This window comes from Rousettus aegyptiacus, unplaced genomic scaffold, assembly GCF_014176215.1.
Source record: "Rousettus aegyptiacus isolate mRouAeg1 unplaced genomic scaffold, mRouAeg1.p scaffold_m13_p_5, whole genome shotgun sequence".
In the NCBI taxonomy this organism is placed as follows: domain Eukaryota; kingdom Metazoa; phylum Chordata; class Mammalia; order Chiroptera; family Pteropodidae; genus Rousettus; species Rousettus aegyptiacus.
This window is the reverse complement of record NW_023416308.1, coordinates 55,600,812-55,744,990: the sequence shown is the minus strand read 5'-3', so window position 1 is coordinate 55,744,990 and position 144,179 is coordinate 55,600,812. Positions and strand designations below refer to the sequence as shown.

The window sequence follows — 144,179 nt, the reverse complement described above, 5'->3', positions numbered from 1 at the left end:
CAAACCCATGTCAAGGTGTTTTGTTAGAAACTTAACTCCTCCACTAAATAATGTTACCCTAACTGAGTTTCTAAAAAGATTAGAGCACAAAGATAGAACAAACACACTCTCTTATATTCAATTATGAATCTCTTGGAAGCCACTCCACAGCATTACCATAAGCTCAACAATGTACCATATCCTGTCATCGCAGTGATATATCTTCAAATCTAAGTATTTTCACTTTCACTTCTATTACCTCTCTTATTTCCACAAAAGTCCTCTTTTGGTACGTGTTGCCACATGTCCTTTAAATAAGTGAAGAAACTGAGGCAAAGAAAGGTGAAGTAACAACTTAGTTCCAGAACTTGGACTTACATGAATCTAGGTAGTCTGAAGTAGAAAAGACTATGGGCGGAGAACACAGATATTGAAATTAGAGCTTTGTTTGAATCATGCCTCCATTATTTATTAGTTGTCAAACAAGTTTCTTAACCACTTTATGCTTTTGTTGAAATAGGGATAATAGTTATACCTATTTTAAAGGATTATATGAGGATTAACAAAGACATTATCTATAGAGATTATTATCACTAGTCTGTCTCCAGGTTCTCATTCTTTCCAGTTCATTTCAGCTGTGAGTGAACCATCCTGCAGGAGTAAGTAGCTTCAATAATCCAGCTGCTGGCAAGAGAACATCTTGTCATCTCCAGGGTGCCTGGTGCAGACATCTTTATTGTTACTACAGAAAACATTACAAGGAACAGAAATGTTTTTCTCCAAAACTATGTCTTCAAATAAGAATGGTATTTGGTTCTGTCTTTAAGCTTAGGTAAAGTAAACATGACTTCCAGTACTGATGACTATAAATAAAAGGTACTAAGTTCTTACTGACTGCCAAGAAAGATATATTTCTTTAGCATGCATGGCCTCCATACGTATCACAATTCTGACAACTATCCCCTTCCAAAGGAGCAGATTTCAACCATAGGTAACTGTGGCCCCTGTGCATACAGAAAAAGGAAACTAGGCCTCTTTATAAGGGCTTCATAAGAAGCAAGACGTCACAGTCACAGATGGAACAGATAGGCAGCAGTGACGGGATCTGAAGTAGTGTCTGGAGCAGCGATGGGACTGGGAAAAGCATGAGCTGGTAGAAGTTCCCCGAGGCAGCCTTGAGGAAGGAGGAAGGAGGAAGGAGGAAGGAGAGATTTTTAAGGTGTCTGCACCAAGGTGAGGGGTGAGGGGCTGGCAGAAATGAGGTGGAGAGTCAAGACCTAAACACTCAGAGAGTTGTGCAGGATTGGGTAGCTGCCTTTTAGCCTACGTACAGCTCCTATCTCAAATATGATCTTGAATGCTTTTCAGACTCATAGAAGTCCCGGGGTGGTAAGGCTTCCAGAACTCTGTGTGGGATGCTTCTAAAACCAGGAAAAAAATGCAATGGGCTTGCCAAAAGATGAGCTGCCCCTGTCTGAAAGCAAGGGAGAAGAGTTCTTTATTCTTTCTCCCACAGCAAAACGAAAGTACACCCAAGGCCATGGAGACCTGTTCTGCAGGACAATGTGACCTTTCATGTTCAGTCTTGGGCCAGGAAATGGAGCAGAATATGCCACTTTAGCTATATATCCAGTTTGGGAATTGTTTTGCATTCAGGTTTTTAGAAAATGCCATGTTGCACAATTGTGTATTTTTTAAAGCTTCTTGTTTATGATTTGATTAATACAAACAGAGAGATTTTGAAGAGTAAAATTTAAAGAACAGTGTTCCTTTGTTTAATAATTTTGTAACTTCTTCAAGGACTCATACACAAACACATGTAGAATTAGTTTTAATTCCTCTTTCTAATTCCATTTTTATGGCAAAATCAAAACTAAACATGGCTAAAGCATTCTAGAAGATGTATTTGTAAGATATTCAGGTAATGACTTGGTCAAATTTTGATTTTGGTGATAGTGAGTCTTCATTTATGGCAAAATGAATTAAAATTTGACCAAAGTGAACAATTCCATTAAAAATAATTAAGGCTATCATTCTGTTCATTTTAAATGGTAGCGCAAAATAAGATGAAAGGATCCCAAACACTAATAAATAAATAAATAAATAAATAAATAAATAAATAAATAAATAAATAAGCAAGCCTTTTTATTCTTTCCTTCAGTATTACCAACAATCTTCTGTGGTGATATTCATAATATAATCCTTCCTTTGGAAATTGTCCTACAGATGAAGTCAATTATGGTGGCCTTGTTTTTTTTCCAAAAAAAAATTTAGAAAACATTATTCGCATGTTGATGTAACCATACTATGACAGACATTGTGAGCTATGCTGAAATGCTTACATTGCTAACAGGCATCTCTTCCTCACTGTATGCAGGGGATTTACCCAGGCACCATCCCCGCATGGACTCTATGCAGCAACTGAGACATCTGAGAAAAGACTCAGAGGATGGAAATTAGAAATATTGGAATTAAAACAGCTGAACATGCTAAAAGCATGTCTTGAGTTGCCAGTTTGTTTTTGCAAAATTATACAATTTTTCAAACCCATCTTATGTCAATGTTCGAATTCAACAAGTGTTTGCCAAGACCGATATGGGCCCAGGACTATGTCAGACATGCATACATATTTTATCACATACAACTCCCTATTAGTAACGCAACTAGGGCCGGGTTCTGGCTCTCTCACTTTCGAGTCATGTAATCTTGTACATGCCAGTTGACCTGCCTTAGACAAGGGTTTGGTTTGGTTCTGTTTTGCTTCATTTTCCTTACCCACTTCTGTTGTAAAATCCCAGACAGATATAAGCAATGGTTCTCAGTCTGGGATGACTTTCCCCACAGGAGACACTAGCAATGTCAGGAGACAGTCTTGGTTATCACAACAAGGAGGGTGCTACTGGCATCTAATGGGTAAGGCCAATGATGCTGCTAAACAACATATAATGCATAGTGTAGCCCCCTCTCACTCCCACAACAAAGAATTATCCAGCCCAAAATGTTTACGGAGCTGAGATGGAGAAACCCTGGACAAAAAGGAAGAAATCAGGTGGCTAAATCATAAAAGAGTAAGTCTTAAATTGGCAGTTGCTCATAGTAAGAACAGAAGCATTTTTAAACTACACATCTTTCTCAGTTCATCCATTCTTTTGACAATCCAAAGATATTTTGCGGAAGCAGTGAACATGGAGTTCCATTTACTCAAAATTTATTAAACATTGCTTATGTGCCAAATACTATCCATGAGGACATAAAAATAAATAATACATAGTTGTTGTCCTTAGGAAGTTCAAACTCAAATGAAGGGAGGCTGACTAAAAATCCAATCATTTTTATGTATTGTGTAAGTGCTGTGATAGTGAAGCATTTCTCACATGTAAGGTCAAGGAACTCTAGGGAAGCAGAGAAGGCTTTCAGTTATGGAAATTAAAAAAAAAAATTATGAATTTTGACTACAACTTAAAATTTATTGTGTCTCAGTGTATTGGATTTTTAATGTGCCTAGTCATTATGTACTTTTTAACATACCTTTAAAATCCCAGGAATCATTTCAAATTCATTCATATGAGTATATGCTTTTATCAAGCATGGACAAACAAAAAGATGTTTTCTACTCTCTTTGTGAATAAGATCATAAGTCTGAGTTAATAATTTCTTCCTGTGGAAAATGGCCATCCCAATGTCATCCACACCATGCAAGTTCTTAGAATTCTAATAATGCATTTACCACAGCCCTTTTTGATGAAAATCAAAAGTTGTGGTCTGTTTGTTCAAATCTCTTTATATCCTTAGCAATTTTTACATTTTGATAATTTTTATAACCTTTACTGTCTAAGTAGCAACACCCAGAAAGTAAGTCAGCATCTCTTCGGAGAATAAATATGTGTTGAGTGAACTAATGAACAGTTCACAGAATATCAATTACGCAAGAGATGTTATGCTAGGTACTATGGCTATGAAGACAATTAAGGGAAAGAGATAAATGAAGGAATGAATGATGCTGTGTGCCATCCCTATCTCTCCTCTTCATTTACTCAATTAACAATCATGTTGATTCTGTTTAATACCTTTTGAATCTGTGCACATCTAACTTCACTACCACTACCCCAGTTAAAACCACAAACATCCTTCTTTGGCATCTTGCAATAACCTCTTTAATTGTCTGCCAACGTTCTCTCTGGCTACAGAATAAGGAATGGCCTGGATGGAAGGTGAGAGTGACTTCTTATAAATGCAATTCTAGACAATTCACTCCTCTGCTTAAAATCCTTTAATGGCTGTGTAGGCTTTTTATGAAGAATTCACTCTTTAAAAATCTAAATAGATCATTGGCCTTTTAAGAAATCAAAAAGTTACAAACTAACCTAACATGAGATAGAGGATTTATATTTCCTTATAAATTCATCCATCTCATTCACCTTTTCAAATCTATCTGCATATTTTTCAAAGTACTCAATGATTCCTGACAGAATCCATTTTTTTTTTGTTTTAGTGTTCAATTTTTCGTTTTTGTGCCTTCTTTCTTTTTTTCTTGTTTAGGTTAGCTATTGTCATATCTATTTTATTGTGTATACCTTTAAAGTACATCATACATGTATTAGTGATTCTACTCTCTTTCTATCTAACTCACTAGTTTTTAAGATGCTATCCTTACTTCCTTTCTTCTAAGTCCTTCAGTACATTTTGGTGTTCTTTTCTGGCTTCTGTAGTTGAATACTTACATCACTAAAAATTATGTAAATAATCAATTTTGAAAGCTATAAATTTTCTTGTAATCTTAGATTTAGTCATATTTAGTAGATTTTTATATATAGTGTATGAATTATGAGTGTCTCAAATGTTCTGAAATTTTTTTATCTTTTGAAAAGTTAGGAAAGTTTTTAAATTAAATCGATAGAAATTTTTGTTTGTTTTTATACTTTTCTTTGAAATCGGTTATTAATTTTATTGTATTTAGGTTAGTTTATTTTCCTCTGGTAAATTTATTAAGTTTTTTTTTTTGAGGGTGGAGTACTTTAATTTTGGCTTAAACCAGTATGTTTACAACTAAAATTCTTATCTTGTCCTCAAACATGCTGTTCCCCACGTTCCTCATCTAGGTAAATGGCACTGCCATCCACTCAGTTGCTCAAACTGGAAATGTCGAAGTTATCCTGACCACTCCTCTTCCCCCCACCCCTATTCACATTAATTCAGTTCACATTTCAAAATGCATCTACTCATCTCTATTTCCACTGAAACCACTTCACCTACAACCCATTCTTCACAATGCACCAAGCAATCTCTAAATATGAATGTGATCAGACCACGCTCTTTCTTAAAAGAGCTCGATGTTACCTCATTGCCCTGAAGAAAACTTCAAATTTTTATAACTAGCTTGTTGGAGTGTCTCTATTTGGTGAAGTATAACCTTGAAATGGTTTTAATTTTCTCCATTCGTTGCTGGTAGTCAATACTGACTCACCTTTCCCTACCAGAAGCAGGTTTCTTCATTACATATGGGGCAGATTTTTTGGCATCCAGGTCATTTTTGTCTATTAAAAGTCTGTTGAGTTTAAAACCCTAGTCTCCTGGTAGAGGTTAATCTAATCTCTTCCTCTGTTCTTCTTGTTAGTCAGGTGAGTGGAACAGGGGGAGGGAGCTTCTTTCTTGTTCTCTCAGCTGACTCAGGTGACCAGAAGCATGATATGTTGCTAAGACACTTCCTTTCCTTCTTTTAAAGTTATAAGTCCCAGGCTATGCCAAGGCAGAGTAAGGGCAGGCAGCAAGGTCCTCCCCTAAACTGCTAGTGGCTGTTTCAATCCTCTCCTTGTTGGTCGTTGCTGTTTCTCTGACAAATGCTCACTACCCACTTCTTCATTTTCTGGCTTCTACTTTTCTTTAAGATTTTCATTTTGACATAGAAGAGGCACTACTCCATCCTTCAGTTTGGGTGTCCTTCTTTCACCACTTTATCCTACATTCTCCTCTTCTTCTTGGCTCCCTCCCATCTTTAATTTTCAGGGTCATTGATAGGAGTCAGTCATAGGAATAATTTGCTGTCTACAGAACAGGCCTCTTCAAGGTGTGCACAGACTTCTCCAGCATGTCACTTCAATGTTAGGCAGGTCTTAAGGGCTGATACACAGTACCAGGAAGGATGTGATACCATGAAAATATGTCACTCAGATCTCCTGCTACAGGGAGCTATTGACCAGTGGCTTCAGCTGCCACCTTTCTGGGCAGCATGCTAGAACCAGGCTTCCCATGAGTTCTCAGCTAGCAAATGAGCATGGCCAGAAGGATAACACAAGACTCTCCTGTCAAACACAAGACTCCTTTAATGGTGACTTTGCTTGAGAACTTCCAGTTGGCTGAGATTTTCTTAGAACCATGCTGTAGACCGAGACTCTTACTACTCAACCCCCTTTGCTGTCTCCTTGCCTTCACAGGTTTAAGACATTTATCATGGACTGAAAGTCTCTATTTGCCTGCTCTGCTGTCTTCCCCTTAATTCTTAATTGATGTCTCCCCAATAAATCCAACCCCATCTTGACTTTTGCTTCTTATGAGAACTGAACTAACACAAGTGGAGCCCAGAGTAATCTAAGAAAAAGGCAGAAAGATGGCGATTTGGGATTGACTTATTCTTTGCCCAGCAACTGATGAGGATGCTGTACTGAGAGGTATATGGTACATGGGTAGTCTCTGGCACAAGGTAGCATCTCATATGCTGAAGATTTCACAAGTAGTGATCTGGAGAAACTCCCCAGGGAGAGGAACATCACTGCGGGTACAATGATTCAAGCTTTTGAAAGATAGGGGAGTACAATACCTATAGGACAGCAGAGCTGGTCAATGACTGCTATTGACACCTTATAGAAGTAAATGAGAAATGAAGGGCCCTTGTCAAGCACTTAAAGGCTAAGTGTGCGAGCCATAGGGCTTCTTTAGTAGCTTATCTCTTGCAGTGGAAAAGCTGATACCATTGAGTAGCTGACTAGATTTCTGAATGTTAAAGCCAGAGCTCCTAAGATGTTTAAATGTCCAAAAAGCTTTGAAAATGTTGAAAAAATTTGGGACTCCGAAAAATAGGATGAGGACATCTGGATGGATATTCTGAGAATGTTGGCTCTGCACGCACACCCTAGCCCCTTGACAATCCCCAGAGCTTGCAACAGTCTTTTTTGTGAGCACTAACATGTCCTCCAGATTGGAGACTTCTTCCCAACAAGGTAAGAGGTAGCCCCCTCAAAAGCTACCCCTACCTCATCTCCTATATTCCAGACTTATGACCCCCTGAAGACATGCTGGGCCCAATAAGGGAAAGAAGAGATTATATACCAGGAGTACCTATAAAAATTATCTAGCCTATCTAGTGTGGATTTTGAGGCTCTTTGATCAAGGGCATTAGAATGTAAGAGTGAATAAGCAAGAATTTACTGACTTGGGGGAACTTTTTAAAGACACTTAATTTAACACCTAGGCAAGGACCCTACGGGTTGGAATAAACTCACTACTAGAGTGGCTCTATTAGAAACCTAGATAAAGTGGTGTCCAAGTTTGTATAAAGTGCAGATACTTGAGTTACCTTGGAATACAATACTGGAAGAAATAAAGAGGCTGAGGGATGTGGGCATACCAGCATTGATGTATTATGTGAGGTCAGAAGATCCAGCAGAGAACTCTGTTTTACAAGAAAGTCCAGAGGACACACCATTCACCAATGCCATCAATAATGCACTGATGACAGGGACAACACAATCACTAAAAAATTTAGTGGTGGCTCTCCTGTGCAGGCCAGGGCCAAGAGTAGAAAAAGCAGACTTAGAACTGACAAAGCTGGACTTATTAATATCCATGGGGATGATGGAGCCTTGAAGTATTGGAGGTTAGTTGGCGGCACTTAACTGCCAGAGCCAAAAGCCCATAATTATCATAACGGGCAGGGACAGAGGGCAACAGTGGAGTTTGATCTTCAGGGAGTTTTAGAGATGGCTAATTGAGCATATTGTTTCTAGGAGCAAAATAGATTGTAGCCAAAAAAGGTGTTATAAAATCATACAGCCAGAAAAAGGAAGAATGGAGGAGTAGGAGGCCAAGGACAGTTATTCTGATTGAAAGTCAAGATTTCTTGCTCAGTTCTCAGACCCGAGTCACATTTCCGATGTGGAACTGATTGGCATAGCTCATTCTGGGAAGGATGGTGCCATCATTAAATAAATACCTAAAGAAGGCAGGAATCATTGTCCTTTTATATCTTCATTTAATTCATTAGTCTGGCCTCTACAGAAACAAGATCAATCCTGGAGACAGACTGCAGAGTGCAGAAAGCTCAGCCGAGTAGTAGATGCTATCACACTGATCCACTACATTGATGACAATAGACTGATCAGACAGGACAAGAAAGAGGTGGCTAGTATAGTGGAGACACATGTACTCCAGAGACTGCGAGACAAACGCTGTGAAGACTGGGGGACCTGGCCTGTCAGTGACATTTCAGGAATTCCAGTGGTTAGGGGTATAATGGGCTATCCCTTCCATGATAAATTGCATCTTGCCTGTCCTATCACAAAGAAGGAAGCATGGTGCCCGGCAAGCCTTTTGGGGTCTAGATAACATGCATTCCAGCCATAGGAGTGCCCAGATGCCAAGTGACATAGACCAGCAGTCCTCAACCTTTTTGGCATTAGGGACCGGTGCTCCTATGAGAATCTAATGCCTGATGATCTGAGGTGGAGCTAAGGCAATGATGCTAGCACTGGGGAGTGGCTGCAAATACAGATGAAGCTTTGTTCACTCACCTCCTGCTGTGTGGCCCGGTTCCTAAAAGGCTAGGGACCAGTACAGATCCATGGCCTAAGGTTTGGGGACCCTTGACATAAATGACTACCAACTTCAGAGGGGCATAGAGCAGCAGGTCCAACCACAGTACAAGTATTGGGAAAATAGAGTCCAGCTAATTCTATGGGCCATGCAGTCCAGCCAGCAGTGGAAGAAGATTCAGTGTGGAGCTTGTGATAAACCCAGTGAGAGAATCAATTCAGGTCCTTTGTATTCTGGAGCAAGGCTGTTGCTTCTACAGCAGAGAATTCATTATACAGCTTTTGAGAAACAGTTCCTGGTATGAAACACTTGACTGCGAGATTCCAAGTAACCCAACATCCCAAATTTCCCATTATGAGTTGGTTTCTATCAGAGTCATCAAGTAAAAAAGTTGGACGGGTCGCACTTATGTGAGAATATCCCAGCCAATGATAAACTGCACAGTGGGGCTAACCTGCGGGTCCATTCTTGGGATAAAAACAGGTCTCCTTCTGTGGGCAACTGCTGGAGCACTCCCCACTGGCTTGGCTGGAATCCTCCTTGGAGCTGTACTGCAGTTTGCTGCAGGCCGAGTCTCCTCCCACACAACTGTCCTTTCGCTCTTTCCCTCACAGGTGCCTGTCTCTGCCCACCTTCTCAACCGCCCTCCCCTTTACCCTTACAGGTACTTCTGCCAATTAATCTCAAGCAACTAATCCCATCTTAAGTCTGCTTTTATGAGAGTCCAAACTAACACAGAGGAGCCTTTTGGTGTTAGTCTATGAGGGGAAAAAGCCAGAAAGAGTAAGAAACTCCATAAGGACTTGTTTTTCTTGGGGAATTTTTTCCCCCTGGATATTTTCACCAAATCTCTGGTAAACAACTTCAAGTAATGAGTTGTTTGTCCCCAGGCTAGCCCTATACTCTCATATTTCCCAGGCTACCCCCCTGCACAGCAGTGTCATAAATTATAATTCCAACTACAGCAGGAAGTGAAGACCCTGAGCTCCAACTCAGGCCTCCCAGGCCAGAGGGCTCTCATTTTATCCTCAAGCCTCCCTTTCCAACTCAGCTTTAACTGGTGATCATTAAAACAAAAAGAAGTTTGCTGATCTTAGTCTTGTGTGGTCCTCACACTCGCCCTCCCTTTACTTTTATTCTTCATAGTGTTGGAGGTGGCCCAGTAGGGAGCCACAAGGCCTGTATACACATATGACCCACCCTAGACAAATCACTGTATGGTTCTGACAGGGTTTCTGAATCTACTCTGCCCGGGGCTTTTGTGATCTACAGGAAAAGTCCCCTTAGGGTGTGATGGAAGTATCTGGAGGTGAGAGCCCTACTGTGCTAATCACCTTCCATTTGAACTGAAATTAACTATTAGCAATGACTTCCACCAAGTACACCCTCACTTGTAAGCAAGAAATCCCCTGGCCAGTAGTGGCTGCCTTCATTGCAGTAACACCTGATGCTCTGAGAGCATTGGTTTCTACAAATATCTATAGTCCCCTCCTCACCCATGAATAGCTGTAGACATTAGCTTGCCGTAAGAGGCACACGTTACCTTTATATGCCTTTTTTCAAAATATGTATTGTTGAACACTGATTCCTGGAGATCTGAACAATCGTTTTGCAACAATGGTTCCATGGAGTTAAACTCATTAAATCAGTAGACTGAGGTGGCTCTCAGGCCACCATGAACTAAGTAAGCAAACCAAATCCAAGCCTGTAGATGTCTCAAGGTTAAGAAATCAAAACCTAAGGACAACCAATCATAAACAGCCAGCCTCGCTTTAAGCTAGTTTATAGCCAATTTTTTTTTTTTAAACTTTCTAACTTTCTCTATATAACTCTTTTCCCTGGCTCCTGTCAGAATGCTCCTATCCTCTTCAGTTTGTTGTTGCCTTATTCAAACTGATTTTTGTGCAAATAAAACCTTAACATTTTTAATATGCCTCAGTTTATCTTTGGACAATGGTTAAATATATCTGGAAATGCTAGACTGAAAAATATATATAATGGAATACTAAAAAATTTTTTGGACTTCAGGGCTTCTCAGTCTTTAAGATGACTAAGAGCATTGTGAATCTCCAAGAGGAAAATAGAATGTATGACATTTCCAAAGTTATTTACCACAAAACCCAGTGACTCTATCCTGATTTCTGCAGGGTGACTTTCCACAAGTAATGCCTCAGGGTATTTGCAAAATTCAAGATTGGTGAAAAGGATGTAGGGTGCTGTCCTGTGTCTTGTAAGTGTCTCATCTGGAATCAGGCAGGGCCCTCTTCATGGAGCTTCCTGAAGCCAGAGCCATCAAGGCTGGGAACAATTTGATTTGAATGTCCTGGATGCTTCTCTGGCAACATGATAAGTGTACAATTCCAGTCTGTGCCTTCGACCTTAAACAAAGCAAGATCCAGACTGTGAGGTGTGAAGTTCATTATTCAGATTCAGTTGGGTCCCATCAAAAAACAAAGCTCGTGGTGGCTGAGAAAAACAGGTCACAGTTTGAATTCATTTGGCAATGAAGGGTAATAGATTGTGTCCCTCAGTCTCTCCTTTGGCAACACTAAAACTTCCAAGCTTTTGCAAAATAAACTGTCCCTGTTTATGTGACACACTATTAGCAGCCATGAGTCCAGACTGCCCTTCTGTTTGAAGGTCTCCTGAGTTGTGGTTCATGTTCAAACCTATTGCACATCATAATCCAATGTTCAGCAAACCCCTCCAGGATGCCTATACCTTCAGAGGCTCTCTGGGAGGTGCTGCCGTCTAAACATAACCTGAATTTCTTTTAAGCGAACATCTTTGCCAGTTCCTCTCTGGAGTTAAGGACTCATTTCCACTTAGATGAGTATGGCAGACCCAAGGAGGGAAGACAGCCTGAATCAAATGGAAAGGATTTAAGTGCTTGGCTGATACTCAAAGCAAATCCTAGGGATCAAGGCTTTGGGAGGACCGCCCTTGCAGGAGCATTCGTCATTGATTTTCTTATATCTTGAGGCCCAGTCTGACAGTCAGACATCGTTCAATTTTTTACTAAATACCCCAAGGGCTGGCTCAGGGACACTAGCCTCAGGGGACTATTGGGAATATAAAGGGAATTGCTGCCGCACAGTGGCATGCGTAGTAGTCACATGTAATTTCTTTCAAAATATTCATAAATTTTCTTCACATGACATTGAGGATTTATTTAAATATTTTTGTATATTATGGATTTATTATTCACTTCTTTTCACTAGGATCTGAGGGCATGGGTTTATTTGACAAATATGAGATTTTTCCAAACACACAAACTCGTTTTCCATCATTATGTTGCTTGTTCTGCATCAGTGCCCAAAAAGTGAACTATGTTGCCTCTCATACAGCAATAGGACATTGTGACTTTCCTCTTTGCTATTTTTTTTCTGGAGAAGTTTTACGATATGAATAAAGTAATTTTTATATTAGAACCACAAATGGAGGCCTTCCCAGTGGTCTGGCCCATGTCACAAATATTAACCTCAGCCCGAACTTACAGAAAATGCTTCACTGTCAAGGAAACCTAACAAGTACCAGTCACAATCCTCCAACTCAGCTATAGCTAGCTTACCTGATCCTAGAAAATAGGACCTGCTGGCCTTATAAGGAAATCCCTGACCTCCTAGCCAGTCATGGCCTGTTTTTGCTTTGCTTCCTCTGAGGCTTACAGAGCTCATCTTGCTTAGGTCCTTCAGGAAGCGTCCTCTCCTGCTTCTGAGGCACTTCACTCTCCCGATCCATGGGTTGTTTTCCCTTGAGTAATGGACACCAAACTTATTACTAAATTATTTTAGTTTTGTCATTCGGCAGTTTATATGAGGAGGCCTATTTGCTGAGCGACAACAGGCAGGCAGGCAGAGAGGGGGCCTGTAAAGTGGGGGCTGGTGGAAAGGATTAGGGGAAGTCAGGACAAAATTAATGAGCACATAAACAATGACTGGAAGACCCTGTGTGCTTGTGCCCCATTTAATCACTCCCTTATCTGCACAGTATGTTGTAGCTTTTGTGCATTTACCTTGTGGCTTGACTGCACGGATCTTCGACAATGCTCTTTTCCTAAGGTAAACATCGGGACCTCTGGCCCTCAAAAGACAAGAGCACTAGCCGAATACATTTTCCAGGATCTTTTTGTTGTTGTTGTTGTTCATGTCAAAGGAAATAAAATGAAAATTACAGACAATTTCGTAGGAGAAAAAAATAATGAACGGATGTGAAGCTGGGAGCACAGACCTTAATAGTACCCTTCTGGGGGCATGAGTAGAGCAACTACAAGGGGCACGGTCAACACAAGAAAGCTTATCCCTTGGCATGGGGTAGGGCAGTGCTGGGGGAAGGCTGGAAGGAATCTATACCTAGTAGATGAGACAGTCCTTTCACCTATCAGGTCTTTTCTAATCAATTTACAGGAGGCAAAAATTCAGATTATGTGCCAGAAGCCAGCCATTTGCAATCCTTAGTATGGTACTCTCATTTCCACAAACTCAGACATTTTCTACAATTCTTCTTATTCTACAGCAGTAGAATAAATTGTTCTTTATCTGTACTGCATCTTGTAGATTGTGTGCATAGATCTATTATCATAATTACCACCCCCATTTGATTACCTGTCTGCCTTCTGTAGTAAACTAATCCTGGAGGCACAGCTGGCATGCCATATTCATCTCACTTCCTTGGTGTCTAGCACAGTGCCAGGTATTTAATAAGAGCTCAGCTGATGCTTGTTAGACTTAATTGACTTGAATGTGGCCACAGTGGGAATGGAGAGGGGAAAGAGAGGTGTAAAACCTGCTTTCTTTTTATACTCAGAAGGAAAAGAAGTTAAGGACAGAGTTCCTAGAATCATTAGGTTTTATTTTCCCACCTGCAGCCTGAAATCTGTTAACTCCAGTTACGTTGATGCAGACATGCAAGTATTAACCACACACCCTACCTCCTTTATAGCTCAGCCTGAAAACCGAGGTTCTATCTCCACAGTTCACAGCCTGAACAAGCCAATCTGGGTTTGTAGCAGCCACCAGCTGCTCCCTGTCCTTGTCAGACAGAAAAATAGATACATGACCGATAGTTGTCACAAATTACAGTGCTCATGCTACCCAGAATAGTACAAACTGTTCTTTCTTTTCTCAACAATCAATCTAGATGTGGAAAACCCATTAGGGCATCTTTGCTGTGATTCCCCTGCCTCTCTCATCTGCTCATTGCATCAGTGCAAGAAGACCTCTGGGCCTAACTATTCCTTTTTGTGAGTTAATTAAGATTGGGGACAGCCACTGCTACTGATGGGAGGTGATTACACACACGAAAAGATTTTATCATTAATCTCTCCCTCAAACTGCTCCATACTCAATTTTCCATGGCTCGGTTTCATCTATTGCTCCTAATTAGAGCCAGCTCCTACCTCCTCGATTCATCAGGTATTTATCAAGCATTTTATGAGCATAAGGCTGTGTCTGTAACTACTGGCAGGCAAAGGACGAATCTAAACGTAACCTCTTCAACATGCTCACTACTGATGCATATAAGTGGGACAGCTCAAGACCTTGGCAGGAAGTGATCACCTTGTTACTGCTGGAGTATTTAAACAGAGATTTCACTCATTCATTCATTTGTTCATTCAGTCAACCGGTAGTTATTAAGTGCCCACTGTGGACAGAAATCTCTGTACTGTCCACTCTTTTACTCTCATGTCTAGTAAGGTGGCTGGATGAGAATTATGAATTGGTGGTGGTAGTGGTTGGAGGATGAGATTTGAGCTCATTCTATATCAAAGTTTAAACTCACTGATGCTCCTGATAGACCTGGACAAAGCTAATTATTCAGAGACTAATGCTGTCAAAAAAAAGGACATTAAAGCTATTTCAGGAAAGGCAACATGAGCTATTGTTTTCCCTCTTGGGTCTCATTTATTCATTTTTATATATTTTCTAGTGAGTTAAAAAAAAGAAAAAAAGCTTCGAAAGACAGTTATCAAGTTACCTATAATCTCCCTATTTGCTTAAAAGAAAAATTTCTAAGGCTCCCTATTTGCTTAAAGGAAAATTTTCTTATTGATCTCCTGAGTGTCATGGAAAGCAGATGCAGGGGACTTATGTCCTCAGAAGTTTGGGGACCTCATTCCTGGACCTCTTCCTTTGGACAAGCACACTACAGAGAGGTGCATTGGCACCCTCTAGTGGCTGACTTTTGTCAAGATGCTTTTTGCTACTATCCTTGCCTGGTAAATTCAAAGACAATTTGTTCTTTACCCAACTTCACTCCTGATAGACTGGAGCAACTTGACCTGAATGTGATGATTACTTCAACACTCTTCCTCTTGGAGACAGTCTCTTCTTCAATCATTATGTTCTTGCATACATAAAGTACCGGCCTTGGCACTAAAACAAAAACAAAAACAAAAACAGATTGGAATTCCAGTCTCAAAGAATATGGTTGCTACTGATTTTCTCTAAACCTCAATATGGGGACCATTGTAAGTATTGAAATAAGCAAATGTAGTAAGATATCACAGGAAGCACACCAAGAGACAAACAGTGCATTAAACAAGTATTCTCCAAGGAGACTGCCCACTCATTATTTCTTACTCTGGGTATCAGAAATTTAATAGTCAAATGGAATCCAATCATATGAAAATAACTAGATGGGCACAGTAGTGATCCTCAACAAATCTTTCAGCCATTTTAATAAAGTACTGAGTTAAATGCTCTGCAAGGAGAATTTAACACAACTTAATCTACACATTTATCAGAACCTTGTGTATATATCTTAGATCAGTAGCAGAGCTCAGGCTCCAAGTTCTTCTTACTAAGGATCTGGGGTTTGTTTTAACTCATGTAGTAAGGAAATGGAAGAGAATTCAGATTGGACCAGCAGCCAGACTTAGAGTCTCGCCTGAATAGGCCATTCTTGGTGTGTTAGTTTTACGTTTTGGGCAGTGCAGGGCAGAGGCTCTCTCTGTGATCTGGGCTTCTGCACGCCTCTGCTGTCACAACTTCCCTGAAGAACCAGTGTTCTTGATGGGCTGTGATAGTGTGTGGGATGGGAACTGAAGTGGAAACCAAAAATACATTCTTCCATTTGTGCAACACTGTCGCATCCCCTGTGCAACACCATTAAACATTGCAAACCATCTTCTGTTCACAAAAGTGGCCACAGCTATGTGAAGTAAAGGCGTTTTAACTTCAACACCTGCACTTTTTCAATTTCACTGTAGTTTTCAAGCAGACCTGTATTTAATTCTTGATTCTACCATGTATCAGCTGTGTGGCTTTGGGCAAACTATTGGAATGTTCCCATCTCTGATAAAACAATAATATCTACTTCATTGGGGTGTCATGAAGATTACATGAGATAATGCAGATAGAGAGCTAGCTCAGAATCTGGAACTTATGTGTGTTGACATCTGACTATCACTGAGTACTATTACTAAATCTTCTACAAGTAATAAAGATTTTTTAATAAAAATAGTTTTAAATGGTAAATATTATTTTAAAAATCTTTATAATTTTAGATATGCTCCATGGTATATTTGAACACATTTACTTGCAAAAGCCAAAAATCACAGCACTGTCCCACTGATTGTTGGGGAAGATGTGATGGAAAAATTTGTGCTTGGCCCTTGTACAAGTCAAGGCCATAATTGCATTAACCTTCGGGTAGTCTTCAGGGCCCCATCTCAAACGCCATGATTATGAGCAGGGTTATTAGAGAGCCTACCAGTGACCTCATAAAAGCCATCAAGCCAGCCTGTGTCAGAGTGCTCTGCGCTGCCAGGGAGGCTGCTCCAGAAGCTGGAATAAAACGCCATTCCTCGGCGCACCGCCAGCCAACTGAAGAACTGCACGCATCACCCCCTGTCCGTCACTGAGTGGCGCTAAAGAGTGACTCGGGGAACGCGCCTCGTAATGGCCAGGGCTTGCTAAAGAGCTAAAGCGCGTTTCGTTTGCTCTGAATCGCTGGCTCAAGTCAGTCAATCCGTAAAAGAAAAAGAAAAAAAAAAAACCACGAAATCAATCTTTCTTTCTTTCTTTCTTCTTTCTTTCTTTCTTTCTTTCTTTCTTTCTTTCTTTCTTTCTTTCTTTCTTTCTTTCTTTCTTTCTTTCTTTCTTTCTCTCTCTCTCTCTCTCTCTCTCTCTCTCTCTCTCTCTCTCTCTTCTCTCCCTCCCTCCCTCCCCCCCTTTCTTCCTTCCTTCCTTTCGTCTCTCCCTCCCCACTCACACCCTCCTTTTCTTTCATCAGTTCTCTGCTTGGCCTGTAATTCCTGAGGCAAGCACTATGCCGCTTTTATTGTTATTTCTTGATAGAAATGGGCAGAGAGGGGGTCACAGAATCTTTCCCCTAATCACCAGGCAGCTTGGTGTCTGTAACTACCTTCTAGTAGGCATTTAGAAAACCCTAAGGCTGGTGCCAGTTTCAGACCATGTTAGGGGCAAAATAGTTCATTTCAAGGGCATTGTGGGGAAAGGATAGAGGGGAGAAAAGGAAGAATGATTCAGCTTGAAGCAAGTAGGAATGAGGAGGAAGTGAGGGGAGTGTATGTTGTGTTCAGAGAGAGTGTAAACAGGGGTGCAATTGATGCAGTTGAATTCCTGCAGGTATGTCAAGGGCAAAGGTCTGTGGAGAGTATCACCATGCGGGTCTTTGACCCAGCCAGCTCTGACATTCACACCTCTACACCAAACGGCCATACAAGTGATAATGGAAATGTAAGATGAGGAAAGACGAGGCTCAGCTGCTAGAAAATAAAGGTAAAAAGAAGGCCCAGATAGCTAGAGAACAGTCTTACTTTCACTGACTTCAAGATCCTGCCATGGCTTCCGGTTCCACTCAAAGTAAGTCACGGCCTTCCGTAGCCTTCAAGGCCTTCCATGCCCTGCCAGCCCTTGTTTCCTATCTGATTTCATAACCCCCTGCTCTCCACCTTCCTTCCTCTGTCCCCAGTTTCCTCTCCTCCTCCATGCTGCTCCTCAAACACACCAGACATTCTCTTGCCTCGGCGTCTTTGTACTCAGGTTGCCCTGCCCAGAATGGCCTCACATATCTGCTTAGCTTTCTCCCTTACCTCCTTTAGGACTTTTTCCATGAGGCCTTTTTAGGCCACTCTATTTTAAATTGCAACTCTCTCACATCTTTATTTTTCTTCACAGCACATGTCACCTTTTAAGACACTATATTCTTCGCTTATGTATTTTGTTTATTGTCTGCTTTCTCTTTCCTGAATGCAAGTTCCATGCCTAGTACATGTTAGGTACTCAGGGCGTACATGTTATACAATGATGAATGTTGGACTTGCTGTCCTTGGCACCATTCCTATGGGCCTAGAAGGTCCAGGGAGTCACAAGTCCCGAGCACAGGGGCCTCACACACAGATATCAAGGTAGGGGATGTAATCCTGCGGGTCCTCAGAGTGCCAATGCATTTAAGACTCAGCAACAGAGTCCTTCTGGTCTGAAGAATGGCCATCCAACTGACTTTGAGAAATAGGCATAAGATTGGGAATGCCAGTGAGTAAGTCCCTGTCATTAGGACCCTTCAGGTGTCAGAAAATAAAGACCAGTGTCAAGATCTGTCCCCATGAGAGAGAGCGGTCATGTATTGAAGGCAATATATGTGTGAAGTTTGGAGGCAAACCTTAAGATCCAGATTACCCAAGGCCCATAGACAAGATTGGGCTGCGTGCACCTTGATGTGGCTCTGGACCACTCTCCTTCCCCAACTTCCTGGCAAAAGTCAGCTCACATCTCGGCCCGACCTTTATTGGTTCAGATGCACATCCTGAGGCTTCTCTTGGGATTATTTTACAGGCACAAATGGCATTATGAAATTGAGTTGGGTGCCTGGGACAGATGAGAGGCAAAAGAAGTCTAAGGATTTTATCACCCGGTTCCTCATGGAGATGCTCAGTTGTAAGATCTTCAAGGGCCAAGTGTTTCTTGTACAAGTTCCTACATAATCCTCGTGCTGACCTCAGGAGGGAGACATGTTTAAACAGCTGAGGAAAATGGGTCTACAGAAAGATTCAGTGTTTGTCCAAGCTCACGTGGGAGGTGGCAAGTGGCAGCACGGGGTAGTCTTCTAGATTAGCCCTGAAGCTATGTGCATTTGTCTAAACCACATTGTCTCATGATATCAGTGCCAAAAAGCTGGGTCTTTCCTGGCTGATTGCTCACAGGTCCTGTCACTAGCCTGCCTGAATTGTGTCAATGCGAACTCCCTGGTCTGGAAAGAACATTGTGTGTTTTGACCAGCAGCCAAGACATAATGGGGACAAAAAGAGCCCAAGTTGATTTTATTGTATAGCATGGTGACTATTGTTAACAATACTGTATTGTATATTCAAAAGTTGCTAAGAAATTACATCTTAAAACTTCTCATCATAAGAACAAATTGTGTAACTATATATGGTGACAAATATTAATTAGACTTATTGTGATTGTTTCACAATATATACAAATATCGAATTATTATGTGGTACACCTGAAACTAATATGCTATATGTCAATTATGTCTTAACTAAAAAAAAAAAAGGACAAAAGAAGAATTCTGAGAGGAAAAAGCCAAAGTGGTCAGAGGACTCCATGGACCCACAGAAGATTTCTTTCCAAGAAACCAATTAAAGGCTACGTTGATATTTACTCTCTTCTCGTTAGTTGTAAATGAGATTTTGGTAGAAGATAGTTTTAATTATTCTAAGCAAAGGACAGTGCTTAAGGAATGAAATACCATCACCTGAATTACATCATTGGGTTGGTGTGCAAAACGGCTGCCTTGTTCTGTGGAGCAATTTTAAAACACTTGAGAGATATCATCTTTTTGGACCTCACTATTATCTCAGAATGTCAACTGTTCAGCAGGGATGACTCCCCTCCACTTATGATGAAGAGAACCGAGGTAACAGAGATAAAGGCTGCCTCCTGCTGCCTCTTTCTTCCCAGCAGTTCTGATTGCCCTGCGTCATTCAGGCAGAGCTCTTCTCATCTCTAATCTGTCTTCCATTGAGGATGAAATGTGATATCCAGGTAGCTGGAAAAAAGAATAAAGTCCTAGCAAAGTTTAAACAAAAAAAAAGGTCCCAAGTCAAGCCTGATTTGTGTGTTCTTTCTCTCAGTCTATGGGTAGATCCTATGGTAGCCAGACAGATAGCTTCTTCAAGCATTAGAGAGCAATGTCTTTCACTACGTCTCAGTGCTGACTGAGCCTGGAGAAGGAGAAGGCTACTGAAACACCCATGGCAAAGTGTTTGGCTAGCAAGACTAGAAATGGTCTCCCTCAGGAGTTTTCTCTGCGTAGGGCCCATTCTGTTTTACTTCTCCCGGGATGTGGCTGCAAGCCCCATTGAGGTAGCAAGCGGTATCAAATGCAGAATTCATCCAACAAATGTATTAATTCAGCAAGTATTTTTTGAACATTCGGCATGTGCTGGGAACTCTAAAAATGCATGTGAAATTAAACCTTGGGTTGCAGGTCTCCAATCGTCATGCAGTCTTCTTTTTTGGTGGTGATAGGAATGAGAGTCTTGTGAACTAGGCCATAATGAGAAAATTAGTCACTGGTGCTCCTTGAAGCATTTTATTAAGTCTGTCCTTGGCCCTTGCATTCCCCACAGCCAACTATTACATTTCCCTGTAATAGACCAGGGACACTGCTATGATGTTCTTGATTATAAAGTAGCCTAATTGAATGGCTACAAATTCTGTATTTTTTTCTTAGACCCATCCTCATCTAATGTTACCAATTCTGAGTCTCACTATTTAGAAGTTCAGATAAACTCATTCGGGTTAATGTTCATAATTAGTTAACATATCCCCCTTATTAAAATTACATTGCAAAACAATACATCATACTTCCACTTAATGGAATGACCAATGGTGGGCAATTTGCAGGGCATAGCTGCCTCCCTAAGTATATTGGTCCGGGATGTATATGTCATTCCCAGCACATATCATTTAGTTTAATGAAGTGAGCAGTCATCTGTGGAAACAGCCCTGTTTCTGGGGTAGAGGGAGACAGACATCACCTGGTCTAATCCCAAGTAACGCAGGTACTCCTTGATTTCAAGAGGATCCCATCCATCTTCTCTGCAGACTCAAAAACAGATACTATTTCTCAGATTTCTTTAAAATGCTATCGGAAAACAAAATAGCCTTTTAGAATTCTGATGCAATCTGTGGTTACCATGACTACTGTCCTTGGCACTGTACATCAAGCATGAACATTATCAGTGCTTCTCCAGATGCCAGCAACCCCTTTACAGCATGTCCCTCCCTGACATCAGTGTGCTTTGGCTTCTAAGTGCCTGCACCTGATGATCTCTCCAGAGAGAGGCTCTTGGGCTGCTGGAGCCTTTGCTGAAAGTGTCTGGGAGTTTACATCTCCCTGGGGTAGCCCTTAGCCAAGGAGTGATGTGCAAGGGGTATTGAAAGTCCAGCTCAGAGGCAGAACTTCAGAATTTCTCTGCAAGATCTGAATAAAGTTACTCTTAGTGCAATTTCACCTGAATCACACTAAGTTGTTTGGCTTTCTCCTCCCCTGCTGTTTTCCCCAGCCAGCTCTTCATCAGTTTTTCCTGGGTCTGGGAGCACTTTCTTTATAAATCATTTGCACATCCTTGTTCCAGGTCTTCTTCTGGGGAACTCAGTTTAAGACAGGGTACATGAAGACAAGCAGCATGCCAAACCATTGTCCTCAGGGGGTAAAAATAACAATGTTTCAGACTAAGTGAAGGCTTCTCGGAAATGTATTTTACTTCAAACCAGAAGCCTCTTTGACCTGATATACATGTGCACACAACCGCCCCACCCCATGCTCCTCCTGGGGGCTTTCACAGCATTTAACAGGCTATGTGTCTGATTCCTGTGTCTGACTAAAAATTCATGTGTTCTAATTACTGTTGGAATTTTACGTGAAACGATTGAAGAAATCACATGCTTCTGGGCAACCACAAAGCCTTGGGAGTTCTCTTGGACAGGAAGGTGCACAAAAGCCATGGCATTAAATACTCCTCTCATAAAACACAGACCAAAACACACTGAGCACTGTGTTAATTTTCTGATGATGCATTAGGCATGAATATTTTTGCAATTTTGATGAAATTGTGTAAAATATAGCAGGCTACAGGCAGGGCCCTGCTTGGAAGAGGAGGAAGAATGAGACGATGCAGGTTATATCTCCTTAGCTGCAGTTGGTAGCAGATGGGTTACAGTTAATGTCTAAATTCTCTGTTACACTGCGCATTAGGGAATTGCTGGAAGAAATCATACTCTCTCATAATGTCACGACCCCAGCCCAGATTGCTTAGGGAAGAAATTTACTTGCTGATCCTGTGACATATTAAATGCTTTTTCCAACCCCGAATGATATTTGAGGACTACTGATTTGTCCTGAGGAACAGCCATTCAAGAGGCTATGGAGGGCGCTAACCACTCCTCACAGCCTCTGAGCTCTTAAACCATCAGCCAGAATTGATTGGTTTAAGAGAGACCAGTTTACATGTATGCCAGAATCAAACCTAACTAAACTGGGGATTTGTGAGGAAAAGTAATTAGGTCCCAGAATGGACAGCATTAGGCAGAAGCAACAAACGGAGACAGTCAGCATGTGCCTTTCTCATTAGTGAGGCTAAATTAGTGAGGCTGAATGAACTCATGCCACCAGTCAAGGGTTAACCATATCCTATTAGTCAATCATGAAGAGTGGATCATGTCAATGAGGCAACTCGATAGGCTAGACCCATAAATGAATTGATAACAAAAAGTCAACATGTGACTAATTCATTATTTACTATTACTTATTAGGTCAAGGATAACTTTCTTGTTAAACAATAGTATGAAGTGAACGAATCAAGTGCTGACCCTCCAAGAGGGAGATGAAAATCAATCAGGAGCTACCCAATGACTATACAATTCCCAATTCTTCTTATACAGGTTTGGTACACCCTCTAAGAAATAAGATGAAATCACAAACCATAGCAGGTAAACTAAACCTAACACAAATGAGTCCAGGCTTCATTTTCTACTTCGTGGACATTGAAACATTTCTTCGCAAGCATTGTATAACTATCTGGGATGAATAAATTATAATAAGCCTTATAGACTAGCTTAATTAGGTCTGCAGCTTATAAATTGACTACTTATATTCCATTTCTAGTACAGCTACTGGCAATAGCACCCAGCACATTGCAATGACTATAATAGGTTTAAAATAGAAGTTTTATGAATGAGATCTAATATGATATTTGCCCTAAATCATCTTATACTATTATAAAATGATACAAAATTATCACAATCAATAGTAATAAATGTACCTTTAAATTTTCCCAAATATTTTTCAAACATGATTAATTTTCTTCAAGGATGGCAGATATATGGCATGAGGGCCAACTTCCCATTAACTGTCTCTATGTCATTCTTTCCTAATGATGCTAGTGGAGGCCTCAGACTCCTCCTTAGCACAGTGCTCCAGATACTAAGTGCCAGTTAACGGGAAGGGGGATTACACCTACTGAAAAGATCATGGATTCATGATAGAGAAACACAAGTTGAAACCTAAATTTCATTAGATTTTATGATGTTTAAGAGGGGGTGATTTAAGACAAGGTGAAAGGGGAAAATGAGAGCCGCAACCTTTCTGTACAATTGCCAAGCATTATTTTCTAAGCCTTAGATGTATTAACTCATTTCATCCTCACAAAAACTCTATGCAGGAGATGACTTTAGTTTTGTTTTTATGTTTTTATTTTATTTTATTTTATTTTATTTTATTTTATTTTATTTTATTTTATTTTATTTTATTTTAATCTGTAGAATTGAAATAATGAGGCCCGGAAAGTTTAGGAATCTTAGTGAAGCATGCGCAGCTAGTAATTGTTAGAGCCGAGATTCAAGCCCACATGTTCTAGTTCCAAGTTCTATATTACTAGGCTGAAAAGAACTTAGTGGAAGAGGTAGAGAATGTATAAAGACTAGAAAAAGTTGAAATCATTAAAATTAAAGAAGAAAAGATAAAAAAAAAAAAGGGGCAAGTGAGAAAAGAAACCAAAAAAAGAAAACATATTTGCAACAATGTTTTTTTCTAAGATTGTAACAATGCTTTAAAAATGTCTTTGATTTTATATACATATGTATATATAATGCATATATTACATATACACATTATGTGGTTATATATTATACATCATGACACAATATATATGCATATATGTGGGTATATATTCTTGTACATATCAACAAATAGTGACATGGTATTAACATTTTTTGAAATATAAAATAACACTAAAATTTGACCTTTTCCAGTTATTCTGAGTGATAGTCCATTTTCTGAAGAGGAGTGAAGGGTAAATGTCAGATAGTTGAATCACAGAATACTGAAAAGGTTAAGGCGAAAGCAAAGCATTGCCATCATTCTTTTAGTATGAGACATGGTAATACGTAAATTTACTTTATTTTGAGATTGTTCTTATGGTGCCATGAAAGTTTATTTTCATGGACAATGATTAGGACAAAAATGCAAAATATTGAAGTTCAAGACTCAATTCTTGAATATCATCATCAAACTTTTCTTTATTTAAGAAAAAAAAATCATTTCGTAGAGGACATGACTATCTACCTGTTACACACTGTTCCTATAGTTTATCGGTGGACAATGAAAAAAAAATCTATGACTTACAGGATAAGCACTAGCAAAAGAAGAAAAATGAGAAACTCTTAGATGCTATACATACCAATTTTTTTGCTGGGTTTTATTTCAATGTCCTAGATGACATTATACTTAGAGAGTACTATGACAATTATGAATACATGATCTTTTTACCAGATATAATTCCCCTCACCTTTGAATAAGATGGCTATTCTATGAGAGTTTGAAAAACATTACTTGATATCCCTATAATCCACTTACACTTGATAAAGTAATTATCCATCAAATGGTACTAATATGAAAACAAAACTATCATTTTATTGGTTAGTGTCTTTAGCTATTTATTCAGCTATACAAAAATCTCTGCAAAAATTGATTCCAAAATGAAAGCTTTTTGTGACTTGTGAATAAGTGTTATCATCAAATTCATCCTAGGGAAATTGTTTTTAAAAAATGTCTGTGGAAACTTTTATAGCCATAGCTGTAAATAGAGAATAAAGAAGAAAGTTCAAGGAATCAAGATTCAAGAAAAAAAAATTAAAAAATTAAAAAAATTAAAATAACATTTGCCTTAATTATCCACATTTTTCAGAGAGCTCATGGCATATCTCTCACCTCAACTGGTCACATATAAAAGTAAGGACTCAGGCTATGAGTCAATGTTTTGTATAATAACAGATGTTTAGATGAACTTTCAACTTCCATCCATGGTAGGATGCTGTGCTGCACTCCTACACAACCTTTGATTAACTTGATCACTTGGAAAGCTAATTAGATATTTCCTGAGTACAACAGAGAGGTCTGGGTCAGGAATTCATATCCTCTTCTGTTTCTCCAGTGATTCAATCCACACACTCTACATCATGGGTAGAGAGACTCTAACTACAGCATAGGCACCCATATCCGGCACCATTCCACAGAGCTGCAGGGACAATTGGCATGACTGACATAAACTCTGCCTGGCACATGATGACAAATGAAAGTATCAGAGTAAAGAAGGAGGCTGGATTTGCTTGTTAGAATCAGAACATATACTGGCCATATTTAGAATGTGGTAGGTGGAGAAACATCACTTCCCTGGCCTGAAGCTGGAAATCGGTTCTGACAGTGATTCTATTAGGGGACTCCTCCGTCAGTCTTCTTGTTTGGCAAATACTACCATATAGTCTCTCCATTTCAATGGAATGTTTGGTTTGTTTTTAATATATAACTGGTGATAAAATTCTTTCATACTGGAATCATCTTGGATGGGTGGGGTAGACTTCCCAAATAAAGTCAATCTATTCTCTCCTCAGAGCAGTCACTTAATATACTAGTTCTCTCTAAAAAGCTCCCTAAGTGTTCCATAAGCACACCCGACTCTTGGCCTTGCTCACACTATCCCCATCCCTTCACACACATCTCCATCTTTTATATCTATAACCTTTTCAAAGCTGAATCTTCTCTTTACCTATAGCCTTCCTTGATTAATACTCTTGTCTGTCTCAACACTGGATATATAATGGAACTTAGGGTTTGCAGGTACAGCCTGTTTTTCCTCCCTAGAGACTGAAATATGTTTCACAAAGAGACAGTCACACTGCAGTATAGTCAGTTAAGACCCCAAGTTAGTGTGAAGTCTCTACAGTGAGACAGGCCTGAGTTTTGTTTCCAGCGCTGACGCTTAATTCCAGGTGCAACTTATTTAGCCCCTAAAAGCCTCAGTTGCCTCATTTCTAAAATGAGAATAATAATAATATTTACCTCATACAGTTGTTGTAAGCATTCAGTTAGATTAAATTAAGCAATGCATGGAAAGCATTTATCACAGTGCCTGACCCGTGGTAGGTGCTCAGTGAACATTTCTTATAGTTGCATTAACTCCCATTTCTTTACTTGGTTGTAAGCTCCTTGAGGTAAGACACTCATTTTCTATTCCTTTCAATTCATGGCAAAGTTTTAAGCTGACTGTAGATTCTGTCATTTCATTTTATATGCTTAGTAAAATCATATTGAATTTGTGTCATTTTTCAGTTTCAGAGTAATAAGAATAGCAGAGAGTAAAACTAGGCACTGATGTACAAAAACAAGGACTTCGTTTTGTTTTCTGGTGGTGGGTCTGCCATGAGGAGCAGACATGGCTTCACCCTCAGGGAGCGGCTGTGTGGTCAGAGTGACAGGCAGCACTGTCCTGTCCTCCTTACAGCACCCAAAACTTCTAAAAGCACCAAAACTGAGAGGAAAGATTTGACAGAGAGAAAGAAGTTTGCATAAATACACTTTCACTTATTAATCACTTTCTTCCAAAAGGTTAAGCTGACTGCAACATGAATACAGGATTTAAAGCCAGTGGTCTTGAGATTTATAAAGGGCTGTCGTGTTCATGACCATCCTTTGACAATGTACCTTCAATCAAGCTCTTGTTAGAATTTTAAAAAGCTTTCTCAAAATATGGTTGGTTTCTCTTTTTCATTTTCCAGTTAAAAAGAAATTAGAAGAGATTTCATTGCAGTTGCCCTTTGAGGAAAATCTGCTGATTTCAGGACATATTAATTTTGAGCAGTAATAGGTGGCACTTTATGGTGGTGCCTTTTACTGAGGAACTCACAGTCATGCCTGTTGCATTTCCCAAAACTTATATTTTGCCAGGGCAGCCCAACTTTAAAGACACTGAGGAATCTGAATATCTTTTTCAGAGTCTCCTGGAGTCAAGCCTATTTGCCATCATAGCGTGCACCCTGACATGGAGGCCAATCTCCTGCATGGCACAGTACATAAGTTTTGCAGATGTTGGATTAATTTAATTTGGTGATAGTGCAGGTGGTATGAGGGTGATTTCTGCAACTTCTTATTACAATATTATCACAAAATGTTTGAAAACAGACCTTTTCTGCATCGCTAAATAATTTATCAATAAATAATGCCCCCAAATACAAAATCACTGAATATAAAATTTCAGCTGTATTTTTTTCTGGTTCTTTTATTTAAATTAAGTGAAATGTGAGAATATCCAGATTTTCTGTGACCATCTCATCTTTAAAATAAGCTAAAAATTGGCATTTGGAGTTTCTTTACTGATTTTAAAGCTGCACTTTCAGTTAATGCCCAGAATCATGTAAATGTTGATTGCCCTTGGGTAGTTGAACAGATGAACCTTCATTTCTCCATTTTAGTTGTTTTAGCTATTGTCTCACATCGTCTGTAAGCAATAACCTCTTGGTGAATGTTCACAAATGCAAATTTCTGTTTTATATATTTTGAAAGAAGGGCAGAACATACTGACAATAATAGATAAATATTTGCAAGTTTCTTCAGCACTTTTTTTCTTCACATTCGATGCCAAATGTGGGAATTCACCTGTAAAGGCCCTGGGAAATGGCGTAAAGATGTGCTATAATTAGACTAAATGACCACAGTCATTTGCAGCTTTGATATTTCTCCAATAAAAGTTTCTTATTTGATCAATAACTTTTCAGTCACAATAAATAATTTCAACATAAAGAGCTTTCAGAGGTCTATATTGTTCGTCTGCAAAAGAAAATAGGACAAGTATTTCTTTCTCTCTCTCTCTCCGCGCCGCGCCCCCCCACCCCACCCCGCGCGCACACACACACACATATACACACACAACTGAACCATATTTTTGCAGGGTTCAGTGGAGGGAGCACTTTTTCACTGGAAAGTGTAACATTTTCAAAGGGATGAATCATAAAATTCAGGAAAGATTTAACCCCACTTTTCACAGACATTATCAATCATATTCTGTTGGGGCTAACAGGATAGATGATTAAACAGCATTCTCTGAATGGCCATAGATTATTTTTCTTTATATTTCAGAACTGGAAATTACCATCAGAAGATCCACAGAGCAGGCCAGAAGGTGCCTGAAATCACCATCAGGAAAAATACCACAGAATGGTATGTCTGCTCCCTGTCAACTGAGATGATTCCCAGGCAGACATTACATGGCAGTCACATCATCATAATGGTCATACTCAAGAAAGCAGTTAATAAAACAAGCACCAAACAACTGGGCATAATTTTCATCATAATCTTCAATCTTTAGCTTGAACAATGAAATTTATCCATGAAAAATGTTAAATATTGGTGTTCCAGATGATATGATGACCCAAGTTATCTTTGAACATTGTTTTGTTTAAAAAGATGTTCACATTGGCACTTAAAAAAATAAATCAGAAAATAATATGGCTTCAAGGGGACAAGTAAATATGGATTTTAGGGAAGTCTTTGGATTATCTATTGCTTTCTTCTTGATTTGGTTCCATTGATAATTTCTCCCCAAGTTTTCTAATAAGTTCTGCTAGATCTTCTGAATTCTGAGTTTTTTCTTCTAGAAGTTCATAGCGGAGACTTGAGATGTCCTGTTTAATTTCCTTCAGTTCCCCTTTGAAAAACAAGTATGATAAGAAGTCAACTTTAAATATGTATTACAGAGAAACTAGCAATTCTGGGGTAAAGTGAAATCAGTTCTAATTCCATACACATCTGTATTTTGAATCATTTCAAAGTAAATAACTTCCTAATAGGGTAGGTTTCTATTTTTTCAACTAAGTATTTGGGTTAATGAAAAAATTATTGAGAAAAATTTTAACAAAAGTCCTCCGAAAGTAAGTGAAAGGAAAACACTGGTGGCAAATGTTGCAGGAATTGGGAGGAACAGGCCCTCGCCTTTCCCAACCACTTCCTCTTCCCTTTAAGCTCCCTATGAAAATAATAGTTACTTATCAAGCAAGTGGCATCTGTCCTCAGCTGCAAAGAAATAACCTGTTTTCGTAGAACTTAACAGTATTGATGATTGGCGAGGTACTATCTTCTCTTCCCCTTGAAGCTCACCCTTCCCACACACATATCTTCATCTCTCCCTCAGCTCTACATCAGGCTCCATATCCTGGCTCACGTGACTTGTGCCTGTATTCAACTCACCTTCGTTCACTTCATCACTCTCCTTGTCAATCTGGGCTTTTAGTACATATCTTTTAATAAGCCTCTTCATTATTTTCTAAAGGGAGAAAAGAAAAATCCATCTCATATACATGACCAATCTCTCATTTGACATAAGTTTGAGTCTTTCTCTATTTAGTAAGCTCTTTAGAAGTGATTACTATCAAAGATTAAGATGATTTCCCTGCCAAGGAATGCACTTTTTGAAAGATTTTTAAAGCATTTTTCATATTCATCTGGGCTAATGACTCAAAAGTTAATTCTTGGGAAAAGAGCAGTTTAGACCAAACATCTAATTCTTAGTTCATCGTCATATTTTATTTGAAAAGTATTAGAGCAAGAGAAAGCCAGACAAAGCAAGACAGGTTAAAGGCGTGCAACACTACAAGTGGAAACAGAAAATTAAGGAAATGTGCAGTTATTTATGTTTTTCCCCTCCTTTACCAAGAAATGTAGCCATCTTTATTTATGCTTGCTAGTAATTTATGAATAGCCAGTTTCAATGTAAAACAATTTCTCCAGTTCTTGGGTTTCTACCATGAGGATGTTGCTTTTACTACATAGTTTTTATGAAAAGTAGGAGGCTCAGCATGTGTACAGGAAGTCCCAAATGGATATATAGTTAAACCAAATCTTACTGCCTAAACCCAAAATGAAATGGTGTACAGTAAAATTCCACTTTCAGGAATTTATTCTAAAGATGTAACTGAGTTCTTAGACAAATATATTCACAGTAGTACTGCTTATGATAGTAGAAAAACAAACCCTTAAATAGGGGATTATTCTAATAAATTATCACATATTTGTACATATTTGTACAAATAAATACTATACATCCATTAAAATTAATATAAATATGTTTTGTGGAGTAAAAAATTATTACTCATTACATAAATATTATTAATGCATTTATAGGATATTAAAATATATAACAATTATACACATTCCTATAACTATCTGGCAGAATATTCACCAAAAGTATTAGTCATTATTTGTCAGTGGTGGGGTTTGAAGTGAACTTTACTTTTCTTTATGTCTTTAGGAAGGATGAACTTTTTACAATGAACATGGAGACTCTAAGCTACTTGATGTTAAGAATTCATCTATTTTGTTTACTGAACTATCTCTAACATGGTACTCAATAATGTTTGTTGAATTAATGCATTATTTTGACATTGAAAAAATCCTAACAGTTCATTTTTGTGTAAAAAAATAACATGGCTTGAGATTCTAAATATTACAGATAACTAGCCTTATTTCTTCAAAAATTCATCCTTACCTGATACTGTCTTGTAGGATTATTGAAACTATTTAATTGGAAATCTTCTGAGCTCCTTATACTTGATTGTTTACTATGCCCAAGCTGTAATTTGAAAAAAAAATTAGAAATTGATTCTTATCTAATTTTTCTTCTAAATAATGTGATGAGGTTTATCAGTTATGTATATGAACTAATAGACTCATATTATGTATAAATAATCTTATCTATATATATGGTGACATTTTAATTTAACTTATTTAATATTCTGTCTTCTGAGACAAATCATGGGCACTTTAGGTGTGTTCAGTCTCTCAATGGTTATTAGAGTTCGTCTGAGGAGTTTTTTTGACTTCATGGCTGTCAACCGTGTTGTCGTGAGAGTCATGATTTAACCTTTTCACAAACGTAGTTGTGATAGAGGAAGAGGCAAACTAGTTGCGAAAATAATGGTGATGATCTCGGAAGTTCATTGGTGACCTCAGAAGTTCACAGGACAGCGTGATTGATTACAACATTCATGCCTGCTGTAGGGTGTGATGTGGATCTTGAAGAAATACCAGAGAAGATTCTTGTGGGAAAGAATTCAGGTGCTAATAAAGCACTAATTAATCTATTTGAATTTTAGGATCTGTACAATATCCCATTTGGGCAGCACTTTTCAAATAAGATATCTGACTGAATAAGCAAATAAAGAATTAAAGCAATCTGCAATAAAAGTTTTAATATACCATGTTAATATGCTAAGAGAATGATTAAAAAAAAAACTCTTCAAGGTTTTTTTCTAAAGAGAAAAAATAATTTTACAAAAAACAATAAGGAGAACCTGACTGAAAAGAGCAACTCTAAATTTGTATGTTTTAGATATGCAACTGTTTCCAAGGATGAGAAACTTCAAGACTGTTTTCAAAGACAGCTATGATTCATATTTCCTAATGACATCTAAGTTTCTATAAGTACTGCTCAGTGAGACTCAACTAAAATTCTTAAGTTTGAGTTTTGATCTTTAAATACCTACATAGCGAATTAAAACAGCTATGTACACAGTCATCCATTGAATAAGTATGTATTGAATGTCCTCTATATATAAGATGCTGTGCTAGGTTATGGGTTCTAGTGAAGAACGTAAACAATTATGATCTAGCTGAATTATAATAATAAAAAAACGTGGCAAGGCTGATAAAAGCCAAAAAAAACAATACACTATTTTGAGAATATTGTTTAGATAGCATCTTGTTTCATGTAGCTATTTCCCTTTTTCTTTCACCTTCTCTAAAACTATCAGCAAAATGTCCATTTTTCCCACTTCATAAGTATTTTTAAAAACTTTAAGATAAAATTATACAATTGACCAAATTAACCAGAGAGGCAGCTTGGGTTCTTAAGAAGAGCCCTTCACAGATACCTGAAGACTAAAATCTGGCTCTGCTACAAGTTAGTTGTGGAACACTAGGCAAGATGCTGAAAATTTCTATAATCTCTTCTGATAATAAAGGGAGTGGTCTAGTTGACCTTCCATAATCCTTCAAGTTCTACTATTTGTGAAATTGATGAAAACTTAGACATATTTTAATAATATAATATTTAACTTACTTTTAAATAATGTAATTATTCACTGATATAATTATTCCTGGCTTTCAAACTATAATTTATACCTTAAGGACATCATTAAATGTTGTGTCCATGTTCAAGTTCACTTTCATCCCCCAGTTTTTATAATAAAGCATGGAGGGTGAGGACAGATTCATAATCAGAGGGAAAAGATCCAGACAAAGAAAAATTTTGTGTGTTATGCCTTTAAATTATTTATTATCCATTCATGAACTCACAACCTCATAGTTGCAAATTATTAATTTTATGTCTCCTTTCATTAGAAACTACTAGTACATCCAAAAAGTGTTCATGAAAATAAGGAAGTGAAAAACTATGCTTCTTTAGGATTTTTTTAAATGCAAATGTGTGGTCCCGAATAGTCGATATGCCAATCATCCCCAATTAAGGCAGCTCTATGATGCGCCATGTCTATGGAGATAATTTTTTTTTTAACTTAATATTATATTAATGTCACACAGGCCTTCTTTCATTCAATCTTTTCTAATTTAAGGTCTTTGACTTTTTTGTTCCCAACCCCTGAAGCCTTCCTTCCCTGGCTTTTTGCCTAGCTTACTTGTTCTGTCTCATCCTTTGGATTTTTGCTTGAAACATAAGCTTCTCAGAGAATCTTTCCCTGCCTACTCCGTTAAAAACAAACTTCGAGCAAGTTAGGCCTTTTGTTTCCTTCATAACATACTTTACAACTGATAGTTATTTTAATCACTGACTTAATTACATGTTTATTGTCTACATTCTCCAAACTCTATGGAAGGATGGACTTTGTTTAGTACATCCGAGTGTCACTAGTTGCTAGCATAGGCAAGTGCTCAAAAATTGTTTCTTGGTAAAATGAGTGAAGGATTAAGTGCTTTGGGGTCACTAATGGATTTCACTTGGTTTCTGAACACTTTGCTATACAAGATATACACAATCTGGGTTCATGAATTGATTGCAGCTCAACTACATGATAAAGGTACATCAGAAACATGGTAAATTGGTTTTAAAGCATGAGGCAGAAGCCTTACAAAGTAACACACTGAATGACACAGAATAGGTACCACAAATGTGTGTGATTATAGATTTTCCAGAGTATTATATGTTGAAGTGTCAAGGCCACAGCTATAGTGTGTTTATACAGTTTCAGCCCAACACACAGCTCTCCTCTGCATGCACTTGGTGGACAGTGTTTAGGGTTTCTCGATTGAGACATTTGTGACACTTTAGGCTAGACAATTATTGCCAGGGACTTCCTGTGCATTGTAGAATGTTTAGTGGCATCCATGGCCTCTACTCACTAGACACCAATAATAACTCCCTTCTCCGGTTGTGATAGTCAAAAATGTCTAGCTATTACAAATGCATCCTGAGGACGCTGGTGGTGGGGGTGCAAAAATCACTTTGGGTTGGGAACCACTGAGTTAAATGATATGTGACTGACTAAACAGTTATAAATTCATCTAGTTTATTTTTATGTGACTAGTTCTAATCTACACCTGAAATATGAAATGGGATGCAAAAATAACATTTTTCAGAAAAATTTCTAATCTGTTTATAATATTACATGTTAAAATTGAATAATACAAAGAAATAGTATGTAAAGACAACCTTAATGATGCAAAGAAGCATTATTACCACTTGGTGGCAGAAAATTCTAATATATAATTGTTTCTATGTACAGCTACTAAAATGCACTGGAAAGTCAAGGGAATTCACTTTGCACTACCTATAGTATTTAAATCTTAGGGATTGGGTATTTATAAATGATATTAACATTTATAATGTGATGGGAGTGGAAGAAAAAGCTGGTTTAGTAGAAGCAGGAAGAACTAGGTATAAGCTTTGTACTTAATCTGCAAATACATACTCCAATTCTGAACGATCCATGTCTATCCTTTTTTATGCCTCTTACCACATTTCCTGCATCCTTTATATTTTTTCTTTTTCATTTCCTAGTAATTACTTTATTAGTATTTCTCATCTCGTCGTAACTTCACTGTAGAATTAGATGAGGAACTAAATAGCTTATTTGTTTTCCGTTAAGAAAAACAAATAACCTTTAGTCTTTGGAATTCATTAGGCTGTTAGATACAGCAACAGTTCTAAGTGTCTCCTGTTCCCCACAAGCATTAAATGACCTGGAGCCAAGGGCAAAACCACAGACTGAAAAGGTATAGGCAATATATTGAGTCAGCAGGAAATGAAGGCATGAAATGAAGCCATGTGGTACAGTACTGGTAAGTCACTTGCTTTGGAATTAAGTAGATATGATTTGAATTCTGGCTCTGTCGCTTGCCTGAAATGGGACACTGGGCAAGTCATTTCACTTCTATTATCCTCAGGTTCTTCATGTATAAAATAGAGAAAACAATGTTACCAACCTCCTAGAGCTAACGTGAAGATTAAGAAAATAAGGTATGTAGAATATGTAGCTTGACATACAGTAGGCATTCTGCAGTGTGAGTAGCTGTTATTATTGTACAGAAGTTATAAATATCTACTCTGTGGCTTTAGGCCTATTTCATGGTTAGTTATAATCTAGTTTGTTTATTCTAGAGATACTTTGCCAAATATTGTTTTTTACATGTCCAAGCTCATGACTAAGTTATTCAGGGAATGAAATATTCAGTGATTCCCACACCCAGATGAGCATTAGAATTTCCTGAGATCTTATTAAAAATACACATTTCCAGGCCTCATTGCCAGAGATTGTAACTCAGCAGACCTGGAGAAGAGAACTGGGAATTTATACAAAATCAGACAGAGAAGTGGTCCTGGTGATAGTGACGAATTGGAGCCACTACTTTATGTGATTGTTTCCTAGGATGATTAAAAAGATGGTCTCTGGTTTAATTAAAAATTAAAGACTATAGTTCCTGGATGTGTAGCTAATTTTTAAAAAATTTCCACATCTCACTCAATCCAGTGCAGAATGGACCAAAGATGCTAAAATAGCATGTTTATGCTCCATATTGACTTACTGTACATGATGCAAAAATCTGCTCTAAAACTGACAACTTGAAAGTGATCTGTTCTAGAGCTAGAATACAGCAGTTATTCAAAAAGTTATTTGGCATTTTTAGGTTTAGATGTGTGAAATAGTATGGCAAAGATTGCCTTTATTTTACGCTACCCTTTCTGACTGTATATCTGAAAAGCTGATGTTGCCAATCACCAAAGTCAGTGATCTTCAGAAATATATGATTAAAAATAACAAATAAATTTGCTTACTTTGTTTTGAAAAGTATTTTTATTGACACATCTTACTGATTTGTATGGTGTACCCAAAGCAGATATGAAAGAAGCATTTGTGTAACCTAATCACATTAAACTTCAAGGAGTCAGAGAGAAGGCCTGAGTGAAATAGAAACTTAACTGTGTTATTTAGATGCAGAATATATGAAAATGAATAAGCAAAAGCCATGTGAATTGGGTGAGGAATAATGAACCATGAGAGTTTTTCTAAGCACATCTAAGGGCCAAACCTGTTCCAGCAGGAATCCATCTCAGTAACAGCAGGCAAAAATGACTGAAAATGTAAATGCTTGCTTTAAAAAAAACATTTTCTCAGGAATATAATTAATGTACCATGAAAAAGCAAGCTATGTGAAATGTGCCTCAACTTTTGTTCATCACAAGTTTACGTGGCAAAGGGATAAAAAAGCATACGCTTGCATTGATTTATTCTTCCAGGAGTCAAATTCCAAGACAAAGTTAGAAGTAGATGTATTTAGAATTATGCCGATGACAAATCATGGGAAGTGGGATCAGAAGGAGGCAGAAAAAGCTTCCAGGCTATGAGGCTCACTTCCCTGTGAAAGAGGGAAAGGTAAAAAGTGAGCTAGCCCTACAGGGGGCTCCAGTGCAAAGACTGCCCCCAGAGAGGTTCTGTGCTGGCAAGAAACGTTCAAGACCTAAAGAGTATGGCCATCGTGGGAAAGCTGAGGGAAATTCCAAAGATGCTGTAGCTGGAGGCTGTCAGCTGACCACACTCCCTGAAGCAGGCTCTCTCCTGAAAGAAGGTATGAGTGGCACATCTCCATGGCTGCCACAATGTGTCAGTCATACAAAAGGGTCTCTAGATGGTGTAACTAATACTGGAATCAACATTTTGTTGATCCAGAACTAGGGTCAGATACCAGAGTCTTAGTATTGCTCTTGAAAAGTTTCTTTCAATCTAAGATTTTAAAAAGGGGCTATTGGAAAGTATAAGGGGATTCAACCTGTATTTAAAAGATAAAAAAAAACATTTTTTAGATGAATAAAATGAATTTTAGCTTTATACATTTTTGGAGAAACTGCAAAGAAAATAAAATTATTTGATTTGAGAGATGCTTTAGTTCCTATCATAAAGAAAAAGAACATTTGAGTCCTCTTGAATTTTTCTCATATTTGTCAGATGATTTTTGGTTTCATGCATTCATCATAATTTCAGCACAAGTAGTTTCTTATGGAAAACTATAAATTCAACTTACACTGACCTATTTTTGCAAAATTTTTATTATTTACATCCAAACAACAAAAGAGCCACTTCTCTATGACAAGTACTTAACATTTGTATAGTTTGTAATTTACGAGACACTAATTTAATCCTCACAACATTCCTGTGTGGTGAGTTGTACAACTTTATTATTCCTATTTTATAGAAGAGAAAATTGAGGTTCAGAGAAGTTAAATGAATTGCTAAAGGTACGGAGATGAGATGAAATCCCAACTTTTTGAATACTTAGTTCAATGCTCTTACTATATCAATACTTAATATCAATACTTCCTATTTTTTACTGGAAGAAAACTTAGCTTAAAAACAAAACAAAAGGTCCTCCCTCTTCTTCATTTTTGTCCCATGAGGTAGCCTCATAGCATAGTTCTGGTTAACGAGATACAACAACAGAAATTGTTGAAAGGCACTTTCTGAAGGTGGCAGATTTAGCTGACATGCCCTACTTTTCCTTTTCTCGTATTCTTTTCTCATATCTGAAAAGCAAGTGCTATCGCTGAAGGTGAAGCTGTCATCTTGCATCTGACTGTCACAAAAAAATCCAAGGACCAACCCCCTGGCAACAATCTTGTAAGGTCTAATTCTGGAGATTTAAATGGGAGGGAGGAAAAACAGCTGTTTTGTAAAACACTGATTTTTTTTTTAATTATGAGTAAGTGAATGCAAGTCCTACCTTATATGTCACCCTTTTCCTAATTAATTCATTTATAATATCCCTTAGCAATAAGAATTTATTTTACCCATATAATTTGCATAATACAAGAAAGAAGCAAATGTGCTCATTATTGGAGATTCTGCCACTCCAAATTAGGGACCCGATGCATTTCTTGGGCACACTGTTCATTACAAACTGTGCTGACTACAAAAGATAGCCATCGAATTCTCATGATACCTTTTTGACAACTTCTTGATTACTGCCAAATAAGGTTCTGCTAGATGTACATACTCTCCACCTGAGCTTTAGTTAATCATATCTCCACCAGATCCCCTGACAAGTTCCTCTTTTACTTTAATTTTTCCTTCTTTACATCACTATTCCTATATTCCATCACCCACGAGTTCCCAAAAGTATGTATTTAATATATCTTAAATATACATGTAATTATTTTTGCCAGTTAATTGAACACAGGTTTATTTCTACCTCCCAAAAACAGATGTTGAGCATTGATAAAATAATTAAATTCTTTAATGTGTTTATTATCTGTTTCTTAAAATTATCTCTGAACATTTGTTCTTTTCTCTGAAAAGATAAGCTTGAGCATATGCAAGACTTCATGTTTTCAAATATGATCTTACCTGTTTTTTGTCAAGTGATAATTTTGAAAGGTCTTCACGACTTCCCCAAATTCCAAATTTCTTTTCTTCATTTCTCTTTTAAAGATAGATTTTAAAATGAGTATAATTGCTAATTGTACATTTGGAATTACAAAATCAATTTCATATTTTAAAAATCATCTTGTAAAACTCTCTAGCAAGTTTCAAAGAGAGAAAAATTCATTTTTGGGGTCTACCCTTTGTAAGTGCTTAGACATTTCCTTTGGACACTGAATTTGCTCAGATTGCAGTTCTAATCAAACCTGTAAACTACACACTTACTTATATTTAGTGAGGGAAATTTCTGCCACTCAACCCAGAGGTTTATAAGTTATATGGAAGAACGCCGTAGATAGCATATTTTTCCAAATGTCTAACATGAAGTAATCATGTACTAACTACATTTAAAGAGGGCTTTAGATTTCTCAAAGTGCTTTTACATATATACTTGATTTGATCTTCGTAATGTAGATGTATTTTTTATTCCCACATTTCAGTTGAGGAAACTAGAGCTCAGAGAGTTTATTCTTCACCTGAGAATCCCAAGTGGCAAATGGAGCAGGAATTAGAATGTTTCTCTTTTATTCAATTATAGAATTTTATAATTGCAAGGTACTTTTACAACCAATTGCCTATCTAATATAGGAAGATCTTCTATATAGTCGAATAATGATCATCCAGCATTTATTGATTACTTGTAGTGACAGGGAGCTCATTACTTCATAAGACAACCTACCACCCTGTTGGGCAGATTTTGTTATTATATGTTTATTTTTCCATTGAACTAAAATTGAACTATTTGCAACTTTCACCCATTGCCTCTCTTCCTATTTTTGAAAGGATAAAAAAAAATTACTTCCTAGTCAAAAGTGGTAATTCTAAAGATATTCATCTGTTCCCTGTCAATTCCCTTCTTCAGGTGAAATAGACATCTCTTAAATTCCCCATTAGATGACACACTATTCACGCCTGTCCTCATCCTGGTCCTCCTCTTCGTGATGCACTCAGTCCTCCTGGACATAGAGTTCTGCACTCAGCAGAATTCTTTGCATAGAGTAAGCACCCCCTGATCCCACCGCAGCTCCCACTCCACAGAGTTACACACAACATTCCACATGTGCTCTAAAGATTTCTAAATACACTGTGATCACCCTATCCCCTCAGCCAATCAATATGCCTCTTTGGCTTATTTTTAATTGTTTCCAATTGAATACCCTTAAATCTTTCTTTGTTGAACTCCTTATTTCCAAGCCTAGTCTTTCACACTGCATGTGAGAAGTTGATTTTTGAACTTTTCAATGTTGGGAGTTACTTAAGAGTCTGTCAGATTCCCCCAAGTTATAATCAGCTACCAATGCTTTACCTAGCTGTGTAAATTGAAGATGAGGTAAGGGACATGTAATCACAACAGCAAAAATGGGGCCCAGAATAGCTGTCCCTTTCAATATTCACTCCTGATAATGTAATACATTATTTTAGTTACATTTCATGAATTTTTCTTATAATCTTTTTTTAAAAAATTTCAAACATGCCTTTATTCTCCATAAGTACACTGATTATAATCCAGAAATGTAAACATCTCTGGGTCTGAAGATTCAGTATCTACATGAGGTTTAATGCTCTTCTTTGACAGTAGATGCCTCATTACACTCAAGTGGTCAGTGATCAACTTGTTTATAGCCTGAAGTTCTGAGTTCGGGCCAGGAGTTACATGCATGTTACTGCCCCCAGGTTAGAGTTGAATAGCGATGGGCAGAGCTCTGAATTAAAGGTTCTATATCCCTTTTAGTAGGAAATGTCTAATGTGCTCCTGTTAGACATAAGCGAAAAATCCATGCTGAGCTAAGTGACATTAGCAATAGATGGACATACCATAATGGACTCCTTCTTTTTAAAAAGATATGGTGCAGTAGTTATAATGGTCATAGCATTTAAAAATATAATTATAGGTCATGGAGATGCTCTTTGAACAAACAACTAGTAATGATTTGGTTCTATGTCCAGGATATTTTATCTTTTCAAAAAATGTCATTGACAATCTAAATGAGGACAGTGAGAAACTAAAAGCTATAACTGCCTGAAACTTAATAAGTCAAGGTGTTCCCTGTCTGAGCTTAATGCTCTTCCCAAGAAAGGACTAAGCCAGTTGATAAAGTTACCAAAGCTGCCTTTTGGGGAATGGAAACTGGTTGAGGAGGAGAAGTCTTTTATTGGAGTGTAGACAAAGGCAGATCTTTCTGTCTTAGAGATGCTAATTCTTGATATTGACAAAAGACCCTTTCTTTTCCAATTATGATGTTGTTAGCTTGTCCACCCAAGCCAGCTGAGATATTTGGTGAGGGGAAGAGGGTGGCATAGGAGGTGTGGAAGTAAAGAGAAGGGCCTATGCTCTTGGGGTGGAAAACTCTTAGAGGCCCTCTGTTTTTCTGAACTATGAACTCCAAAATCACTGGTGGCAGGGTTTAGTCATTAAGAGCACAAGTTCATTGAATCACTTGAAGAGTGATTATTTCAAAAGCTCTGGTCTCAGGAGAAGATTAAGCTTTCATACTGGAGCAGCCATTTACTTTAAAACACAAAACAGAACAAAAATTCTTTTTCAATCCTGAGAATTTACCAATACCCAAAATGCTGTCTTGAATCATGAGATCCATCAGTTTTGACATCATCTAGACCTGCACGCATCTAGAACACTATTGTAAATTTTTTTTGGCATATTTTAGGTTTCTGTGAAAACTTTGTTTAAATGTAAACTTCATACCACACGGTCAATTTTTTTCTTAATAAAACTATATAGATTTATAATTTATATAATTTTAAATTATCAGGTTAAATTACCTTGTTCATCTCTGCATCCTCCTGGAAACCTTTTTTATGACCCTGGAACAGTTCAGAAATCCACTTTTTAAGCCTCAGTAAGAGATAAAACAGGGATTTTGGACTTGGCACCAGGTTGAAGGGAACTGGAAGAGTTCTTCCCTCTTCAAAGTAGGAAAACCAAAGTTTTGCCCTTGCAAATTTCCATTCCACATCAGCATCATCCTATACAAATACACATGACAGTTCAAGGAAATGCATAAACAGAATTACTGGGATGCTCCCAACATTGTGTCCCTACATGAAAGTAATGATGCCTGCAAACAGTCTCGAAACCCCAAAGACTGCTCCAAGATTTTTTTGAAATACTACGGTTCTACTCACGCACTCTTTCCTAAATCTGTCTAAAATTTTATCAGGTTATAGAACTACAGATCTCAAAACTTGCATGTGTTTATAAATACATTGAAAGATATAAATATATTTTCCTACATTCTGAAAATACTACAAAAATGATTCACTCTTTTATTCTGCAATGGGTCACTCATTTGATTGATTCAGGACAATGACCAAGATTTATAAAATAAAAATTCATAATCACTCTAAATTTGAGAAATGGTAAATTTTGAACGTTACTCAAAAAAGGTTTGGAGAACAGTGGTGTTCATAAGCAATACATTTTTGAATAAAATATAAATTCATACTGATAGAGTATTTCTAAATTTTTTTAACAATAACAAATCAGACAATATTTCTCCTGTTCATGCCACTCTCCCATCACACTCATCAATGTTGCATTTGGAAGCAAAGAGTTAAAATTTTCTAGATTTCTAGTCCATAAAACAAAGAAAGAGCAAAAGAGGGAAAGCAGTCTGTATTTTCACAACCATTGCTGAGCTGATCCCTGGAATAGTTAAAACATGGAGGCACAAAATATAACAGTGTATAGAGATTATACCTCAATTTCCTGGAATGAACTATTGATCATTGCAATTAACATGTTTAGCAAAACAATGACCATCGTAACGTTATAGACTCCATAAAGAACATAACCGATGTTTTCAATGAATTTGTGATTATAGTTGATGACCACTGATTTCACTTCAGAAAGTCCAAATATAGCCCAGAACAGTGTCTTAAAACTCTCCTCGACTCTGGGGGAAAATAAAGAGAGGAAGGAAATAATAAGGTCTATAAATAAATGATAGTGGTACTATACAAAAATAAGTTAATGTCTTTGCAAACATGACAAAATTCTTTACTTCTCTGAACCTCAGTTTTATTTTCTGTAAAATGTGTAAAATAACTTTTATTCTCAGGGTTGTTGCAAGGATGAGGTAATATCGTGTATATGAAGCACATAACTCAATATCTGGCACATAATAAGTGCTCAGTAATGTTATTAACACAACTTCATAACTACGGACATTAACATTTAAATAATCCTTGGTTTTGGCAATGGAAGTGTTAAATGCATTGCTTAGTAAAATAATACAATTTATTTAGAGTCTTTTTAGGTTTCCTTTTCATCTATACTTCCACTCATACCCAATACATAGATAATATAATAATAGCATGTGTCTTAAGGAAAATATGACAATATAAACATAGACACTATTACCAAAATCATTGACATATTTTGGTAGGTATTTTGATGCTTTAGGCATAATTGTTGACTGAAGCTAAGAACCTCTGCTTTTTAACCCAGGTGGTTTCATTTCTCTGATAAACTGCACTTCACAAAAATATGAATAACACCAAATCATGTTTCAGTTGATGCTTCTCATTGAACACCTAATATCTGAGAAATCTATTCCAAACAGACTATATAAAAAATACATCTGTCCATGGTGAACATAAGCCAACATTCTTGTCACTATTGATAACTCAGGTCTTCATGATAAGACCCGACAAATCGAATTGAGAAAGCAGATGTTCTCACAGTCAGCACCCCAGGTGTCTCATAAGCAGAACACAGCAGTTAAGAAAATAGACGCTGAAGTCAGTGGACAAGGGTTTACATCCCAGCTTTTCTACATATTAGCAGCTATGCAACATTCAGCAAATTATTTAAATTTTCTGAAATTCAGTTTCCTTTTTTTGTGAAATGAAGATAATAAAATGATGCATGTGAGGGATTTATTACACTACTTGTCTTTAAACATATTACCTATTATTATTTAATATTAGAAAAGTACCTATATTTTTGAGCTCTTCCAACTCATTTAGAAATCCTTTCATTTTCCTAAAGAGGAACTGAAGATAAATCTTTATCAAAGCATCATTTGTCCCATGGATATAGATGAGTACTTTTAAGCTAACATTTATTTAATCTATAATTTACACCATCAAAACATCTGCGATCACATACGTTGTGAAGGCTTCATTTTGTTTTGCACCAATGTAGTAGGAGTAGAGGTTGAACATTCCAATCATGAAGGCCACAAACACCATGATGAATATGACCATGAACTTGAAGATGTCTTTTACTGTTCTTCCAAGTGATATCTGCAGAGGTCCAAAGCTTTCATTTGCTGGTAAGATATAAGCTATTCTGGAGAAACTTAAAACTACAGCAATTGCATAAAGACCTTCAGATATAATCTGAGGATCAGAGGGGTCCCACTGTATCCTGGCTAGGAAAAAAAGAAAAGACAGTTATAGTGAGTTTCTTTAAGCTGTTTATTTAGATAACTTCTTTTCTAGTTAAGAATATAATTACATTAGCAATCCAGCTCCCGAAGGAAATCTCTAATCTTAAAGGGCTTCTTTAAGTGTCAGGTATATTTAAATTTATCAATTTCTTGAGTAAATGATCCTCCTGGCTTGCTGGCAATTTTCTACAAGGATGTAGCATAATGATAAAAAGCTCACACTATGGCCTCAATATATGTAAAAATTCCATGTACAGATATATATATAAATTCCATTCATATATAAATTAGAAAACCTGGCACGAATTACTTAATTTCTCTTAGTATTATTTTGCCATGCTTAAAAATGAGATAATAACACTCCTACCTTGCTCATGTTTTGAGAATTCAATAAGTCAACATACATTCCATGTTTAGAAAGTGGTTGGCACTAAATAAATGGTAGTGTTTATTATTTAACCTTAGACTATAATTACACTATATTGTAATTTTGGGCTTGTAGAGTACTTTTACTTATTTAAACTTATAAAATAATTTTTATTGGGTACTCGTCTATTTTTATAACAAAAATGCAGCAATTGTTCACTTATGAATTTTTTGAGATTATTATGTCAGATTATCAAAACCTCAATTAAGAAACCATCATGAAGAAAAATGCAAAAGCAATGTGTAAGAAAGAAGAAAAACACGATTATAAATTTGTATATGCTTATTTGCTGAGAATTGGAATTAGGAAAGGATACGAGAAACTAATAAAAGCAGTTTTTTTATATAACACTTTGGATATAAGTACTACATATAAATAAATAATATAATTGAATTTTTATATTCTGCATATTAAAAATTCATTTAAACATTAAAATTAATACTAAAACATAGTTTAATAAACCTTATATGACATAGCCAATAAACCTATAAAATGTCAATTGAATGTTAACTAATTTCTTAACAGAGACTTTAAAATAAATATTCAAAATGAATTTATTTCTGCCACTCCAGGTTTCTAGAAGAAAAGAATTTTTTTTCTAAGCAAATAACTGAATCTACCTAATTCTGGGGTTCAATATTACTGAGCCCATTGACTAATAGACTCAGGACTTTGTCATCCACCCCGAATTTTATTAGTATTAGAGGTGATGATCTGGCTTCTATTTTGATTTTTTGTTTTATATCTCAACTAGTTCAAAGCCTGGATGGTGTTATTTATTTGAAGCTCTCTCAGAGATTTCAACAAGTCCCTTCCTTTTAAATAATTTATATGTTTTAAATGGAAATGGTACTGAAATGTGTACTATTTTTAATAGTTAAGAGAAAAGAAGAAATCCAAGACATAAGACAGGCATTCTCAATGGAGTTGGTAGTTAGCCAATTGATCCCAGAGATAAAGCGAAATGATTCTTGCGACTAAGAGAGGTTTCCAGCCAGAGGACACATCAAAGGAAGAAGCAGAAAACATACTTCTTCACATGCAGATATTCTGAAGAAGCTGGAAACCAACTAATTCGATGAGAATTGAGTAGTAACCAAAACACTACGTGTACACTTATAAAAAATTCTACATTTTTAATTAACTTATATTGACTATTATGTATTGTAAACTCACCCAAATTGTAGTATCTCACATTGTCTCCCAAAGTGACTTTTGTCAAGTCCTTCAAAGTATCATTTGCATCAATGATGCTCTGGGCTTTGGAAGCATGCCAAAATGCCATGAATCTTGCAATGAATGATGCCGCAAAGATTGCTAACATACCAAAATCAAGCATATTCCACAACTCAAACAGGTATTCTTTGGGACCTTGAGTCCAAATTTCTTTACATTCAGCCCATATCATGCCTGCATTGGAAAGAGGTTTAAATATCAATTTAATTTTATTGAAACTTTAGCTCTTCGATAAAACAAAATAAATTTGAAATGTCTCAACTTGATATTCAAAACCCTTCCAAATTTGGCCCCAAACCAACCATCCAGCCATAGTTCCCACATCCTCTCAAATCCTGCATTCCAGTAATATTAGAGTATTATCTGAAACAATCTGACAAGGTTTATCGAGATGCTTAAAACAACAAATATTCTTTGATCCATTAATTCTACACATAAAAAATATACTAAAAGAATGTTCATTGTAGGATTCTTTATAACCAAAATGTATAAACACACCCACACTCATACACTCAAAATAGGAGTAATTATGGAACTTCCACAGATGGAGTAGTATGTAGCCATGTCATATATTTTAATGGCCATGGGGTAGTGGCCACAAGAATGTATGTCACAGATCTCCAACTACAGAAATTTAATTGCCCATGGGTCTCAGCTATGAAAACTATGCTCATTTTTGTTCCAAGGCCATGCTGCCCATGGGCTGCTCCCAGACAGTGACTGAGGACACCCCTTCTGAGGAGACATGAGACTCCTCTGATGCCTAATTTTAGCTCAAGAATTTCCTAACAGCTTTGCCAAATTTTCCTCAGACTGCATAGAGGTCTAGGATGCTTCTTTCCAACGTTCCCTCCCTCTCTCCTTCCCTAGGGATCAGATTTGCATCCCAGTCTGACAATTCTTGCATCCTTCTGCAGCTCCCTTCCTATTTTCTCTCACATGAAATTTCCTTTAATAAAATTTCAATCTTACTTAATAAAATTGTCTACATTTAATCCTGTCTTTGCATATACTTCTTGGTGGACCTGGACCAGCACATGATGGAAAATGTTTATGTCACAGCATTTAAAGACGTTAAGTAAAAAAGTCAAATATGTTACATAGTCAATGACTTTATGTTTAAAGAAAGCATAGTAAAAGATTAGGAAGAATTACAGGATCTCATTAATTATAGTTGTCTCTTGCTGGTGGAATTATTAATCATAGTGCACATTCTCTCCAAAATTTAGTGTAGTATTTAGGAACATAGGTTTTGGAATTGGACTGCCATGGATTTGAGATCTTTGGCAAGTTATATAAACTTTAAACAACTCAATTTGTAAAATGCATATAATAGTAGTTTGTACCTTATAGGATTGTTATGAGACTTAAATAAAATAAGACACGTAAACTGCACAGCGCAGTGTCCAGCACTTAGGAGAAATAATGACTAACATTTATTGAGCAATTATTATTTTTAAATCTTTATGATTGCCACATATTTTCTATCTTAACTTAAAGAATCTTGCTTTGTTAAAATGAAGTAATTTTACCCTTAATACCTTTAATATACCCTACTCTCTGACACCCTGCCTCCTCCTAGAGTCATGTGGAGGAATACAATATTTGGATTCCAATGATCAAACAAAATCTACTCCCATCACGAAGTCTTCCATAGTCTCCTAGTTGAAAATAATCTTCTCCCTTCCTTCCAGCAACCACCTGACCCAAATGCTCACATTTTCCTATCACGAAACCTCTATCCCAGAACCTGCCATATTAATGGGTGTCGAGCCAGCCTGTAGAATATAAGACAATGCCATGGTCTCTGTTTGCCAACAGTTTATTATGTGCTTTTCTCAAAACCAGCATCAATGCATCACAGAGAACAAGGTTTTACAAGAAGACAACTTCATTACTTATTTTGAATTATTCCACATTGAGAGGAGACTGGGATTAAACTCATATATTTTAGTGGACGAAATTTAAAACAGGAAATACTGCATGTATATACTCATACACACGCGCGCGCGCGCACACACACACACACACACACACACCTCCTCCTCCAACCCCAATGACTATGAAAAAGGATGAAAAAATCTGAAGGCAGCTTCCCTTTTGTGGTCCTGCCAGCCTCCTCACCTGGACAAGAATAGTTTACAGTAACTGAATCATAGGGATTAATGGGACATTTAAACTCATATAATCAGTTGTTTTCAAAGCTTCCTCACCTTCTTCTTTCCATTTCTCCATCATATTTCTCTCTCTCTCTCTCTCTCTCTCTCTCTCTCTCTCTCTCTCTCTCTCTCTCTCTCTGTGTGTGTGTGTGTGTGTGTGTGTGTGAATTACAATCTTTGGTAAAAATGATATTATCATACCAAAGCTTAAAAAACAAAACAAATACAATGAACTATTCTGCTGAAGAAAGACTTCCCATATTATCTCCCTTGAGCGCCCCTGGGAGTGGCCACACATAATTTGAAATCCCCCATCCAGTCCATCTTCTCTTGCAAGCAAGGGAGTTTTCCACAGGGTCGAGCCTCTGCTCAAATATGTCTGGAGATGAGGTGTTGACTACTTCTGAAGGTTGCTGATCCCACTGGTTAATTTTCAAAAAGTATCCCTCTGTGTGGATCCATTAGTGCTAATTCTGCCTTCTAGGGCAGTAGAGAATGAGCCTGCTCCCTTTTCTTTAAATTTCTTAAAACAAAATGAACAAAATAAAACAAAATAAAAACACTTGTGTGCTTATTAAATCTCTTCTTCTCCAGCAGAAGCAGCTTTACCATAAAGCTAATGAAACTTAAGTTTCAAGACACCTTATTTGCCCAGGCTCCTTCTAAAACCATGTTTTGTCTTTACCTCTAAATAGGGCCCTCCAAATAAATAAATAAATAACCGTCAGGCTCCACAACTCCTGGATTCCACTTCTCCCCTATCTTCCAGAGTAAGCTGTCCCAGTCGTCTCAAGTGCTGTTTTGTGGACAGCCACCCACTCACTCATCTAGTTGCTTTCTTTGGGATGCTCCCTATCGTGCCCATTTCTTGCATGTGGTACCCAGAGCCACGCACTATCTTGCAGCTGTGGTCTGGCCAGAGCTTGGAACAGTGGGGTAATTACAGTCCCTGACTGTAGTCCTCTCCTTTCGTTGGAGAGTCAACCCAGCATTACATTTGCTTTCTCAGCAGCTCACACTGGACATTAAGTTGAAAGTGTTCCTTACAACCTTTTCCCATGAAGTATCATCCAGCAAGTCTCCACTCCCTGTCACAGCTTCACCTCCTCTCATTAGTTTGAGCTCGCCGTTTACCCTTGTCCTGCAATGTCAAGTCTGTCGTTCAGCCTTTTGACTTTTTGTCAACCAAACATTAGATAAATTTGCTTTCTATGACCAATAATGAGGTCTTTTTCCTCAGGATAACTGAGCTAAGTAGGTCAGTTCTTATTAATACTTCCAGGAGGTACAACAATTTTCTTTTGAGAATAACTTCCTAAAGAAAAATACCAGCATCAGAAACTGAGCTGGGAGTCTAATATATGCTATAAAGTATCAGCTGTCTGTTCTGAGTCATTGTTTCTCCTTCAAAAAACACTGTACGATAATCTCTGAAGTTAAATGCAAAGGTTAGGAGCCAATAGTTACATGGAAAATGTTTTTATTCATAAAATTACAAGTTAATGTAATATTCTTGGTTTAGGTTTCTATGTGAAAAAAAAAGCTTCTAACGTTTATACTAAAATATTAGTAGAAGAGTGAATTATGTATGATAAAGAATAAAATGAATATTCATTATATCTAATCCCTTTAGATAAAATATAATTTTTCAGCTTCATCTTGAAATAGTTATATCTTGCTCAATGTTTCCGTTAGTAACTACCATTCCTATGTAAAAGTAGCATGAACTCTTAGTGAAGAGTTATCTGAGGTTTATTGAACTTTTCCTGTGTACTAACCACTGTATTATGTACTTTATATATACACACACACAAAAAAACTATAACACATAGGCTTTTGGTCTAATAAGATCAAGGCAATATTCAAATGATTGTTTATTTTTATTTTAAAATCAAGTATTAGAGGTAAAATTTAATTGTTATAGTTTTAAATTAGAAAAGAAACTGGAAGATCAAAGTCATCTCCTTTGGCTGTTATCATTACTTTGCTGATGCAATTTACATTTTAAGCCACTATCCACATTTCTTCTTGAAATATAGCCTGGAAATACTGTAATTCAGAATTTTTGAATAACAATGCTGTTGAATTACCTCACGTGAATTTAAAATGATCATATAGTGATTTGCATGGTGCTTCATAATATTTCAATTGATCATCCTATTGGTCCCAGTGTGAGGAAGCCAAGAAGATGTCCCCTGCCCTAGAAGTAATATAAAACTGACTGTAGATGCTTCTTCAGATCGCTGAGGAAGAACTAAGCCATGGACTAACTAAAGGTTTTGAATAGAGATTCCCTGAGCCTCTTCTCTTTATATCCTCTATATTTCCACCCTAGGTGGAATATGCATAGTCAGGGCCTTAAATACCATCTATAAAATAAAGATCACTGAAACTTTATCCACAGCCCAGGCTTCTCCCAAGGATCACTTCGGTTGTCTCTCAGTCTCCAGACTCACACCTCCTCTAAGCTACCCTCTACCCCACAACCACTGTGACCTTTCTAAAATGTGATCTGATCACACTACCACTGCTAAAAATCAACCTCTGGCTATCTCATCACCCTCATCTTTTATTGTCTACATCCACAAATGCACCTATGCTCCAGCTGGTCTTAACTCACAATATTTCAAGTGTACTAGGCGTTGTCCTACTTCCAGATCTTTATGTCTAATGTTTCCATGCCTTGTAATATCCTTACTCCTCTGTAAACACTTGATTTGGTTAACATTTCCGTATCATGAAAGTCTCAAATTTAAGGTACCATCCAAGAAAGACTTATCTGTCCCTTTCACATTTCACCTTACTCAGATTTAGATGAATCTGTGTATATGTCCATAATACCCTAACAGTTCTTCAATTATAGTATTTATCACATAAGTTTTAATTACCGATTTATTTACTGACCTGCCCCAGACTTAAACTTCCATGAGTGCAAGGACTATGTCTCATTCACCTCAGGATCCTCATGACCTAACAAAGGCACTAAATAGCTATTGAATTTATTCATTAATAAATACCTAATTGAAATATCTTTATCATTTACATCATACTTAATGACAAGTCATACACACGATTGGTTGACAATTAGTGTGGTCATAATCGTTAACACTATATTCCCTATGTCTTGCTTACCATCTGGGAGATTTAAGGCAAATTACTTAATCCTCACATACATGCTGTAAGGTAGATGTAATTATTATGCTACAAATTAGAAACCTAGGGCACAGAGAGATTGCATAATTGATGCATGTAAAGTGCTTTGAACAGTTTCTGGTACATAATTTTCAAAAATGTGAGTGGCTATTAGCTTTAGTTTCTATTAAATCTCAACATAAAAGCATGTGGTTGTTTTTAAGCTTTAAGTAACAGCTTTCCCAAAATGTGAGTGATGGTTTTTTTTGTCACTGACAGAGTTTGATTAATATTGTCCTGTTCATTTTCTTCCTGGGTTTTTCTTGGAAATTCAAAAAGTGTGTGGTATGTGAGGAGACTGTAGCACTTATAATGAATGTAAATAATTCCACCTTAAAAATACAAAGAAAATCATGGTGACAGTGCATTGTAGTATGCTATACACATTTGTATAACTGATGTGTCCAGCTGCTAAAGCTGCAAAAATAAATTATGACAGAAAATCAGTCCTTACCTATTACCCAGGATATAATGAGCATCTCCATCCATGAGAAGCAGGATGTTTTCATCCTGAACAGCTGTTTTGCATTATCTGTGCTGGTTTCATTAGGAAGGAGCTTGGTCCCTTCAAATCTGTCAGCTGCATTCATGACTAGCAGTCCCAGAAAAATGGTGAAGGAGGCTGCATGAGCCACAAACTTCATGAATGGTCCACGCATTATCTTCCCCATCTGCAACAACACACACCAAAAGAAAATCTTAGCTTTGTTGTGTACATTTTGCAAAACACATAGGCATACACATAAGAATAAATATCTGTGCATTCCAATGTTATCCTAAAGTAATTGGTATATTTATATAATTATTGATAGAGTAATATTTCCTCATACTGTTATAAAATTTTGGTTACATTTCTTATCTACATATGCTGATATTCTGGATTGACATTTAAATAAATTTTCTATTAAAAGATATTTAAGTTCTTAAATTATTAGATAACTGACAAAATAATATTGTATTAATATAATAATGACAAAAGGCAGAGAATAGCATCATCGTTATTCATAAAAAGCAAACTAACTTAATGGGCATGAAATATTGAGGAAGCAGCAATAAAAATATTAAACTGAGTACTTTACAATGCATAGATCATTGGTTGGTTAAGTTCCAGTTTCATTCCCTCATCAGCTGAGTGCCAATAAGTGAATTTCCTAAATTATGTGAAAATAAGATTCTTCATATGAAATTTGGAGACAATAAAAGCTCTCATGCCTCGATAGTACAAGATTTATTTCCATCTGACATGCACAAACTCTAGGTAGGGCAGAGAGGTGGTGTGTGTCCAGGAACATCTCAAGGGCTCTGTGTATCCTCTGATGGTAAGCAAAACTCATTATGTATATGCAGTCTTTTTTTCTCTCTCTTAGAGGGCTCATAGCTTTCAACAGCTTTTCAAATGAGTTTATTATTACACAAGAATTTATGATTTAATAATAATACCAATGACATAACCAGTATTTATTATGTGCCAATTATTGTCTTAAGTGTTTTATTCTGCTAACTCATATTTATCTATTAAAATGCCCATTTTATAGATAAAGACACTGAGGAAGTGAGGTCTAGAAACTTGCTTAAAGGAAACACTACTCATAAATGATACAGCTGGAATTTGAACCCAGCATTCTTGTTTTAGAATTAATTTGGTTTGCAAGACAACCTTATATTTTATTATTAACTATGTATACAGGTATATGTAAAGTCTTAGAGAAAACATAGAAGGTTCTTTTTTTAAGTCAATAATATTGTAATAACTATGTATGGTGCCAGGTGGGTACTAGACTTATTGGGGGGATCACTTTGTAAGTTATATAAAGGTCTAACCACTATGCTGTAGACCTGAAACTAATATAATATTGAATGTCAACTGTAATTGAAAAACTTTTTAAAAGCAATAAAATTTTAAAAAGATTTTAAGAAGCTAAATGCTATTATAGAAGGAATGCAATCAATGTACTCTGTTCCTATAAGCTTTATTTGTCTACATGGTTTTCAAAACATAAAAATTAGAGCTAGAATGAATCATAGTTTAGCCCCTTGTCTCTTGATGTTTAGAATCTTAGGCCAGACAGGACATTGGGATATTTGTGTATGTGTGAGTGTGTGTATCTATATCTTTCTATATAGTTTTAAGTCAATAGATCCATCTAGTTAGATATATTATACAACCAATCCAAAGTTACTCTGTAAAAATCTGCTACAAAAATAATCTCTAAAACACATACTCCCATAAGAATGCTTATTACTTGAGTCAAAAAGCATTCCTTTGTGTTTTTTTTTTTAAAATCTTGTTTAAACAGAACTCGCAACTAATCAAATGAGCGAAGAGTTAAAACAAACGGGAAACAAAGTAGGCCTGATTTTCCTTTGCCTGTTTTCCTTAGCTATGTTTTTAAATATATATATAGACTGTTAACAAATTAACATTAATGCGGGTGAGAAAACATGGCAGAGCGAGAGACATCCGCAGATCTCTCCCTCTGAAACAACAATAAGCTGAACATCTAAAACTCAACAAAAAACACCCAAAATGCACACCAGCACATCTGAGTGTGGGATCTGTGTACAAGCGCTACCACAGGTCAGAAACCCGGGTGTTGGATGGTGGACTTGGAGAAATAAAGAAGCTGCCCCTTGCAGGCTCCAGCGCTCCCTGCAGGAGGAGGGGGAGGGGAGAAGGTGCAGGAACTTCCCTGATTAGCCTGCCTGGAAGTGCCAGAACTTCTAGCAGCTGGCACCAGGGCCCGGTCGTCGAGGCAGAAAGCAGAAAAGTGGGACAGGACCACAGAGAAACAACAGTTGATTTTTACCTGCCGGGCTGCAAAACCCAGGAATAGCTGCAGCCCCCAACCCCAAACCCAGAAGGCCCCTCCCCCCACACCCTCTGAGACTGATCGCTGTGGAGCCCCAGGAGAATCCGAGCAAACTCTACTGAAACTGTTGTTAACACTGACAGTGACTGAAACTGAGGGTAGCCAGTGTGATTTAATATCTACAAGAAAATTAAAAAGACATTTAGGCTTTATAATAAGGCAGGTATCCAAGAGGCTTAGACGCCACCTACTGGAAACCAAAAGAAAAGCACTTTCTTTGCAGCAGGCTAAAGAGAGACCTTTATATAATAAATCTTCTTTCTGGAAAAACAACAGAATGCACTTCCATTAATGTCCAGGCACAGAAATAGTCCATTAAACACCATGAACAGCCAAGGTGACAAGACATCTCAGAAAGAAAGAGAAAAATCTCCAGAAAATAAGCTTACAGACATAAAAATATGCGATTTAAATGACAGAGAATTCAGGAAGGTACTTCCGATCCCATGACATCCAAAACAATTCAAATCAACAAATTCAGGAATTGAAAAAAAAACTAGATGAGCAGAGCAAGGAGACTGAAACGCTCAAAAAGAACCAAATAGAACATCTGGAGATAAAAAACACATGGCAAGAGTTGAAAAATGAAATAACAAGCTTGGGAAATAGAGTCAACCAAATGGAAGAAAGGATCAGTGATATCAAAGACAGAAATCTAGAAATAAATCAGAAGGAGGAAGAAAGAAACTGAAGACTAAAAAATAATGAAAGAGAAATGCAAGAAGTAGCTGACACCATCACGAGAGGAAACATAATAATAATGGGAATTCTCGAAGGTGAGGAAAAGGAAGAAGTACTAGAAAGAATTTTCAGACAAATAATGGATGAGAATTCCCCAAATCTAAGGAATGAGCTGGAGCTTGGAATTCAAGAAGTCAACAGAACACCCAAATTTCTCAACCCAAAAAGGCCTTCACGAAGACACATTGGATTAAAGTTATCAAAAAGCAATGACAAAGACAGAATTCTCAGGGCAGCCAAGGAAAATAAGATGGTAACATATGAAGGAAAACCCATTAGATTATCATCGAACTTCTCAGTGCAAACCTTACAAGCTAGAAAGGAAGAGAATCACATATTTAAACTATTAAGTGAAAGGAACTATCAGCCTAGAATAATGTATCCAGCTAAGCTCTCCTTTAGATATGAAGGAGAAATTAAGATCTTTTCAGACATACAAAAATTGAGAGAATTCTCCACTATGAGGCCTGCACTACAGGAAATACTGAAAGGTGTCAGCTCATCTAAAACAATAACAAAACAAAACAAAAAATACATAATTAAGAGTAAAATGATATCAGGCAAATAGAAGCAGAGGAGTGTAACCCTTACTAAGAACAGGGCATTATAAGCTTAAATAATGAGAGAATTGCCATAGCAAGATAGTAATGAATGTACGTAGGAACAAATTTAGATAACACTGACTGAAAAGGGGAGGATTCAAAGATCCTAATTGGCAAAGGGGAAAGGTGATAAGGCTCACATAGAAGAAAATATATATAAAACACTATCCTTTTCATATTCACAATTGTAACCACACACCAAAGATTCAGAACTGAAGTACATAACATAAAACAAGGAAAACCAGAAGCAAAATCCACAAAGGCCAACCAAAATAAAGAAAACAGAAACACAAGGATAAGGAAGCAATGGAAACACCAAGCTACCAAAAAAGCAAAAGATAAAATAGTTATAAGAAGACCTCATATTTCAATAATCACCCTAAATGTAAATGGACCGACTCACCAATAAAAAGTCATGGAGTTGTAGATTAGATCCAAAAAAAAAAAAAAAAAAAACCAACCATATGCCACCTCCAGGAGACACATCTCAGCTCCAAAGACAAATATAGACTCAAAGTGAAAGGGTGGAAAATATATTTCGAACAAATGGCATTCAGAGAAAATCAGGAATAGCAATACTAATATAAGACAAAATAGACTTCAAAATGAAAAAGGCAAAGAAAGATACAGAGGGATACTTCATAATAATAAAGGGAATCATGCACCACGAAGATATAACAATAATTAATATCTATGCTCCCAATCAGAGAGCCCTGATATATGCAAAGCAATTACTAACAGAACCAAACGGAGAAACAGATTAAAATACTATCGTAGTAGAGGACCTAAATACCCCACTGTTGTATATGGACAGATAATTAATAAGGAAATAACATCCTTAAATGACACATTATACCATAATTGACACTTACAGAGCCTTCCATCCCAAAACAGCTGCTTATACATTCTTCTCTAGTGCACATTGAACATTCTCAAGGACTGACCACATACTGGGACACAGAGATAACCTCAACAAATATGAGGGTTGAGATCATACCCACTATATTTTCTAATCATAATGCTTTGAAACTAGAGGTCAACTGTAAAAAGAAAGCGGGAAGAAGCACAAATACATGTAGATTAAACAACATAATACATAAGAATAACTGGGTCAAAGAAAAAATAAAAAGAGAGATTAAAAGATACACAGAAACAAATGATAATGGTAGTACAACATCTAAAAACTTTTGGGACATTGCAAAGCAGTCATAAGAGGAAAGTTCATATCATTACAGACAGACCTATCTCCAAAAACAAGAACAACCTCAAATAAACAACCTAACGTTTCTTCTTTAAAAGAAAGAAAATGAAGAACAAATGAGGCCTAAATCAGAAGAAGGAAAGAAATTATAAAAATTAGAGCAGAAATAAATGAAATTGAAAACAAAAAAACAATAGAAAAAATAAATGCAACGAAGAACTGGTTCTTTGAGAAGGTTAATACAATTGACAAACTCCTGGCTAGACTCGCTAAAGAAAAAAGGAAAATAAACAAATTAGGATTGAAAGAGGGGAAATTATGACTAACATCACAGAAGTATGAAGGATCATACAAGAGTAATATGAAAAAGTATATAATGCCAAATTTAATAACCTAGAAAAAAGAGACCAGCACTTATAAAAATACAATCTTCCTAGACTAAATCAAGAAGATATGGAAAATCTAAATAGACTAATCAGCAGTATGGAAATTGAAACAATCATCAAAAATCTACCAAAAAGTAAAAGTCCAGGACCAGATGTCTTCACCAGTGAATTCTACCAAACAGTCAAACAAGAATTAATATCTGTTCTCCTCAAACTCTTCCAAAAAATCAAAGAGGAGGCAATAGTTCTCAGCTCATTTTATGAGGCCAATATTACTCTGATACCAAAACCTAGTAAAGATAATGCAAAAAAAGAAAACTACAGACCAATATCTCTCATGAACACAGATGCAAAAATTCTAAATAAGATACTAGCTAACTGAATACAGCAACACATTAAAAAGATTATACACCACGATCAAGTGGGCCTCATCCCAGGGGCAGAGGGATAGTTCAACATATGCAAATTGATTAATGTGATACACCATGTAAACGAATTAAAACGTAAGAACCATATGATCATATCAATAGATGTAGAAAAAGCCTTCGACAACATACAGCACCCACTTATGATCAAAACACTTAATAAAATCAGTATAAAAGTATCTTAATGTAATAAAGGCCATATATCACAAACCCTGAGCCAACATTGTACTTAATGGTGAAAAAAAAAAAAACCTTCCCTCTAAGATCAGGAACAAGGGAAGACTGTCCACGATTGCCACTGTTATTCAATACAACATTAGAGGTCCTAGCAAGTGCAATCGGGCAAGAGAAAGATATGAAAGGCATTTGAATAGGAAACAAAGAAGTCAACCTGTCACTATTTGCAGATGACATGCTTCTCTATATAGAAAACCCTAAAGACTCCACAAGAACACTACTAGAAACAATAAGCAAATACAGTAAAGTTTCTGGATACAAAATCAATGTTCCAAAATCCATAGCGTTCCCATACTCTAATAATGAAGTGTCAGAAAAAGAAGTGGAAAAAATAATTCCTTTTGCAATTGCAACAAAAAAATAAAATATCTAGGAATAAATCTAACAAAACATGTGAATGACCTGTATAATAAAAACTATAAGACCTTATTAAAAGAAATCGAAGATACAAAGAAACGGAAAGATATTCCATGTTCTTGGATTGGAAGAGTCAACATAGTTAAAATTACCATATTATCTAAAGTATTATACAGATTTAATGCAACCCCTATCAAAATCCCATCAGCATTTTTTTAAGAAATAGATCAAAAAATCATCAGATTTGTGTGGAAGTATAAAAGACCCAGAATGGCCAAAGCCATCTTGAGAAAAAAGAACGAGGCTGGAGGCATCACTGTGTTGACTAAAATTATACTACAAAGCGACAGTAATCAAAATGGTATGATATTGGCAGCAAAACAGACACACTGACCAGTGGAACAGCATCGAGAGTCCAGAAGTAAACCCACATTTATATGGGCAATAATTTTCAACAAAAAAGCCGAAAAAATACAGTGGAGAAAAGGAAGCCTCTTCAATAAATGGTGCTGGGAAAATTGAAAGGCAACCTGCAAAAGAATGAAACTAGTCTGTTGTCTATCACTACACACCAAAATTAACTCAAAATGGATTAAGAACCTGAATATAAGACTGGAGTCAATAAAATGCATATAAGAAAATATAGGAACTAAACTCAAGGACCTTGGACTTAAAGAGGATTTTATGAATTTGACCTCAAAGGCAATGAAAGTAAAAGCAAAAATACATGAACAGGACTACATCAAACTAAAAAACTTCTGCTCAGTAAAAGAATCGTCAACAAGGTAAAGAGACAATCATCTGAATGGGAAAATATATTTGCAAGCAATGCCTCCAATAAGGGCCTAATATCTAAAATATACAAAGGACTCATACGATCCAATCAAAAAATGGGAAGAGGACCTGAACAGACACCTCCCTAGAGGACATACAAATGGTCAACAAATATATGAAAAGATGCTCAACCTCACTAGCTATTAGGGAAATGCAAATCAAAACCACATTGAGATACCATCTCACACCTGTTAGAATAGCTTTAATCAACAGAACAAGTAATAACAACCGCTGTATAGGATGCAGAGAAAAAGAAACCCTATACACTGCTGGTGGGACTGCAAATTGGTATAGCCACTATGAAAAATGGTATGGAATTGATCTATCATATAATCCAGCAATTCCTCTACTGGGTATTTACCCCAAAGACTTGAAAACTCATATCTGAAAAGACGTTTGCACAGCGATGTTCATAGCAGCACTATTCACAGTGGCCAGGACATGGAAGCAACTGAAGCAACTACAATACATGATTGACTAAAGAAGCTTTGGTACATATATACAATGAAATATTACTCAGCCATAAAAAGAGATGAAATACTGCCATTTGCGACAACATGGATGGACCTCAAGATAATCATGCTAAGCAAAATAAGCCAGATTGAAAAAATAGAAATTCACATGCTATCACTTACATATGGTATATAAACCTAAAAGCAATGAATGAACAGGACAGAGACTCGTGAACATGGACAATGGACTAGTGGTTACCAGAGGTAGGAGATGGGAGAGGAGGGAAGAAGAAAACAGTGTAAAGGGGTCAAATATAGGAGAGTTGGTGGAGGGTTAAATGGGTAAAGGGGATCAAATATATGGTAGCTGAAGGAACCTGGTCTCTGGGTGGTAATTGCACAATAGAATATATAGACATCAAATTATAATGTACACCCCCAAATTATATAATTGTATTAGCCAATGTTACCTCAATAAACTTAAAAAAAATTAATACATCTTTAATTTTTTTCTTGGTATTGCCACAAGTACAATTTTAATTCTACAATGCTTTATGTATGATTTATTTTAATCATGTATTACAGCAAATAAAAATGTAGCACAAAATTTAATAAGTTCCTTGTGGAAAAAGCTATTATAAATCTTAAACCCATTTTTTAAAAATTCTCAATTAATTTGCTGTGGAAAACTGGGCTTGGGGCAATGAATATTAGTAGTAAAATTTGTGAAAATTTTATTTATTCCCTGCCTTGATCAGAAGAGTCAGAGACAACCTTCATAATACAAAAGTACCCAAAGCATGAGAGAGCTCAAATAAAAATAGAAGATAATGACAACAAAAAGTTGGGGACACAGAACAGAGCTGAGAATAAGTTACGGTGGGCCACAAGTCTAAGAACTCTGGAACCTGAGTTTCACTGTCCTGAACACATCTGAAGTCAATGTTCTCTTATTCAGGGTAGGGCGTCTGATCTGTGCCTCACTCCTGACCTGGCTTGCCTGCCTTCTTCATTGAGTTACTGACCCTTATGTAATATTATTCCTTTTTTATTTTATTTAGAAGGGAGAGAGGAGCATCAAACCAGGCAAACCATTGCTGCTTAGTAAATGTTCTAGTTCAAAAGCAAACAAACAAACAAATAAAAAACAAAAAGTTGGTTGGCAGGAAGTAACAATGGTGTGTTTGGATATTCATATCCTCTGTTTCCTATTACAAATCACTGAGAGTTGTGTTTCCTTTTAAACTAAGGTAGATTTTGGCACCTTTTAATAGACTTTAGGAATTTAAGAGAGTTATCCATTTTGGTAAAAGTTGTCATCTGTATCTTCTTAGATTTAAATAAATTTCTAAAAAAATGACTGTCAAGGAGAAGACTCATCAATTGAATAAGGCGAACAATTGATGTACCTGGCAAATTATTGAGTGGAGACATTGAAAGAAATACTTGCCTTTAAATATTATACATCATACTCTTTTCAAGTATTTAACGATGACCAAATACCTAACTACCCTAATTTAAATGAATTTAAACTAATTTAAACCAAAATAATTTGAAATCACAGTATGACCTTTTTTTTAAAAAAAAGCATAAAACAATTGATATTTGGATGATAATGAAAAAGGGAAAAAGTAAGGACAAAAAAACTCTGAAAGAAGACAGCAAACTTGAGGAATGAAAAGCAGCTTTAAATAGAAACAGGATTCTGTCAAGGTGCATAGGCTTGCAATTTGATCTGGTTTAACATGCATGGCTGTATTAAAATTTTTTTAATATGTAAAATAGTATTTTAAATAAAAGCCTCAATATGGCTTAAGCAATTTCCTTCTATAAAAAATAAATTCTGTATCCTATAAATAATGTTTATTTCATCGCTAAGTAGAAAAATGATAAAACAGATTTTATCATCATGCTTCAAAAGCTAAATAAATAACAGTAAAATAGATTTTACATTCTGAGAAAAAAACCTTGAGAATGTCCTTTTAATCTAATTATTTGTCTCAGTGTTTAGAAACGAGGATGGAAAACAGATGCCAGAAATAAACATGGCCCAGGGAAGAAAAATAGTAAAGGAAATCAGGTTAATTAGAATCTAATCAAAATTTAGGAAACGTGTAACTCTAGGACTGCCAAAAATAATCTCTATCAAAACATCAAGAACTCTGGAGGGCATTATGCTTTTGAAATCACTGGATATTGGAAAGGATAATTATTTAGTTTAGAAAATATATTATAACTTAACTGATCACAGAGTGTAAACAAGGATAGTTCAGAAACTCCTCCCCTTTTAATTCATCTTAAATCTCTTTAGACTCGGGAGATGTGAGTAGAAGCAGAAAAAACACTACATATGTGGATGCAAGCTATGTTCCACTAAGGATATTAGAATTTTTTTTCAAAGTGAAATCTGTGATTTCTAGGAAAAAGAGAAAAAAAATTTATAACTTTCTGGAAGAAAAGCGATTATATAAATTTGTAATTCTAGTAAAGCTCACTATTTTCATTTTATTTTCCTCATCTGTATTTATAAGAGGTCAAATTTGGCCTTATATATTTTAAGGGAAAAAAATCAGTGATGATAAATTTTTAAAATTTTATTAAAATTATTGAGGTGACATTGGTTAATAAAATCAAATAGGTTTCAAGTATAAAATAATACTTTAAATAATTCAATAATATATTATACGTATATTTCATTGTGTATTCATCACCCAAAGTTAAGTTTCCTTCTGCCACCAAATATTTGGCTCCCTTTAGCCCTACCTACCTCCCTGTTCCCCCACTTCCCTCTCGTACAATCACAAGAAAACGTCCAGTTTTCACCAGCTCCTTTCATCATCACTAGAAGTAATTATGAAGTTCCCACTGTAAAAAGCTTTGTGCCAGCTTTCTACCAAAAGCCACTTGGAAGGGGCCCTACAAGGCTAAAGCACCAAATAAGTGACTAAATACATAAAACAGTATGTCGATAATGGTGATATTTGTGTTTGCACCCACGTGTTAAAAATGTTTGAAAATGAGTCATGCCCATGTTTAAGAACTGCAAGGGATTTAACTCACATTTCTGCACAGCACAGAAACAGATGGCCCAGCAGACATTTTAGCCATATAGCTTTAGAATTATCTTAGTCTGATTCTCACAGTTGTAGCTTAAAACAATTCCAGAAATGTGGCTTCAAAAACATGAAGAAGGGGTTGTTGGAAATGCAAGACAAAAATTTCTGCCACACTAGTGGAAGGCTTGGTCCACTTGAACATATTTTCAACAAAGCCTGGGCAGACAGATTTTGCTTAAAAACAAAAAAAACAAAAAACAGGCTTTCTTTGCTGTCAGGTTACAGTAGCCCCTGTCCCTAAAATAAATATTCTTCACTGAAATAAGCATCATATTTGTATTTATATGATTGTCCTTTATTTAAATCAAGATTTATCTGGTCATATTAGCTAAAATAAATATAAAACAATTTTCATCTCAAATTTTATCGAAATATAAAGGAAACATATTTATCCCTTACAATATTATTTGAAATATCTGCTCAATGCATACTATAAGCTCATTTAAAAATAATTTTTAAATGTGCATAGACATGACTAGAGAGAACACAAAAAATGAAAATATACTAATGCAATAACTGAGGGTTTTTAAATATATTAATAGTGGTGCTATTACAGGTGAATTTTCTCTTCTTTCCATTTCTTTCTCTAGTTCATAGTTAATATGTGTTATTTTTGTAACATTAAACACGATATGATTATTTAAACTCAACTCTGTCCTTTCTAAAATTTTCATTTGGGAAATAGAATTTTCCCTGCATAACTTGCTCTGATATGTTCAACTAAACATACTTCTAGGAGATAAAATAGAGATTCAGATTTCACAGACATACCTTGCTGCACGGAGCAAACCAGTAAATGAGAGCCAGAAAGGGCAGTCCGATGGCAACGGCGAGGACCACGAGAAACTTGACTGCCATTGTCTGCTGCCGCAAACCAGAAAGGTTCTCATACCATATAGAGAGAAGCTGCTGTTGACAGTTCGGATGAGCTACAAACTAGCAGAAAAGTGGCAAAATATTTAAACAACTTGATTAAAGAATAGTTCAATGTAAACTGGTTTCTTGTGTTCTAATATTTTGTTCTGTGCTTTCCCATGAAAAATAGTGTTAGAATTAAAGTACGAACAGAAAACATCTAGTTGACAAGCATCAATCAAGATGGCAGAATGTTCTAATATATATTATAGAAATTAGAAGATTACAATTTGTTAAACTTTTCATTTATGACAATTGGGTTCTCTTTCAAAGCCTAGAAAAAATTTAAAATTTAATATTATAAAAAGATTTGTCAACATTTTATGAAAGGAATTTTATAATTACTTTTTGTCCATCTAAAAGGAGCAATGTAGTCCAGATGTTTAAATACTTTTTTCAAAAAGCATATCATCTATCCTGTACTGACATTCAAATGCTAAAGTTACTTTATACTAACTTGTCATATATATGGGTCTGTTTGTGGACTGCCTATTTTATTTCATTGATATCTCTTTCTATTCCTGTGCTATAAACTCTTTCAATTAAGAAAACTTTACGAATAAATTTTGCTTTTTATTTTTCAGGGTTTTTATTCACATATTTAATTTTTAATTAAATCTATTGGGGTAGAATAGGTTAATAACATTATATAAGTTCCAGGTGTACAATTCAATAATACATCAACTATATGCTACATTGTATACTCACCACCCAAAATCTAGTCTCCTTCTGTCACCATATATTTGATCACATTTACCCTCTCCATGCTCCCCCCACATTCCTTCTCCTCTGGTAACCACCATACTGTTATCTGTGTTTACGAGTTTGTTTCACATATTTACTTTTTAAAATGATCTCGACACAGGACAGAGGGCAACATTATTTAATAGACAGAAAGCAACAATCCAAAATAAAACATTGGTAAATAATGTTAAAAGGTTAAATAAAAGACAGGTTACATAAAGGAACTACAACTGATTCTTAAGGATGATTAGCCTCGAAGATAATTAAAGCAAGATGTGATATTTATCTTCTTAGAATGGTAAAGTTTAATAATGCCCATTGTGAGCAGAAGAAATAAGCCTTCTTATATACTGTTGGCCTGTGTAAACTGGTGCACCTTTTTTGAGGGGAAACTTAACAAATGTTTTGGAATTAAAAAATAAAAATGTGCCATATTAATTCCATACCTGGAAATTTTGGCTACAGATAAACTCATGCAAGTAAGCAAGCTATATAAAAAAGTATGTTTACTGTAGCACCTTGTAATAACAATAACCAACCTAAAGAAAACAGTGAACACCCTTAAATAGTGAACCGATTAAATAAACAGAATGATATAACACAGCCTTTGAAAAGATAAAGTGGATGTTCATTTACTAATATGCGAAGATATCCAAGATATAAATTTGTGGAGAGAAATATAATAGTGATTAACTACTTCCCATAAAAATTGAGAAAATAGAAAAGGAGCATGTCTATACTGTTTGAAAACTTACCATAAACATGTTACTTTTATTATAAAACCTAGCTTTAAAAACACTTGTAAAAGATATTTTATATAATGTAAGAAAGTAGTCGAGAATTTGGGAGAGGGAGGTACTACATGAAGACAGAGACTCAAAATATTCCACAAATAAAGATACAGTTGCAGGAGATTCAGAAGCACTAAAGAAGTAATTGGAATATAAAACAAATGGGAAAATGGAACTGAGTCTTAAATAATGATGCTCTTGTCATATAATAAATGCCTTGTAATTTGGACACACAAAAATTAGATTATGTCATTAGTTAAGTAAAGGAAAGGCCATCACTGCATAAACGTCTAGATTTAGAGCTGCGTTCAGTGTAGGTTAGATGCCTCACAACTAGGCCCTTAGGCTTCATTAGAGAATCTGCTTGATGAAACTCTGTTAAGTAGAAAGACCTAGCTCGATTTAACTGTGCCAAACTTTCATCCTTATTTAGCACCAATAAAAACTGAAATGATGTAAATAGGCTTCATGCCTGACCTTACTTTTTTTACTTCATATTTAATTGCAAGTTTTAAACGGCTGAGATTTGGACGGCCATGATCTCCACCGCTGTGGTGTATTTCAACATCCCCATTCAGAATGGCCTCTACTTCTTCGGTATTCCTGCACAGGTCAAGGAGTCCAACTACAAAATCTTTGCACTGCATTGACAGTTTTTTGTAGTCATTCTAAGAAAGACAAAGCAAAACAAAAAAACAATAATGTAGAATAGCACATTTTTACTATACTACTCAGCAGAATTTATCAGCGACTTGATTTGTAGAGAAAAATAACTTTTTTAAATTTATCATTCTTTTCCTATGCTTTAATTGCTGTTCTGTTGAGTGACCATAATAATTTTCTTCATACTTTTATACCCTAAAAAAGGAAATTTGTCTAAAGCATAATCGAAGTTATCAAAAAGTAGTATACTGTGCCAAACTCATCTATTGATTCAAGAGAAATATAAAGTAAGCAACTTTCCCCACTACTTTGTGTACATCATATCTCTTATGTTCATAACTTCATCAGGAAGACACGTAATACACATTTGATAGATCTTTGGAAGACTTTTAAACTGCATTGGTTAATTTTAAAAACATAGGATATTGGAGAGGCTCTGGAGAAAAATGAACACACACCAATTATTTATTTAATAAATTGTTATTGAGGATCTTCACGTGCCAAGCACAGGGTCAAAGGCAAGTCCAATATAAAGTCTGCAAATTGAGATCTTCTTTGGAGAAAAGAAAGTTTAATGAAAATGCTTTAATTTATGCTGTAATTTATTGCTGATGACCTAGTATTAATGCTGAGAGGATTTGAACAGTGAAGATTATATTTAAACACCATAACTCATGTCAAACTCATATACAGCGTGTATTCACATTTTCATTCAGGTCTTCCTAATAATTCCTTCTTTATTCTCTTACATTGAAATAAGACCATTTATAACCCAATGTTAATTGAGAGAACTCACTAGCTAGAGCTTGTTGCATAGCAAGTGGATTATATTATCTCATTTAATCTTCACAGTCTCTTGCTCTGTTAAATAATGTGTCCAAGACCATGCAGCCAAGGTCAAAATCAGGATTTAAACTTAATTCTGTTTGCCCCAAGCCCTTCGTCTTTAAAAATTATACTACTTTGTCTCTTCTTTATAAAATGCATTCTATTTTTATCTTGAAAAACTGGGAGGCAAGCAGGGCAAATACTATTTCCATTTTGCACATAAAAAAAGCAAAAGTCCTCTGAGGTTACAGAGCTTCAGTGGAAGATTGTGCTCTTAAAGCCAGCTTTGCAGATTCAAAATTAGTTATCTCCTCCATCCCAGAGCCAATGAAGTGTTTTTGGATGAATGGCAGAAAGATCCCTTAGAAAAACTGAGAGAGGAAGGTGTTGGAGAAGCGTGATTATCTCTGGGTGTCAGTCAATAAGGTAATATTTGGGGGAAATCTATATGGCAAATAGCTTCATACTGGGTAAATGTGTAAAGCACCTACAAGGGATCCTCTTTGTAAATCACGCCAAGTGTTCTTTCAATACAGTTTAGTAACTTCTAAACAGGCTACAATTTGCTAACTGCAGGTCCAAACAGCTTCTATAAAAGCAAATTGATAAAACAAATTATATCTTAGCTGAGAATGGCTCAAACTAGTTCTAAACAGGTATCTGGTCAGATAGTATCTGGTCAGAGTTACAAGGAAACAATTTTACCCCTTTCATGAAATAGTCAGTTAGGGTCCTGGGGACAAACTTTGAGGTGCGGAAGTGCAAATGTGGTGCATGTCCAACATATCGGAGCACAGTGGTTAGGAGACTGGACTTTTAGAGTTAAATGTACCTGTAATCAAATCCTAGGTCTTCCACTTTTTTAGCCACGAGATCTTAAATAAATTAAAACCATTCTGTAAGATAGGGGCTATTATTACTCTAGTTTTACAGATAAAAAAACTGAGACTTGGTGAAATTGTATGTGTTAAAGAGATCGCACATGCAAAATTCACAGCATGGTGCTAAGCATTTATCAAGCATTTGATAAAACATAATTATTTTATTTTATATTATCAAAAGCAAGATCTGAAAGCAGGCCATTTCTTGACATCCGTAAGCACCCATGAGCTATGACAAAACCTAATACACCTAGCCTCTCTTACATGCAGAGCTCATTTCTGGACATATTCTTAGGCATTTTAAAGTAAAAAATGTAATAGTCAAAATCAGTGTTCTCTAGAATTGTAAAAAGGCTCATGGTGAAATTAGACATTTAAAAACAGAGTATGACCCATCAACTGTAGGGTAACACTTTTTAGTAGAAACTATATTGACTAGAAGGTTAAGTCCAAGAGTTTGGTGTTGTTTAATACCTTGTTTCCAATTTAATGTTAATTCTCAAGACACAGTCTCAAGAAAGAAAAAAAAAACATTCAAGAAAAAAGAAAGAATGATTCTGTTCTTAGAAATACATGCTTTTTTCACCTTGAGAATTCATTTACAATATTGTCATATTTTGCACTTTCAAATTAACATGTAAACTCACAATGAAATGTTGGCAGTCCTAGAATTAGCCAGATACAGCACTGTGACTTTGGTTACTTGAAAGAAAAAGTGAAGCTTACAGGTTGATTTAATTTTAGGTCATGTCTTTGGGTCACACACCCACACCATACATCATAAATTAGAAGTAGGTGCTCGCCTATTAATTAACCTTCGAATTGAAAACAGATGACTGATAGTGGGTTAATAGAACAGAATTTAGAGATTATAAGACATAAAAATGTCCCTGTTAAAATTATCTTTTCAAAGTGTCATCTTAGTTGGATTTTATTTAGTGGAAGAGATGTTAAGATCTGTAATTTTAATGACCGACTCTTCTTTCTATATAAAGAATGACATTTGTTTCATAGAGATTAACAGAGAAAATGCAAACCTTAATTCTCACTAATCAACTGACCAGGCTTTGGAGAAGAGCAGTCCTGAGTTTGAAACTAAGCACAGCCACTTACTAGCTGCATGGCTTTGAGCAAATGACTTAATCCCTTAAAGCCTCAAAATTCTCATGTGTAAAACAAGGATAATACAAGTACCCACTTCCAGGGTTGCTGTGAAGATCATACAAAATAATGAATGCCAACTTCCTGGTAATTATTATGATTATTATTGTTCTCATTATTTCACAAACAATATTCAAGTGTTCTCAATTCTTCATCACAAAGTTATGATAACAAATACAAAGGCATGTTGGGATTCCTGGGTAGCATCTGAACATATGTTGAAATAAAACAATTATTCATTCATTGGTTCTTTCAACAAACATTCTATGCACCAGTTCTGTGATAGGTACCATAGTCTTACTAAGACAGCTACTTTGTAAAATGACATTATGTACTTAAAAATTAAGGTAAGTATACAGTATTCTTAGCTATTAGCCAGCCATGCTTCTTGGGACCATATGTAATACTTCGTCTTTCCTGGTCTTTAGAATAATTATCACTGATGTCACATTGATCACTGAACTTTGTCACAGCTGATGTGGTAATGATTAGCAAGTGTTTATATAGCACCTACTGAGCAGGGTTGTAAGGGACATAAAAGTTAATTAGATACTACTCGAGAAAAGGTAAACAGATGCGATACAATTTCAAATGTGAATTAAAGACATTTTCCTAGATATGTCAGATGCTACTGACTTTTATGTTGATCATTGCCATCATTACCAGCTACATATTTAACTCAATATAGTGTTTGATAACCAGCTTTTACTATTCCCTTTGCATAGAAATGTTCAGGTCCCACTGAAGCTAGGAAGCTTGAACAGCAATGATGGAGTAAAGAGATGGTTTCAGGGGCTGAGACCTCTTATGATACAAATTGCTGTACCTAACTTCCCTCCTTAACTGTTGACTTCCTTAGATCTAAAATTCTTCCAGAATGAGATTTTCTCTGTCCATCTGTTTCGAACTAGGATGGAAAATTCAAAGGCAAGAACATATCCACTTATCTATACACTTTAGTACATTTATTTGTTTACATATCTGTCTCTCTTGAATAAATTCAAATATCTTTCAGAACAAGAACAATATTTTATGCATTTTGAGTCCTCACATCCTAGCAGTGTCTGGCACATAGTAGGTAATCAAAAATTTTGTTGAGTAATGTAAAGAAAGGAACATACCTGGGTTTTAATTCTCATCCATCTACTTAATGACTAGATAATCTTAGAAAGGTTACTTTAATTTCTGGCCTTCTGCTAATTTCTGATTTTGGAGAACTTAAATGCCAATATATCGCAAAATTAGAGTGTAAATCATTTAGATTAATTCATAAAGCTCAACGAACATACATTTCTTCCTTCCTCTTTGATCTGGATCTCAGCCCTGTACTTCCTATATGGAGATTCTGCCTTGTAGATTATTTAACACTTAGCTACAAAGAGACTGACACCTTTTGTTGCCCTGCTAAGGTCCAATAAAAGTCACACTGCCTTTCTTTTCAGCTTAGTCACGTTCTTAGAAAATACTTCCCTTTCAAACAATGCCAGATGTTTTTGAACATTTGAACACCAGAACATAGCAATGGTTTAAAAGCAGACAGGGCAGGAGTTTCTCTATCTTTCCCTTTCTCAAAGTCAATAGCAGAGGCATCTGGAGGGCAATGTGCATGTTTGGGCACAGAGTGCCAGACACAAAGGATCCGGTAAAACTCCAGAAAAGCTGCTTATCCAGAATGACAGAGAAAAGGCCAACCCCTGATGTATGAAAGAAGTGATTCAAGGGTAATTAAAAAAAAAAAGAAGAAGAACATTGGTAATATAAATAGATTCAAAAAGGGTTTAGAGACATAAGTCATGGGTACATATTAAGATCCTGAAAGGAAATGAGAAATTTGGGAGAAAGCATTTGCTGTTAAAACCATCCCTGGTACTGATCTTGTTTGTAAGATCAGTCTTACCTTATCCGAGGTTAATTTTGAGTCAAGGAGAGAAGCCAAGAGTTATGCTCTCTTCAGTATTAAAAACAATTAAGTTCTGGGTGTTCCTTTATTATTATAATTATTGATTTGTTGTTTGCTGCTAAAATTCGGTTTCCCCAATTTAAGTTTAAGGTGGCTGAAGTTTCATGCTGCCAAAGCAAAGAATTATTGATAAAAATTCAATATAAAAATTGAATTTGAATGGATGAAAAACTTTTGAATCTAGTTTATCCTTATTCTCTTTAAAGACCTGCAATTCCTTGGGCCTGCTGATTTTCCCCTTATGCCTGTGGGTCCATCTAATGGTTAGATTTCTCTGCTTTGGTCTTATTGTCACCTCTGCATAGAGCCAGCTACAGAGCTGGTGATATGGGTAATACATGTAATTTGTTTGATTTAGAGGATGTAAAGCTCAAAACTAAAATTGTCTGAGAAACTCAGCAGCAACCCCTCTGGCCTCTTTGGTTGATAGACTCCAGGTTATTATGGAAGGGGAGAGTTTGGGAGGAACCTAGAGAAACTATATGTTTGAGCTTACAAAATCCTTGTGGAAATTCTCATTCTCTGGCTCATAAAATAGATTATTCGCCATCACACAGAGATACATGAAGACTTTCCAAGGGGCCAGGGAACACTGATAGTTCTAAGGGAACCAATTTTCAGATCCAACTTGCCTAAAACTGGTTTCCTTGAAAATAGATATTTTGCCCCTTCACAAAAGAATTTTCCTTGAAAATAGATATTTTGCTCCTTTACAAAAGAATTTTCCACTCTTGCCTACTCATGCAACAAACAATAAGCTTCAGTCTAGATACCACAGACCCTTAAAGATTTCTGAATTCCACCACCCTAATACACATTTCTGTTTAAGATAAAGTTTGCTAATAGAAATACAAAGAGCTGGCTTATGTTAGGATGTTCTGAAGATAGATGTATGGTGCAGTGTGGAGACAGGAACAGTAATAATTTTTGTTTAATTTTTGTTCATTATCCAACAATTGGCAAAGAGTACATCACTCCTGAATGAGAGTCTAGTGAGAAGATGGCAAAGACGGTATAAATAGGAAATACTGAATGCAAAAATAATGTTTTCATGTATTTAAATATAAATGATTCTTTTAAACTCTTCTTAATACTCATCTGTAGGATGTATCATTAGCTAGAAAGAAAAGCAGCTCAAACAGGAAAAGCAGAAAAGATGAGTGACTGAGAATGATTCTTTTTAATGTAACTTGGAATGGTTTCCAGGACTCAAAATTTTCACAGGACATTGGCTACAACACATGGATAAAACTTTTTTGTGATTTCTTTCAGACTCAGCATGATTGTAATTCAGTAAGGTATCATATCATGTAATTCAGTAAGGTATCAAATCATATAAAAATATTTATTCTACCTACAGTCAACTTTCTTTTAATATTGTTCCATAAAATCTTTAACAATTTGTATATCTTATTAACAAAAATTAGAGTAACATACCAAGATATTTTATCAGGATATACCGTTTTCTTTCATTAAGTACATAACAAAAGTGTGAACATGATTAATCCAACTAAACATTCATTTCCAGTAAGAATTGTGTCATATATTAAAAATTTAATTTTCAAAATTCGTATCTATTTTTTAGACAAATTTTCAATTTGTGTAGTTTTATTCAAATGCACAAATAATAGATGTAACAGTAACTCCAGAATATTTTTAATATCCAGAGCCTTATGATCACAGAAAATAAAAACTTCTAAAATTTCATATATATTTAATACATACATATATAAAATCTCACATATATATTGTGATTATGAGAGACTTTACAATGAAAAGCTATTACATTAGGAATCACATTCATGGAGGAAATTGGACTGGAAACAGGCTCAAGAAGAAGGAAAGATGTAGTTATTCTGGATGTTAAAGAAGAGGTCATTCACTTATTTTAAAAATAGGGGATAATGGGCACCAAATCATCGTAGCATGCTGAGGCCCCTGGATACAACTGAAGGAACATTTTAAGAGTTATACTTTTAAATGTCAATATTTACGCCATGCATAAAGTATGTATTCATCTGTTTCTCAAACCAAACTAACTTCTCTCAACTTGCTCCTCTTTATAACCTTAAAAGCATCTATCGCCATGCTCTGAATATAGAAACAGTGATTTATAAGAGAAAGAACCTGGGTTTTAGAGTACAGCATACCTGGATTCTGATCCCAGCGCTGTCATTTACCAGCTGATCTTGGGCCTTACTTAACCTTTTTATACCTCCACTTCTCCATCTGAAAAGGAACTAATATCTTCTCAAGGTTGTGATAAAGATTAGACATAATAAATGTAAAACATCTAATATATAGCAGAATATCTCTAAATGATAGCAATCACAACTTTTACTAGATATAATTATAACAAAGAGCTTGTTGAAAAAGCATATTACCTACTATCCACAGTAACTAGCACATGCTGAGCATACACTGGAAGCATGTAAATAAACTTTGACATTGACTTGTGGAGGGTGAAGTCCTTATTGTTAAAGACCTACCTTGAACTCTTTCTCAATGTTGGCCAGCACTGCCAGCTCATTGCTAAGTTCTAAAGCTGTCATGACTGGATCTTCACTAGACAATGACAGGTAAGCTGGACTTGCCAGGCCTTTATAGGCATTAATCCTAGATCTGGAGTGGCTAAAGGAGTCATGCTTCTGTTTCTGGTTGCATTCACTGCACTTGCAGAAATAATCATGAGGCCGTTCAATCCGAGCACCCTTCCGCAAGAGAGTGTGCACGATTTCATATTCCTGGCAGTGGGCAGCCAGAACAATTGGAGTCACATCATGGGAGAACCGTGTCCCATCTTCATCATAGGCATAAAAATCATCTTGCTGGAGTTCGGACTGGCTGGGGCTGGTTGCTAACCTTTTGCCTTCAGCAAAAGCTGGATGACTAAGAATGGCTTCCACAATCCGAACATAACCCTTACTAATAGCTAGAAGCAAGGCATCCCCAACACGAGAGAGATTTTCTTTCTTGAGGAGAAGTTCCGTAATTTCCAAATGCTCATTGGCCACTGCCAATTGGAGGGCATTCTGGCCCATGTAATCCACACAGTTAACATTGAGTGAGAGGCATTCTTCTAACATCTTCCTCACCACTGGGATGTTGCCATATTCAGCTGCATCTAAAAAGCGTTCCTCCTCCACAGATAGGCTTGTTGAGTGATCATTAAACATGTACGCTGGTCCTCGGTTAGCTAACCTTCTCCCCTTCTCACGGAGAATTGTCTGCCGCCGGTGGGCCAGTCTGTTGTCGGTGCCTCGGCTGTAATAAAATAGAAAGATTGTGAACAAATCATATTAAGAGCATTTTAGTGTGCCAAATGACTTGCCATCTAATGCAATCCTCAAGTATATTAGATGTTGTCTCATCATCTCTAGACAAACTATAATATAAAGATGCATTTATTTGTTAATGAATTCCAAGAACTTTTGCTTTAAGAAATCCAAGCATTTTGTATATTTTAACATTCCAATTTGAGGTAGAGACTCTGACAATTCCATGATCTCTCTGTGCCATTCACATAGAGATTAATTTTTGTTTTTCAATCACAGGTAGTATAGACATAAAAAAAGACCCATAATCAATAATCACTATGATATAGAGTATGAAGATATGTTTTTTAAAAGTAGAAAAATAGCAAATCCATTCAAGTCAACACTTACTTATTGAGTCCCTACTATGCCAGATCCAGATAATGTGTAAGGCCCAGAAAAATCAATAATGAAGAAAAAAAAAAGAAAATTTTCTGCTCTTACAACTCTTGTAGTCTAAAGGGAAATAGGTAATTAGCACATTACTTTGTTGTCAGCTATTTAATTGTCATGATAACCTATAGCAGGGGCGTCTAACCTAGCTTCTAAGAGAAAGTGGCATGCTAAAAATGGAAGGATGAGTAGGAATCAGGTAAAAGTGTGTTTAGGAGGGTGGGACAGGGGTCAGGTGCAGGGGTAGAGGTTTCTCCAGCAGAGGGAACAACTAGATGCCACGGCATAGGTTTCATTAACAGCAACTTTCGATGCTTGGACCTTAGTAGGTGTTGTTCTAAAAATTATTGGAAATGAGAAAATTGTGATCAAGGTGCTAGCTGAGAAGGAATTCCTCTGTGATGGAGATAATTTTAAAAGGGATGGCCAGCCTACAATGTGGGCCTCACTCTAATAAGAAGAGAAAGTGATTCCTCCTCTGATCAAAAGCTACAATGGAGATTTTTGTCCTTACTGAGTCATAAATTTATGTCTTAAGGTCTTTTTGAGCTTGAAAAGCTCAAGCCTTTTCATTGTCACTAACTGGAAACCCAAAGAGAACAAGTACTTGCAGAATAGAAAGGGTTGGGCTATAGGGGATCCTGAAAAATACAGAAAAAGTTATGCATGATTATTGATGTGATAGATGCCCCATCTCTTTAAAAATGTTCTAACAGCCCTCCCTCTTTAAAGGCAATCACAAACTTTCCAGTATTTAAAAAGAATTAAAATAGATCCAAAAACCCCATAAACTATCTTCTCTATTAATGTGGCCAGGCCTAGACAACCTAAATCTCTTTCCCTACTAGTTCTGATCCATCGTGGTACCAAATCTCCAGGCAATGTTGTCTATGGTAGTGCAATACCCAAACAAGTTAGCAAAATTTCAGCAGCTAGGAAATAGATTATGGTTCTCCAACAAGCTTGAAGAGTATGCTGCCATATTCACAAATGTTTTTAATAGATTTTCATTCAACAATGAATCCTTTAGCCATCCGAGTCCTCTTCAAAATCAATCAAGCTGATGTTTTATTGAAGAGATAACTTTGTAAACGATGTAAAGCACCAATAGCCAGATGTACATTATAATATCAATAATTTCTAAGATGGATCTCTTGATAATATAACTTTTCATAGCAATAAAGGAGTGATTTCTACAACGATTTTGTTTTCTATAGAAATTGTTTTGTTTTCAATTCCTTTTTAATTTTATCAAAGTTATGTATGTGAATATTTTAAGAACTCTACAAGATTCTTATTAAAAACAAAAAACAAAAAATCCCCAGCAGTCTCTTCTTCATTTTCTCCATTTTGGGTTCCCCAGAGGCAATTCATTTCAACTATTTTAGCTTATGATTTGATAATTTAAATCCTTATATCCATTTGACTAGACAATAGTGCTATTTCTTGATTTTCCAGTTTTGGCATTATCTGTGAACTTCTCATTATGAAAGTTCAGATTTAGCACACCTTCACAGTCTCCTACCATACCTTCACATACTTCTCTCTCACACACACACAGATACACGAACTAGCTTCATGGTTCTTTATCATTCTGGTAGAGTTATATCATAGCTTTTGTTAGATAATCACTTATATTGTGACAATGCAAGTGCTAGTCGTAGCTATGACAAGTAGCATGCTACAGTGTCTTTTCTGGTATAATGACCTTATTTCCTGAAACCTAGCAATTAAAAATTCTCTTTCTGTATTCATATGCTTAATATTCTAGGTACTTATGACTAATTCAGCAAAAGTATCTTCTTCAATGTAAATCTCCATTACAGTCAACACACTGTGTGTTTTTTCAATTTTAGCTTCTTGAAAAATCTCATCTGCTACTTTCTGATCTGCTAATCTAGACTGATTGTTGTCTAGACTTGATGAATGTATGTTGTCTTTGAATCTTCTTTTCAGCATCATCCCAAAGATTCTCTATCTCGCTTTTGTGTTAAGTTTCTTGTTTTCTATATCTCAGATCCTTTTTTTTCCTTAGTTTACTCCATTGTTTTAATATAGCACATCCTCCAGTAGCTGATTAAGAAATCTTAAGATTTTGGATGTCAAAAAATGACTTTGTACTATTAACAACCTTAACTGGTAGTTTGGCTGAGTACAGTATTCTAAGTTGACAATAAGTTCTGTTCTGTTAGATTCTGGTTTTTGTAGTTGCTATTGAAAAATATGATTCTGGTTATTCTCTTTGTCTCTGGTGACCTAAAATTACTTGATTTTTTTATTGGAGGAATCTCTTTTTCTCCATAGTTTCGGACATCCAGTAAACCTTTTAATCTCGGAAAAATATGTCCTTTTTTGAAAAACATTTTTGATATATTTCCTCATCATTTTGTCCTGCTTTTAGCATTGTTTCTGGAACTCCTTTTTGGAAGGTAGACAATCTGGAATTGTTCTTTAATTTTCTTTCCTTTTCAATTTTCTAATTATTGTTTTGCACTGTATTCTGGGATACTTCTTTAATTTCATGCTCTAACATACCTTTTGGAAAAAATTTTTACTATTATGTTTTTAATTTTCAAGAACATCTCTTTGTTCTTCAAATATTTCTTTTTATAATAGTTTTTCTGCCTTCAAAGACACATGATCACTATCTTCTCTTCTAATTCTTGAGTCATTAGTGATAAAGACTTCATAGATCAGAACTTTAGAGAATTTACTAAGCTGCTTTTTTTGCTTGTTTTGTTCTCTATATTTTATATTAGTGTTTCCTCAAATAGTTAGTGATCCTTAGTACATAATCTTTTCCATTTTTAAAAAATAATTATTCATTATAATTTTTTTCAAAGAGAGTACATTTTCGCCTCAGAATTAGCCAGACTTTAATGTTGATTTTGGAAAAGGTGATTCTTAGAGGTGAGTGTCTAGAAGAGCAGCATTATTTCTGAGTTAACAAGATGGATGAGGTAGAAGAAATGAGAGGTCACCAAAGATTTGTTACATGAGCAACCATCCATCATCCTCCTTCTGAAAGACTGAACTCTCTTCCTTTCTGTCACTTTTCTGACTTCTACTAACCTCTTCAGCCTTTCACTTCCGCTCTTGTATTTAGATATATTACTTCTTATAGTATCTGTTGTAGACAAGAGGACATTCAATGATTGGGGAGGGGAGGTGTCCACCGAACATGAATAATGCTTTAAAAAAGAAAAACTATAAAAAAAAAGTAAGGGAGAAAAGAGCAAGTGTCATAGGATATATAAAAGTGAGATGAAAATAATGAGTGAGAACTGGTAAGAAAAGTTTTCATGTAACTTAAAAAAAAAAAAGAAAGACACAAAATTGATACAAAACAGTACCAAGTACCAAAAGACCAAGAACCAAGCCGGTATTTTGCTTTTTCTTCTGAAGAATGGGAGAAATATTATTTCAGCCTTTTTCATAGGATGTGGAAAGTGCTTAAATTTGGTTCCCAATATTTTTTATAGCTATGTGCATTTATACGAACAAGAAGGACACTGACTTTATCATTTTTTCAGTTGTTATTCAATTAAAATAACTTTTTCTTCTGTTTAAGAAATTGCAAAGACTGCCATGGTAATTGATGTGAATGGTTTTTGCCTTTTTACAAAAAGAACAAATATAATCAGTAGCTTTACTCATATCTCAATTTTTAAACTGGCTTCCAAAGTTTTATTTGCTCATATAACACTTCTAAATTTACACTGAGGTAGAACAAGCCTGAGTTATGACATCTTTAATTCTAACATTTTTAAATGATTTATTATTTAAATGGTTATTTATTTGAATAATTGCCAGCCACTGATATTAATGATATATCCTAATTCTAAACCATCATGACTTTCATACTTATAATTTCCATCCTTTTGAAGGAATAGCAAAACCATTTCCATGGAAAATGTTTTCTTCAATTTTAAAGCATCTCTTATCTCCCTCATTGGGACCACAAATATTAATCATATGCAGTGACATCACGATTTTTTAAAGGCCCGGGTTATCATCATCTCTTAAGCATTCTGTCAACAGAAAAGCCAGATGCAGAATGTTTATAAAGGTATTTACAATTCCTTTAGGAAGACAACTACTGCTTGCACGATGAAAGCAGTACTCCTTGCATGGGTAGTGAGAGAAAAGGAAAGCTGCTTGCCTGTTGACAGAACAAAATGCATGTGCTGCTGCTTCCTTGTCTTCCCTAACTGCAGTCTAAAGAAGCAATAAATAGCTCTCTATATATTATTTTGTCACAAGTGCTGTTGCTAAATCCCTGGCTTTGAGAGGCAAAAGCAAAATGTGTAAAAAACTTTTTAAGTAACACATATTTGAAGCCTTTCTAGAAAGAAACTAAATGTTACTAGATTATATTATCTCCCTGAGAATGGATTTTATAAGGCTATATTACAGAATTCTACACTAGTTTCATATGTAACCTAGAAAAATCATCTACAGGAAATAGGAATAGTCCAAAACACAACGTTAACAAAAGAGATAGTTTCATTCCAGCCAAAGAGCACACTTTTGCAAAGTCAGCTCTGCTCCTTAAGAAAAACATTTGATAAGAATTTTTCTTTATCCATTTAGCTATATTTAGCATGGTTGAATGTTTAGTTACCTACATTTTCATGTCCATATTTTTTAAATTTCTTTAATCACAATACATAAATACCAGTTCTAGGACAGAATGCAATTAGCTACTGCCCCCTATGCTATTCAAATAATGATTAGGTCATGAAAATCAACAGTTTTTACGTACCTCATTTTCCTGATTCTTTTCACTGGTGAAAGAGTGCCGGTTGCCCCAGATAGTGAGAGATAGAATAATCCATCTCTATTGAAAATGCCAGCAACACAAATTAGCTTCTAAGTCAAATGGACTATGTGCTTGAGTCCAGAGCATGTGCAGTAATTTCTCCACTTCCTGTTTAAATATGATTCATTTTTATCAAATGGAACTGCTCCTGTATTAACTAAACTCCATATTAAGTATCTGGCTTAACTTTTATTTTTTGTTTCAAAAATCTTTGAAAATATTTCAGTTATAGCACAATTCTACTAAAGCAGAAGTGTTAGAAATGTAAATGACATATAACTATTTCAGGCAGGATGGAAGAGCCAGAAAAGTAGACCTTCAGATTCACTCTAGGATGGTGAAAACAAAGAAAATTCCAGAATATATGTTTTATTACAAGTCCAGTTGTTCATGGTAAAAAATCAGACTTGGATATTTAAAGATTAACAATCAACACAGAGCAATTTTGTAGACTACTTTAGGAGGATGAATGATAAAAGTGGTTTCATTCTAATTTTATAAAAATGAGACCATTATTACTCTGTTTACTTAATCTCTGGTCGCATACCCCTGGCCCTTCCTCCAGGGTTGAAGGAACAGTAAACAATTAGAGTGGTTTTTCTTCATCCCATGAGAACAAAGATTGTTTTACTCAGCAGATAGGAACATTGCAAACAATCTGTATATAACTTTCAAATGCATAAATCCCTCTCATCAAAGGAATAAAGTTCAAAGCTTGTTTGTTCCCCATTAAGCTGACAGTAAATCACTGTGATGGACAACCCTACAAACCAAAAAGATATCAAAATATAAAGGTTGAACCACAGTGTGTCCTGGTGTATATACATTATTTTATATTCTTTTCAAATATGCAGCAAGCTCAATAGGGAACGAAGAAAGTTGAAAAACACCTTTTTTAATGGCATCCTTGTGACTTGTCCCGAAATGGAGAATTTCTTGTCCTTAAAGGCAGGACTAATATTTTCTCACCTCTCTTACTTTCTTTGCCTACTCTTGACATTGCATATAGAGCATAAGCACCCATCTTTCCATTGCATTACCAAATCCCTTTCACCTGCATATAGTTTTCAGGATAGCAATTCTCTTGATTCAATCAATTCTGATTTTTCCCACAGACTCCTCTCATTTCACCGATACTAACTTTCCTTTTGATTAGTCATACTTCATCACAGCACTGCCTTATTCTTTCACAAGCAAAATGATAGTAGCCTGCACTGCTTCTCACTTTTAGTTGGGAACCAAAAAAAGTATGACTGAAAAATTTTGTGTGTGTTACATATTTTTTGCTTGTTTATTTTTATCACCAATTTTTCTGTAACTATGTGAGAGAATAAAAACATGAGTAAACAATGAAACAGTTATAGGAACTTGACTTTTTATAAAACAACTAAGCTTCCTGTTTGTGGTTTAATTATTTCATGTGTCACATCTTCCTTCTTTGAAATGCTCTTCAGTAGATTTCTGGGTGCATGCATTTATTTTGATCTATTTTAATAGAATACTCGGGAATATTAAAAAGTTTATGTGTAATAAAAACAAATTATATCCCAATTATCTCATCAAAGAAAGAGATTTAAACCATTTGCTTCTATTATCAACAGCCAGCATAGTCTTGTGTATTACGCAAGCATATTTTCCCACTTCACAAATAACTTCTATGTAAGACAGATTCCAGGCAGGAATAAGTCAGCATACTTAAATTAGATAATCTGATAGTCTAATGAAGAAACTCTAGAAATATGTGGGCAGGAGTTAGGCATATCCAACATGGCACCCTGAAGTATCAAGTGTAGACTTAGGCCTGAATCAGCATAAGAAGGGAGGAGTTGCCAGAAGTTAAACGAGGTAACCAGAAAGCAACTATAAGGGCCACTTGACAGAGTTTCTGACCTCCGGTAGAGGGTAGAAGCCAACCTTCAAGGAGAGAGCCAGGTAAATTGATACCCCAACTTCACTGTCCTGCTCTCTGCTATCCCGTTGTGTCCTCCAATGGGCTGTACTCTGAACCCAAAGTCTGGGGACAAAGGAGACCATTGATTTAGTCTATACAGATCTGCATTGATGACATCCCCCCAGGCAGAGGATGGTGTGCAAATAGTGGAGAGTGGGCCAAGAGAGCCAAGACAACAACACTCAGCACATATTCTATAAGTGAATTTAACTGTTAGGAGTAATCTCTTCAGAAATCACTGATGAAAACATTTGTGCTGAGAAAATAGTAAGTGTATAATTTTTTATTATGAGTCACTGATGCATCACCAGTTCTCACCTTTCTGAGCTTATTTTTCCCTTCTATAAGCTATTTGTCAGGAAAGACACCCACATTCAATTTCAGGCAGTCCATTATCTTAAAAAAAAAAAAAAAAAAAACAGCCTAAAGATTCATCCATCTTCATTTTAAGTTGTTGCTCACATGAGACTTAGGATGAACAACTCTGATTCTGAGGGTGAGAAGGAAGGTAAAATGATGTCATAGAAACACTCAGAATTGTTGAAATTATGCGAACAGCACAAGCCATAGCTTTTGACTGTCAGAGATAATGATGCTAAAGAAACAGTGCTAACAACTCTGGAACATGCTCTCAACCTCTGCCATGGGGGCCAGATTCAACTGTTCACAGTGCAGGTTTAAGTCTATATGAGCCTGGCATGTTTAAGAGAGTACCACTGTAGATAAAGAGAAGTTGGGACAATGCTGTGCATAATTTCATTTACTTAGAAAAGAAAATTGTGGAATGCCTTTCCTTGCTTATAGGACATGATTTTAGATCCACTATCAAACCTCACGTTCATCATCAGAATCTTAAAATTTCACTCATTCATTCATTCATTCATTCATTCAAATTCTTATATTTCCAGGCACTGTGCTAGGCTCAGTGTTAGAAACTGGGTCTGAGTTCCATTGCTGTTCTCAATTCAGCACTAAGGACTTACATCTTAGGGCTGAAATGTGAAAACTTAGGAAAGTCTCAAAGAGCTAAGGATTCCAACTTAGGAGATTCAAGTTTAAGAACTCAGCTATTGGGTCCCCAGCTCAAGTAGTTTTGTTCTTAGGAATCTGGAGTTTATATAATTCAAGGTTTCAAGTTTAGAAAAAATTAAGGATATATTTAGGGTTGCTGAGAACTGAGTCCTTAGGGATTTGAACTTGAGGCAACTCTGGAGAGCTATGTGAAATATTGGGAAGAACATGGCTTCTAAGAAAGCCAGGCTTTACTGGGAATCCATACTCTGCCACGTACTAGCTGTGTCATCTCTCTGAGCCTAAGATTCCTCGGCTATACAATGCGTGGGTGAGGCAGGGGAAGGGACTATAGTTACTTTGCAGGGTTCCTATGAAATGAAATTGGTGATATGTGAAATTCAGCTTAAGATAATTTGATCCCTCATCTATTACAGATTTCAGATCCTTCTTAATCATAATTGCTCAGTGCTTTCCAGTTTGAAGATGTTCTGCTTAATAAACAAGATGAAAGCGAAGTAGCTATTTAATAGCTTCTCTTTTCCCTATGCTATCTCTTAACATTTGTACTACGTCCTCAGAACAACAAATTAACCCTTTCTTGTTTTTATTTTTTTCTTGCTCTGTACATCAACATGGCTAAAAAAGCATTTTCATTGCCTTATTGTTTTTTTTTTCCAATCTTCAGCATATTTTGTATTTTAGCCTTGCTAGCACTATTCTTAAACTGCGTTCCATTCTTTTCTCTTCATCCTCTGATTGTGTACTTCCCTCACCCTTTTTGTATGCATGGTCTCTTAAAACCTAAACTCACCTTCATATTCCAGTCCCAATTACAAGGATGGGCACAAAACATCTTAGGAATCTGCAAATGGATGGATAAGTAGTAGAAAGAAAAGTGTATGAAAAGAAAAATAAATGAAGAGCATCTTGTTTTGTCACATTTTAAGGAGTTTTGAAAACTATTTTATGCCATATTAAGAACCAAACTTTTTATTGTACAGTTAGAATGTCACATCAATAACCAAATATGTTCCAACAATAATATACAAACTACCTCTGCCATCAGAGTTAAATTTTGAAAAGAAGTGTATCCTATATTTTTGAAATAAGTGTGACTCTTCATAATGTTCCTGTATCATTCAGGTAGCTGATTGGAAGGTAGACAGACCACTTTGTGGCTGTAACCACATTTGCTTCATTTCCCATAAATTCATTTAGAATTTCTCCTACCAGGAGGATGTGATCTCATTAATAACACGCCAGTTTTTGGATCATGGATCTATGGAAATAAAAGAATTTTATATTTGAATATAAATATGGTCACAAGACTAAACTAACCAATGTTTACATAATAATTTGATATACCTAAGGTCTTTTAGTAATTCACAATGCCCTCATTTAAATGGGCCACTGCCTTTGAAACAAGGAGTGAAAGGTTAGAAAGCATCATAAGTAGTAAATGTTGCCCAATGACTTTCAAAACCCATATATATTCTACACTTTTGTCCTTTATACCATTCCTAGCATCACAGTGGCTGACATTTTATTTTATGGGGGTAAGGGGTGGGGTATTTGAACTGCTTTATTCTGAGCCTTGGAGCTTATGAGTCCTATCACAACAGCTTTTTTCTTTTTCTTTTTCTTTTTTTTTTTAGCATTTTATTTTATTTTATTATTAGTTTCAAGTATACTATACATTGGTTAGGCATTTATATAGTTTATAAAACTATCCCCCTAATTACTCTATCACCCCTCTGGTTCTTCACGTAGCCATTACATTACTGCTGACTGCATTCCTTATGCTGTGCTCTCCATCCCCGTGACCATATCTCAAATACCAGTTTACTTCTTTAGCCTTTCATCCCTTTCTCCCAGCTCCCCTCCACTGCCACCCCTCTGGCTGTCACCAGATTGTCCTCTATCTTTGTGAGTCTGTTTTCAATTAGTTTGTTCTTTCTGTTCCTTGGATTCCACAAATAAGTGAAATCATATGGTACTTATCTTTCTCTATCTGACTTATTTTGTTCACCGTAATAACCTCTAGGTCCATCCACGTCTGACATTTTTAAGCTGGATTTTTCCCCCTCATCCAGTGCTCAAATTCATAAATTTCCATCAAACACCCCATATTCATAGTGGTTAAAAGTACAGATACTAGAGTAACCAGATTTGGATTCCAGTTCTGATCTGGCTATTTATTGATTCTCTGGCTTTCTTCAGAATAAGGATTTTAATGTTCCTATTTCACAGTATTGGTGGAAGGGTTACAATATTGTGTGCATGTTATTTGGAAAATATTACTTATAGCCCAGCAAAATGCTAAGTGCTCTACAAGTTTTAATTTAATAAATCTTAACAACCTCATCCAGCATGTATTTGTATTGAGGTAAAGATAATGTAAGGCATTTACTACTTGATAATAGTAAGTGTTCAATAGTCTTAATTGTTATTATTTTACAATATTTTAAAATAGCTTTTACTTGCTGTAGTTATCACCTTAAGTAAAAATAAAATATGGCAATTTGGTAGTTTGATTTTGTGCATACTAATCTGTGTCAATTGATTAATCAATTCATTATATACATACCCTTATTTTTGTAGCTTTATAAATGCACCTATTGGATAAGCTCTTATAAACATACATTAACTTAATTTTACTAGATCTGGAAGAATGTGAACTAACATTTACTAAATGTTTACTATGTGCCAGTCACTTTATCAATGTTATTTTATTTTATTTTCACTGTAGCTGGTAAAGTTGACTTTGTTACCTCCACTTTATACATAAAGACGTGCTTGGGGATTGATCTAAAACAAGGAAAAGTGTTGTTATTTTTTAATACAGTTGAAAAAGCTAATATTGAATACCCTCAAAAAAATTAACTCTCTACAATGCCTAGGACTTTTTATGATATATAGAAAATCATTTAAGTTAATACGTATAACAATGCTACAGCAAGGTTGTAAACAGTTTTGCAGATGTCAGATTTCATTTTTTAAATATTATCATTATTATTGTGAAATACATGCTAAAGAGAGCAAAAATTTTAAGTTTAATAATAAAATTAACACCACTTGCCTCCCCACCCCCTTCTAAGACTGCCTTAGACCACTGATAATTTTGAAGAACTCTGTGTGCGCATTTTGAGTTACCACCCCTGCCTCCTCTTCAACAAGTGACCACTACATCACTATCCGCCTCTATGTTAAACATTCTCTTGACTTTATTTTTATAGTTTTTCCTTCTTTGTATTCCTTGAAAAATAGAGATTAATTGGGAAGAAGTAAGTATGCAGTACACATCTGGAATAATAAAGGGAAATATTGACACTGTTACACTGTTGGAGGAACTCTCCCATTAGAAGACAGGAAGAACAGGGTTTGGTTCACTATCTGAGCTTCCCTGAGTTTACAAGGGCCCCCAGGGGTTGGAGGCTGACCACAAGTGAGTGGCACTCTCTTCTGTCAGAATTGCAAAGTTCAGATACTTTAGTGGATTGTTTATTGTTTTGGTGGTGTGAGTTGGGGTCGCCCCTTCAATTTTTTGGTTACCTATTGTCTTGCAAGACAAAGACTTTCTCCCCTTTTACCACTTTTCTCTTTCATTACCTAACGGCTAGAAGACACTTTTCACTTCATTTTTGCCTTTCCCCCTCTAAAAGGTACACATTTTGAAGAATGCTCTTTTAAATTGTGCCTACTTTTAAGTCATTTTCTTGTAGTTCAGGACCTGATCTACCAGAATACCCTTTTAAATATTTTTTCAGACTTAGGGTAAGAGTAATTTTAGACCTATCTAGAGCTATTTACTAACTCTCTTCTCCCTTCCTTGTAGTTTTTCTTGGTATTCATTAGCTCCAAAGTAGGCCAGGGTGTAGGAGGTGGGTCCAGAGGCATTAGGATTGTCAGAAGGAAAAGCCACAGGCCCAAAATGGTATCACTTGTGCTAAAGCCCATGATGCCAGACCTAGATTTAATACTTGAGCTATTTGCTATTTCATCCTCTCCAAGAAATATAATCTTAATCAGCCAGTCTGGAATTTTCTGGTCAACATCATGAAGTAATCTATAAATGGGTCCTCTCTACCCCTATAGAAAAAAGAGGCAATCTGCATGATACAAACCCTTGCAATTTTCTTCCCTTCCAAAAATATCCTGATCTAAAAATAATCCTTTTTTTCTTTGTTAATAACTTCCTTGGCCTGCCCTTCTCCCTATAAGAACCTCCCATTTTGTACAACCCCTAGAAGTACCCTTCTAGTAGCAAGACAGGATGCTGCCTGATTCATGTATTTTAATAAAGCCAATTAGATCTTCAAATTTACTTGGTTGAATTTTGTTCTTTAATAGGAATTAGTAGGTGTTTTCTTTTTCTTCTTATTGTTGTTTTGAAGTTTGGTCATTCTCTGTCATTAAGGTATGCCATGGACACGGTTTCTATGAAGTTTTCTTTACTCTTTTTTGTTCTGTATGGTTTCCATGATATATTAGAAGACTAGAAACTAGGCAGTTGCTAGGTAGTTTTCAACTACATGGAATTCCCTGTTATTTTGTCTTTCTTACAAAGCACTAATGATGGCAGAAATAAAAAAGATTCTACTAAACTTTGGAGACTAACTCTATGGTGAAACCAATTTTGATCTTCAGTGGAGAGTAAAAAAGCAAAAACTACATTTTCCCTTAGTTTAGACAGGAGTTCATCTCATAGCTATTTATTGATGGTTAAAATTAAATACAACAAATTGAAAAAGTAAACTATCTCAGTGATACTACATTTGATATAAAAATGTTTCTAATCAATAAAATACTCTGCTCTACTTGCAATGATTACTAAAGGCATATACATAAGAGTAGAAAATAAAGTTGTTTAAAATTTTTCTAATGTTGCATAAAGAATTAAGAATGGATATGGTGACTCCATGTAAAATTTTCTGTCCTTTGCACATCAACGTTTAAGAAAAACATCCCTTCTTCTTATATTTCTCTCATCCCTCTATTCCTTTGTGGTTTTGAAAATTAATGGCTATTAATTTGGGATGTATCTCTTTAAGACAGACAGGCTTTGTCTGTGCCAAAGTCAACACACGATTACTCAATGATAGCCAACTGCCTGGCTCTAATTAGTTCATTAGCAGTCCTCCAATCTAGAAGTAGCTTCTCCTCCATATTACTTTTTATCTTTACTTTTATAAATTTGGGATTATAAGCCCATCATGGCCACTCAGGTAAATTTACTAACATATGGAGGGAGAAGGGCTTCATATCTGTCAGGCCTTTTTTAATCTCCTACATCTGAATGTTTTTATCTCAGAATGTAATTCTACCATCAGATGTCATTCTGCCCTACTACGAAAGCTTTTATTTTTAATATTAAATCTTTTAATTCAACATTTACCATTTTCAAAATAGTGAATCATAGGTAGTATGGCATCTGTATATACTGTGGAATATATACAATCATTGTAAAATATAGCAAAATTTTATATCAGTGGTTTTCTATCATTGGGTGGTAGAATTTCCTACAGTGTGTCTGTAATACTTTTTATGTATTTACTTGTTTATTTATTATTTGTATAAGAGATCCAGAAATAATGACATTTTTGCCTGATAAGAATTTATTTTTAATTAAAATTGTATATATTAAGATGTACAACATGATTTGATATATATTACACAATAAAATTATTAGTACAGACAAGCTAATTAGCATACTCATCTTTTCAAATAGTTACCTTTTTCCTCATGAAAGCACCTAAAATCTCTCGTAGCAAATTTCTAGTATTCGAGACAATGTTATTAGCTATTGCTATTATGCTCTATATTAGATCTCCACACTTATTTATCCTACATTATTACAACTTTGTACCCTTTGACCAGCATCTCCCCACTCCCATATCCTTGGTAACCACTGTTCAACTCTCTGCTTCTATGTATTCAGCTTTGTTAGATTCCACATACAAGTGAGATCCACCTACAATATTTTTTAAATGACTTATTTTATTAATACAAAAACACCTACTTTATTCATTTCCCAATTATTTCTCACTTCCTAACCCTTAGAAATACATATGCACCTATCACATCTCATTGCCTCAACTAGCCACCGCTAAGTAGAAAAAGAGATAAAAATGTGTAAATGCCTAGTGTCCAATTACAGTAGCCACTGACTTTTGTACAACCATGGGAGAAATGATCAAACACAATGAAGTTCAACATCTCAAAGTAATAACTTTTTTTGGAGCAAACACATCATTAGTATATCCCTTGCCTTGGAAAAGTAGTGTGCCAGAACATTCTGACCTTGGAGTCAAATGGAATTTGGTTTGAATCTCAGATTTGTGACATATGAAGTGCGTGATCCTGAATCAGTAACTTAATCTCTCTTAGCTTCAGTTTCACCACCTATGAAAGGGGAACGAGAATACTAACCTTTCAGTTTTGTTTTAATTGGGAGGAAAAAAAAATTTAAATAGCTCAAAGAAAAGATGCTTAGTCAGAATTTTCAAGATTTGGTGATCAAATGGAAAGGTGGAGGTAAAAGGAAGAGATTACGATAACACTCACATTTCTGGTTTGGACGAATATATCTGAGCTGAGGATTAAAGTATAAATCAGCCAGGTAAAGGTGCAGTAAGGGAAAAGACAATGCTCTATAGGGAAGAAATGCATGAACAAAGGGCAGAAGGTGAGCGAGAACATAGCATCCTTGGAACCCAAGGTAGTTTTGTATGCTTTGAGGGTCAAGTGCAATAGAATAGGAAGAGATTAGGGTGTGACAGAAATGGCAGATCAGTCATGAAAGACCTTTTGAATTATAATTCCGTGTTTGGACTTTGCCCTGAGAGTGAAGTGGAGACATTGAAAGAATCTAAATCAGATTTGGAGTGGAGAGGAGCAAAGGACAGGGAGCAGGATGACCAGTTAAGAGACTACGGCTAAAAGCTGAGTGTAAGACAACAATGGCCTAAAGTAAGGTAGCAGGAATGGGAACTAAAAGACAGATCAGAAAGGTCTTACCAGATCCCCTAGGATCCAGGCATCTGCTTCTCTTTTATGGTCCTTAACACTTTGTGTTCACTACCATCATTGCAGGTGCTTATCATAGTGTGTTTCAATTACACATTATAATATAAGTCCCTCGCATACTTTCTGGCATGTGGAGAGTGTTCAGTATATATGTATTAGTGAAAAAGTACAAATATGAATCTCTCTCCCACTCTGCACCTCTCCTTTTAACACCTGTAAATGATGAAATTGTTTCCACCAATGGAGACAGGACTGCCATTACCCTTATAAAAGTTTTGAGTGTTAGTTTCCATGTGAAAGTATATTAAATACTAAAGACTAAGTTCACTATAGTACATTTTCTGCCCTTAGAAGCTTATATATAATATATATTTTTTAACTTTCAGAAAAATAAATTTCCATATATTTTAGTTTCCCATTTACCTTTTAAAATCAAGATTATTAACTGTAGTTATTTTTACTGAGTGGACTCTTCCAGGCATATCATGCCTAAATTGTATCTTTCTACATATATATAAAATTTTCTATAATATTCTGAATATCAAAAGACAATTTAATTAAAAAGACTTAGCTCCCAAAATATAGAGAACATACTTTTTAACATATAACTGATTAATCAGGGCATGTTTCTAATGAATTAGACTATTCAGTGTACACATAGATAATGAAGGGATGACAAAGGCTATAGTGTCAAAACATATTGTACGGGTGCAAGGCTGTACAGTATTTTATAAAGCATAGTACTGATGCTGGAGAAAGAAATATAGCTAACAATATAAGAACAATTTAATTATTTATAATTTTTTAAGAGTAAAAATAATTTCTTTTTGTTTTTCATTGCCTCCAACATGTTTATTTCCTTCCAAAATTTGCACTTCCCTTAAAAATGCCAAATTGTGTTTCTAGGTTTTGCAAGCCTCTTGATTTACTGCCTTTAAGTCTTGGTTAAATATATTTTTACCAATTATTCTCAAGTTTTAAAAACAACACTTAAAACTGTTATATTCAATAAAATAGAAGGCTCTGGGACACCTAAAAATTTATAAGGCAAAGTCTTTCGGCTTTTTATCACTTCATGCCCATATGACTGAACTAAGAAAGCAAGGTTCTTATATAGCATTGACGGAAAGTGTAGAGTTCACAATTTACATTTTTCATGACAAAGTCCCATATTAGGTTAACAGAAGATTATATGCATTAGTCAAGTAGGATGTGTATATAAGAGTATATGTGTGATAGCTTATTTAATTATTTACATGGATGGTTTGCAGCTTTTATAAGAACAATGATGTATAACTCCTATGTTCATTGCAGCATTATTTATAACAATGAAGATGTGGAAGCAACCTTGGTATCCATCTATAGATGAATAGATAAAGAAGATGTGATATATACATATAATAGAATATTATGCAGCAATAAAAAAAAGAATAAAATCTTTTCATTTTTGACAACATGGATGGATCTAGAGGCCATTATGCTAAGTGAAATAAGCCAGGTAGAGAAAAACAAATACAGTATAGTTTCACTTATACGTGAAATCTAAGAAAACAAGCAAAATAAAATAAAAACAAATTCATAGAAAAACAGACTAAAAGGATGATTGCCAACCAAAACCATCCAGAATTCTAACCTACAGAATGGTGAGATAAAATATTTATGCTGTTTTAAGTCACTAAATTTGTGGCAATGTTTTAGAGTAGAAATTGAAAACACACACACACACACACACACACACACACACATATTTTTTATAAAATTGATTTTTTGAGCAGTTTCAGGTATACAGAAAAATTGGGTAGGAAGTACAGAGATTTGCTATATATTCCCTGCCCCTACTCATGCGTAGCCTCCCCTATTATCTTCTCCATCAGAGTCATACATTTCTTAAGATAGATAAACCTAACTGACACATTATTATTACCTAACAACCATACTTTACATTAAAGTTTACTCTTGGTGTTGTATATTCTGTGAGGTTACACAAATGTAAAATAACACATATCTATCATTATAATATCATACAGAGCAGTTTTACTGCCCTAAAATTCTTCTATGCTCTGCCTATTCAACCTTACCACACCCTAGCCCCTGACAATTACTGATATTTTTACTGTCTCCATAGTTTTGCCTTTTCAAGAAAGTTATATATAGTTGAAATCATTTCAGATTGTCTTCTTTCACTTAGTATTATGCATTTAAGATTCCTCCATGTCTTTTCAAGGCTCATCCATTTTTATTTGAATCTTCTTTTTCCTTTCTCTCTGTCACCCTTACCATTCTTAATTTTGACCCCACTCTTCAATATGAGGTCTTGTCCCAGATAAAAGCTATAAAAGCTCGGTTTTGAGATTTCACAGGGTTTAGACTGCTCTTGTGTTTAGGATTTATCATAAGCCTCAGCACACTGGCTATTGGAATGAGCAAATTTTAGCTGCTGTTCTCAATCAAATTGAGCCTTCTAATAAATTGGCTGCTATGAATTAACTTGTTTTCAGTTTCTCAGGTGCCACATCGAGCATCCCTCTGCTTTCTGCAGTTCAGACACTGATACTAAGAAAGCCCTGTGGCTTTTGCTGATTTATCCCATCAGCCTGCATTTTTGGCATTGATGGACATATTCTGTCGCCACTTTTGTTATAAATGTTGTCCATTGGTTTTTAGTTTTGTTAGATAGATGCCTTGGTTTTGTTATATGTGGGAATTTGGACATTTAAAAAACTATGCTTCTTCTGATATCAGCATCTCCCCAGAATCCTAGGCCTAACTTAGATATATTTTTTAATTGCTTGTAAATATTATTATTAAAAATTTGGAGTGATGTCAGAAACATGGCAGAGTGAGAGTCATCCTCAGATATCTCTCTTTGAAACAACAATAAGCTGAACATCTAAAACTCAACAAAGCACCCAAACTGCACACCAGCATGTCTGAGCATAGGATCTGTGGATAAGAGCTACCAAAGGTCAGAAACCTAGGTGTCAGGAAATGGACTGGGAGAAACAAAGAAGCTGCTTCTCTTAGCCAGAGCTCCCTGTAAGAGGAGTAGGAGGGGAGAAGATACGGTGACTTCCATGATATCCCTGCCTGGGAGTGCTGTGAGCTCCATGTGGCTGGCAGCAATGTCCAGTCATCAAAGCAGAAAGCAGAGAAACAGGGATGGCAGAGAAACAACAATTGACTTTTAAATCCACGGGTGCAAAACCGAGGATGAGTCGCAGCCCCCATCTCCCAACCCAGAAGGCCCCTCACGCCATACCCTCCAAGAAGGAATGCCATGGAGCCCCAGGGGAATCTGAGCAAATGCTACTGAAACAGTCGCTAAAAGAGACGGAAACTGAGACTGAGCGTAGTGACTGAGATTAAACATCTATAAGAAAAGAAAGACATTATTAAGAATTTATATAAAGTAGATATCCAAGAGGCTTAGATGTCACCTACTGGAAACCAAAAGAAAAGTGCCTTCTTTGCAACAGGCTAGGGACTATTATATAATAAATCTTCTTTCTTAAAAAAAAAAAAAAATCAGAATATACTACCATTAATGTCCAGAAGGAGAAATAGTCTATTAAACATCATGAACAACAAAGGTGACAAGTCATCTCAGAAGGAAAGAGAAAAATCTCCAGAAAATAAGCTTACAGACATAAAAATATGTGACTTAAATGACAGAGAATTCATGAAGGTACTTCTGAAAAAACTCAGTGAGATCTGAAACGAATCATATCAACAGTTACAGAAACTGAAAAAACAAGTAGATGAGCAGAATGAGTTCTTTAGCAAGGAGATTGAAACCCTCAAAAAGAACCGAATAGACTTCCTGGAGATAAAGAACACATCGCAAGAGCTGAAAAATGAAATAGCAAGCTTGGGAAAGAGAGTCGACCAAATGGAGGAAAGGAACAGTGATATCTAAAACAGAAATCTAGAAATAAATCAGAATGAGGAAGGAAGAAATTGAAGAACAAAAAATAATGAAAGAGAAATACAAGAACTAGCTGATACCATCAGGAGAAGAAACATAAGAATAATGGAAATTCTCAAAGGCAAGGAAAAAGAGCAGAGATTAGAAAGCATTATCAGACAAATAATGGACAAGAATTTCTCAAATCTAAGGAATGAACTGGAGCTTGGAATTTAAGAAGTCAACAGAACACCTAATTATCTCAACCCAAAAAAGTCTTCGTCAAGACACATTGCATCAAAGTTATCAAAAGTTGACAACAAAAACAGAATTCTCAGGACAGCCAGGGAAAAGAAGACAGTAACCTAAAAGAGAAAATCCAGTAGATATCATAGGACTTCCAAATACGAACCTTACATACCAGAAAGGAGTGGAATCAAATATTCAAACTATTAAGTGAAAGGAATCACCAGCCTGGAATAACGTATCCAGCTAAACTCTCCTTTAAATATGAAGGAGATAAAGACCATTCAAAACATACAAAAATTGAGGGAATTCTCCACTATGAAGTCTGCACTACAGGAAATACTGAAAGGGGTCAGCTCACCTAAAACAAAATGACAAAAAAAAAAATGCATAATTAGGAGTATGGTTACTGATAGAAGGCTCATAGAAGCAGAGGAGTGCAACCTTTGCTAAAAACAGGGCATTATAAGCTTAAATAATAAGAAGAGATTTGCTATTGCAAGATAGAAATGAATGTTAAGCATACATAGGAACAAACTGAGACAACAATGACTGAAGAGAGAGGATTCAAATCCAAATTCACAAATGGGAATGGGCATAAGGCACATGCAGAAGAAAAGAGATGACTGAGAGATGACTGTGTGTGTGTGTGTGTGTGTGTGTGTGTGTATACACACTATCCTTTACATATTCATAATGGTAACCACAAACCAAAGATTCAGAAATGAACATAAAACAAGAAAGACCAGAGGGAAAACCCACAAAAGCCAACCAAAATAAAGAAAACAGAAACACAAGGACAAGGAAGAAATGGAAACACCAAGTACCAGAAAGCAAAAGATAAAATGGCTATAAGAAGACCTCATATTTCAATAATCACCCTAAATGTAAATGGTCTGAACTCACCAATAAAAAGGCATAGAGTTGCAAATTGGATTAAAAACAAAAACCAAGCATATGCTGCCTCCAGGAGACACGTCTCAGTTCCAAAGACTAATATAGACCCAAAATGAAAGGGTGGAAAATGATGTTTAAAGCTGATGGCATTCAGAGAAAAGTGGGAGTAGCGCTACTAATATTGAATGAAATAGACTTCAAAATAAAAAAGGTAAAGAAAGATACTAATGAACATTTCATAATGATAAAGGGAATCATGCACCACGAAGACATAACACTTATTAATACCTACACTCCTAATCAGAGAGCCCCAAAATATATAAAGCAATTACTAACAGCACTAAAGGGAGAAACAGACCAAAACACTATCATAGTAGAGGACCTAAATACTCCATTGTCAGATATGGATGATCATCTGAGCAGAAAATCGATAAGGAAATAACATCCTTAAATGACACCTTAGACCAACTGGGCATAATTGATATACACAGAGCCTTCCATCCCAAAACAGCTGCTTATACATTCTTCTCTAGTGCACATGGAACATTCTCAAGGATTGCTCACATGCTGGAACACAGAGATAGCCTCAACAGATATAAGAAGGTTGAAATCATACCAATCATATTCTCTGATCACAATGCTTTGAAACTAGAGATCAACTGCAAAAACAAAGCAGAAAGATAAACAAATACATTGAGATTAAACAACATACTACTGAAGAATAACTGGGTCAGAGAAGAAATACAAAGAGAGATCAAGAGATGCATAGAAATGAATGATAATGATGGCACAACAAATCAAAACTATTCAGACACAGTTTAAAAAGTTCGTATCATAACAAGCCTACCTCCAAAAACAAGAACGAGCCCCAAAAAACAACCTAACACTTCATCTTAAAAAACTAAAAAAGGAAGAACAAATGAAGCCTAAAGTCAGCAGAAGAAAAATAATAATCAAAATTAAAGCAGAAATAAATGAAATTGGAAACAAAACAAAACAAAAAAATAGAAAAAAATAAAAGTGACAAAGAGCTGGTTCTCTAAGAAAGTTAATAAAATTGACAAACCCCTGGCTAGACTCTCTAAAGAAAAAGGAGAAAGGACACAAATAAACAAAATCAGGGATGAAAGAGGGGAAATTATGATAGACACTGCATAAATATAAAGGACCATACAAGAATACTGTAAAAAAGCATATAATGCCAAATTTAATAACCTAGAAGAAATGGACCAATATGTAGAAAAATACAATCTTCCTAGACTGAATCAAGATCTGGAAAATCTGAATAGACCAATCAGCAGTATGGAAATTGAAACAATCATCAAAAACTTACCAAAAAGTAAAAGTCCAGGACCAGATGGCTTCACCAGTGAATTCTACCAAGCATTCAAATAAGATTTAATACCTAGTCTCATCAAAGTCTTCCAAAAAATTAAAGAGGAGGCAGTACTTCCCAACTCATTTTATGAGGCTAGTATTACTCTGATACCAAAACCTGGTAAAGATAACACAGAAAAAGAAAACTACAGATTAATATCTCTCATGAACGCAGATGCAAAATTCTAAATAAGATACTAGTGACCAAATACAGCAACATATTAAAAAGATTATACACCACGATCAAGTGGGCTTCATCCCAGGGGAACAGGGATGGTTCAACATATGCAGCGTCATTAATGTGATACACTGCATAAACAAATTAAAAAATAAGAATCATATGATCATATCAATAGATACAGAAAAAGCCTTCAACAGGATACAGCATCCATTTATGATCAAAACATTTAATAAAATCAGTATAGAAGAAAAATACCTCAATATAATAAAAGCCATATATGACAAACTCTCGGCCAACTTTATTCTCATGGTGAAAGTTAAAAACCTTCCCTCTAAGATCAGGAACAAGGCAAGACTGTCCCCTATTGCCGCTGTTATTCAATATAACATTGGGGGTCCTAGCAAGAGCAATCAGGCAAGAGAAAGATATAAAAGGCATCCAAATAGGAAACGAAGAAGTCAAACTGTCACTATTTGCGGATGACATGCTTCTCTATATAGAAAACCCTAAAGACTCCACAAGAACACTATTAGAAACAATAGGCAAATACAGTAAAGTTTCTGGATACAAAATCAACGTTCAAACATCCATAGCCTTCCTATACTCTAATAATGAAGTGTTAGAAAAAGAAGTAGAAAAAATAATTCCTTTTGCAATAGCAAAAAATAAAATAAAATACCTAGGAATAAATCTAACAAAACATGTGAACAACCTATATAATGAAAACTATAAGACCCTATTAAAAGAAATTGAAGAAGATACAAAGAAATAGAAAGGTATTTCATGTTCTTGGATTGGAAGAATCAACATAGTTAAAATGACCATATTATCTAAAGTATTATACAGATTTAATGCAATCCTCATCAAAATCTCATTGCCATTTATTAAAGAAATGGAACAAAAAATTACCAGATTTGTTTGTAAGCACAAAAGACCCAGAATGGCCAAAGCCATCCTAAGAAAAAAGAATGAGGCTGAAGGCATCACTCTGCCAGACATCAAATTATACTACAAAGTGACAGTAATCAAAACAGCATGATCTTGGCAGAAAAACAGACACACAGATCAGTGGAACAGAATCAAGAGTCCAGAAGTAAACCCACATTTATATGGGCAATAATTTTCAACAAAAAAGCCAAAAACATACCATGCAGAAAGGAAAGCCTCTTCAATAAATGGTACTGGGAAACCTGGAAAGCCACCTACAAAAGAATGAAACTAGACTGTTGTCTATCATCACACACCAAAATTAACTCAAAATGGATTAAGGAGCTGAATATAAGACCTCAAAGGCAAGGGAAATGACAGTAAAAATAAATGAATGGGACTACATCAAACTAAAAAGCTTCTGCTCAGCAAAAGAAATCATCAACAAGGTAAAGAGATAACCATCCGAATGGGAAAATATATTTGCAAGCAACACCTCCGATAAGGGCCTAAAATCCAAAATATACAAAGGACTCATACAACTTGATAAAAAAAAAAAAAATCAAAAAAATGGGCAGAGGACCTGAACAGACACATCTCCCTAGAGGATGCGAGAGAATGCAGAGAAATAGGAACCCTCATATACTGTTAGTGGGAGTGTAAGTTGGTACAGCCACTATGGAAAACAGTATGGAGGTTCCTCAAAAAACTAAGAATCAATCTATCATATGATCCAGCAATCACCCTACTGGATATTTACCCCAAAGACTTGCAGACTCATATCCGAAAAGATATTTGCCTTCCGATGGTCATAGCAGAGATATTCACAGTGGCCAGGACGTGGAAACAATCAAAGTGTCCTACGATAGATGATTGGCTAAAGTAGTTATGTAGTTATGGTACTTATATACAATGGAATATTACTCAGCTATAAGAAGAGATGAAATACTGTCATTTGCGACAACATGGATGGACCTGGAAATAATCATACTAAGCAAAATAAGCCTGACAGAAAAAGTTGAAAATCACCATATCACTTATATGTGGGATATAAACTTAAAAGCAGCAAATAAACAGGACAAACAGAGATTCATGGATATGGACAACAGACTACTGGTTACCAGAGAGGAGGGAGGTGAGGGAGAGGGGAGGTAGCCGGGGGGGGGGGGGGGAATTTAAGTCATTTCTTCAATTAAAACAAAATAAATTTAAAAAAAATAAAATTTAAATTTAAATTTAAAAAATTGGGTCATACTTTAATCACATAATGGCAACTCCTCTTGTAAATAAATTTACTTTACTAAGTTTTTCTTTAAAGGAGTCACTTAAAAATATATTATGTCCTAGACAATCCATTGTATAAATTTGGAGTGGTTGTGAAGTGAAGCTTACCTGTATAATACGGACTAGGTGTATCAATGATGAAAAATTGGCAAGTGGTGAAGCAGCAGCCATTTGGGGTCAATCATGAAAGCTTCAATGGGATCATCTTTTTTGTGTGTGATAAATTATAAATTTGAAACGCCAATCATTTTTTAGGCCTCCACTTATACCAAAACACGGAAAAGAATTGAATGATCTATATAAGATAAAAAATTTATTCAAAACTTTTTTAGTTCCTCTTAGCACTAAGCAATGTATATGTGTAAAACTTTCTATTTTCTAGGAAATGCTGAAATAATTATCAGCAGTGGAGATGAGGTAACACCACAGGGTAGACACAGAAAAGATTGCCTAAGGCTTCTGCTAAATAGATGCAATGGGAAGGGTATCAGTGGATCAAAAGCTGATAAGCAAACAGAAAACAATGCAGGGTCAAAGGAATAATTTGAGAACGAACAAGACTTAGGTACTCAAAGCAGTTATCTTTTAAAATTTGTATGATTCTTAAAGACATGGAAGAAAAAAAGGGGTGGTGTTTTTTCACAATACATATATTTTTTTAAATGGGGTGACATTGGTTAGTAAAATTATATAGGTTTCAAGTGTACAGTTCAATAATATATCATTTGTACATTGCGTTGTGTGTTCACCATCCAAAGTCAAATCTCCTTCCGTCACCAAGTATTTGACGCACCCCCCTCCCCCCACCCTTTTTCCATCTGGTAACCACTAAACTGTTGTCTGTGTCTATGAGTTTTTATTTATTTGTCTTCTTTGTTTGTTGTTTTCATTTTTATATCCCACATATGAGTGGAATCATATGGTTCTTAACTTTTCTGTCTGACTTATTTTGCCTAGCATGATTTGAATGGATCAAAGATAAAATAAAAGAGAGATAAAAAGATACACAGAAATAAATGAAAATGAAAGTACAACATATCAAAACTATACTACCTTTAAAATGTCCATCAAAAACCTAAATTTTTCTACTCCTCTGAATGACCATTCATTATATATATGTGTGTGTGTGTATATATATATATATATTTGATCTCCACCAAATTTTTTTTCCTTGTATATATTATACAAGCCTAGACACGTATTTTATCTTCAGTTTTGTCTTTTCATATAAGAAATGCATTTTTGGTTGTATGATAAAAAAACTTTTTGGATACAGCAAAAGCGATAATAAAAAGAAAGTTTATATCATTACAGGTTTATCTCAGGAAACAAGAAAAATCCCAAATAAATACCCTAACATTACATCTTAAAGAACTAAAAAAAAGAGGAACAAATAAAGTCCAAAGATGGGAGGAAATAAAAAAAAATTAAAGCAGAATTAAATAAAATTGAGAACAAAATAGAAAAAAATTAATAAAACAAAGAGCTGGTTCTTTGAAAAAATCAATAAAGTTGAAAAACTCATGGCTAAACTCACTAAGGAAAAAAGAGAAAAGACACAAATGAAATCAGAAATGAAAGAGAAGTTAGAACGGATACCAAAGAAATACAAAAGATCATAGGAGAATACCATGAAAGACTACATTCCAAAAAATTCAATAACCTAGAAAAAATAGACAAGTTCTTAAAACTATACAACCTTCCTTAGCTCAATCATGAAGAACTGAAAAATCCAAATAGACTGATCAACAGTAAGGAAATTGAAACGATCATCAAAAACCTCCCACAAAGTAAACGTCTAGGACCAGATGGCTTCACCAGTAAAAAAATTATCATATGAATTTTTCCCAAGCTTATGTAGAGTTAAATGTCTGCATTTATCATTCATACTTGGAGTAGCTGAAATTCATTCTGTTAAGGTTGCCTTATAGAAAAATGACTATAGTTCTCAGTCTTTATGAGGCAGAAAGCTTGGCCAGGGGCAGGTTTGTCATTCTGCACAATTTCTGATTAGGGGTTCCATTTGTACCTACTTTGCCAAGGTTGCAAAACACGTTGAAGGATGTTGGCATAAAGGATGCTTTTTCCAATTGCCACTGAAGGCTGGAGAAAACCAGCATTACCCTTTTAGTATTCTCAATAATTCTCAATGATTCAAGAACTAAAGCTCAGAGAGTGCTAACATACATGCATATTTATCGTTGTTAATGAAAATGTGTTCTCAAGCGTCCTAAAGGGAAGATATTAAATAAAACTTCTCCAACCAGGAACCACCAATGTGGTGTCTATTATCTTGCAAAATATACTATATCTTGAAGTCTGGAGTATCTGGAAATACCAGACAACTCTTGGATTATTCAGATTGGGATCATCAATTATCAGGTCTAAAGTATTATTGGTAGACTGGCTTGTGGATATTCTCTCAAAAGAGAAGACAAATCTCTAGATAAACTCTTAAATGAACTGAAATTGGAACCATATTTGAATTTAGTTTATTGATTATCTCTAATGTCTAGTATCTTGATCTCTACTGCTTTGACCACTGTAATTCAGGAACATAATCAGCAGAGATACAGAGTCAAACAGAAGTGAGGAGTCTGTTGGGCACCTGTCGGGGACACCTATCTGAATAGATAATAAATTAACACTGGAATCAATTATAAACAAAGTGCCAACTAACTCTTCATAACTAAAAAAATGTAAATTGGTCACGTATTTGGTCCCACTAATGAAGATAATGCCCTCACAGGAAAATCTAAAAACACATCTTAGTGGAACAGATCTAGCCTTGTTGGGTAGTTTTGCAAGTTTGTCTTGTGTAAAAACCTATTTCAACTGGCTGATAGTCAACACTAAAGTCAACAGTCAAACCCAGTTGATATTCAGAAACCAAAAGATGCTGGTATAAGAGTTTTACCTTGAGTGAGTGCTTTATTATCTAAAGTTTGAACCTTTTATTATGAGTGCTAAAAAGTCACACTACTCAGAAAAACACAAAACAAAACTGAAGAGAGAATAGTGCCTGCTAAAAAGTAAAAGTATTTCCCATTGAAGCCAGTAAATACAGTGTCTAAACAAATTTTGAACAAGTCTTCATAGCTAGATGTATTTAAGCTATCATATGAACGTGATATATGAATAATTCTAAATGATAAAAAAATAGAAATGAAAGATGAATCTAAATAGATTAACATGCTATGGACATTAGACCCCAAAATAAGAGATAAAACTTCAGAAGAATACATATGAGAAAATCTTTATGACTTTAGATTATACAAAGATTTTATAAATAGCTTGAAACCATTAAATATTGATAAACTACACTTCATTAAAATTAAAAACGTCTTCTCTTTGATAGGCACTCAGAAAGTGGAAAGACAAATTACAGACAGGAAGAAAATATTACAAAACACATATTCGATAAAGACCTTATATCCAGAATATACGTACATAGAATTAATACAACTCAAAAGACAATTAAAAAAAAGAAAAAGAAAAAAATTTAAAAGACACCTCAACAAAGCAAATATACAAATAGCCAATAAACCCATGAAAAGAAATTCAATCTAATTAATCATAAAATGAATGATTAAAAAGACTAACAATACCAAGTTTGTCAAGGGTGTGAACCACCTAGGACTCACATATTGTTCTTGGGAATGCAAACAGCCATTTGGAAAAACACTTTGGCAGTTTCTTATAAAGTTAAACCTGCATGTATCTTATTATCTAGCAATCTTACTCAAAGATAAATGAAAATACATGTTTACACAAATATCTATATGCAAATGTTCATAACAACTTTACTCACAATTGAAAAAATGTTGGAAATCCAAATGTCCATTAACTATCGAATGATTAAACAAATTATGGTATAGCCATCCAGTGAAATACTACTCATCAATAAAAATGAATGCGTCATTGAGACAGGCAATAACATGGGTATACTTCAAAACATTTTGCTGAGCTAAAGAAGCCAGAAACAAAAAGCATGTGTGATTCCATTTCCATGACATATTAGAAAAGGCAAAATTATAGGAACAAAAAGTAGGTCAGTAATTACAGAAGGTGGGATCAAGAGGGAAGTGACTGCCAAGAAATAAATGGGAAATTTTGGGGTGACATAATGTTCTATATTTTGATTTTGGTGGTGGTTCATGACCACATATATTTGTCAAAATTTATTCAACTGTATGCTTAGGAGGGTGAATTTTATTGTTTTTAATTTATAACTCAAAGCTTTTTAAATATTAGATTTCATGCCAGCTCGATCATTGAGATTCTTTGAAATGCTGTGGGAATTTATTTTGTTCAAATTTTTCTGTAAATTAACACATATCCAACAAACCATACAGTTATTTTTAAGAAATGAAATGTTTAGACTTAAGAAGAGCAATGTTTGAAAGAAAGTCAAATTTTCAACATGTCTAGATCCCACAAATCAATGCCCAACACCATAAAATAATATAGAAAACAAATATTTGCCTAATGGTCTTCAAATTACTTGATACTTTTTAAACTTTTTAGGGAATGGAGTAAGGAATGGAGTAATGTGCTATATGTAGAAATTCTGCCCTATCGGCATCTTAGGAATTTGTTGGGTTTGATTCATAAAGGTCACCTTTAAGCCCTTTAAGTATGTGACTCCTCTAAGAGTTGTGCCTCTCAACTGGAAACAGGTCTTACTAGTCTTTATACATATCCATATCATGTATATGTACCCATAATATTGTTACCACATTGAAAAAAAAAACAAAATTGATATGTTTACGAGGCACATCGGCCTTTGTCTATAATCCACAAAACAGCTCTCTTGAGACATAGTGTCTAATGGTGTGCTGGGTCTTTTGACTGCTAATCTAATAATCTGTTAACCATATCATAGTCACCTGCTGAAAATCAAACAGATAGATAAAACCCTTATCTAGCTTTATTGATTTAGCAATCTTTCAGCCCCAATACATCTCTTACTAGGTAACACGTTAAAAATTTTTCATCATTACTTAAAATAACTTTTAAGCAGATAATATAGGTCTTTATGATTTTTTTCCTCCTTTAACAGCTGTATCTCTCCATTTGCTTTATTCTTCCGAGCTGAACTTTTTCACATCAGCTGGTAAACATAGGCATTAATTTTACCTGACCCATTTGTCCTTGTAGCATTCCTAGTACCATCTAGTTTTCACACAGATGGGCCCTCCATTTATTTGTTTTGCCTGTGACTATTAGCTTGTTCCCAGTGTATGAATAAGGCAAAAAGAAGAGGAGAAAGGGAAGAAAAATTATTGGAGTTCACAGAAAATAAAAGGTACAAATTTAATATCACATTTTAGAGTTTTTATATCCATACTCAGGTAATAAGGAAATAAAGTTAGCAACTGCAAGAATTTCAAGGAAATATGGAGGTTCATCGGCAACAATTTATTGAGTAAACATATGCATAAATTAATGAATGAGTGAATTAAGTGTCTAGAGAAACCTGAATTTGAATCCTAGCTACCCCACTATGTACCTAAAAATTTAGGCAAGCTAAGTAGCCTTTCTGAGCTTTGCTGTCTTCATTTACAAGATGGAAATAATAATTACTTTGCAAAACTATTTTGAACATTAGACATGATATATATAGAGCATCTAGCACATCATTTAGGAAGTAGTGATTTTCAAAAAGTACAGTGCAGCTGCAGGAAAATGTTTGATAAAATTCTACTTCTATTTACGATTTTTAAAAAAGAAGTTTCTTAGCAAACCAGGAATAGAAGGGAACTTAGTCTGATAAAACATATCTATAAAAAACTAGGAAATTTAAAGAACCAATTGTAGCTGAGAAACTCTTGAAGAAAAAGAACAAATTAGAAAGACTTGCCCTATCAGATAAGACTATTGTAAGGCTTTGGTAAGAAAGTATAATATTGGCAGAGTGGTAAATGAACAGATCAAATTTTAAAAATGAAGTAGTATGAACAGAGCTATGGGCATTTTTTATATAGCAGGAATGACTTTACCGATTTTTGAAGAAAGAATAGAATTTTCGATACATGATGCTGAGAAATTTGGTTTTCTTTTTAAAAAAATAAATTTTACCCCTACCCAACATAAACAAAAAACAGTCTTAAGTAAAAATATGACCTAAATAAGAAAAACTAAAAGGCTTTTGGAAGACAATATAAAAAAATAAAATCTTCATTAACTTAGGATAAGGAAAGATTTCTTAACAAGCCACAAGAAGTACCAATGGTAAAGCAAATGTTTATCAAATTAGATATGTTAAATTTAAGAACTTATTTTTATTAATAAAAAAAAAGAGAAGACAAACCTCAGAGTAGGAGGACATAATTGCAACATCTATAATCAATAAAAAAAAACACTAGTGTCCAGAAGAGTAAAAGAACTATAAAGCAATATGAAAAAAGTAGGCAACCTAATAGAAAAAAAAAGGTAAAATACTTGATTAGGCACTTTAACAAGAGATCTATCAAATGGATGGTAAATATGTGAAAAATGTGCTCAACTTCTTTAGTAATTAAGAAAAATAAAATTAAAATTATAATGCACACAATTATAATTCTACCAGATTTGCAAATATTAAGACTTCTAAAATATCTCTTTTAACTGAATTGTGCCCCTCCCCTCCGAATTCAGATATTGAGATTCTAAACTCCAGTACCTCAGAATATGAACTTATGGGTCTTTAAAAAGATAATCAAGTCAAAATGAGACCATTAGGGTTAGTTCTAATCAGATATGATTGGTGTTCTTGAAAAAAAAAAATTTGGACCCAAAGAAACATACAGAGGGAAGACAATGCAGACAGGGAGAAGATGACCATCAACAAGCTAAGGAGAGAAGCCTGGAACAGATATCTTCCCTCACAGCCCTGGGAAGAACCAAGCCTGTTGACAACTTGATCTTGGACTTCTAGCCTCCAAAACTGTGAGACAATAAATTTCTATTGTTTCAGTCACCCAGTTTGTGGTGTTTTGTTACTGGAGCTCTAGCAAACTAATATAATATCTAAGCCAAGTGTTGATGAGGATGTAGAAAATTGAGGTTCAAGATTCTCATGTACCGCTGAATGAACTATACATTAGTACAAACACTTTGAAAAACAGTTTGGCATTATCTAGTAAAGTTAAAGATAAGTCTATTCCAGTTTCCAAAAACTCCACTCTTAGGTACATTCCCTAGAGCAGGGCTATTCAATAGAACTTTCCAGAGTGATGAAAATGTTCGATAATTGGTGTTGTCCAGTACTATCATTACAAGTCAGGTGTGGCTACTGAACCCTTGAAATGTGGGTAACACAACTGATAAATGAAATTTTTAATTTTATTTAATCTTAACTAATTTAAATTTAAATAGTCACTGTCTAGTGCTTGCCTTAGTTGATAGTGAAGCCTTAAGGCACCTCAAATAACATGCACTAAGATAACATCTAAGAATGTTTATAGCAGCACTGATTATAATAGTCTAAACTTAGAAAGAACACAAATAGTTATCAATAGCAGAATGATAAAATAAATTATGGTATATTTATACAATGAGATTCCATAGAGTAATGAAAGTCGATGATCTAGAGCTATGCACCAAACTGATAAATCCCAACATTACATGAGTAAAATAAGTAATAAACAAAAGAATACAGATGGCATAACTCATTTACATAAAGTTTAAACAGTATCTTTATAAGAATAAGTACAAAGGTGGTAAGTGATAAAGAAAAACAAAAAAATGATCGTTACCGAAGTCGGGTTGAAAAAAGGGCCACAGGAATCTTGTGTTTCCTAAGCTGGGCATTGGTTACATAGAATTCATTTTACAATTATTAATTAAATTGTACATGTATGTTTTATTTTTCTGTGTATGTGATATATCTCTCAATAAAGAATGAGAACAAAATTATAGTTATCATTACTCAGATGTTTTTTTTAATTAATGCCACTTTTCTTTCACAAACACATAAAATCTATGTAGATGAAACCATAGTCACAGATTTTTAGTAGAAATACAAATCCTTATGTTCTTTAATGTATCTGCTGTCTTCATCTTAAAGGTGTAATCGAGCAACCATATACAACATACTCTCTTAACTGACCTTTTATTGAACCCCTAGATTAACCAATGTACATTTGAAACAAAAACTCACTGATACTCTCCTCACATTGAATGCTTGTGGCCACTGTACATAGTACTTCTGCTTCAACAGCTCCAACAAAAATTATTTATGTATGTTTATTAATAGAATAGGAATATAAAATGAGATTTTTCAATTCTATGAAGAGTAATTTGTGTTCTTTGGGAAGACTTGATAAAGGAGATACTATTAAGAAAAAAAATGTTGTATAAGTAGATTGAGCAAAGCTACCACAAAGATGAAAAATCATAAAAATCTGATGCTTAGATTACTTTGAAGTTTTTAACTTCTCATTCTACGTTGAAGAAAATTGATACTATACGTCAAAAATTATTTTATTGTGGTAGACAGGAGAAAGACATGAAGCACCAATGAGTGACCCCGAATCTTAACTATGCTTAAGGAAAAGCCTTGACACTACATCGAAATATTGGCGAATCAACCCTAATGTATGTTTTAACTTGAAGTATTAAGCTATAGATAAAGCATTTTTCATAATTCTCTGCTTTGATTCACTCTTTCAATTAAACTGTAAGCTGCTGGTTCCAACAGAACCAGATGAGAGGGCATTTATTGTATTTCTAACAGGTTAGTGTATGAAAAACGGGCAAGAAGAGGGCATGAAAGTGTGGTTTTAAAAAACTCCCTGCAGATAGCAAAAGTCTTCAAGCGTTGCATAGACCTGTTACCTCCATCTACTTAAGCCTATACTCTCCCTAATTTATTCTAATAAAGATTTTGTACTTATTACTCCACTATTTTTATCAAGGTTGTTATTAATTTCTATCTTGAAAATTCAGCAATTTATCTGTTCCCACCTTACTTGTCCCAGCATCAATGACACAAACAAATATTTCCTCCTTCTTGAAAGATTTATTTTCTTTAGGTTCTTGAGATGTCAAATTCTCCTGTTCTTTTCTCATCTTATTAGCTGATCGTTTTCAGTCCCTCCTGACCTCTAAATGTTAGAATGCCCGGGGCCCTTGTCCTGGTTCCCTTCTCTTCTCTATTTCCACTTACTTCTTAGAAGAGCTCACCTGGTATCTGGCTTTAAAGTTCAAGTTAATATCCCCAGATCTGGCCTTATCTCTGAGTTCTAGACTTATTTATCCTACTTCTTGATGCCTAAAAGGCATCTAAATGCAATGGTACCTTTATATTCCATTTTTTCCTATCTTTCAGTCTTTCTTAACTCAGCAAATGGCCTCTTCATCCACCTTAGACCAGAAAGCTTGGGTAGTCCTTAGGCTCTGTTTTTTTCCCCTACCCTTAGTATCTACATTTTGGTTTTTCGGTTATTCTACTTCCAAAATATATTCGGAATCCAGTATTCACCAATGTGTCTGCTTCTAAAATCCTAGCCTAAGCCTCCATCACCATTTTCCTGATTTCCTACAATAACTCCCTAACTGGTCTCTTTGCATTCCTTCCTGTCTCCTATGAAGAGGTCCAAATACTTTCGCAAAATATAAAAGACAAAATTTAATAGTTTCCCATTGAAATCAGATAGTGTCAAACTCTTTCCCAAGATAGGGGACAAAAAAATCACATAGGTAACTGGCAGTCTGATTACATATGTCTCCCCAACTTCTACTCTGCTCCAGAAACACTGGCTTTGTCATCACTGCTGTTCTTGGAATATGCTAGACCCGTTCCTACTTTAAAGTCTCTATTCTACCTGGAATGAACTTCCCTCCAGATCTACATAGGGTTGCCTCAGTCTCATCATTTAGCGCTCTGCTTCTCAGACAGTACTTCCTTGCACAGCCTAGTTACAGTAGTTCCTCAGCCTATTATATTACATCTCACTGTCCAATTTTATTTTTCTAAAGTAATGCTTACCACTCTCTAAAATTCCTTTGTTTGTTTAACTTGTGTTATTTGTCATGCTTATCCCACTAAAATGTAGACTTTAGAGGTAGAAAGTGGGATCTAAACACTGGATTACAATTGTGAGCATAAAAGTGTTGACAAATAAATAAATCACTGAATGAATAAATAAGAAAAAAAAGATAGGGTCTCAGGTTGTGGTCCCAGGTGGTAAGACACCAAACAAATAGACTTACAAAAGCCTTTGGCATGCAGTGTTCTTGATATTCCCAAAGTATCTTTATACCTAGTAGCTAGGTGGTCCCTAAGATTCCCCATTTCTCACAAATGTAAATATAGTAAAATTCTCCTTTCGATATGGGAAATAACAAAGGAGCTCAAGTTCTCCAAAGTGTGCATAGGATGAATGACATAAAACTAAAGCTCTGCTGCCAAGAACATTTTTCAGGGTTCTAGTACCTGATTTAGAAATCTTCCAAATCTCCTTGGTTCAATAATCCTTGTGGTGTGCCAAGCATAACCCCAGGGAACCATCGATATCTGTTATATCTCAGTCTTATGACTGTCTCTTCTTGTCTGTAATTTAGAAAACAGTGAGTTTGTGCTGAAACTTTGCACAGGAGACAGACTATCCTAACAGACATTTAGGTGGTAATTTTTCTGTGAGTGTTTCAGTCTCTTGTGTCCTAAGAGACTGCCTAAAGGCTAGACATATACTAACAACGGCACATAGAGAATGGAACAGATATACACAGTTATATTTCTTTTGGTCTCAGGAGGCACTATATGGTCCTAGCCTGCTGCCTTTCTTCTCCTATTTATTAATTTCCGATATTCAGGATTATACAGCAAACTAAGAGACACTAAAATGAGACTATTATTAGCCAATTCTGCCACCAAATATAACTGTTATGTCAATAAATATGCTACATTCAAATATATTCACACATACATCTCACATATAAACTGTCTCTGGGAGATGCCAATTATGACTTTAATATTCTTAAAGGCTGTTCAGAGCATAGAAGTCTTGCCATATACATTGAAGCTATTATTTCAGTAATGAGGCTAAAATAGAATTTCTATAAAATCAACCATAATCCAAGTGAACTTAAACAAAGTAGACCTTCTGCACTATAGTTCTCTCCTTCTTTCCCTTCTTATACTGTATACCAGGAACTTAAAATTTACAACCTCATTTAAACTTCTCAAAAGCCTAAGAAAATAAGCATTATACTTATATCACAGATGAGAAAAGTGAGATTTAAATAGATTAAGTAGCTTGTCCAAGGACAAGACATGCCATTTAATCAAGCTTAGAGTTCAATTCCATGTGACATCAAAGTCCATACCCTTTCTATTGCAGGAGATGCTGCATCTATATATAATCATGCTTATTTATAAAAATAAAACTGATACCTCTTCAAAACTTTTTAGAAATTACTTCTATACAAAAAAATACACTGCAGCTACTAGAAAGAATATAATAAATCTGTAGTTATTAAAATGCAAGATTCTAGTTTTAATTTTTTGAGGAAGCTCTGTACCAATTTTCATAATGGCTATACCAATTTTTATTCCCATCACCAAGGTACAAAGGTTCCCTTGTCTTCACTTTCTAAAGAATTCTGTTAACTCTTGACTTTCTGGTAATGGCCATCGTGACAGGTGTGAGATAATATGGTTTTGATTTGCATTTTCCTGGTAATTAATGATTTTTGGCATCTTTTCATATACCTGCTGGCAGTTTTAAGTTTTCTTTGGAAAAATGTTTATTTGGGTCCTTTGTCCATTTTTCAATCAGGTTGTTTTGTTTTGTTTTGTTTTATTTTATTTTATTTTATTATTTTATTTTATTTATATAATGTTATTAACCAATGTTACCCCAATAAATTAAATTTGAAAAGTAGAAAAATGGTTTCCAGAGAATCAGACAAGAGAGTTATGGGAGTTATTTTTTAAAGGGCACAGAGATTCACTTTTGTAAGATGGAAAGAGTTCTGGAGATAAACGGTGGTGATGGTAGCACAACAATATAAATGTACTTAATAACACTGAACTGTACACTTAAAAATGTTTGAGAGTAAGTTTCTTGTATATGTATTTTGCCACGATAAAATTTTTTCAATTAAAAAATTATGTAAGGATAAATTGGCTATATGTGGAAAAATATTTATATTTTTTATATCTCATGTTATACCATATATTTAAACAAACTTAGATGTAACAAACATATTTATTTGTGTTTCATTTAGTTAACTAAATAAAGAGAAACCCAAGAAAGTAGCAAAAAAGCAATAAAAAGGCATTCAATATTTATCAGGTCTTGTATTAGAAATTATAAACTTTGATGATATAGAACAGAGTATAATGAAAAGAAAGTTTTAAATGTTTATAATAAAATAATTTTAATAGGAATAAAGTATCAGAGAGAAAAATACTATATTGAATAAGATTGCCAAGGGTTAGTTACTATATTTTGAAAAGAGCTTATATAAAATTTTGAGAAAAATATTATGGACCTAATAGATAACTAGTCAAAGCTCATGGATGTGTAATTCACAGAATAAGAAATATATAATTAGCAAAGTGACGCTTGAGAAATAGTCGATAAACTAGTGTGTAAATGCAAATTAAACTAATATGGGTATCATTTTTCACAAAATAATTAGCAGTAGGAAGAATATCACTGAAAGTATACAAGACTAAAGAGAAATTTATATCCTCCCATTTACTGATGACACAGAAATCTGAACAGACTTTTGGAAAGTAATTTAATAATATGATCTGAGAATTATGAAAATATGTTGTTTTTGTGCTTTAGAAATTCTCCTTTGTTGGAATTTAGTCCAAAAAAGAATCTAAAGAAAAAATTACATGTACATATGATGTTTTCAGCACCATTGTGTATAAGAACAAAAATTAAAATCAGCTTACACATGTCCAACAATAAGGAAATTATTAATCACATAATAATTAATTCCTTTACTAAAAAAATTCTTTAATAGAATTTTATGTGGCTTTTAACATGATTATAACACATTATAACATATTAAACACATTATAGTGTTTTTAAGAAACAAAAAGGAAAAAGCGAAATTCGTTTCCATCAAAAATTTTTTATTTGCCATAAGCATTAATAAATAGGGACCAAGGGCAGTTGAACAACCATGTTATTGTTTATATATAAACGTTAGAGACTTCATAAGGTGACACATCATAAAATACAAACAGATTAAGTAAAAAGATATGTGATACTTACAGAGCAGGTGATATAACTGAGCTATACTCAGAAAATGTGTTTGTATCAAATGTAGTACTTTTGAATATTCCACATCGATGTATTTCATTTTTATTTAGAAAATAATATACAGCTTAATTATGTGTTCATTGGGTTTACTTAATATCATTGTGGGATAAGAAATGATTCCTATTTTCATTGGATTATAATATTTAGAAGAAATTGAACCATAAGATTTAAAAATAAAATACTTAATTTTAGTGCCGTATTAACCAAACTTAAAACAATCAGTTCCATTAAGAGCAATGACTATGAATACATAAATATTTAGGACAAAGTAGTCAGTATCTACCATCTAGTTTGGTTGGAGAAAATGCTTCTGATTATTTTAGTAATCAGAAAATAATTTATCCATATAGGTACATATTTTCATGTGAACATACTTCTATAAAAAAAGTTCAATTTTATATTTCTTGAGAATGAGTTTTAACATTTAATCAGCAAATATATCCAGTGAAACTACTAAATAAAAGAACTAAATGAATATCATGAATTGGCACGCATTAAGCATGATAAACTTTAAAGCATTATAGGGTAAGCTGTATTTATGACCAATTTAGGGTGACAATCTTAATAAAAATATTTTTATAAATAGTTTGTCAAAACAAAAGCCAAAAATACGTTAGATTTGACCCTTTAAACTATTTTTCTTTTTTGGTATAACTTCTTTTTAAAAAATAAGCAATGTTATTCAAATTACTCTCCCCCAAAAAAATAGCATTTAGAAAACCCTGTTTTACCATTTTCAAACCTCAGTTAAATTGCTTTTCATTACTTCCTCATACAACCATAAGTCTACAACTTTTTCTGTAGTTTTAAATGATTTTTAAATCATTTTTCCTCTGATATATTGTCTCTACCAATTACTGACTCAGAAAGACTCCTAAAATCCAGTTATTCACAGATGGGTCTAGAGTTTCTTGTGTGCAACACAATGTTTGTTCTTTGTTCCAAACTATAATTTCAGGGATGTTGGTACAACAAGCAGCCTTAAAAGACAGAGACAGTGTTTTCCTCTAGAGCGTAGGGGCAGTCATGGGTATAGCTCATTACAAAAGATTTAGGCTTCCTAAGTTTAGAGTTCCTCTCCTGTAACACAATTCATTGTGGGTGCAGTGACATCTTGTTCTTTCATGTCTCTTGTGGAAACTGTGGATTGGGGAAGCAAAAGAAAATGAGAATACATTGGCTACTGTTACTGCTAGGATAATAAACTACCCTTTACCTCTGACCCAGGAGGTTTATGTCTTCCACCAGTACCCATGAAACTATCTATCTTGGAAATCTGCAAGTGAGGTAAAATCTCAGATCCTTCACAGTTCTGGATATCTATAAGGTTATAATTTACTTACAATTTATAAATTATTTGCAGGACCTAGAGGTTATGATTTTCTTTAACTAAGTGAAGTCAGAGTTACTCAGTGCACATTTTCCATTGTACATCAGGTCACCTTTAGCTATAAGAGGCAAGAAAAATAGATAATAAAGAGAAATCAATGTAACTCACGTTTGAAACACACAGTGACCTATATTTGAAAAAATAATAACAAAGCCACATGAGGTAGAATTTTCTAATTATCCAAAATTAGTTGGCTCTAAATATTTGTATCACCTTCTGTCTCCATGATTTATCAAGGACCAAAATGGTCCTGGAAGTGTTTGGACCAAATAATAAAACTTTAATAAATCCGTTCTGGCACAAACCAGCAGAAACTAGGGAGGTGAGCCAGAAACTTCAAGTTTTGCTTTTGAGACATCTCTTCCTTCCATTTAGTTTTGTTGATTTATTGTCCCAAGAGAAAAGAGAGCAGTGATCAATACATCAACAACAAATGCTAAAAAAAATTTAGTCTTAGCTATCAGATTACCTAATTTTCTAACATTTTATTTTATTAGTTTCAAGTGTATTAATTTCAACAGTATATTAGTTAGACATTTATATAGTTTAGAAAACGTTTCCTCTAATTGCTCCTTCTCTCTTCTGATTTTCCACCTAACCAATATATTACTGCTAACTAGCTGCATTCCTTATGCCATGCTCCCCATTCCTGTGACCATCCATCAACTACTAATTTGTACTTCTTTAACCCTTCATCACATTGTTGTCCCAGCCTCCCAAACTCCCTCCCTTCTGTTTAATTAAAATTATAAATATCTCAAACTCTGCATATTTCTTCTACAATTCCTGCATTATTATTTTTATTAGTATTGAGTATTTATCTTACCCCAGAAAATGAGTATTAGGTCTGGTTTTGAATTCTGGGCAGTGGCTAAAAAACACGTATAAATGCTATGACATGAACATAAATGATAGTTACAAATATCGCCAAACTATATCAAGTGTGGTTTTTCTGTTTTAAGTGTCAGAAATAACATGAAAATATCAAAACTGGAAAATTACTCTTTTTCTTCAAAAATGGAGAAAAATTTAATGTGAAAAGAGAAGCTTCCTTAAAGTCTGGGTTTGCAGAAATTCAGGAAGAGGGTTATCAATGGGAAGTAAGATAAGGGCAATAGGGTGACGCATACTCAAAAAGAGGAAGTTAGGCCCTTCTTTCTGTGCCTGGCTCAGCCACTGGTGCTCAAGACCAAGAACCTGAGCTAGTCTTGACCAATGTAGTTACTCTAGCCTGTGAAGTTTAGAATTGAAATAGGCCTGGTGCAAAAACCAAATCCCCACTGAACTGTACTCTTCCCTATAACCTATCTCATCTACCAATCCTGATGCCAGTCTTCTTCTTCTTCTTTTTTTTTCCTTTGTAGTCCTCTCCCTGAATCTTTATCATAGTTGATGTCCTATTTCAAACTGGATAAATAAAAAATCATTAGATGACATCATAGAATGAATCCCATTATCTCACTACCTAATTCCTGCTGCCTTCCCATCCTTCAGATCAGATCTTTTGGATGCCGATGTTGGCCTACACCAAGTAATATTAGTCACATGTCTTTGCACATTATAATCTAGACTATTGATTAATACTTTAGAATCTCTTCAGATAATGTTTCTAATACTTTCCTGCTTTCTTTCCCTCTCAACCAGCTCAGCTGCTGATATCTCAGCTTACATTGTATCAGGACCATCCATTAAGAATTATAAAATATTCTACTACATATGTATGCAAAATCTCCTTTATTCATATCTCCTTTGGCTCCCAAATTTAGCTCTATAGGAGTAAATGAACCCATACATCATTCCCTCCACAAAAATCTACTTAACATATATCATGTTCCAGATGCCTAGTCCATAGCTATAGGATATATACAAAGAAAAATAAGACACATGCAAAAAGAAGCATCATGTAAGCACTTGCTCTATGTTAGATGCTGTTTCAAGTGTTCATAGTTCGGTAGGAGAAATGTTCATATGAGCACATTGCATATTTGGTTTAAATGCTATACTAGAAGTATATATAAAGCACGTGAAAATACAGAAACAGAGACACTGAATTTGGCTTGAGTTGGAGCTGAGCTGAATTCACAGAAAGATGATTTTGAAGTATACTGATAGGAATAAAGAGGTCTATAAGTGAAGAGGAAGGAATAATCTGCATTCTAGGCAGACAGACCAGTATGTTCAATGAAAAGACTGTAGATTGTGTCATTTCAATAGGAGGAACTGAAAGTGGAAACTGTTCCTTTTCACTTCTGTTTTTTTTTTTTTAATTAAAAAGCCAGTATCAGAGGTGCCACACACACACACACAAATGATTTGCATATATCCATGTTTTTAAACTTCTGTTTGCATTTATGTTATATTTGGTATATTGACTATTGACTAGGCACCTAAGCTTATTCAAAAGTTGAGCAATAATAGAAAATTAACCTATTAAGAGAATAAGCAATAGCCTGAGTATGCTGGAATTATTTCATGTTTCCTATGCCTGCATGACTCTATGTATAAAATATACTAAGATTAGAAATATAGTAGACTTCCTGGCTCCGAGGAGAGACACTGACCTCCACAGTACCCTTCAGCACCCTGGTCAGTTTCAGCTTGTGACTATCCAGGGCCAGGCAACAAGAAAAGGTAAGTTTTTTAACTGCATGCATTTTTCTGTTTCACAGAGACAATGAGAAAAAATTTAAAAAATAAAAATGAATACAACCAATGAACAAAATTCTTTATTAACTAAAAATTAAAGAAATGTATTCTACTCTCCAAACTCAGAGAGATAGTAGCTGGTCCAGCTATCAGAGCTGGATGCTCTTTCAATAGATCCCAGCCCTACTTCCTTGCCCTAGGTCTTGGCACTTTCATGTTGTCTGTACCTCAGAGTCTTAAAACAGGCCACAAAGTTTCTATTCCACAGTTTCAGGTTGTTCCAGGCTGTGTTAGTGTTTACTTTCTTTTGTTTCCTACTGTTTATGATTTTTAGTGCTAGTACAGTGTGGCCTGGTATTCACTGAGCCCTCACCCTGTGCCAACCAACCCATATGCTAGGCTGTAGGAATACCGTTGAGTTGAGGCTTTAGAACTTATTCTATGTGACTTGTTATGAATGTGGCATGTACATTCACTAGGTGACATACTGACTCTCTTTTTGGTGAAATCAGCTTTCTTCACCTATTCATTAAAGGCAAGATGCTTTAGGTTTGGTGTCAACTGGTCATGGAACATATGGGGAGCTCCATATTATTTCTTCTGTTCCAAATACCTCTCTTTTTAACATTGCCACGTGGCATCCTTCTCTTTCACCACCCTGAAATGAGCCTTCCTTTTATTCCATTGTTTTAACAAGGTTTCCTCTTGGCTTCCCTATCTACCTTTTCCTGTCTAGGAAGGTCCCATGTGCTCAGTGTATTTGCTCATGATCTGAGTTTGAGGAGTGGTTGAGTTGATATTTTCTGCTCATAGTAATTGATGTGAATCATCAGTTTTTCCTCATCCTGTTATGAGTACCCCTGAGCATGTGGCAAGACCTAATGGCATACGAAGTTATGAATAAACATATGACATCTTTTTGGAAAAAGGGGTGGTAGAAAGCTATTTTCAGATAAGCATGGGAACATTATGGAATAAGATACAGTTCTACAAGAACCATTCTTTTTGTGTGTATGTATGTGGTTGGGATATAAAATGCTGACAATTTTATATAAATAAAATGTAATTTATAAAACATTTAGGATCACTAGTCCAGCTATTCCTTAGAAGTGGTTTTCCATTAAGTTATCTCTACGGATTTTAACAGAGTAAATACTTTAAGCCTTAATAATCATGACATATCATGGGCATACCTCTAAGTAAAGGAGAACTGGTTTTTCACAGAGAATTGACAGATTTTTTTTGATAATTTGAAAAGATTTTTATTGTAGTGATTTTTTAAGATTTATTTCTCCATTAGCCTGAAAATATCTACCGTCAATTCGTCTTTTTTTTTTTTTTTTTTTACATTTCCTTTGAAGCAATAGCTGGCCATATTGTGAAAAAATAACATCTGCCAGCCCAAGGTTAGAAATAAAATTAATACTTGTATGACACCAAGATGATTACATTCTTTTCATTTATTTATTTATTTTGGATCAACATTGATAGGTTTCATTATAGTGATACATTAGCAAAATTTATTCAACCTCCAATTAGGGTTTCAGAGAAACTGACTTTTTATGCATTCTAAATTTTTAAAAATTGTTGGTCTAGGACTTAGAGCTGGTCTATAGTCCTTTTAGACCATTTTGTGTTTTAAAAATCAGAACTTCACATATAAAATCTTTCTTCTTACTTAAAAATCAGAGGATTTAGGAACACAGCCCTCTGGTGCTTCCTAGTAATAATTGACCAAGGCTAAGTGGAGACTGCCATTTTTATGAAGGCCATACTCTCAAGGTCACTACATCTCCAACTCTCCCTCCTTTATATCAGAACTGTTTTACTTGTTTTTATTACTCACCTAGGCATTTGAGTTGGCAAGATTGATTCATTCAACCATCTTTCCACACATCAGACATTTTAGATATTTTGTATAACACACTGTTCTGCAACTAACAAGTATATTATTAAGCCATATCCCCTGACCCAATATACCCGAAAGCCCCACATAGTAGACACAGAAATAAATCATTGAACTCAACAGTGTTGTTAAGAGCAGTGAGAGAAATCTGCTCAGAACATAGCGAGAGCTCTGGGGCAAAACTCTAGCCTGAAGAGGGTTCAAGAAAAAATATGAAACAACGGTAATCAAGGAAGAGTGAATAGTCCCAAGAAAAGCACAGCAGTCAAAAGCATCATTACATTTATTGTGAGAGCACAAAGATCAGGAGGAAGGTGAGGAGAGTTGATATTGGAAAAAGAAGGAAGTCAGATTGTAGAAGTCAGTATACTGAGTTGTCTCACAATAGTGCCTCAGATTATATTTGATTATTGTCAACAAGCTAATCCACATAAAGGAACATTCTAGTTTACCATCATGTCTTATAGCATGAACATTTTTATTAACTATATTGGACTTAACATCTTTCCAAAATGTATTGCATAGGTGTCTCTTTTCTTGAATTATGTTCGATTAAGTTTCTTTTGATGACTCAACCATACGATTATAAATGTCAGTCCTTCTACCAAGTTGCCAATAAAATATCAATGCTATAAGTGGGTTTGAGGGTTATGGGACTTTTCCTCTGACACTATTACTATTCTATTTGAGCAACTTATCTTTTTTGATATAAAGCTCTTAGGCAAATTGACAGCAATTGACAGAAAAGTAAGAAGTCTCAGGTACCATCTCCTCTTCTTTATTATTTCTGATACACTATAAGTTAAAAGTAAAGGATCAAGCTTATTAAAAATATATACATATAAGTCTTTTCTTTTAGATTGGGATGAGCACTCTTATAAATTGTATTCACAAGCTTTACTCTAATTCTTTTATTTGCTCAGAAGAACCCCTGCCACCTTTTGTTTTTAACTTTCATGCAGACTTGAGTATGTTCAAGAACAGTGACTCATCCTTTTTATCCCACTCCAAAACTGATCTAGTGGTATCAAAAGGGAGAGAAACTCTGTTAGGCTGCACATAGATGGTATAGGCTGGGTTAGGCACAAGGCCCACTCCTCTCTCTCTCTCTTCCACTCAGGAAAACATATTTTAAAAATCATGTCACTATCAGAGGATTCTAGAGATTATCTTAAATCCCCTAAAATATAATTTTTAAAAAGCAAATTCCTTTGAGAGTTTGGTCCTTTAACTCTTGTTATTAATGAATTGCCTGGGGTACACCTCAAAAATGCCTAAGTACTGCAAAAAGATGGTCTCATTTGCCAAAATGTAAAGTGAAACTGTAGTAAAATAAATATTTTGATATACTAAAGATCCAAACCTGCTTTGACTATGGGTCGTTCCTAACTCTGATTTCTATTCCTCCTCTAATCTTCCTGAAAAATGGATAGGCCAGGTCATAGACGGGAAGAGAAAGAAACAATAAGGAATTTAAAATAAAGATTGAAACTTAAGAAAGAAAGATGTGCAAAGAGGAAGGCAGATAGGGGAAATCACCCAATTTCAGCTGGACTTGCAAAGATTTGAAGAGCAGTTGTATATTTAGTACCTATCAATTTGGGGCAGCCCCTAAATTCAAGAAGTTTATGACTTCATCATGAGTCCCAGAATGTTGTGGGGTAAATCCCTTTGCAACTCATTTGTTTAAAATTCCTTTCCTGTTCTCTTTCTTTTGTACTCCTTTCAATATATGAAGACATTTCTTTCTGTACAATCTGAAATTTTAGAATAAGTGGCTTAACTTTTGTCCCAGATTGTCCTACCAAAACTCCTAGTTTGCATAATAAAATAATAATACAATTCATACTCATATGTAAGTAGCCACCTACTGTTGTGAGTTCAAATATATAATAGGAGAAGTTTTCTTTGTCTTCGTTTTTTACCCTTAGGAATACGATAGTGGAAATAGTTATTAAAATACGTTATCTAAGAGGGTATAGAATAAGAATTTAGGATATTCTCTGTAGCCAAACTGCTTGGGTTTGAATCCCAGCCCTGCCAATACCTAGGTGACTTTAGAAAAGTTACTTTAGATGTCTGGGCTTAATGGAAATAATGGTCTGGGTGGGTGGAGTGTGGCATTTCTCAGGAAGACAAACAGGACACAGCTGGAGCCAGAAGGGTATGATTTGGGATGGGTTAGGGAGTAGATGTGGGTCCTGAAGGAAGGGCACGGAGGGGATGGGCTGGGATGCATTGGGTATCAAGGGTGCCTCACAGGGAAATAAAAAATAATAAAAATAAAAAGTCTGTTTCTTCTGGGCATTTATGATAAAAGATGTGTAATATTCCATTTGAGTAGTTATGAAAAGCCACATAGACAAAAATAAATAAATATATATATATATAAACAAAATACATTTTGTGTATGCATTTAGTTTTAAAATAACAAAGCAACTTGCACACTTTTAATGTTTAAAACTGCATATCGTCTTTCCTTTCCTGTAAAACACAAAGGAGATTTAAAAACAAACAGGTACAAAATTACAGTAGAGGATGTCAATTCCAAATAAGGTCCTATTGGTTCTGCTGCTTTTCCCATCAAATGGCAGGTCTCAAGTCATCACTAGGAGACAATTTTATTTTAAAAGTATCATGTCAAACTGCAAGGATGTCCATTAAATCTGACCTCACAGGGTTAAAATGAGGTTTAAACAAGTCGCTATGTGTAAAACGCTTAGGGTAGTGCTTGGCATTCCATATTCCATATTAACGTCTCTTCTGGCAAGAATCTGTTCACCTTTTTTAGTCCCTACTCCTAATACAAAGTTACTGTTGAGGTATTCACCATTCATTTGTTGAATTAATGCATTTAAAAAGTCAAATATGAATGGAGTGAGGATGGTGAGGATAAGATATCTGGAAATAAAGATGAAAGGAGAACAGATGGGCAAGACGATAGGAGAAACTGAGGGTTCTGTGGAAACTGGGTAAGTGGAGCACAGCGTGAGGAGGAGGTGAGTGAGGAGAGGGTACAAAAAAGAGTGAGCACAGATTTGGCTTCTTTGTCCTTTTGCCTAGAAACAGACCAGCTAGTTTCATATTTTTCTTCTTTGTTCCATTTTCTATGTGTACATCTAGAGTGAGAAAAGATGATCTGGTAGAAAGGGTTATGTGTTCACTGCATGGAACTAGAGAAATGGGAATGTGCAGGCACACATTGCAAGATTTTAACAAACTTGCCCTTCCCCTCCCCCATAAGGAATCTAATATGAGGGAAACTTAGTGATTCAGGCTATGCTAACATCCTCCACTGTTGGTTTGTTTTCTGACCTGGGCAGACCTACAGGTAGCCTACAATTTCTTCTTAGGAATGTTGCATAAGTGTTCAGTATTAGAAACAATACTACATGTATTGTTTCATGTAGTATGCATGTAGTAAACAGTACTACATGTATATCCTTGGACACATGGGTAAGAATTTCTCTTGGACAGTGGCTCTAGAACTTTAGCATGCATTAAGATCACCTGGAGAACTTGTTCAAACACAGGTTACTGTATTTATAAGTGGAATAATACATACATACACACATACATACATACTGAATTCATAGATAAAGTGAACAGATTGGTGATTGCCAGAGGCACAGACAGCAGATGGGGGGAAAAATAGGTGAAGGTGATCAAAAGGTACAAACGGTTATAAAATAAATAAATAGGTCATGGAGATGTAATGTACCTCATAATGACTATGGTTAATAAATTGTATTGTATATTTGAAAGTAAAGAGAATAAATCTTAAAAGTTCTCATTGTAAGGAAAAAAATTGTAGCTGTGTGATGAATAGTAAATAAACTTATTGTGGTGATAGTTTTGTAATATATACATATCAAATCATTTGTTGTACACTTGAAACCAATATAAGGTTACATGTAAAATATATCTCAATATAAATAAATAAATAAATAAATAAATAAATAATTTTAAAAATAAAAGCTCAAGAAACACTAGGATTTAAATTTTGCAACTCAACATAAGTGGATAAAATTAAAACATCAGTTATTGGAAGCAATTTTCTATATGCAAATCTTCTCTCAGGCCTTAGTAAATTATAGTTGACACATTTATTCAATTGTTTATTCAAACATATTGATCATCTGCTATGAGACAGATGCTAGGCACAAGGACGATAGTGGAAAATGACTCCCAGTCCCTTTCTTCATTGAGATTATATACTAGTGAGGATACAAGGGAAAAAAGTCAAATAAACAAACAAGATTTAAGATAGTGGAAAAATACCTGTCAATTAAAGACTATTTCCTTACCTCCTGACTCTAATCACATCTTCCACACAACAAAAGATATTCTGTCCCCTCTCTCTGTCCAGGAATAGTAGCAGTGGCTACTTCCCTATTTCCATAGCCATAGACAAGGGCAAGTTACCCAATTCCTACCTGACTCTAATTCCTAATACCAGCCTACAGCTCTTTCATGATTAGTTAATGAATCTATGAATGTTTATTGAGCATCTGCTATTCCTCAGGATGAGGCCCTTTCAGAAAGGGGAGAAGGAAAAAGCAAAAACCCAGAAAGCATACAATAAACAAAGCTGTCCAATATTGACATGCATTCAGCAAGTATTTACTCAACAGTTCACACCCCACTAAGTACTGAAAAGTGAAACAAATAGAATAGTGAGGAAGCCAGGATCCTTGACATTAGGGAGCCCCAAAATTTGTACACAAGGCAAAACCATATTTCATTCAATCGAAGACACCCTTTTTTTTGCATTTTAAAATCTTTAAAGCTGAACTTTATTTTACAATGGCGATGCCTTCGACTGGATAAAATATAGTAACCATAGCACAAAGTAGTCTCATGCCCTAAGAACTGAGTAGAGCCTATAGCAAGGAGAACAGTGGTCCAAAGTCAAGCTGCACAGTAAAAACATACAAACAAACCACAGTTTCTGATTCAGTGGTTCCTAGGTGATGCCAGGCACACATTTTTGAGAAGACCTGTGGTAAAGCAATGGCCTTTAAACTGGAGAATCTATATCTGTAGAGCACACCTTTGCAAAAGATGCATGGACAGAAACAGTTCTACTGAAATCTATGCTCGAGTCCTCTGTATCTACATATAATCTTTCCTGTGATTGCCCTTTGATTTCCCTTAGAACATTCTTGTAGTCAGTCACACTGGTACTCCTTTCCCACTTTACATTACACAATTTCCTTTCCCTCACTTTACAAAGGAAAAGTGTAACCCTCACCCATTCCTAGCATTGCCCTAATGTGTAAAGGTCTCTTGAACCTTAAATAAATGTCAAAATTCAAACTAAGCCTCTTTTAATCAAGGCACCAAAAGTCTTTTTAAAAATGTATTTCTAATAGTTATTAAACAAAAAAATAAACTATTACTGTTCAAATAGTATGAAGTTTTGATCCAAAAAAGTCTAAAATCTGGAGCCAAAATGCCTAGGATCCAATTTTGAACCCATAACTTTACTAGCTATGAAATCTTGAGAAAGCTACTTAATCTCCCTGTGCCTCAAATACCTCATCCATAAAATTCAGATAATAATATTAAGTTCCCTTTAGGATTAGTATGAGCATTAAATGATTTAATATATGCATAGTGCTTAGAATTATACCTGGCACATAGGAAATGTTCTATGTGTTAGCTTTTATGGTTATCGTTGTTGTGTTGTTATAATTGTATTAAGTGTAATAATAATTCAGAAGAAATTTTATTTTACATTTTACACAAGCTTTCCTTTGTTTCAGGAAACTTATAGGGCCATCAAAAATATAGCTTTCAAGAAAAAAACTGGGTAACATGAAATTTAAGTTATGTGAAAATATGATTTCAAGCCAAAAAATGTAAAATATGTTAAGAAAGAGCCTGTGTATTTTTTAATTAATGGTGATGAATATTACATTCTACCATTTAGACTTAACAAAATGTAATTTTAAAGATGATGGATCAATTTTATTTACAAATGGCAATTTTCACACTATATTATCATCTTTTGCAACTGTTTAAACTTATAGTGAAAATTTTTAGATGTTAAGTTAGGATGTATGGTGGCAAAAATTAACTCTGGCTTTCATGATGAATTTAAAGTATTTGAAGCAATAGGTTTCCAAAATTGGCTACATATTAAAATCATCTGAAGAAGTTTTTAAATGTTATTTCTAGGCCATATCCCCCCGAATTCTGATTTATTTAAACTTTTAATTCTTAAGTATCTATAGTTTTGAAAATCATCCAGGTGATTCTGATATATAGCCAGATTTGTAAATCATTGATTAAAACCTTTTTTAATCCATGTATCTGGTGTTTAGACAAGAGGCTGCTATTTTCTCTGTGTTTACAACAATGTGCAACACTCTTCCTTTAGTGATATCTCTTCCTATAATAATAGTGAGCATATATCAGATTTTTGGCTATAAAAAGGGGATTGAGAATCATTTCTAAGTCTTTCTGGGTATGAGGAAAATTGTAATCCAATTTGAAAATAATTAATTTCTGGAAGTCAGATTACAATGATAATCAACTATCTGTCTATAAATTTTGCCTAGGGACAACTTGTCCAAATCAAAGTTACATTACCAATAATATGTAACTGTAACTTTTAGACAATTTTCATTTAACTGTTCTTCTCTCTCTTTCTGAATTTTAAGTTAAATTATTTCATTTAAGTATTTAAGAATTTCTTGGATATAATAAATCTTGGTCTCAAGAATTTCAGTTTTCACAAATTCTTTCAACTTAAATAAAAATTTGAGTAACTTTCCTCTTGCTGTTTTAGTAAAAACAAAAAAGATAAATCCTCACGGGTGTTCTGTCAATACAATGTAAAGAAAACGAGTTTATATTCATATTTACTTGTTTGTAGGATTATATAAAAATATTTAACAGACCAAGCATATACTGCAAAGCTCTTACAATTCATTAAATGACCTAAGCTGCAAGAATATAAAACTCCAATATTGTAGTATTTCTGAAAAGGCTGCAGTGAAAACACAGTGAAGGCAAAGTCTAGCAACACTCTATAAGGCTAGAGAGGAAAGAATTTTAAAGATAAAGTCCATGAAATCAATTTGTATAAGGGAGACATTGATTCATTTATCCAAAAAACATGTTTTGAGTTCCCACTGAATGCTGATCACTGTTTACGGTCTAGATCTCTGCCCTCATAAAGCTGCCCTTCCACTGGGGGCAAGGAGTACCGACAGTGAGGGTCAAAAACAAACTAGCAAACAAAACAATCAAATACGTGTCCAAGTACTGGTTCAGATGCTTGAGAGCTAGAAATTCTTAGGCAAATTACTTTACCTTTCTGAACTTCTATTTCCCCATTTACAAGCGAAAATAATATTACCTATCACACAAGTTTGCTGCGAGGGTCAAATAAGCTAATATAAATAAAACAAAAGACTGTCATAGTCTTACTTGTGTTATACAGTCAGATAAAGAATAAAGTTTAAACCTCTTAAATTCTAAACATACCATAAAGGATATGTGCGCCTTGTAATCTTTTACGTCTCATCTCCTCTCTCATTTACCTAGCACACCAAACATCATATTTCACTGATTTTAAGACACATATTTCTCCCATTTTAACTTGCCTGGAAGAGAACATGTCTTATCACCTAAGCCTTCTTGCAATCGTTGCCAGTAATGTGTCATTCATTACCATGACATCATTTTCATTGTCAGTGCGTGTACAAGCATTAAAAGCGATGGCATCCAAAGTTTCAGAATAGATGACAGTGGCTTGAAAATAAATCCTGGAAACAGTAGCTAAGCACTGCCTTCAAGCCTGAGAAGCAAATATGTGTGCGCATACATACACGTACGTGTGTGTGTAGGGGAGGGTAGGACATCCACGAGGAACAGTAGTGAATCAGATTTGTATAGCAACATCCAGGAACTGTTATAGTCTAGCTCCATGTAATTCTAAAGTCAGTTTAATTGCCTAGCGCCAAAAGACTTTTGGTCTATCATGCGTTCTTTAAAGAAATGCTGTACCTCCAATGTCCTTTTCGGTACAAGAAGAAGACAATGTAGAAAAACCTGGGTGTTGAAGATTCTACGTTGAAAAGTGACCAGAAACATTCATCTCTGATTAAGAAGGAGCTTTAGGAATACCTTAACCAAATTTTTTTCTTTAGGTTTTTTTTTCCGTATGTGCAAAAGAGTTATATGTGACCCAAATCTATATCTAATTAACCATAAAGAGCTGCTTCAATAGGTATAAAATAAAAATCTAAGGTATAGCTTAATCAATAGAACTTTTTTGTTTTTTTATTTTTTATTTTTTTGCTCTTTTCAAAAGTATATCTAATATCAGAGCGGGTTACAATTGATAGAATCTTAGACATGATAAAATATAATGTTTGTGGTTCCCAAATGTGGTGGCTGGCACATCAAAAGGAGCTTAAACAAATATTTGTTTAAAACAATTAATGCATCCTTCAATTCAGAATACAGCGTCTAGCCCTGAATGCCCCTCCAAGTAAAAGGGACCTGCAGAAAACATTTTCCTGGGTAGTTAACAGAGTTTCTCGCACTGCTCAGGGATAAGCTCTTCTTCATAGCCAGCACCACTGCCCTTCAACCTAATCAATGCAAAACTCTGTTTCAAAGAGGTTAGCATAGTAATAATAAAAATAAATTTATCTGTAACAGTTTAACTACCAAAATGAATTCTTAAAAGAGCTTTAAAACCATGTCATTTCCAATTCTTATTATAACTCTCAAGATAATTTTGTTAGTAATTCTGATGAAGAGAACTCATCACACTTTTGTGCAAGGGTTTTGTGCTGACCCACTACACATCAGGACAAAATGCCCTTTGTGCCGCAATCCAGAGCTGTTGTCATTGAAACAAAATCTGTCTTGAATAGGCAATCAATCTTAACATGACTATCACACTGTAACTGATGTCTGGCAATATACACTTTCAGATAAATACCATGTAAAATGCTTTTTTAAATTATGTAAATCCTGCAATGAAATCTCCAGTTTCACATTACCATTTGAGTCAGGTCTGTTTCTTCTGAAACAACCGCATTACCGCATAGAAGCAATTTCATCCACATGATAGAAATCAAGAGTAATCTTGAAAGAGTAATGATAAATTTGTGGACATTTTGGTAAAATAATCTACAGATTACTTAGTTTTGGTATATCTTACTTTGGTAAGAAAGATTGGCAGTTTTTCAAAACCTATCACTGTTTACCTAAATAAGTGATAAAATAGAATCTTCTGCTTCTTTCTTTCTGTCTTCCCACTTCTATCAACTACTAGTAGTGTAATCTTTGACAAGTCACTTAATCTCTCTTTTCTGTGGTATTTTTTTCTTATGAGTAAAATGGGGATTAAAGAAGTATATACCTCATAGGTTCGTTATAAGTTTTAAAATGAGTTAATATCTATAAAGTAGAGTAAAGCCTAGCACATAGAAGCCCCTAATAAATCTAGCTACTATTTTTATTATTATTGGACATAATAACATAAAAAATAAAGGAATAAATAAATGAATTACTAAAAGAAGTAGAATATAAAGCTTGACCATCAAAGATGATTAAGATTTCAATAGAAACACAAGGCAAAAGTTAAACATGTGTATTACTGTTATTTATAACCTTTCTTCCTGTCTTCTCCTGTTACCAAGAGTATAACTTAGATATAATGAGCACCAGAACAAGAAATCTTGATTCAATAGATCAGAACCAACCTGTGGCTTCTCAAGTACCTATGGAGAGAGAGGAAAGGAAATGATGAATAGGCTTTCCAGAGAACATCCCACCATGTATCCAGCTGTGCCCAGCACAAGCATGATTACATAAGATGCTGAAAGAACAGGGAACTCTGTGCAACCTGCCAGCCTTCCTGTCCATGTGTTCAGCCTGCGCTATGTAAGATGTATTCGTTGTTGTCCACTGGTCAGTTGTTATACAAAACTGACCAGCTGTGTAACTTTCTAAACATTTCTTGATATCTCTAAATTTAAGTACTGTCATTTGCTCTAAAGAGCAAATCACATTCGTATGACAGTTAGAAAAGGATCTGCTACAGAGTAGGTATTCAAAAAAAATGTTAGCAACCCCAAATATATGTAAATATTTTAGATTAGTCCTCCACAGAAACAGTAACTTGCACTGAACTGTAAGTAACTCTCGTTACCATGATTTCTCCTCTTTGTCCTGAATTACCTAAATTAGGTAGAGAATAGTTATATCACATTCATATATGTTGTATGGGTATTGGTAACATTCATTTCTATATGCTAAGCAGACAGTCTATAAGAAATGCCATTCAATCCATTTGAATGGTTTAAGAGTCTTAAACAGCATACCAAATTTTAGATGCCAAAGTTTAATTGTAATTGGGCATATAGATGAGCACTTCTCCATGTACTAAGAGCAAGCAGAAGATTCATAAACAAAGAGCAATCACAGATGGTAATTTTATCCAACTGGATCCAATTATATTTAGCATTTTTTATGAAAGACGGAGAAAAATGAGAACAGACTTATGAAAATGTTTTCCTTTTATGATTTACTCTCTAAGGAACAAAGATGAATTGCCTTATGAAGTTACTTCTTATAACTCAAGGAACATAACTGTCTAGAGAAAAAAATTATGTAATGTCTTCCTAGAGGTAAACAAACATTCTGTTACAGAATAAATGTAGGCATTTTGGCACATCTGGCAATAACTCCACGACTTACAATGTTGGTCCCCTAAAATAAGTTTCATGATAATAATTCATTAGCAGTGGATATTGATTACTTCAAGCCAGGGGAGGTTTAGAAACAAAATAGGTGGTTTTTGTCATGTAGAACACAGAACTCCAAAGCAGGCAGTTGAAAGAGACCCATTGTTAACCCAAGTGGCTGGTGGAGATGTGGATTCCTAAATGAAAGAGAAGCAGATCTAAAGGTGATTTTTACACTTGCTTTTCCTCTGGGAGCAGCTTTGAAAATGCAAACCCTTAACCAAGGTGCAGGTCTTTGCTTTATGGTTATAGATATTATTTTAAAAGAATATAATAAATACTAGTATTCTCTCTAAATTCCAAACCACTGCAAAAGGTATAAGAAATCATGATACCACGCATGCCACCTTTGATTTTATTTATCATTTGATAAGTATGTTTTTGTAAGGAAATGAACCCCTTGATTTTATCCTTATAACCTGGGTGGTCATGGTGTCATGTGACTACCTACCCCTTTGGAGTTAGAGAGTAAAGCCATGCTTCTATGGGTAGAGGTGGGGTCTTTGCTTAAAAGAATGAAGATACCTAATACCGATGATCCTGGAAAGAAGGAGATCCTACAAAAAGAAATGGAGTTTGAAAGGCATAGTTTACACTGGATAGGGAGAGGGGACTTTGTCTACCTGGACTGGGACTTATTAAGGGCTAGATCATTGGGGGGTAGTATGAAAAAAAAGAAGGAAGAATGCTCTCTGCTATTTGGATGAAGCTTGGTACTAGACAGGGGTCAGTCCTTAAAAGATTCCATACTCAAGCAAGAAGAGCAGTTAGAGCCAACAAGGAGTTCTTTGTATGTCAATTCCTTTTGGTTATCCCTGAGCACTAACTGGTCCTGGTAAAGATACATCCTCAACTGAGGTGAGCAGAAGGAACTCGAAAAGAAGAGGTTGGGCCAGAGAGCTAAAAGAAGAGCAGTGCAGTAGTAGCAGCAGTGATCACTGACATATTCCCCAGAAGAAAGTGAATCTCAAGGGAGAGGCAGCTAGAATATAAGATATGGGTGTCAACTTCTATGTGGACATTGACTCTTCTGACTAACTTGGAAGTCTCAAATGCTATTTTATGAAAAGAGCCAGCATCACTTTATTCCTTATTAGAATAAATATTTAGCATAGGATCATGTCTTTATTGAGGAATAAATCAATTCATACCTCCTCTCTACTAGACACTGTGCTAGGTGTAGAAGGATGGAGGATCGCTCTATCTCTAGAGTCTAGTCAAGGGAGATATGTAAACAAATAAATGTAAAAGAGTGTAATAGATGCTCCAATAGACATATTTATTAGACATATGAAGGCAAACATGAGGGCAAACTAACAAGCAGGTAAAAATGTAATGTTTCATATGCCTGAGTCCGTATTCTAATCTCAATCTAAAACTTCAGAAGAATGGTGCACCCGATCAGCACCTATTGTCAGAATACATTTACTAGCCTGCAATCTGAAACTTTCATTTGCTTCTTCATATGTAGATGTGTTTTTCCTGGAGAAAAGGGCTATGTTTGGGGAATTTTATTTATCTGTGGTCTCTTAAATTAGGAGTTCAAAGTCTGAGTCCTCGTGTTCATAAATAGATTTCATCCAAAACCAGTCCGAAGTCAATAAAATTTTAAAGAATCCAGGACCCATAAAAAATGTCATTTTGTGTTTTGTCATGTGAAATAGAGAATAGAATTAAGAATCTTTGTGAGTTTCTCCTACAACTGTGCTTCAACGATAAGTCACCCTTTAAATAAGAATCCTTGTTTAAAGAGGTCCTATCAGCAATGGAGCACCAACTTTGTATAAAACATTACATTAATACCCAGAGAGTAAACAATGCCTTTATGTAAAAGAAACACTATATATGGTTCTTACAAGTTACACATTATATAACTTAGGTTTCAAGATACATTATGAGTGCATTTCCATTAAATATATATTTTAATTTTAAAACTTATTCATTCATATCCTTCGTATTTTGGTTTCTTTTAATATTTCCTCTCATCTTTAGTGTTCTGTAATTTCAAAATGGGTTTATTTTTCTGTATTGCACCAATATCACTGTATCTCATAAACTTATCATTTCTGGAAAATTATCACCTATCCTGTTGCCTCTCCCACATTCTCTATATTTTCTTCTATAACTTCTACCTTCTTTTTCTATGACTCAATAATGTTTATATCTTCCATTTCTTTACATCTCTTCATTAAGAGTGTTGCCACATGCTATGTCTAATCTGTATTTTAACCATTCCATTGAGTTTTTCATCTCAAAATTATATTTTCATTTGTAGATTTTCTATTTGTTTTTTAGCGTGAATTTTACTCTTTTTTTTCTCTTTAGGGTTTGACATATATATTTTACCATTTTATACATATGTATTTTATATTCTCTTTCATATTGTAAAATTATTTCAAGTTCCTAAGAATCCAATACTTCTGTTACATCATATGCTGGCTGTCCCTCATGGATTGTATCATCTGCTGACTCTCATTGGTGACTGATTGTTTCCTTGTGTGTTCTGTCATGTATTATATTGAGTGTATCTTTAGCTGTGCTCTTAGATTTAATGTTGTTTTCTTCAAAATCCTTGGTAGTCAAGATGGTTGATACTATTCTCTCAAAATGGTTTTGTGTTTTACTCTTCTAGGAGCCCTAGGGGTATTTTTCAGCTGGAAGATATCTAGGTCAACTAAGTAATGTAAAAAATAAAAGCAAAAACAAAAACTCACATGACACATGGGTCCAAAAGATAAAATTCTTAGGGAAGATTTCTTCTCCTGTTACTAACGAAGTTTTTGTTCTCACTCTGTGCTGGTGGTATATTTTTCCAGCCTAACTTAGGATCCTGGTTATATGTGGGGGGAGCGCTGGGGAAGGGCAGGATGTCTCAGTTCCAACTCTCTGCCTCCTCTGGAAACCAGGCCTCCATTTTACATGGACATCAGACTCCAAACTTCTGGTCACTCCACTCCATAATCCCCAAGGCAGCCACCCCGTCAGGTCACAGGATATGCTCTGGCTTTTAACTTCTTTGCTTTGGCACTTGGTAATCCCTTTTACTTTTTGCAAAATTTGGTAATGTTTTTAAATTATTTTAAATATTTTATCCAATTACATCTCAGTCTTTTGGCTAAGATCAAGTGTAAATATTTTATCCAGCAGTACTAGGTGTTCGTAACCTAGCAATAAGATTTTTAGATTATCTGTCTACTATATACCAGAGCTTCAGTTTACAAATAGCTTACTGTTTCAATATTAATAATTATTTAGTTAGCCTTTCCCAAATGTTTAGTTGGACTGCGTTACAGATCTTGAGAATTTAGAAACCCTCAACATTATCTTTTTTATGTCCAGAATTCTCCCAATGTTCAGAAGAGATGGACTAGAGACATTTTTAAGTTCTAAACGAAGGAACTCTCTGATATATCTGGGATTCTAGCAGAACATAGACCATTTCTTGCTAATAATCACCATTACAAACTGATCCAAATGGAGTATATTAATTGATTTCCAATTAAAATTTGGAAAGGGGTAGAATTTAAAGATTTTTCTTATAAACACCATTTCAAAATGTTACTACTTGCTCCCAGACAAGATAATTTGCCACAATTTTCAGTGTAAAATACTCACAAATATATCTAAAAATCTTTCTAAGTAAGCAACCTATGAAACAATTTTTTAGCAAGAGTCATTGAATTTATCCCACAGAATTGACAACTTGCAAAAATTTATAAGGTGATCTTGTAAGGTGAAATGACACTTGAGAAAATGATAATAAACATATCTAAAGTATTACCACTTTCACAAATAATATACCTCCCAATTTGGGAAAATAAATGAAATTGTTTAAAGTGCAAGTCAAAAGCATATGGAAAGGTTTAATTGTGTACTCTACCGGAGGGAAATAATTTTCTTTAGCTCTTTCTCATATATCACAGGCATGAAATAATGTTGTTTATTGGTTAAAATTTTTCAGTTACATGATTTTTTAACTGGAAAAAATAAAAACTTTGCCAGATAAACAGTGATAAAAAGTAACTATAGAACATTTTAGAAATAATAGACTCAGACAAGACCAAACTCTAATTCTGGAACAAGGCTCACTTTTAACTTTATTATAGTACCTCTGACATGACACAGGGAATGCTCCAATTTGAATTGAAGTATCCAACTATTTCTGTTCCTCTCTCTCCTGCCCAGGTCTATCCATTAAGACTGACCTGGGATTCCTGAGCTAAGGGAGAAAAAATACTTCTCTAAATAGTAGATAATGTAAGAAGTAGATAAATCAATAAGACGGTAATCACATTTGAAAAAGACACTGGGGAAAAGTGTTTCAAGACAACACGGAATTATTACTTTATTTAGTCATATATATAATATATATCATATTGATATATAATATATATATATCATATCGATATATATATAACAAGTTTTTTAAATCAAATTATTTTTCCCACAGTCACAATAATGAGTGATTGTTGACTGATCAAAAGATCAAAAGAAAAAAAAAAAGACCTTGTCTATGGGACAGTCAACTTTTTAAAAGCAGGATAGCTTTTTTTAAGTTGCTTAACTTAGCCTCAGGTAACATTACCTACCCTCTTAGCAGATCTCAAGTCTAAGTCAATTTAAAAAAAAGTGCATCTATGTTTAAATATATACCCTCAAAGTAAATTTGAAAATAACTGTATTCACAACATCCAGGATCGTTTTATTTTTCTTTCAGTTTTTTCTTGGCATGTTTCTCCTTGCTACTCAGAGTATGGTCCATAAACCAGGGGCCTCCACATTTCTCAGAGAGTTAGAAATGCAGAATCTTGCCTACCAAATCAGAATCCACACTTTAACAACATCCCAAGGTAATTCACATAACCATTAAAGTTTGAGATGCTTTGTACTATAAGACATAGAAACAGTCACTAACTTAAAGTCAAGTATACAATTTCTTTTGGAATTTGGTGACGGTTTCACAACTCTGGATATACTAAACACCGCTAAACTATATAACTTATGGGTGAATCTGATAGCATGTATGATATATCTTAATTTTTAAAAAAGGAAAAAAAGATAGGTAATAGTAAATGCTTGCAAATTGTACAGCATATAGATGAATAAAACTAGTTCTAACATTTTCTTTTACCTTGGAGAAAATTAGATGCACCCTATTCTGGGGTTCACTTTTAACTGTCAAAAGGAACCACAGCAGGCCTTGACTCTAGGCAGCCTTGACTAAACATAGGAAGGTACATCCTATGTATTGTGAGGTTCTTCCAGAAGCCCATGAGAGCAGAAATGAACCCCCCCAAATATGCCCCCCCCAACCACCGCCCACATACACACATCTAGAGCTGCTTAAGGAACTGCTACTGAAAGCTGTTTTCCTCTGGAGGGAAACCGCATGTGGATGGATGTGACATCTCAGGAAACCAGACTACCCAATCAAGTTAAAAAGCAAATAGGCAGAAACGTTATCTGCCAGCTGCATGTGTAGGCCCAGACATGTAGGGAGGGGAGACTTCTCCCTCATTCCGCCCTTTGCCCGCCTCTGCCACCCTTGGGAAAGGAAAAAAATAAAATAAAATAAAATCTCGTAGTTACTCTCATAGTCCACTACAAATAACCCTACTCTCTCGCTTCTACAATTCACTGGTCTCTTGTCCCTCATCTTTAACAGGCTCATCTCCCCCCTGGACGCCTCGGTAAAAGCTTTGCTCTGCGGGTAGGGAAGCCAGAAGTCCTATTTCTCTAACTTAACCTAGTGACCGGAGGCCGGGAAGAGGATGTCCCCAGGACATGTCTGCCCCCTCCCACTCACATCTTCGAACTTTCCCTCCGTCTGTAGTCCAGATGACCTGTGCGCGCCACCTGACGGTTGGGCGCACTGGGTCGCGAGTTTTCCCAGGCGCGCAGAGGCAGAGCCAAAGACCCTTTGCATTTTAGTCATCTCTCACACATGGGCTCACAGGGGCTCAAGTTCGAATCAGTTCCCTGCCCAGACCATGCCTTTGGCGCAGCGACACTGGGATTTTTTGAGGATATGGTGTGGCATCCAGAATGAAGAAATTGACCAGACACCTGATGACCTGTACTTGCAGTGGAGGACCGCGGTCTCACTCTCATGGGCAAACATATTTGTACTTGCTCACTAGGAGCAAACCTAGACCTGCACGCGCCCCTCCAATCCCTGGGGTCCCAACCCAAGCTCGCGAGCTCTCGGAAGGACACATGCGTGTTCAGACGCGCGCCGATCTGGTTCCTACACTCTTGTGAGCGCACAGCCTCCCGAGGCGCAACCAGCACCCACCCGCCTGCAGCGCCCGCACTTACAAGCAAGGGTAGTAGCGGTATAGAGGCGGCGGAGGCTGCGGGCAGCCGTCGTCTCCCAGCTCCGAGTCCATGAGCAGATAGTCCTGGCTCTCGTTGCGCCGCGCGCCAGCCGCGGCCACGACCGGCGGAGAGCCCCTCCTCCGGGGCCCGAACGCTGGACTCTGGTTCATGGCGGGAACTCCGGACTGGCCTAGGTCCCAGTCCTGTGGGATGCACCTCGGCAGTTCCAGGGGGACGCGGTGCGCAGGGTCCCCGTCACCCGCCGAGCTGGTCAGGGGCAGACTGGTGCACAGGGGACGAGGGTCACACAGGGGGTGCGGACACCCGGCGCTCTGAGCTGCGAGAGTGGCTTTGCCACTAGCCAGAGAAGTCACCACTTAGGGGTTCACAAAGAGGACCTTGACCTGAGCGCGTCCGGCCAAAGGGACCCCGCAAGGAGACGGTCGGGATCCGGCTGAGCGAGCACAAGCGGGGCGGCCGGCGGCCCCGGAGCCTGAGAGCCCGGAGAGAGGGAGACGGAACTGAAGAGTTACTATGTCAACCGAGACTCTCCAGTCGTTGGCTCCCGCCTTCTTCCCCCGCATCCTCCGTCATGATCCCCACCTTTAAAGGGATCCGAACGACGTTCTAGAAAGCAGCAGCCAAAGCTGTCCTGTAGCTACAACTTTCTGGGCCAGGATGAACCTAATCTAGGCGGAGCTACACACACTTTTTTTTTTTTTTTTTTTTTGGCTCTAAAAGTCTGCTTATTTAGAAACCACACAAATTAAGAACTTTCTAGGAAGCTTCTCTTAAGTAAGACTTGAAGAATCAAGGGGACCTGGTTTTTAAAAGAGACACGAGCCTCCCCTTTCTCCAGACGGCCTTCATTTTCTTAACGCATTTTCTCTCCCATACTCAAACCCCAAAGTTATTACAACTCTTCACTTTAAAATGAACGTTGTAAGTTTCCAGTGCCAGATGTTTCCAGTTCTTGAGCAAACCAACAAAAATAGGCAAGCATTTTCCGATGATACCAATAGAGGCCAACAACCTGCTTACTTAAGAGAAAAATTTTCCTTCCATCACTGCAAATGTCGGAATTATTTCTCTGCCAGATGTTTCCCACATTCCCAAACTGTTTTTAATTTTAAGACTTAGTTTTAAATTCCGATTTAATCTTTATACTCATTAGAATTAAAAAAACTCAACAAGGATCAATCAGTATCTGTAGTAGTTCAAGCAATAGTCAATTAAGAATCCATTCATTCAACAAATATTTAATCAATGCCTCCTGTGTGCCAAGTACCATTTCGGGACAAAACGGCAAATTAGACAGACAAGGTTCCTGTCTGCCTTCACAGAGTTTTCATGGAAGAGAGGGAGACAGAGATTAAACAAGCAAATGAGAAAATATCAGAGACAAAACAACTACAATGAAAATAAGACAAGTTGATGTGATAGTAAATGGAGACTGACTACTTAAGACTGGGTGTTTACAAGTGGCCTTTCCAAAAAGCGGCTAGTTAAGTAGAGATGTTGGTGGGAAGAAGCTAGACGCGAAAAGATCAGAAGCACATTGCGAATGGATTGAAGAAAGCCAGACTGTCTGAAATCCTGTTGGTAAAGGTACCTTTGTCAGGGTAGACAATAAAATGGTTGTGGGAAACGTGAGCAACAGCAATCAAGACAGGGGGAGAAAGAGATCACAAATTTATTGCATTTGACTTAGCTGGTATATTAAGAACTAAAGGAGACAGGAACCATTGTGTCCTGAGAGCCTAGTTCTATATCTAGCACAGGTATGTGGAAAGAATGAATAGATGGATGAATGAATTACATATATTGAAAAAGAAAAAAGAAAAGAAAACATTCTTGGCCACTACAAGAACATCCCTGAAAAACTAATACTGCTCATTCTGATGTATGTTATTCTTGATTTAAAAATCTCCTTTTTTGATCTTTCAACATGTGGAGTCATGATTTAAAAATCTTATTATTTCCTAATAATTATAAATAGCAATAAGATATTCTGCTTGAAACATGTTTGTTAATGGCAATGGCTACCCGAAAGAACTCAATAGGTATGATGCTTGAATGAATTAATTAATAAACGTTTAATTTAAATAGTGCCAAGGTAATCCTTTTGGTAAAATAAAGTGTAGTAAACAATTCAGTGGGAAAAGTAACAATTAGATGTTTTTGACTTGACTCAAATTCTACGTGTTAAAGCAGTTAGAAAGGACCTGTGGTGTTAATTAGTGTTAGTCTCTCACTTAAAGAACAAAAATTGAGACAATTTATTTTGTTGTTGTTACAGCTAGTTGAACTGTTTGTACCTTTTCTCATAACACTGCTTTTCATTCTTAGGTAGCAATATTTACACTGAAAAAAATTATTGCAGTAAACTTATAATGTGACATCAATTTATCATTTTGCAAGATAAGACATGCTTTTCTCCATTATTTGAAATATAGTTAGTACTGGACCAATAAATCCCAAAGACATTTCCCTCAGTAGAGAGAAAGTGATATACAAAGGATTAGAAGATTCTGAAAGAGCTTATAATATGATGAAGTGGAAAGAGTATTGGATCAGAAGTCTGAAAGCCTGGATTCTTGTTCTAACCATGAAGAGAGAACTTTCAATTTTTCTCTGCCACATTTATTTATCAGTAAGCGCATATATAATTACTGAGGACCCCTCAACCTCTAATTTTTTGCATTATATGATTATGCAGTTTTATCTCTTCAATTACGTTTGAAAAAAATAACAGTGAAATTAAAAGACAAGAAAACTTTTCAACCCATTAACATACTCTTAAATCAAGTATGGTAGTGTCGAGTAGATCTGGAGTAATAAAGAAAGTTGAGTGAATGAAGAAATGATAGTTCTCAAAAAATTGTTGGGTGAGTAAAGAAATTAGAACTCTCACAATTAAAAATTGTTATGTAATTTTATGTTATGTGATTTTCTGTAGTATGTTTATGGTGTTGTAATGTAAAAGAATACTCAGTTGTAACTCTAAGGTGTGGGGATGAAGGTGGGCTGTGTGTCTCTATAAGGGAAGGTAAGGATGCCATTAAGAGAGGACTTTTGCCTCATTATACACATCTGCACTGTTTGATTTAACAAAAACTGGTATAATTATTATAGCATAGTATTTTGAAAAGTCAACTGGGGCAAAATGAGTAAAGAGACAGGGTTGACCTCAAGAAGTTTTCACACTAGGGCCCCAAAGAGAAGACGAATGAAATTGCTACTGGCATTAGAGACGAAAGGATGAGAAAACACTAGATGTTTGATGACTCAAGAAGCTAAGAAGGTGTTACATGAAAGAGTTAGAGCAACTGCAGTTTATGAGATGCTGTGTTGATGGGAAACCACTAACATGAGGACTTTTCTGGGAAATTCAGTTTCAGGTTAGTTTGCTAACACCTACAAATAATAGTTTAGTCAGGAATTCAGTATCTGAATAACTTAAAGAATGGAGTCCCTGAGCCCTGACTCCTAAACTAGGTAGAACCCACAGGGAAAAAGATAAAACAAAAACACCCCTGAAGCTTCAGAAGGCCGAAGCGTCTATGAATGAAGGTCCTCTGTGATTCTGGTGTAAGTGAAATAGTTGCTGGGGCTACTAGATACTTGAACCTCAATTTCTTAATTTTTAAAGTAAAGGGGTTGTACTAATTACATTTAATATCTTTGTTGTAACTAAAACTGTATTACGGTAAATATTAGGAACAGATAGAAAATTTAAAACAGCAACCAATTTTAATTTTACTTTAATTTGAACTTAACATAGATATCCAAAATTCTAATATTGTCATATGAGTATTTTGTAAGCAATTGCAGTTACCCGATTTCACTTAGAATAAGTCATATTGGAATAAATTAATTCTCTTGTGATAGAATTATTAGAGTGTTTTCAGTAAGCTATTGACCAAGGGCATTATGTAATATTTTTGTCAGCGAGATTGAAAATGTAGACTGGGTAAGAGAGGAGCAATTCATAAATAGTCAGAACACTGTTGAGAAGACTGCTGATTTATGGATCAGTTTCGCTCAGGTTCTGTAAATGGAGACGTATCAAAAATGGATGGAGCTGCTTTACAGGTAGTTCTTGCCTATCACTGGACACAGACAAAGGCATCCTGGACCTCACGTTTCCACAAATGCTATATGGCAAATGAATGTATCTATAGTAAATTAAGTAAACACTAAGATCTTTTAAGTAAACATAAAAAATTCAGTAGTTTTTCTCTATACTGGCAATGACCAGTCAAAATATAATAAAAGCAACAAAATATAAAATAAATAGAAACAAATTTAACCATGAATTATAGATCTATGTAAAGAAAAGAATAAAGCTTTACTAAGATTTCATTTTTAAAAAATCTGCAGAAAAAGATTATGTGTGGAGAAGTTACAGTATACTTTGAGGCCAAGATTCCATCTTCGCCTCTAATGAGCCATGTGACCTTGGATAAATTACTTAATATTTTCAAGTGTGCTTTTACCTATAATGCAGAGATTAAAATAAACCTATATCATGAGGTTGTCTTAAGGGCAAAGTTCAATGAGTGAATGCATGCAGAATTTTCATCACTGTGAAAGCATTCAATAAATAGTGGTATTGTAATAAATAAAAAAAAAGTCAAAGGCCTACATGAAATTCTATATTTTATTATATTGAAACTAGTATAAATTTATAGACTAATTTGGATAGAATGTAGTATTTTTAATATTATCTTACTCTCTAGGGACACATTTCCTCTATTTTTCCTAAGTATAAATGTGACAAAGGCAAAAAAAAAAAAATCAACTTAAAAAAACAGTGGAAGGAAATTCCTCTATAAAGTATTAAACAATTTAGTAAAACCACAATAAATTGATTGATATTCACAAAACAGAAACATTAAAATGATATAATAGGAAGTTCAGTCAAAGACTTCAAGAAATAAAAGATTTTATAGTTTGATTTCAAAAAATACATCTTAATTCAGTGGGAGAAATAAAGAAATACTGAATAAATGGAATCAAGTAAAAAATTTCTGGCTCTACATTTGCCAGTAAATGGGATGTATTAAGAACTGAATGCAATTTTTAAAACCATAAAACCAACTAGAGAAAGATACAGGCGAACTTCTTTGAAAAATATGTCATCTTCCAGTGAATTACACCATTCTAAGCATTAACCAAAAGCTGAAACAATAAAGGAAAAGATTTATAGAATTGACAAATAAAAGCAAAAACATATACGTCAATATGTAGCTCAGAGAGTCACTCACCCAAACCACTTTATTTCTGGGAGTATTCAGAGGAACCAGCTGAAAGTTTCAACTTAACTGTGGGCTTATGTTTTCTTGGACACTCTTCTTGAAATTTAAAAATTTTCTTTTTATCGATTCCAGTCAGTTTCACGTGCCAATGATTACACACATTTTTTTCCAGTCATGTTTCTTAGAATTGCCTTATTTCATTACATTTTCACCCCCCACGACTCTTTCTTACTATTTCACTATCTCTTACAAATGCAAACACCTTGCCCATATAAGTCTACAGTGGGAGATCCACATCCTTACCCATTTCCTTCACTCCAAAGGAAGGATTTATTCCAAATTCATCAGGATTTTGACAGTGAGTATCATAGCCACACCCTTGATCTGACCCTTGAAGTCAGACTGAGATTTACAGGTCTTTGTGGCTTAAATAATTTCATAATTTATATTCTACCTTTTGGGGATGAAAACCAGCAGCCTCTTCAGTCCTTACAGGTCTCTGAATTTGAAGATTCTCTATTCTCTTTCAATTTGGTTTGCAAACTTTCCAGTATTATTTGGAATTCATCTCTTTCTTGTATTAAATTGCCAAATATAGCCAACAACCACCAACATTTGCTAGCAACATTTGTTTTGTCAATCCTTCCTCACCATTAAAACCTCATTACATAGTCTATTTTCCAAGTAATTGAAGGTGACAGTTCTTGCCATTTTTTCTACCACATAACATGGGTAGCATGAACTGCCCTTTTTCTAGTATCTGGTAACAGATTCTTTGTCAATCACCACCTGGCATCTGAGATAATGCCATATATTTTAGTTCTGATTGTTTGTTTATTGGTTTTGTTTACAGAACCATCCTACTTCTAGTTACTAACTTTGGTGACAGAAATAAAGAGTGTCATTTCTGTTGGAGGAGGTCATCCAGAGTTATAGCTGTTGTGTATGGTACATTTGAGTTTTATGGGAATTTAATTTGTCATACAAAAATAGGCACATCATAGTTTAACTGCTAAAAACCAAAAACAAGGAGAAAATCTTGAAAGAGGCCAGTGAAAAATGATACATTATACATAGAGAAACAACAGTTCAATTAACAAATAATTTCAAGAGGGCCGGAAGACAGTAGTGCAACTTCTTTAAATCTTATCAAATTTGGATTTTGAATCAGAATGTATAATGTATCATTTTTCACTGGCTTCTTTCAAGATTGTGTAGGTGCGGAGGAAATTATCCTTGCTAGGACTTGCATGACTTTATATTTATTTATTTGGTCTATTTTGGAGTTTATTCTTAAGTATGGTGTGAGAATGGATTCACTTTTATCCTCTTCCACATGGCTATTCACTTACCCCAGCATCATTTATTAAAAATTTCACTTTGTCTCAGTGTTTTTAGATATCATCTTCACCATATATTAAATTTCCATGTGTACTTGGGTCTATTCCTAGACTTGCTATTCTATTCCATTAATATGTTTTATTCATATGTGAGTTCCAAACTGTTTTAATTATAGAAGATTTATATTTTAATACATTCATTGTAAGACTAGTTCCTGTCTTAGCTTTCCATTTCTGATTTTTCCTATCTATTCTTGTACTCTAATTTTTCCATATGAACTTTGGTATCAACTTTTCTAACTAAAAATAATTTGTTGGTATTTTTAATGGGATGACAGTAAATTTATAAGTTAATTTAAGTAAGACTGAAATCTTTGTGACTCTGAATTATCATATCCAATATAAGAGATGCCCTTTTTATTTGCTTATATCTGTTTTTGTATCTTGTAGAATTGTTTTAAAGTTTTCTTTATATAGTTTTTATGTATTTCTACACCTGTTTTAAAACTTTGTCACCCTATTTTAAATATAGTATATCTTCCATTATATTATCTAAATAGTTACTTTTGTTTACATGAAGTCCATTAATTTCTATCTTAATTTTATATCCTGATACTTTACTTAATTCTTTTATTGTTTCAATTTATCATTGACTATTTAGAATTTACTAGAATTACCATTATATCATTTGAAATACAGATACCTTTGCTATTTTTTTCAAATTCTTGTGACTCCAGTTGTTTCCTGTTGTCTAAAATACCACCAGTACACTGTAAAATAGTAGTGTAGGTTAAAAATATATATACACATATATAAATATGTGTAAATGTATGTGTGTGTGCAGGTACACAATATCAATTGATTCCTATTTTCTTGAAGTTTTAAACTTTTTTAAAGAACAGTTCTCAAAGTAACTATGGAGATAATTATATGATTTTTCTCAGATTTCTTAACATGGTCTATTATATTTAGTAAATATGGTACAAGATTTTGCTTGCTAATATTTTATTATAGAATTTTTGCACCAATATTCATAAGAGATATTGATTGTAATATTCTTTTTTTATACTATAAAAATAGATGTTTTGAAAAGCATTCAGAGTGTCAACAAAGGGTGTTTACTTGAGATATTGTTTGTGCTAAAAGAGGCTATGTTACTTCATGTAAAATAGATATCAGTTAACAAACAAATTAGTTGGTTGGTGATTAGGAAATGATGTTTCAAACATTTTGTCTCCTAGCTTGTTAGTTTATTGCCATATAGATAGCTACAAATAAGGCTTTTTTTTTTACTGGATTTTAGTAACATTTTAGGAAATTCGTTGAGGGTTTGGCATTGACATGAATGCACGATACCTTTTTTCCATTTAAAATAATGATAAACAGGGTCCTCACTAGTGTTTTTGCATTTAATGTCATTTTTCTGTGGATATATTACTGACCATAAACAGAAACTGTTTGTATAACAATTCCTAATAAGACCTCAAAAAATATAAAGCAAAAAATAATAGATCTACAACTAGAAATAAATCTACAATCTTAGAGATTTTAACATGCCTCTTTTTATATTGGGTATGGGAAGTCTTTCTGTATTGAGAGATAATTAAGATTCAGACACAATTGGCAAACTTGACCTAATATTCATATATAGAACAATGCATTGGAACAGGGGCCAATAATCTGGGCCACATTTTGCCTGTAGCCTGTTTTTTGAATGAAATTTGAGCTAGGACAATTTTTACATTTTAAAAGAGTTATGAAAAATAAAGACACATGTGCTACAGGGATCATATGTGGCCCACAAAGCCTAAAATATTTACTATTTAGCTCTTCATATAGAAAGTTTGCTGATTTCTGCACCAAATTGTAAAATACACTCTTTATGAGCACCCCTGGAATACTAAAATATTAGTCAAAGAGGAACTCCTAATGGAAATTAGAATAGGCTTTGTAATAAGCTGCTGCATCTTTTTTAAATGTGTTCACCAAGCTGTTTCATTTTCCTTTTTCTGAGCATGTAAGAACATAATATTTGTCAGATTTTTCTTCATTTAGCCTAGGGCTATGGATGGGGTGAGGTTCTAAATATTTCTGCACAATAATTAACACTCTTTCGATTGAGATATGTCCCCTCTGCTTGAATTGAGATCAACTTTAATGACTCATCTATAACTATTAACCATAGAATGCATCAGAAATGAGGTGTAGCTTCCAAGGCAAGGTAAGAAAAAGGCCTTATTGTTTCTATTTAGCTCTCTTGAGTCACTTGTCTTTGGAGTGACCCTATAAGAAGGCCAAATACCTTGAGGTCTTCACGCTGCGAAGAACACAGACCACATGAAAAAATTATGTATAGATATTCTGGCTAAAAGTCCCATTTGAAACCCCAGATAACAATCAGCACCGACAGCCATATACATGTGTGAAGACACTCATGAAATCAGCCCTTAGTCTGGAAATGACTCCCAGCCATCACATCTTACCAACTGAGGCCCCAGACATTGTGGGACAGAGACAAGCTGTCTGTGATATAACACCCTGCTTGAATACCTGTCTCACAGAATCTGTGAATGGAATAAAATGGTGATTTCATACTAAGTTTTGGGATAGTTTGTTACATAGCAATGGTAACTAGAACATTAATCAATGGAACAGAGGTGAGAATTGCGTATGCCATTTCTAGACCTAGCCATAAATCCTTCTCACTCAAATTCTCTTCCACGGTGACTTTCTGAGAGCGGGAGGTTTGGCTGGTGTCATTACAGGATGAAAAAAATCTGGATCCTTGAAAATCACCTGGAGGAGACCGGCCAAAGAGAACTACTTGACCCATATTAGACTCATACATGAGGAAAAAATAAATCTTTACTGTGTGAGCTGATATTCAGATTAATAGTCCCTTCTATCCACTAACACAAATACATTTTGAAATTTGACGGATGACACCAAAGCAAAATTTAGAGGAGAATTAATTTAAATTCATATATTACGAGAGTGGTGAAAAATTAATTACTTAAGCATCCATCACAAGAGGTAATAAAAATAAAGACAAAATAAACCCAAAGAATATAGAAGGAAATAAATATTGAGAACAGAAAATAAAGAAATAAAATTTGATATTAAAAATATACAATAAAAATATTCATTTTTTTAAATCAATGAAATTGATAAGCTTAATGCAAGACTTATCAAGAAAAGAATAACAAAGGCAAACGAAAGCAATTCCAGAATTGCAAAAGGAAATATCACTTCACATCTTACAAACACTGAGAAATATTTTTTAAAATATTATGAACAAAATTATACCCAAATGCAAGCTTAAAAAAATCCTAGAAAAAAAAATGTATCTTATCAAAACTAACACAAGAAGAAATAAGACCTATCACTTGTCCTTTATTATTGAAGAATTGAATCAGCATTTAAAACTATCCCTTAAAGAAAACACTGCCAAATAACTTCACTGGAAAACTCTACCAAACATTCTAAGAACCAGTGCTCAATCTTACACCAACTTATCCACAGAATAGTAAAAGAGATTATTTTTTCAATTACTTTCATAGGACCAACATAGCCTTAATATCAAAATTAGACAATGTAAGAAAAAAAAATTACAGGCCAGTCTCACTCATTACTGTGTACTCATGGATCTCCAAAAGTCCATTCAGAGGCCCAAACACATATGAGCAAGCCAAATATTTAAATCCTAAATATCATGAAGAAATTGAATCTATCCTAGGATTATAAAGGGGATTTAATTTTTAAAAAATCAAACAAGTTATTTGCCACATTAATAAATCGAGAGATCATTTGTCTCTCAATTCCTGTCTTTGGTTTTTTTATTCTAAGTGAATAATTAAGGATGTGGGTAAAGATTTTCTAAGAGAATGCAGAGTTTTCACCATTTCTCTGTCTAGGTCCTTTGTCATGTGTCATTGCAGCTCCTCACCCTTTGATTCTGCAGCTGGCTGGCTGTATGAATTGCTTTGGCCAGAGGATATTGGCATATGAGATCCCTTCAGAGACTTTCCAATGTGATTCTGTATTTCCACTTTCTCCCTCATCAAGAGTGCTTCTGCCTTCAGGACTTTGTCTTTCCTGCTCCTTCCATCTGAAATGATCCTCCCAGTAGATATCTGTACAGTGGACTCATTGCCTTAATTCATGTCTCTGCTTAATTATTATCTCATCAGAGCAGCCTTCTCTGAATATACAAGTTAAAACAGTATATACAGAAAAAATAAATTTGGGACATTGTTCCCTATCCTGTTTTCT

At 35.3% G+C, this 144,179-nt stretch overlaps 1 protein-coding gene across 3 annotated transcripts; it reads right to left on the bottom strand.

Moving 5' to 3' along the window:
* Nucleotides 1-28,002: 28,002 nt before the first annotated feature.
* Nucleotides 28,003-133,993, bottom strand: TRPC6 (transient receptor potential cation channel subfamily C member 6). Of its 3 annotated transcripts, none has more exons than XM_016134005.2 (13): nt 133,307-133,476; nt 72,154-72,928; nt 64,654-64,839; nt 62,493-62,657; nt 50,955-51,171; nt 45,090-45,323; nt 43,204-43,468; nt 41,791-41,986; nt 40,854-41,057; nt 37,998-38,072; nt 30,635-30,718; nt 29,338-29,413; nt 28,003-28,798 (listed from the first exon to the last, which is right to left on the bottom strand). In XM_016134005.2, the coding sequence occupies exons 1-13, from the start codon at nt 133,474-133,476 to the stop codon at nt 28,647-28,649; spliced, it is 2,799 nt and encodes a 932-aa protein (XP_015989491.2). In that variant the 3' UTR covers nt 28,003-28,646. The 3 variants fall into 3 exon arrangements, with proteins under 3 accessions (XP_015989491.2, XP_015989492.2, XP_015989493.1); XM_016134007.2 differs by lacking the exon at nt 133,307-133,476 and adding an exon at nt 78,137-83,114 and having other exon boundaries at nt 28,647-28,798; XM_016134006.2 differs by lacking the exon at nt 30,635-30,718 and having other exon boundaries at nt 133,307-133,993.
* Nucleotides 133,994-144,179: the final 10,186 nt, after the last annotated feature.

Excerpts from the sequence above, each read along its gene's own strand:
- TRPC6 (XM_016134005.2), bottom strand. The coding sequence starts at position 133,476 with ATGAACCAGAGTCCAGCGTTCGGGCCCCGGAGGAGGGGCTCTCCGCCG. Across the intron at positions 41,058-41,790 it reads GTTCATTCCAGGAAATTGAG|GATGATGCTGATGTGGAATG; the intron begins GTATAATCTCTA and ends GTATTTGTATAG. Across the intron at positions 30,719-37,997 it reads TATCACTTGACAAAAAACAG|CTTGGGCATAGTAAACAATC; the intron begins GTAAGATCATAT and ends TTCAAATTACAG.